Source organism: Corvus cornix, chromosome 4 (genome assembly GCF_000738735.6).
Source record: "Corvus cornix cornix isolate S_Up_H32 chromosome 4, ASM73873v5, whole genome shotgun sequence".
NCBI lineage: Eukaryota > Metazoa > Chordata > Aves > Passeriformes > Corvidae > Corvus > Corvus cornix.
The window spans coordinates 63,750,145-63,885,677 of record NC_046334.1 but is presented as its reverse complement, the minus strand read 5'-3'; the positions used below and the strand labels follow the sequence as shown (position 1 = coordinate 63,885,677).

Below are 135,533 nucleotides of genomic sequence, written 5' to 3'. Positions count from 1 at the left end.
ATATTGAGTGGGTATAGAGAGACTTCCGGGGGTTCACTGCTTTGAAATTACTGTGAGACTTAAAAAGTCATGCTGCATATCTCCTGGACTGCAGGTCCACACAGGCAGTAGGTCTAAAGCATCAAGGTAGATGTTGATTAACTACTCTTTCTCTGCTCCTAAAGCATACCAAGAGTCATGAATTTTCTAAATAGCTGAGAGTACTGGATGCTGTCTTAAACTACTCAGCTTCTTAAACTCAAATGTGTAAGGTGAGAAAGAAAGTAAGTATGATTTTGTAATCATAAATTAAGATTCCTAAAGCTTAATGCTTAAGTATTACATCAAATACTCCAGTGAGATAAAAGGATGCAACACCCATCAGCTTCAATACTTTAGGTTTTTCTACTGGTAAGTGATTCTGCTTTTGATATTGAGGAAAATCCTTGTTAACATTAGGCTCAACTTGGTGTGGGCCCAAATGAGGGTATATGCTGTGAAAATAGCTGTACTTTTCAAAACTTTCAAGCTTTAAACTAATTTGAGAATCATGATAAAATCATGGTGGTGTAATGATACTACAGATTTGAGAAACAGAGCAGGCAGAACATAGCAAAATACAGCAGGCAGAATATAGCCCAGTGATGTGAAAATATTTAGATATTTATATATTTTTAAAGAGTTTATTTCTTATTTTTCTTTTTTCCTTTTTTTTGTAGTATTTTGATAGTAGTTGTCCCTTGAGCAGATATTTCTTTGTACAGATAAATGGCCATAATTTTTTCCTATCATCTGGAAAATTAATAGCTTTGTTCTAATCAAAACTAAAATTACAACAGCCAAACTCAAGAGAGGGCTTTTTGACTTGGGATATGCTTTGCACTGTTTTTGTGTCTTGGAAAATAAATTCCTAACATCTGACAGATAAAAACTTGAAATTCAAATGCAATCATTACAGTCTTTATTAATCCCTGATCAATATTTTAGATGAAACAGGGTTGCTTATCTTATATTGTGCAAGGGCACTGAAGTGACTGGGAGTGAGCAATACAGGATTCTTTGTCTGGTAAAAGAGATAGCTGAGGGGAGATGCAATAACAACTGAAAAACCTTGAGTGCCATGGAAAGAGGGATTGACTTTCACACTCCTTTCTAATGCAAAGATTAGGGGCCATCAGATGAAGCTAATAGAAGCCAGGTGTAAATCAAAGAGCTATTTTTCCACCTTCTCCTGTTTTCCATCCCCAACCTGCTGTGCTCAGAAAAACAAGCAAACAAAAGTGCTGTTCATAAATTCTGAGTGCAACGAACTGGATTTGACTGTATCAAGGGTTCAAAGGGAATTTGACAGCACGGGAGTCAAGCTGTGTGCAGGAAAATGAAGGATGTGAAAGAATGGAGTTTTCTTTAACATAGAGAAAAATCCTGGCATGCTGCCTGGAAATCCTGTAAACAAAGGGACATGGGAAAAAAGTGTTCCTCCCCATGCCACACTGTCATGCCAGTTAATGGCAGATTGTTTAAAAGAATGACTTCTTAGCTAGAACTAATGGAAATTAATTCCTTAGACTTAGAAATAATTAATAATATTAGCTTTCCTATTCAATATCTGGCAGAATATAAAAGCTAAACCTGCTGGAATCAGGAGTTAATAAAAAGGAATGTGGGCAGCCTGTCTCTGGCTGACGGTTCCCAGTATTTTTCTAGGGATGAGGTCTAGTTTTAATTACTGTGTGACTTCAACACTATAACATGATTTTAAGTTTCCTCCTCATACTGTGATTTACACTATTAATCAAATCTACTTACTATTAAAAATCAGCCTAATTGAAGCCCTGCTTGATAGCTTGATCCTTTATCTTGCCAGGCAGTTCCTAAATGATAATTGAATTCTAGCTGGTTTTATTTCTCTTTTACTTTTCCCAATTTTTCTGTGTTGAAACTCCCCTTGTGCAGAGTTACTCTTATGTCTTCCTAATCCCTAATAATAAATAAAAGGGGTCATCCCATGCTTTTGGGTGGAAGAGGGAGATCTACTGACCTGTGTCAGTACTTGAAACTGTAACACCCAGTGATACAAAAAAACTCCAACCCCAACACTTAGAAAATCCTGCAGCATTCCAAATCTTATTTAATGTAGCAGTTGCCTTATATTTCACTTGTTGTCATGGTATCTGATTTTCAATTGTAGTTGTTTCAGCCTCATTGGTTCCACAAGTCACAGTTTGTTGTGGTTTAATTTTAAAGGCTTTGTGAAGAATAGAAAATTTGCATACAGGCAAACTTGCAGTGAGTCTTCCCCCATAGGATTACTGTAGTTTTGTGCCTTGTCAACAAGTTTGTGATACAACACACGCAAGATAAATCGCTGCACAGTTTGCTCTGGGGGACTGTGTGACAAAGAGCTAGTGGGTTATGAAGACACATAAACAGTCTTTGCAAAGAGGCTTTGCAGAGCTTTACTGCTCCGTGGGAAGGAGCCAATACCTGGCTGTTTTGTCCTTTCTCATGCCTCTGGAAGTCTTCTGGGGGCTATTTAATGTCCTTCAAAGATGCTGTGTCCTTCTGGCACTACTCTGCCTGCAAGTTTTGGCTTCTTTATGCCTTTGCTGTAGCATGAATTGCTTTATTCCTGCTTCTCTTCTGATGCTGGAATTTAATGTTCTTAACAGAAAACTTCTAGAAGATGTGCCTCAGCTGGCAGCCTCCTTGTCTTGTTGTATCAGAGATAACCAGGACTTATGAGCGTATTTTGATTTTTTGGAAGTAGCTTGATTTTCGCCACAAAACTGAAATCCTTGCCAGTAGTTGTTTCTCAGCAGCAGTGTTGCAGCTCATCTCTGCCCTCTCCAACACAGATTCGACAGCAAATACTGAAATACTGTCATTTAAAATGGACTCTCCTAAGGTAGTTGGTAGCTGGGAGACAGGGAGAGTGTGTGGCAGAGTGATGCAAACACCTGGAGGCATCTTTTCACAATTTCTCAAAGATTTTGAAAAGTTTCCAAAGACTGAGTTAGACAAAGGCCTAGTTAGACAACAGCAGGTCCTTATCAAGGGGTGTGAGAAGCCAAAACCTTTGCAGGCCCGAGGCACCTCCCAACTCCCAACCACAGCTCAGTGACTTGGGTTAAGAAATGACCCTATTTTCTGCATGAACAGGTAGATTTCCAAGCTTTGTGGGATTGTAGCAAACCTGTGTGACAACAATGTTACTCCGTGGATAGTGTGGGTGTTTACCCTGCAGCAAAAACAAGTGGCACATCCACGTGCTTTTCTTTGCACTCTTGGAATAGCATCCCAAGTGTAGCATTGTGGGGTGATGAAGAATCGTGAGATTTGTGACCCCTAATCCTATGCCATTTAAAATACAGGAAAAGATTTCATTGATCTTACTGAAATATTTCCTTTCTGTAGACCAACTGTCACTTTTAGCCGGGTTAGTCTTGATTTTTTTCAGAAAAAAAAAAGTGCTGAGAAGTGCTGGATGATCACGTGTCTGCAAATCTTGCCTGCATTACTCAAAATGTTAGCAATCCAAGAGGTTGCACATGAACCAACATGCTTTCTGAGCTGTTTGTGTGAAAGATAAGAAAATTGTTAATATTTTTTTGTCCCAGTTGATAATTCTGTTGTACAGTCTAAAATGCTGCTGTACAGAATTTGATTTGTATCCTTGTTTTATTTGTGGTTTTGTCTTTAAATATCTATATGGTCACTTTCTAATGTGAAAATGCACATTGGTTTTCTTTCTCATCCCTTATCTCCCCAAAGTATTAAGAAATCCTGTACTGCACAATAATGTTTATAGAATCTTAAGTGTGTCAAACTTATTAAAATATTAATTATGTATGTAGTAAGTAAGTAATTTTTACCACTAGAGTTCATAATGTTTCATTGATATTTAATTTCAATGTAGGGAAAAGATGTGAAAAATATTTTTTCAGTTATTCTGGGACCTGCTGCCATTTAGACATTGCAGTTTAAATGGAAGTGTGAGACAACATAAAAATCACCTGCATTTTATTAGATTCTGCAAAGATATCTTCTTAAGCCTAGCCTACATAAAGAAATTCCTTTAAATGAGGATTGTAAAGAATTCTTGCCAAATATTTATATACCTTAAAAATAGCTCATCCTCTGGAATTTAATAATAGTAGGGTATTTTTTTAGCCTTTAATTATTTCCTTTTGCTCTATTCTAGCAACACAAAGGGATTGCAAGCCTGAATAGCCAAATGTTTTCCAGGTACAGTGTAATCCTCCTCTGGCTTCTTGTCTGTATAGTCTTGGTGTGTTGTCTAGCTCTGTGTGGTGGTCTGAGGGGACCAGTGCATCAGAACTGCTCTGCCCTTGCTGCTAGCACAACTAAAATATACAGATGTTCTATCTACAAAAGAAAGAAAACAGAAAGAAAGGAAGGAAGGAAAGGAAGGAAAGGAAGGAAAAAAGAAAGAAAAGGAAGGAAGAAAGGAAGAAAAGGAGGTGACAGGGGTTCAGTGCCTGTGTAAACTAAGCTGTATCAGTGCCACAATGGTCCTTCAATGGTTCCCTTCTCATGCACATCCCTCTCTGTTCTTTGAACAATCTGTGACAGAACAAGAGGAATACAGAAATTTAAGTACCAATAGTGGAAAATAATGACTGATCGGAGTGGGATGAAACCTAAGTTTTCCAAGTCCATGCCAGCACTTTATTGCTGTTTGTGATAATCTCATCCCAGTTTCCAGTGGTAAATGTGAATCCCACCCCTGCAGGTACACAGAGCTGCAAGGCCACTGGAGCATTTCCATAGGTGCCCATAGCCTGCAGCAAGTATCAGGGTGGGCGCTGTAAGGGCACTCACCCACCTTCCTGGAGAAGGTCCTGGAGTCCAAGTTTGGGAAATGTGTTCTTAAATACTTTGTGTCTGCCTTGCCAGGGGACACCAACCTGTTCCTCATTTGTATTTTTTGCCTGCAAAGATCTGCTTACAATCTCAAAATAGTCTAGAACTCAGTTATTGTGCAGATTCACACCTCAATTCCAGAGCAGACTGATAAACAAATGAAAGGCCAGCTAGAAATTCATCTGAGTAAAGCTAATCCCTCTTGGAGTGGTGTGTTCTTAGGCCAGGGCACAAAAATGAAACTAATGCTTCTCCCCATTCCTGAAGGAGGTAACTGGAGTCTTTCTTAATGATTTGCATCTTTTCTGGAAAGATGAAACCATATGATGAGGAGAAATTTAATTACTATTACTTTACTATTCTCCCTCATTTATAGACTTGCACATCCATCCTTTTCAGTTGCTATTTGCCATTATTTACCAGTATACCAACAGCATGAACTCCCTCACCACCAACAGCTACATAACCTCAACCTCTTCCATGATTTTAAAATTTCCAGAGTCAGTGCTATGGCCAGGATGAAGCAATGCCTGGCTGAGATCAGCCCTCTGTATGCAGAGCAGTTAGCTGAAACTTGTTTGCAAGCAGGAGATAATCCGTGGTGGTGGGAGCATATCTCTGATCTTGCCCTTGCTCATTTGAGTGTTGACTAAAGTTTGTGTTAGAAAATCCAGGGTAACACATGCTGCAACCTCATTCTGCTGTGAGATTCTGAAGGGAGGCAGATGTTCATCTCCTGTGGGAAGGTGCTGGAGGGTGAAGCTCTGCTGGTCTTGCACCACCTCCATCTCCTGGAAAAAGCTGGTTCTCCCATTGCATCTTGCCTGTTTTTTTATGCTCTTGTGAGAAAGAGGTATGAGATTCTGCTGCCATTCATTGCAATGACATCAGCTTGTACCTACTCTGTGATGTCACAAGATGTAATTTTGCTTGCTAGACACTTTAGTCAACAGGATTTGGCCTCCTGTTTGTGAAAGAAAGTCCAGTTTAGTTCAAAATACAATTAGCAGAGCTGATCTGAAAGTCATGATTTTTCTTTTAGGAGAAACCAATTTGGATCTTGCCTCACTTTAGGTATCTACTCCAAAACTGCCTTTGTGTCCTAAACATGGATGTTACTTTATGTATTTGTTAGGGATGTAATTAATACTGTTCGTGGATATAAAGAATTGTTTGTTTAATACCATCCATGAATATAAAGAATGATTTGTTTCATCCTTCTGTTGAAACATACTTTTGGATGGTTGACTCATACATTAAATTTAACACTTCTATGTTTTTGAGGTCTCCACTGCTTAATCTGTGAGCCTTGATACCTACCTCAGATGTAAACACATATGCAGGAGGCCCCTGAAGCTAGGTGGGGTGACTCTCATCTGCCAGTTCCTCCTGATCTGTGAACAATGTAAGTCAATGACAGCTCAGATTATTTCAGCAGCAATTACACAGAGCAGCAATTACATTTCTGCAGCAATTACAAGGAGTGGCACTGGAGGTACAGGAAAATGAGGGGGGAAGAAGAGAGAGAAGGAAATACAGCAGGGATATTGACCGTGTTGTGAAATCTTTAGCCTAAGCCTGTTCTTGAGGCTGTGAGTGGTACACTGTCACTTCTGAAGTCAGGATTTGTGCAGTGGGGAGAGGACTGCTCACCAGAAGGGAACCCAGGTTCTTCCTGGGACATCTCTGCCTGCCTAGCCTTTAGGAGTGCAGGAAAAATGGTCCTGGAGTTTTGCCAGGGACAGAATCCCTATTGATATGGTGGACAAAAATGTGCAGCAGTCCCCAGCAGGATGAGACCATGGACAGGAAAGAGCAGAGGGAGATAACAGAGACATCAGTAGTGGTGCTTTTGTATGCAGTGAGAGGGCAGCCCTGCTAAGAGACACTGTGTCCCTGCTTCCAGGAGGCAGCCTTATCTCTCTGCCTACCTGATCCATCACCAGCTCTCCCAAATGCAGCCCAAGGCATGGGACTGAGGTCCAAGGGTCCTTTTCCTGCATAGGAACAAGACCTTGGCAGCAGGGAGTCTGAAGGGTGAAGCTTGAGGAGTCTCTTACAGATTTGCCATTAGATTTGGGATGCAAAAACTCCAGGGAAAGCCTAGGCAAACACTGTGCTAGGTCAACAGACTGACAAATCCAGGGTGAGTATCCTCACGATGATATGGCAAAATGCAGTGTCCAAGCAGCCCTGCTGGCCCTGGGCAGCTGCCTCAGTGACCCTGAGGGATGGGAGCACTCCCTGCACAGGGCACAGGTTTAGCAGAGGGCACCTCTTTGTCTGGCTTGCCCTGGTCACCATAGCCAAAAGGCTGATCAGCTGATGTCGGCTGGCTCTTCAGCCCTTGGCATAGGACTTACTTGCAGAGCAGAAAAACCATCTGGTTTCCATATATGTATACATATACACACACACACAAGAGAAACATACAGAAAATGTAGATATATACATATATATACAGCTTTCCATACAGGAGATTATTAGGCCTGCAATCAGAATAATTGGAGCATTATTTGTGAACTCTGCTTTCCATCCTACCATAGGAAATCACTCCAAAGTCAAGGCAGGCTGTGGGGCTGGCATCCCTCCCATGAGGTTGTCCCTTCCTCATTAGTGCTCTTTCCCCTTCGAAAGGGAAGGCTTCAGCTGCAGAAGTGGAGCCCCTTCCCTCACACATGCCTGACTTAGACCATTTTAAACTATGCCATGGGGGCGTCTAATATGCTAATGAAGAAAGTGGGTGGAATTGCAGGAATTTGAGCACAGCTAAAAATGTACATGCCTAACAATTGCAAATCAGCCTGTGCTCAAGTTACCTAAATGTGTTGGTATCGGTGGAAGGTGGGTGCCTCCACACCTCTTCTTGTCAGTTTTCAGTGAGTACACAGCTAAAAAAAACCCCACACGCCTCTGTATATGGGCCTACTGTTTCAGCCAGGGTTATCAGCAAAGGTTTGTACTAAAGTCCTTGAAAAATACAGTTACCTACTTTCCACTCTTATTCATACAGTAGGAGGAAGAGTCTCTCCATGCAAACACACTCTAGGCTGGTTGCCGGCATAGTATTTCAGATATAGCATGACATCTGGATGTATGAACAGAACTAAGTGTTATCCTGAAATGGACTTCTAAAAGCTTGGTTAGATCTGGATCTGGGATGTATAAATTAAGATTCTACATATTGTGACTTGTAGCAGAGCTTTAAATCACTCACAGATTTGTGTGACTAGGAGCATAAAAGCACAGCTTGGTTTTGTTTCTGCAGCTCAAGCCCAGCTCTTCCATTGCTATATTTATATGGTTTGTTTTTTCAGACCAGAACTAAAGCTTTTTTGGATGCATCAAAAAAACATCCATAAGCACAGCTGCAGGTAAAGGCATTAAAAATATGTACCTGCAATATATAGATGCAACTGCAGTGGCTATATCTGGCCAAAAATGAGATTTCACAGAGAAGTATGCGTGAAGCCATTACAAAAATGGCCCAGGGTGCTGGGTTGTGGACAGTCCTGTGCCTGGTCCTGTGCAATGCAGGCAATGAGGACAGGCTGTGCAGCTCTGGACTGGGGGATGCAGGTGACTACAACACCCTTTGACTGGAGAGGGAATCACAAGGTCTGATACTTTCAGCTGAGGGTTGGGACAGCTCTGAGTGCAGGCCCAGTAGTGTGGGAAGAGAAGGTGCTAGGGCACAGCAAGATCAAAGAGGTCATGTCTGTGGGGCAGCAGAGAGATAAGAAGGTAGAAGTGTCAGATAAACACCAGGGTGTGGGGTTTGCTGAAGTGTGATGTTTAACAGAAACACACCGAGGCCAACCGGAGGAACCATGTGGAGAAAATCCAGGAGCAGATCAATCTCCGTGCAGAGATGTGATGGAAATGTGAAGGTCTGCAGAGCTGCCAGAGGAGGCCCCAAGCCCTGCAGAAGGCAGTGGCAGGAGGAATACCCAATAACACCCTGAGACCATCTTGTGCACAGAAGGATGACATTCCCTCTGCTGCTGTGCTCTCTGAGGTGTTGGAGGCTGCTGGCAAAGGTCATGGGCCAGGATGGGACATCCACAGCCAAGGTGTCAGAGGGGATGAGGGTGAGGAGTGAGTGAGATGAAAAAAATAACATGATAGATCTGAGAACTGCTTCAGTCCCTGGAGAGAAGAGAAAGGAAATCAGTGCAGAAAACCCCAGAGCTGAGAGCTTGTGGGTGAGGGAAGCCAGGAGAGCTGCTAGAGGTGCTGAGGGAGTGTGGGAGGTGAGAGGAGTGAGGAGGAGTAAACATTTGGGTGAAGGCATCTCTTTCTCTCCCAGGATTATCTAAGTGCTGCAGCACCCAATCCATGTTTGCTGGATCCCAGCTGCTCAGCAACCAGACTCTGGCAGCTGCGCTTTTCGCAGCCTGGCTGCCTCGAGGAGTGGGGACAGGGGTTTGTAAAAGGGTTTGTTTGGCAGAGGTTATCCCCAGTTTGGGGACTGCAAATATTAGCAGCAAAGTCTGGTGCAGGAGAGGATAGACTGGGACTCCAGTTCTTTCTGAAAGCCAAAACTATGTCATCTTTTTTACCCCCAGGATTTCTGAAGCTCCCAGGGGAACAAGAGGGGTGACACACAGAGGTGTTCATGGTTGCAAGGTAGCTGGATTTTACACTGTCTAAGGCTCATATGAATAACTCAACTTTTCAGTTTGATTTGAGCCAAAACTTTTATTTTTTTCTTGCTGAAATAAGCAAACAAGCAAAATTATTTCAGCTTTCTGTCTTCACTCTAGCAAAAGAAACAGAATGGCTTTTCTCAAGGCACCACTCCAGAAGACATAAGAGAAGGTGGAGGTTGACTTGTTGCCTGCGGCAGCCTGTTAACCCCCTGATTCTGTGATGCTCCCCCTGTTCCCTGCCCTGGCCCTGGCCCTGGCCACTCCCTCGGTTTCTCCCTATTTGCTCCTGTACCCCAACCCCACCCAGGGACCGCCCTTGAGTCCCTGACAAAACCACGCCGCACCCCGACCCGTGCTCTTTCTCTGTCTGCCTTCGAGGGCGCTGGGACAAGATGTGAATAAAGCCGTCTCCTGAGAGACCCTTCTCCACCTCCTTTGGCACCCACTGCGCTGTAACACTGCTGGCTCCCGGAGCCAGATCGCGGGGCTGTCCCAAATGGACTCCGGGATGCGACTGATCGCACGGCCCCAGGAAACCCTCGCTGAGCTCTCCGGGAGCAGCAGCCTGCTTGGCAGAGTCCAGCAGTTACAACAGTTGCCCAGGGGTGAAGATGCTGGTTTTGGGTGTGAGTGACAAGACTGAGGTTGCACCATTTGCTAAGATAGGTGTGACCTGTGCCCTGCTGTGTTGGGTCAACTGAGGAGGTTGAAGGAGAGAATAGGAGGGGCTCCTCATGCACTTCCAGTGTTGCTGTGTTGCCTTATTTATTAAAAAAAATGTTACTATGCGTTTAGCCCATGACTGTTAGCCTCAGTTCTGGTGATTTGGATCTTCACTAATTATCAGGGACAGCTGAGCTTTGGTAATGGCTGCCGGGGTCATGGGAATGTCATGAAGCAACAGAGATGAAGGAAATCATCAATGTGACAGTGACAACAAGGTCTCTAGTGTGGTTTGCAGGTCCCCCAGAGGAAAAAAAAAGGGAGTTGGTTTGGCTTGTACATCAGTCCCATGTCAGCACTGAGCCCCTTGCTAGTACACCAGGAGCAGAATTGTCACATGTGATTGCTTGCATCCTACCCATTCCTGAAAGATACATCAAAAGTTGTATTTTTAATGCCAGAAATAGTTCTAATTACTTCCTGTTCACAGGTACTCATCAGTTTGTACTAAGGTCTTGGACACCGCACACTTGCAGAGGCTTTAGATCCTGTGCTAGTTCCTCGTGCCAACAATGCTCCTGCAACTGTCTCCTTGGCCAGGAAGCTGGGTCTGGGCTTTGTAGCAATAATGTCAACTAAAGCCATGAAATCAGATCATCTCAGGGGGCAGCATACCCCACTAGTTTGGGTTACCTTATCACTATGAAAAAGCTTAGAAATTTGCAAAAATATAGGGGGAATCAGTCATTAGAAAAGTTTATGGTTTTTCTTCAGTTTTGGAGTAGCTGAGTGGAAGTTTCCTCAGAAACATTTACAATGGTCAGAAAAGAATGTAAAAATGGTGAACACATGAACTTAGTCACCAGACGGCCCTCTCACTACCTTGGTAGCTGGTACATAGGAATGAATGCAAATGGATGTGTGTGTGTGTGTCTGTCTAGACTTGTCTTTTCCACTTATGTCTAGTCAACTAATTGATGAAAAAAACCCCCTGCAATTTTATTATTTCATATTGATGGCTGACTCAGTTAATTTACATTTTGTTGATATTTAATGATTTAGGATGGTTGTTAATATTGTTTCATTATTATTAAATAGTTCAAGGGCTGGGCTCAGCCTGAGCTTTTATTAATTATTGTTAAATTTAAAGAAATAAAAAATACTGCAGTGTGGGAATTGAGGAAAAGGCAAAGCATTATCAGTGTGTGTTATACAGCCACAGCAAGACTTCTATCTCTTTCTCCTCGTTTATTTGTGTGTTTATTTGCCTTTTCTTTTTCCATGATGTCAGTATAAAGGGGAAAATGTCTGCTGAAACGAATGGATTTTAGCCTTTGATACAGAAGGATTACAGCCTGCAAACATGAAAAAGAATTCCTCATTTTAAAACTTTTCATTTTCTTTAGCAGTCGCAGAATCTGGCTCCAAATGCATTTGCATTCTGTGTTCTTCAGGAAATGTTCAATATTATGTGCAGCAAAATTAAGAACCAGAATGTGATTTCTTTAAAGGAAAATGGAATTTGCTTTGAGAACAAGAACTGGACTCTAGCTGGAGTTTCACTGGTGGGATGAGTTGCAAGGCAGGTTCCAGGCCTTAGAGCTGCCAAATATTCTGTCACTCCAAAGCCAGGTTTTCCTCTAGCTCTTATTTCCAGATTTTCTCTTTCTTATTTATGTTTATGTATATGTATACACACATATATTTACATCAATTTCATATTTTACAGAGCCTCATTTGAAATGGGCACTAGGTGAAGCCTAAAACCTAATGTTACGGAATTTATCTTGAATGCCATATGGATTGCTTCCATATCTTTGTTATTTTTCTCATTGTTGTTAAGTTATTAGCTCCACAGACACCTGATTCTTATTTCCCTCTGTACAAAATTTCCATCTCTAGGCTGGAAATAGTGAGTCACAGATGAATAGACTTGGGAAGGTTATGGAGAGCAGCTCTGCAGGCTCATCAGCCTGACCATGGGATGATGGTTTTGGCACAGATTGCACTCTTCACACTTATGAACTCCCAAATGCCCAAAGTGAAGTTTATAAGAATTCAGTATCAAAACTGAATCTTCAGTTTTCCGAGTAGTTTCTTGCTAATGAGATAAAATGTTTCTCAAAAAAAAAAAAAAAAAAAAAAGGAAAAAAAAGAAAAAGATGTGGCATACTTCATGTTAACAATTCTATGAAATGCCTGAAGGAGACAGGCAGAGTTTCTTCTGTTTATAAATAGCTGAAAGTTTCACTGATCATTTTATATAATTTACCAAAAAACCACACCTCAATTTCTGCCTTTTTGCTATGGCTGTAAGACCTGTTCAGACACCTCTCTGCTGAACAAAGGCAGGCAGTGTACATGGAGCACTTGGGGTTTTTAGCGATTCAGATCTGTCTGAACCCTGGAATCACTGTTCAGACCTTACTCAGGGATAATTCCCATTTTATGGTGGTGCTTTTCTGGCAGCTGTTGCAACTCCTGGCTTGGATGTCTTTTCCTTTTACTTTGTGCTAGCACCGTCCTATCAGCTGAAGTGGCTCCTGATGTTGGTGTTTATTCCTTTTTCTCATGTTAAGGAGTCAGTTTGAGCTAAAAGCTTGGAATTGTGATTCCCCAGGACACACTGCAGCTCTTGATGGAGATCTACAACATGAACAACAACAACTGGGAGTGCACACATTGACAATAGAATGCATTCTTGCTTTTCTTCTCTGTTACTTTTAGGCATGGAAAAATGCTTTTCTACAACATGCATTGGTCGCCATAGAAACACAGTGTTTATGGTCCTGGAAGTGGATGATTTTCATTCTGGAAATGGGTAGAAGAGGGTATTTGCACTCCCCTTGCTCCCCTGCTCCTTCCTTTCTACAAAACTTCTGGGAACTCTGAGCTGAATAGCAGGTAATGGGTTTTTTTTTTTTCCTTTCTTTGCACAATTTCAGTAACCTGGATGGTAAGCCATTGAACAGGAATTACTGATTTGAAACCTGATGGCCAAACTGAGGAATGAGGAGAGGAAGTGGAAATCTATGTTCCAGCTTTGCTAGGCGTTCTCAGGCAGATCAGACTGTCTGTACATCCTGTTTCCAGGTTTGAAATGAGTGAAAATAAAACAGATCTAGTCCACAAGTCTATTCTGAAGCTTTATTTGCTTCAAGACTTCTGGCAACCGGCAATGCGTAGAGGCAAGGATTTTTTTTTTCTGCCTATTTGCTAGATTTTGGGAAGGAATTTCCGACTTTGCCTGCTTCTTGTTGTTCCAAGCCTTGCTCACAGTAGCAAAGTCTAGTCCATAAACCTAAATAGGCCTAGCTGAACTAACAGGAGTTATTACTGTGAAGAAAGACACAGCAGTGTGATAGCACAGCCGGTGTAAATTCTCTGCACCATGATAAACCATCGTGTCGAATTTGTGCGGGGATAGCTCTGCTTCACCACTGGGCCTTATAGCCATGGCCTTGTTGGGTCAAAAAAATTTAAAAGAATCATATCCCTTCCATAGCTGTGCTGGTGAAACTTCAAACGGCAGCACACAGCTTAAGCAAGGACCATGGTATTCTTTCTGTTGTTGTGGCTCTGGGGATTTTGGGTGTGAAGAGGTGCGGTTCCTGACTGACAGGACATGGCAAAAGCCTCGAGCACAGACACTGTTGTACCAGCCAAACCTGTGAATTTTGGTTGTGGGGCAAGGTGGGGCTGAAATAGACTGCACTGGTGAAATCTCAGTTTTTGCAATACCTTCTGCATCCATGTTAGAAATGATACTACAGTGCAGCTATCTCAGGCAGTTATGAGACCGAGATGGCTTTGCTCAGGTGGTGGCAGAAGGGAGCTTTTTGGTACACAAAATGTGTTATCAAAGTAATGTGTATTTTCTTTCTAACTTTCCCAGTCTGTTGCTGGAAGGCTGCTGTTGCAAATCGCAGCTAGGCAGGTAACCATCTGTTAATGAGTAATCCTTGGTATTGGCATTGATCTGGTCCATATTTTGCAATGTAATGCCAGCTCCTGAGTGGGCTTGCTTGGAGCTCATTGTTGCTATACCATGCTTTTCATTAGCTCCTGAAGAGAAAGAGAAGGGAAACATCTGGGTGATAAATCAGCTCTAGTTACAAGAAACGTTGGATCATCTCCTCTGGATGTGCTCTTCAGTGCTTGCTGGTTAAACCAGGGACCATCTCCAAGGGTCAGGCACTTTGTACACTCTTCACTCCCTGTGGTTTAGGGAGAGTCTCTCCCTACATGGCATTCCCTTCTACCCACAAAGACATTAATGATTAACAACGGTAACAGCTCTGCTTACTTAGAAAACTAAAATACCCTAAAGTCAAGTAAATCACAGTCCCTTGTGAAAGCTCGTTCCTGATTCACCCTCCCACTTCAGCCCAGCCCTGGAAGTTTTCCTCTGCCAGGCAAAACCTTTGTGAGAGGAACGCAAAGATGAAAGTCTGTGCTCCTCTCACTGTTGTCTTGGCTCTGACTCTGAGCAGTGACTGTGCAAGGATGGTAAGTGATTCTTCTGTTTCGGAGTGGTGGATCAGCTATGTGATGCCTGGCAGGACCATGTTGCCTTGGGGTTGGATGAGTGAAGCCACTGAACGGACCCAGAGAAAGAGACATTCAAAGGGATTTGCCAGATGAAGGTTGACACCAGTGCTCACTAAGGGGGGGGGTGTGTCTGTGGGATAGCTGGTGTTAATACCTTTCTCTGTTTAAAGCAATTGCTTACATCTAGGCCTTTCTGTGGAGGAGGAATGGGAGGGGAGGAAGGACCACACAAAAATTGAAATCCTTTAAAAATGTATCTCAGAAATGTGTTGGCACAAACAGGTACCTGCAGTAGCATGGAGGGAGAGTGCTCCACTGCCAGACATTAATGCTCTCTGGTAACTGAACAGGCCAGCTATGTGGCTATCTGGTTCTTTTCAGACTTCTCCCTGCTTCCATGCCAAACCTCTCAGTGTTTTTGCATCATGTGCCTTGTGTCTTTTTTGGGGATATGTCTGCCAAGCACGTGAAGCAGTGCTGAGCAGGCTGTGATGGTTTGAATTTGCTAGTTTGCTTAAACCCCACCATGACCTGGCATCTACCATGGACTAGCAGGGCAGTTAGTCCATTGCTACCTTATGATCAGCCTTATTTCATTAGCTAGGTTAAAACTAGCTCAGATATGCTTAAATGGTGGTATAATCCTAACTGTCTCAGAGAATTACAGAAGTGTGTTCTCAGATATTACGTGCGGGAGCAGAGAGGAATGCTCATGTTCAAGGTAAAGATCATCCCTGGCTGAAGCCATTGCAGACGGCTCAGTGGTGGCAGAGCCTGTGTAGAGTACAAAAACTGCTCTTTCCTCAGAACTGTTCAAGCCCTCTCTATATATCTTAGCAACAGTTTTTTCTTAATTCTCACTTTTTATGTCCCCTGTCCAGTTCTATGTTCATGATGTGCTGCTTCTTCTTTGACTGCTTTTGTGATACTTTGATTTTGCTGTAGTTCAATTGCCAGCACTTTTGGTGAGAGCAGCACTTAGTCTTTTACCATTTTTTTATTATTTCCTGTGGCTTAAAATCAGCTCAGCCTAGTGCTCTTTTCTTGCTGATTGGCAAACCCAAATACAGTTAGAAGTTGGTTTTGTAACTAATGCCCTGGGGGATACAACTAAATAGCAGGAAAAAGCAAATGTTGGGATATTATTTGTAACTGTGAACTGGCCCCAGAGTGCATGTATGCTTCCTGCTGAGAGAAATAGGAGATGTATCCCTTGGCCATAGAAAGAAAAAAATGGAGCAGAGCTTTGGCCTTTGTTGAGTTGTGATGGGTTTTCCTGGTTTAACTGACACCTTTCAAGAGTCTACGTGTATCTACCCTCTTTCACCAGACGGTGCCCCACCAAAAATCACAAGCAAATGATGAGATTTTCTCAGAAACGTTGGGAGAAACACAATTTCAGGGTACCCTGGAAAGTACATTTTTACCAGTAGTATGGTTCCCAGAGTGAATTTGTGTCTCCAATCCACATTCTCTTTTTCTCTTTATAGCACTACAAATCTGGGGCAGGAAGAGGCTCAAATCATGGGTTCACTCGCCCACAAGGTACCAAGTCAAATCCAGTAGGTTTCATGACAGTAAGAACGATTCTGCCTGTCTGTATCTGTGCTGTGCAAGTCGGTAGGAAGCCTGTCTTTGTTTCAACATGAATCAAGATTATAGAATGGTCATGCCACTATTAATTTCTGTGTAAAAGGGAATTTGAGATTCGCTCAGGAATCTCAGGTAATTTTCCTTCAGGTGCAGATTAATGGGAGGGTGCTGATGGGATTTTAGTTTGTCTGAGCTGGTGGGGCTTTATATTAGTTCACAATGTGGTGTGGCTGAAGATGTGCTACAATCCTTAATCAGAGCTGCAGCTGCCCTGTAACTTTCAAGCACATGAACTCTTTGTATGTAGAAGTTCAATTTCTACCGTGGTCTATGATCTCCCTGTGGGAGAAAGGTTTGAGTCACATGCAGCTTTCTGGGTTGCATTTGTTCTGTGGCACCCCAATGATCAGACATCCTGGCTGTGGGAGAGCATTGCAGTTTCCATTTTTAAGGCTTTTATTGTCCTATGCTTTTGCTGTTAAAGGTTACATGCATTGGGCCATTAGCGGTGCCTTTATAGGTTATAACAGTCTTCAGTGGCCTTTGGGATACAATATATCTTCTGAATGGGAATCTATTTTCACAACTCTCCTGCTTTTACTGGAAGGTATCAGACAGAGAAAGCTGATATTGAAACATTTGCTTAATTAGTTCAGAGTATGAAAACAGGGATTGACATGGGGATGTCAGAGGGGATGGCAGTGGCCGTTTCCCACTGATAGAGAAGGAGGCAGTTAGGGAAGATGGAGTGACCTTAATTCCAACTGATTAAGAAAGGGGTTGGACCACAGGGATAGGTGATTTTTTCTGTAATCCTAATGACTGACCTCAGCAGCTCTTTGAGATTGATGCCTTTTCCTGGTTTTAAAATCAAGAGTCAAACACTTGACTCTTAGTGACTTTTTCCCTTCTAATCTAACAAGATTAGAAGGGAAAAAGGGATTTTACCTTGGTATTTATTTTAAGGATCTTTAGGTGCACATGTCCAGGTTGAATGCACCAAAACGCACACCACAATGCCCTCCAAAATATCTGGTATAACATTATAGGTCTTACTAATTAACTAATTAACATATCTATCAAAAATTCTCCAATGAGAGGCTTGAATGAGCCCCCCTCCCCAAGGAGCCTTCCCCTGGATGGTTCTATCTCAGTTTACAGAATGTGTTCTGGAGAGGACCTTGGGGTCTGGGGCACACTAACCCCTAACTATGAAGCTTCTAAAATGTTTAGTCTCCTAGGTGAACAAACAAGTCCAGGAATGTAGGCAAAAAGCACTAAGAATACAGAAGTTATAAAAAGGTATAACAGAGGTATAAAAGGCAAAAAAACCATCATGGCATCAAGATGTCTGGACTTGTGAGGGTTAACAGATATTACAAGAGTGTGCAGGAGCCCCAGCCATCATGGGAGGGGTAAGCTCAGGACAAGGAGCAGTCGTACATCCTCTCTGAGAAATGGAAATGTGCTGTGCTGCCAGTTTGGTTGAATGTCCCATTTCTGTCTTACAGCAGTGGCTGGCTTCCCATTTCAGACTTTGGGATTTCAAAACAGATTGCTTTTAGTTTAATGGTTAAATAAGCTCTGACAGTTTTTCATTGTCTTTTTTGTCTTCAGCCTCTCTCATTCTTAAGACTCATCTTGAAGGATTTTTTCTGATAGACTCCCACTAGCCTTCCTTAAACTCCCACCACCCTTCCTTAGACTGCCATCACTGATGTGGCAAATATAAAACTTGCCCTTTTTAGACACTGGTCCCATTAGTTTCTCCCCATTTGTAAGGAATCTGCTTATCCCAAAGGGAAGGTGGTATGTTCAAAATTATCTCTCTACCCCCAACCTTTAAAACCTTCTTCCTCCCGACTGTTTCTATTTCAGTTAGTACTGTCTGGTTCCTTAATTATTTTAAACAGATATTACAATGTGATATAGAGCCTGAAAGGATACAACTTCAGAAATTATTTTAATATACAATTACAATACTACATAATTAGAAATGGTAATTGCAATTAATGAATATAATTGGGATTTGCTGTACCAGAAATTGCAGTATATTTTGAACTGAAATGATCTGAGATCTTTGTTCCACTGCAGAGTCCATTAATCTTTGTTGATTCAGTCATTATGTAGGATTTTAAGCCTCTTCTTATGCACTAGACATTGCAGAGACACAGAGTCCAGAGCACAGCTGAAAAACTTGCAGATATCTGTCTTCATAATTTCATATAATAGTATATGATATAATTTGTGGGTCGCTTTTCAGCTGCATTACAACTTTTTAATATTTGTATTTCAGTGTTTACAGAGGATGGACGTTCATGCAAATTTCCTTTCCGGTTCGGTGGAAGGTTTTATCACACATGTTTATCAAATATGTTTTCCAGAAAGAAATGGTAAGTTGACATTGCTCATAAATTAAAACAGCATTCAAATGAAAATGTCATCCTTTTAGTGCTTTAATCTTGCTCTTAGGATAATTAACAGGAGCTTGGTGTTGTGCCCAAGGAGACTGGTGCAGTTCTCCTGCTGATAGTCATGGTGCTCGGGTCAAGGCTTGTGCTCAGGGGGAAGGGAGCCCTGGCACTGCGTTTCCACGGCCACAGGAAGGTCACGAACTGCAGAAATGTTTCCTCGCTGCCCTTCCGATTGGAACTGCAACTTCCATGAGTGACAAGAGCTAGTACAGAAAAAGCAGGACTGAAAAACGACCTGATAGAAACCCTCTGCTGAGGGAGAAAGGAGAGATACAGACGCCTGTGAGAGAGGACACTTGGTTAAGGGGCTGTTTGATTTGTGCAGGCTGTACTTGTACTGCAGCAGAGACCATCTGATTTTTGAGGAAAGCTGTTTTCTCCCCGCCCCCACGTCTCTAATTTCTATCCAGACTGGCACTAGAACCCCTTTGGACAGTGCAGTACAACTCCTGTTTGTTGGGTAATGATTTATTCTACTAGTGTGTTTCAGGCCAGGTCTCCTTCTTTTGTGCAAAGGTTACTCTTTTACTTTTGCAGAAGCTGTTAGAGGTATTCATGATTCATTTTGGGAGTAGGGGCAGTCAGGTGGGAACCCTACTGAATTAAAGCACTGAATAAAAAAGATAAACTTTGCAGACAAACTCATATGATAGGCATATATTAACTGAAATCAAAGGCAACAAAGCAGAGAATATGTGGGTACCAGTAATGTCAAAATTATGCCCAGATGAGCCATGTGAAAGGCAAACACTTGCATGCTTTCAGGGTGGAGATAATATTTTAGAGTTTATTTTACTCGCCCAGGAAGGGCAGAACTCCCATTTTTTATACTGGACTGTCTAATTTTTTGGTGATCTGTTTTTCTGATGACACATCTGTTTCAAGTGTAAGTGCTGGTGTAATGTAAACAACACAACACAAATCTGTTTACACAAATAGACACCGAGCTTCAGGCTAGGAAACCACTTCAGAATTTCCCCAATATCCACACATACAGTCCAGCTAAGAGAAGCCTCCAGGAAACAAGAATTTGAGACTATCTTAACTAAAGAAAGGGAACTGGAATAATTTTCCAGTTTGAACCCTGTTTTTGATGAACTGTAGCCGCAAAGAGTTTGACCTTTGGACTCACTTAATTTCATGCAATGCTTAAGAGGGATCCTGTTAATACATGACACTGTGTATTTGCTTTTGGCCAGTTAGGCCACAGAAATGGAAAAAACTGTGAATGGATGGGATCCAATGTTAGAGCACACTTTAGAGCTGACCTTGAACAACTTGCTTTTATGCTTCCGACTTTTTAAAAGCCATTTACAAGCGGGGAGACGAGGAGGAGGACAGCTGGAGTTATTTGGTTTTGACAGACCATTTCACCCTATGGGTGACCTTCTGACCAGTGTTTGCTCATCACTCATAAGCTAAAAGCAACTTAACGTGTGACTTCAGGCACAGAGATGCCGGGAAAAGAGCCCTGAATAGCAGTTGGGAAACCTGCTCTGTGCATTTTTGTGTGACTTGGCACTAACCCAGGCTTGACTTACACCAAATAACTGATCCCAGGGGACCTGGTAGGCAGCAGGTGAGGGCAAGGCTTGTGCCCTTCCTGCCTCCTGCAAGCTGCTAGTAAGGGATGATGGGAGGCTGGGTCCAAACTGCCTCTTTGTGGGTGAATGCAAGGAAACCAGACCAAGAGAGCACTGACTTATGCATTTAAGTTCATGTCCTCAGTCCTCATGTCATACTTTAAGTCAGGACTACAGGCAGGACTTTACAGTGCAGGCCAAACCTCACTCAAATTTGCTTTAATTTTATGTTTTCTCATACTACATATGACACAGGAAATGTGTTTCAACATTAATCTGCTCCTGACCACAGAAAGCTCTCCTTACTTTCTTTGAGAGCAACTAACAAGTTGTATCTTTATAAATATTTATTGAAAATACAGGAAAGAAGACAAAATAATTACAGTATTTAAATAACAGACTTCCTTTAACAGCATCCTGTATTGCATTTCCCCTTAATTATAATCTGTTTTCACAGAAAAATTTCTATTTAGTGGCCTATTACCAAGTCTTACATGGTATCTTTCTAAAGATATAGTGTAAATTTTCCTTTTGTGCTGAGGAGAAAAAGACTCAACTAGAATGTCTACTGAATTTCATTGGTACCTCCAGAAAGACAGAGCAGTGCAGGGACAGACAAAATGGGGGTGCAATGAACACTTGTGAGATCAAAAGGGGAGGGTGGTCTGAACTGGACCAAGCTGTGGCTGCAGGAAAGCTGCCAGCACCCTGTCCCTGGGTCCCAGGGTGGGATGGGTTCCTCAGATTCTGCTCAAGGGGAATGGCAAAAGCAGAAAAAGGCAGGAAGGGCACAAGCCTTGCCCTCACCTGCTGCCTACCAGGTCCCCTTAAGATGGAATGGCAAAAGCAGACCTTGCCTGAGATATAAATTGGAAGGTGTTGATTCATACCCTGCAGAACCCTTATCCTGTGCTTGAGGTCTGGATGTCTGGGTCCCCTGTGCAAGAGTGACCTTAGGTCTGTGTAGGAAGGGCATGATCTTATCATCTTCCCTGGAAACAAGAAGATAACTTTTGATACTTTGGCCACAGACTGAAAACAGTGCAGAGGAGGGCTTTTGGCCAGCTGGATTACAAGGTGGGTAGTTTATGACAGTCCTGGGAAGGAGAAGTACGTGTGGGTTGAGCTGGGAGATGTCAAGCATCAGACTCTGAATTTTCCTGGAGCTGGTGGTGGTTGGTCTGGTGTTGTCAGGCAAAGTCTGGCCATGTCTCATGGTCAGAACAACACCTGAAAAGGTCTCAGGCAACCTCCAAGTCTCAAACATGGTGACAACACCAAGTGTGATGGCAGAGCTCTTTCCTTACACCTGTCTGCCTCTGGCCTGGGGCTTTGCTTGTTCTCTGAAACATCCTATTATTCTCCAAAACATCCTGTTGTTAAGGCTCCCTATGCTCCTGATGGGAAAAACAGCCTACTTTATCCTGCCTGCCAGTTAGGCCTCATCTGTGACATGCACTTTTATTTATCCATTCCCATGTTGTTTATCATGCATGGGTTTAAAATGTTATTTAAATCAATCCCTCATAGTGGACTTTTCTGGTGTACTGAGTTCAGTATCTTTGTCTTAATGTTTTCACTCCTATGTTAACAATTTTATATGACAGGCTGATGTAAAGACATATGCTATCCCATAAATTTTAAGTGTGGGCTCATTTGAAAATAGCATAAAGAAATAATAAGGCCATTGGGTTGGTTTTGCTGCTGGAGATAACATTCCACAAGACTGAAATGTCACCACGTTTTTGGTAAGCCCCCAATCAAAGAAAACATTTCTAAAAGAAAAGGAGGGAGACAAGTGAAATAGCTTTGAGGATGAGCTGAGGTCCTCCCAGAGAGTGAGAGATCTGTGGTGGAAAATATAAAAGTATTATGTGACTGTGCAAGAAGCTTAGCACCAAGGAGGCAGCTTGACATCACAAGGGAGGACCAACCTCGTTGTAGTCACTGCAAGGCGATAGGGAAGGACAGGCTGTGGAGATCATCGAGTGGGAGGACCACTGGTTTGTGGAGAGCTGGTAGAAAAAGCCTCCGTCAGGGTCTCTGACAACAAAAAACCTTTTAAGATGGAAAAATTTGAGTTTTGCCTTTGGTTAGAACTTGGCTGCTGCTGAAAAGAGATACAAGCAGTGCTGAAGACACTTTTAACTCATTCATCATCTTCATCCTCATGCATACTAGACTACTCTTTAAAGAAAGCACAGTCCGCTTCCCACTGAAGAATCACTGAGGAATTTCCATCAACTCCCAGCAGTTGCACCAGCCTTAATTCCTGTGACAGAACAGCCTCTTCAAGTATGTGCCAAGTTAATCTGCACCAGACTACCAAGCACATCTTTTAGTGCACCTTATATAATTGAGGTCACCAAACTTAATACACATGGCCTATTCAGATGCTCCATTCGAATGATGCATCTTAAATACCACATAGCATCTAATTAAGAAGGAAAGTAGGGCAGTTAAAATGTAGACGTGCACTGCAAAAAAATTTCAATCTAACTTGTGACATCTTAGGGTGAAGAAATTAATCACACAACTGCTCAGGGTATGATAAAACCATGCATAATGAAGATAGATCATCAGGCATATTAAATAAACTCCAGTTTCTTCTAATGCCAGGTAGCTGATATCTATTATTCTGCATTAGAACTGGTCAGGGAGGATGTTTTGGTGGATGGTGCATTGAGACAGGACTTGGACCTCCAAGGTTCAGCCTATGTTCAGTCACATGCTCCCTATGTGGCCTTGGGGAAGCCTACAAATCTACTTCTGCAAATGAGGAATAGCAGCTCAGTGCTCCTTGGAGTGCTCTGAGCCTCAGAGATAACAGGCTGAGGTAACAGACCGCCGGTGAGGGTGCGCAGGACTCAGTCCCCTGCTCTGAAAAAAGGAGAGGTTTTATCTGTGTGTTTGGAAATCACCACCGTGTCAGTTATTTCCTCATTTCATCTTGCAAGTTCCAAAATAAGAATGCTTTAAAGGAACTGAGTGTGAAAAGGGTGAAATATGCTTGTTACTGAAAGTCAGGAAAAGTCCCTCTGTGGACAGTCTCCTGCCTCCACAGATTATTACAGTAGCTGTCAGGCATCAAAAATGGGCTGGGTCCTGTTTTGCTTGTTTTGTAATGAGTAAAGAAGACACAATTAATTTGCTTTGGTTTTGTTTCTTATTTCTGTCTTTCATTTTCTAATCCCAGAAATAGAAAGGATGTTGGGTTTTTCTGGAGGATTCATTGAAAATCCCAGGTTCTGCATTTACATTTCATTTTTAATCTGTTTTTCATTTGAGAGAAGTGGAGCAGAGCAACTTTAACAGAAGAAAGCATATTTTTTCCTCTGCTCTTAAGAGAATTTGAATGACACTGATGCTAATTAGAAAAAAACGAGCATGAATTTCCAGGTTGCCAGAGTGTGAAGGCCTTGTAGTTTCAGTGCAAACATCCAGGTTGTTTAAAGCTGCACTAAGCTGCGCCTTTGATTCTTTTCAGGTGTTCAACAACACATAACTTTGACCGGGACAGGAGATGGGGACACTGTGCTTTGTTGCCCAGAGACCACTCAGGTAAGGCGAGCCATTGCTGAGTTGCTCCAGATATCTGGCTCCTACTTTGCCACCTGTGGGAAGCAGGCCCAGTCCGTTCAGTTCAACTTTTATTTGTGTACACAGAGCCAGCCTTCACATCAGCTCTTTCCATAATCTCTCTGTGATGCTGCACAACCATAGCATTAGACTGTGGATATCACTCAGTCTTTAATTCACTCTCTGTTGACTAACTCAAAGTCACGGAGAGAAATTATGGTAATGCCAGCATGGAAATCTGAACTTCCACTGGAGCCGAACACAAAGGTGATCGTCTCCTCCCTCATGGCTTGGATGTGCCTTTTCACTTTTCATTCATTTAAGCAGCTGCATTTTCTGTCTGTTTGACCAGTTAGTTTTTTAGAAGGCACAGAAACCTTTGACACCCGGTACAACACAAAGCCATCACTTCCAGCTGTCCTTTCTTGAGATCTCATGGGAAAGGGCAGATCTCAAACCCAGACTTGCTTGAGCTTTGGGCTGTGTCAGAGAAGGTAAGAGGCCAGACGTGTTCATTACAGGAGTCCTGAGGGATAATGAAAGGATTACTTAGCTGAGCAGCTCTGTGGCTTCATGTGGTCACCACACTCCAGTGCTACAATTACCTCATTGCGAAAGTCTGTCTACAAGGGGAAGTCAAGGTCTGTGGCAAAGTCTCCTTTATACATAAAAGTCACTTTAATTGACACACTGGGCGAAAGTTTACCTGGGAATATGCATCCTGTCCTCAGCAGTCCCTCGGTCACTGGCCTTTGCTTATCTCTGTCTCCCCGGCTCCATGTTTCATGAGCTGGATGCTGGGGAATCTCATTTTATAAGGTACATACATATCTAATTCTTAATTCTTACAGCCACAGACCAGCTTGAAAAATTGGGTGTTGTGCTGGTTGAATTTGATGCCCCTGAGGCTTTTTTTGGATCTGTGTCTAAATGCTGATCATGTTCCTCTTTTTGCCATCTCACTATTTTCAAATGTGACCTGTCTTATTTAGTCTGCGGGATATGACCAATAGCCTTAGATATTCACTTCCCACTTTCAAATGAAGGGCATTTTCCACCATCCCCTTTCAGGGAGTTCTCCGCAGTGTCAGGAGTCTTATTGCCAAGCTGATTGCAATCTACCAGAGCACTTGAAAAGCCAAGTTAGCTGAATCATGCTGACAGTCTAAAATTAAACAGTGCAGAGCATTCCTTTTTAAAACATAACTACTTTAAATTATTTTCCAGCCTGGCTTTAAAACAGATTAACAGTAGATCAGAGGCAAGTGACCTAGCCCCAAAACAAGCAGCAATGTATACGACTGAGTAACGCGTGTCAGACATGAACATAGACTTTCTGGGCAGTACATGCACTTAGTTATTCATGAGTGGCTTCCCAGAGCTTAAAACATTGGTGGCTGTGACATGTGATTGCTTTAATCCACCAGTGAAATACTCACTGTGATGGTGACAGCTGGCTCACTCAAGGAGACTCTTCCAGGAGCTGAAAGAGCTCTCCAAGCCTAGTGTTGCGTATCTGGGGGTGCCTTGAGCCACATCTGTCCCTCTGTCTGCACATCACCATTATCCTTCCAGACATCTGTCTGCCTGCAGGCCTTTTTGGGCTTCTGGCTCATTTTTGCCTGTTACCCACAAGAGTCTTGGTTAGGGTGGGTTGGAACAAGAAAGCCACCCTGTCTGCCTGCCAGGGTATCTCTGTCGATGTACCCTAACATCATTGAGGGCTTTTCCTGGCTAATGGTTTTCCCCCAGGAAAAAAAAAAAGAAGGGTTATATATGTGAGAGAGGAAAGGAAAGAAAAAAATGGATGGGGTAGATGGAAGAGATCACTGCTGGCTGTTGCAAAATAAAAAAACCCCTTTATTTCTGCAAGCATTTAGAATTTTTAAAAATTAAATAAAAGGTTTTTAGCTGTTATTTTATTTAGAAACATAAGTCTACTTAGTTTTTTTTTTAAGCAGCAAGCACTATATTTTGACTTGGGAGATGTTCAACGGACCATTAACCATAGCTTAAAGAGAAAAGGTTTATGGTGAGGTTGGAAGGAAAAGCAACATAATGGATGAAGGAAATTTCAAGCAAAAGGAGGAAAATTTACCTGCTGTGGAGAAAATAAGCAGTCAAACTGAACAATGCTGATTTTTAAAATGTGTGAAATAATACAATTTTTTTTGGAAAAAATCCACTAAAGTATTAAATCTTTGGGTGAATTTTTCTTGAAAAACAACAAAACATGGAATTTCAGGGAGAGAGTATCCTTTGGCCATGAGAGGTTGGTGAGCAGTGTATCCATTGGCATGGAGAAAGAGCTGCTTTAGAGCAAAGGTTGAAGCACAAACTCTCTCCAGGCCAAGAATACCACATGTATGTGACGAGTCATCTTCAAAATGTTGGAGGTGCTTACAAATCAATGTTAAGCAAGCGTCGGAGTCTTTGATCCAGAAAAACACATATGCCAAATTCAAGGGAAAGTTTAACCAAGAAGCTTTTAGCTTTAGGGTGATGTGAAGCTTGGGTATGAAGTTTCTGCTGGAGGGAGGTGTTAGTACTGCATACACATGGGCGCGCTGGGCTGTGCATGCTTAGCTCACATATATGTTCACATATCCATAAATGTGCAATGCCCCTATAGGTGCAACTTCCAGGTCTTGGGCAGTCTGGTAGAACTACTGCTCTGAATGTCTGGAAATCCTGGACAAATGGCCAAAACCCCAGGGAGGCCCAGACATGGAGAAAAAAGTGCCAGACAGTATTTTTAAGATTCCTCTGGACTGATAGGGAAAGAAGAAGTAGAGTGGTGTGGGCTGTGCAGGCAGGAGGAAGAGACATCATCCCAGGAGGAGCTCCAAGGAAGGTGGGTGGCAGAAACAGAAAGTTTTTGTTGGGAAATATGGACAGAAAGGTGAGACAAGGCTACTGCTCATTCAGCAGAGATTTGCAGAGGTGAAGCTGCAGTCAAGATGAGTGCTAGCAAGCATGGAGTGTTTTACCCGTGCCTTAGGTGCCTCAGACAGTGCTGAGAAAGTGTGGACTTGGCACTGCCCAGTTAATGGATAGTTAATGGTGGGCAGGATTCCCCACTGGGAACTGAAATGTGTCCATATGCTTATGAGCAGAAGTTGTTCTTGGACTCCAGGAAAGATACAGAGCAACACAGAACATGCCTGGAAGGTCAGACTGGAGTGGTGGGTGGGATGTTGCGAGGGACAGATTGAGAAAGAAATGAATGGCTGGAAGTCCTTTTTGCAGATTTAACAAGGGTACAAAAAATTTCTTGAGCATTTGTTACAGCAGAAGATGGCTTGGAGATCAAGTAATGGTTTGGATGTGTGGGAATAGGAAATACATGATTTTCCCTTGAGGAAACATTACAGCACTAGAAGTTTCATAACTATCAACAGCAGGAAGAGTAGGAATGTCACTGACTTTACTTGCTTTCCCTTGATGTTATTCTGGATTGAATTTACCAGTGAATACACCCAGACCTGCTATCTGATAGGAATTACATCACTCCCTTCTGAAATAAATATTTTGATCCATGCAGGGGAACCTCAGATATACACTGCTGTAGCAAGCTTCAGGATGCACCCTTTGTGCTTCACTTCAGCCCTGGTCGTGTGTGCCTGTGCCTCTGTATGTTGCACCCCATGCTCAGGACACACTGTCTAGCTGAAGAAGCACCTGGATTGAGTAACTCTGCAGTTGGCCTAGCAGAGTCTGACTAGCATTAAAAAGGAAAATTTGAATGCAGACAAGCTGTTGGGCCAGCTCTGAAGCAGGTGTAAACATGCTGTTGGTTAACTTCAGGGGAGGTACATCCCTTGGCACTGCCTGAAATCAGAAACACTGCCTGACCGGCAAGACTCTTCTACTTTTGCATTGTACATTGCCAAGTAAAGCTTCTATTTCAGGAGTTGTCCTGGCACATACCTCCTCTTCCATGACATTTTCACATCATTTAGAAAATTCCTTAGTAAATGGAGATAAGCTATACTGGTCCAGTTTTAATCTTTCTTGGCCGGCTTTATTTGGATGTGCTGTGGTTTGCTTTATAATTTCCCCCTTGGTTCCAGCTGCCGTTAGTTTTAGACATATTCCAAAATCCCACAGCAAACTCTTCTGTCGAGGGTTGTCCTTTGTTTAGTTTGAAAGGGATGCCTGATCCGGTGGTGGATGTTGCAATGAGAGCGCTGCGGGGCAGGAAGCCGGGCAGAGGCAGAGCTGCAGCCTTCCTCCCTCCCCAGTGTAAAGGCATAGCTCCATCTTGTGGGCACCTGTCCCATCTTCTTCCTCACCACAGTGCCAGCTCTGGTGACTTCAGATGTGCCAGGACCTACCCCCTTCAGGCAACTTAGTCCGGGAGGAGAAGGTTCAGCTCAGTGATTTACCATATAGTTTTTAACAGCTGTTAAAAACTGGATAGCTGTTTTACAGCTGGAAACAAACCCACTGTCAGTTGGTTGGATAAACTTTGTTTTAGGTTAATAGGTGGTATTAAACCCACCATGCATTGAACCAAAAGCATTTATGTATCCAAAGGGACAAAACATGACTTATACCTCATACTTGTTAACAACAACTTCTTATGTGGCCTCTCTAGATCACTGTGCAGACAACCCATGCCAAAACGGAGGGACCTGTTCTCTCACTCATAGCCATAGGATGTACCACTGCACCTGTCCTGAGGAATTCACAGGCGAGGACTGTCAGCTGAGTAAGTATCTTCTTCCACGAGTGTTACAACATGAAATATGAATAGTAAGTAGAGCTCATTAATGTTTGCTTAATGAAAAGGTAGTGCTGTTGTGATGGGAGAGACCACTGCAGCATGAATGTTTGTGTAGGTGGATTTCCAAATGGTTATGACAGACAATCCATTCCTGACAGGACAACTGAAAATAGCTTGACTGTGCAATTATAAATGGAAGTATGCTCTGAGCATGGGAAACACAAAAAGCCTCTTTCCCTTCCTTTGCTGATTTTAAGATTTAAATATCCCTTGCATGCTGGGAAATTACAAATACCTAGTAGGCAGGGCACAGAGACGTGAAAAAGCAGCACAATTTCAGGTGATGCCTTAGCCCTTATGTATATGCACATATTGGGTACAGTGATGCTGTTCTGCTTACAGGGCTTTAGGAGAAAGCCACCTCTGTCTCGAGGTTCCTGGAGCTGCTGCTCTAGTGGCTCAGTGCCTCCACACGATGGAGGCTGGCTAGCTTGAGAAGCACTGTCAACAAACATGGATCTTCTCAACAAGAAAAAAGGGATGAGAAGGGAATGATGGAGATTGTGGTGCTGTTTCTTGCAAGAAATAACATCTGAAAACTTGTGTTGTTTGTAAAACTTCATTTCAGAGAAATGTTTTGACAACAGTCTCTATGAATTCTTTGATGAGGGTGCGAGCTGGTCAAGAGTCCAACAAGGAGTAGTGGAGCAGTGCATGTGTGTGAACGGCCAGAGCGAGTGTGGGCGTGTTGAACACAAAAGTAAGGCACTATTTTGTATCACAGCTGTAGGTCTGCATGGAGGGGGGATAAAGGACAGTGAGGGTATTGAAGCCTGAGTGGTGTTACACACCCTTTCTGTGAGCTGCCCTTGCAGCTCATGTACCCTCTCTAAAAGACAATATCTATCTTTTCAAGTGTGAACAGTTATACTGACCCAGGAAATCCCTTCATCCTTATTTGAGGAAGCAATTATTTGCATTATGTTGAACTTTAGGGACACACTTCAGTGTTTTCCTTTGGAGGGATGAAACCCTGATTTGCAGCATGTAAGAATATGAAACAGGTTATATAGCAGAGTGGTAAAATTTCTTCTCCAAAACTATAATCTGCCTGAGAGGCACACCCTGCACACCGATAATCACTTTGTATTGCTATTTCACCTCTGTGTTTCTTCCCAAGCCCATCCCATTCTTGAATTGCCAGCATGTAAACTTTACCCATCTCCATTATCCCACAAGGCCTGCACTGGCCCCAGAGTCCCCATGATTTTTGGCCCATTCCTTTTGGGGGTGATGCTTATGTTATGAAGCCTCCTCCTTGTTTTGGGGCTGCCAGGAACCCAACACCCTGGCCAGCCAGCACAGGACATACACTTTGGGTTATCACCTATCTGATGAAGCCAGCACAGCACCTTTCATTTGGAAGGAAAGATGTTGAGAAGAAAACCATGCCTCACCTATACACGTGCTCTGGTATGGCTATTCTGTTACTCAGTCTGGCTAACTTTTACCCTGCCTGGATTCACAAGTAAGTCACAGTACAAATAAGTTTCATAAAAGTCCTTTGAAATACTTAGGTGCTTTTATTCCCACCTTATGTAACTGGAAACTAAATTATGGAGAGTCAGTGGCTTTCTAGGACATTGGGAGTCCAAGGGGGAGTTGGGAAATTTGATAGTACTTCCCAATCACAGATCTTAAATATGTAACTGAGCTCCCTACTGCATATGTTATTATAAATTCTAATAGAGCTCAGTGGCAAGACTGGAACTGGCAGAACCCTCCACAGAGAAAGAAGTGTTAATACCATCACCACTAGTAATAATAATCACCACCCCCATTTTAGCTATTGTTTGTTGATAATGTCTTTCAATAGCTGATATTATCTAATAGCAGTGAAAACAATGAGACAGACCTTAGTGGGCAGAAATCAGTTGAATTTCCTTTAATTTATCACAAGTGTAGGTCTGAGATAAGCAAAACAGAAAAACTTCCCTCAAATGCATATGCACAGGGGAGATGTACTAGATTAAGTTAAAACGGACTGATTCTTTTGAATAATTTGTACCTTTGGTTTGATCTTTTGTTGTGTTTTCTTGTAGGTTGTATTCATGCTTCTTGCATGAATGGTGGAGAGTGCAAGATGGTTGCCTCCACTGGGCAAATAGTATGTGATTGCAAAGAAAATTATGCAGGAAAGTATTGCAATATTGGTAAGTATAACAACCTACAGGCAGATGGAAATTAGGAGTTTTCATCTGGGTGTGAACCTGGTGGGTTTGGCTCTGTGTTGTATTCTGTATTTGAGGACATTTCTTGTAACAACTGAAGAGTAACACAGAACAAATGTTTAATGCATTTCTCCAGTGTAAAACATAACACACAGTTCACACTCTGATTCTAAAAATATTTTTTTCATGTCCTTTAATTTATAGAAAATAAAACACAGAAATTTTAATCCAACTACACATGCCTATAAAATAAGTGCATGCTTCCATTTTGCAGAATCAGTCACAGAGTTGTACTCTAGAGCTACTCTCTCCCTACAGATCCATGCATCCCCTCATAAAGCAGGGATTTACGTCTGACAAAATCTAGCGGCCATTCTTTGGTAGCACTAAATTACTGTGGGACAAAGAAAATGCACACCCTTTGGGTTACCTTAGACTTTAATAGCACATTTAGCCCAGTACAGCTTACACAAACCCCCTTACTTTCTCTGGTGGGTCAGGGCAGAGCAATCTGCTTTTTGGTACCTTTGTGTTAGCCTTGTTTTTCATTTTAGATGCTACATAGTTTTTGATACAACTTTCATCCAGAAAACATTTATCCCTACAGGGGTTAAATCTGCTTGTAAGGCTTGCTTGCGTGCTAAATCTTCAAGTTATGTCAGTGTTTACTTTTTAAATACAGCGGCTTTTAGGCATAAATTATAATAGACCTTCAGTAACACCAGCCTGTGACCCAATCAATTCCACTGTCTGTGTCTTTCTGAGTGCATAAATCCCGTGGCTCATCAAAATTGAGGACATGACTCCCAGTAGTTCTGGTGGGCACTTTCTTGATCCGAATAGGTGGTGGGGTAAAAAAACATGTTAATGAACACTGCAATTGATATCTGGCATTCTTTTTTTTTTTTACTTTGATAGTTAACAAATGGTGTAGCTAACTATTCCAGCTGGGAAAAAAAATCCATTTGGGAGATCAGCAGTACAGCTGGAATACCAAATAGCAGGAGTGAATAGGCAAATTGGACGGTGTATGATCTGGTCCTGAACATTCACTCACCAGGTACCGGATGAATCATGAGAAATAATTTTGTGACTCTTTTAAGTCCTTCATAAGGAGCATTTTTTTAGCTGTATTGTTTCATCCTTTAGTTACCCTGGGGAGATTGTCCCAGGCTTTGGAAATGCTGCTGGATGGATCTGGGTGAGGGGCTGTACAGCGCACGTGTGACCTGGAGCTCGGGGCAGGGCTGCACTCTGCTCATTTTCACATGAAACTGCTTTTCCAACTCCTGTTTTGTTATCAGCTTCCCCTGCCCGCAGCAGCAATGGTGCACAGAGACATCCACCCAGCAGGGCCTGGATCATAAATATGAGGATGGCAGTGTTATATCTGTAATACTGGTTTCTGTCTGACTAGCTTAGAACAAGAAATAAGCAGGTGCTCTTTGATTACTTGAAAATAATAAAGCAAACATTTGGTTTGCTAAACAAGTGGCTTTGGATGCTTACAATCCATCTGCGTTCAGCTGCCTAACACCCCCACACAGAATGGGAACTGAAGGATTGTGTTTATGTGTCAGGACCTTGCAAAGAGTCTTAAAAAAGAAAAAACTCTTTGTCAAGATGTAGTCATTCTAAATTAATGCAAATAAATGAGTCTTCAGGTCTGTAGACCTGGTAGTATCACCACACTAGGGCAATGTCATTCTGATGAAAGCGCTACAGGCTTGTATTCTCCAAGCACTCAGAACTGATTTTTAAATATTTGTTGGATTAATTTTTTCTTTGACCCTTCAGTTTGATGCTGCGAACAGAAATGACTTTTTTCTTTGTTTCCTTTTTACTGTCTTGTATAGTTTCCCTCGTGTGACAGGAAGTAATTGTGAGGTTACCCTTTACTGAGAATAGCTGGTGGCTAGAATGCTTGATTCAGAGAAAGTGTTACAGTATTTCCTCTCCAAAGTGTACTTTATTCTGAATTATCAGTTATAGAGGCAACCTTAAAGCCAGAGTGTGATGCAAAAATGTCTTCTTATATTTCCTTTTTTTTTTTTTTTTTAAGCAGAATTTAAGGTCAATTTAATAAACAGTAAGTCTCCCAGACTCTTATTGAGCTGTGATGTGTTTTAGGTATCTCTGATGTCCTCTGCCCTTGACGTACACAAAGAATAACCAGCCTTCATATGTTTCTAATGGAAAACCAGCTAATTTATCTTAATAGTATACTCAACAAATATTAATAAATGAAGTAGCATCCTTCATCCATCAGATCACAAGCCTAAGTATTACTGTGACTCAAGCATTGGCACAGTAGCCTGAGGAGCAAAACCAGCAGGAAAATACTGAGAAACACTTCTCTTGGTTGAGGATTTACTTAGCAGATGCTTGGACCATCATATTTGTCAGACCTTTACTTGTTTTCCACTAATTTGTCTAAACTCTTTAGTACTCCTTTATGCTTTTCCCTTTTGCAGCATTCCATGTCAAGAAGTTCCAGAATTTAAATAGATGTGGTGAAAATAAGTTTTTTCTGTTGTTAACAAAAAACCTACTGCCTGGTAATTTTGTTCTTCCCCTTTGAACAGTGAGTACCAGAATAATCATAACTTTTGTGATTTTAAAGATACCTATTTATCTGTCCACTACTTTTTGGACTACAGTGTCCCTGTCAGTACTCAAAACTCATCTTTTCTCTAATCTTAAAATTATCTTGCAAACCATCATTATATATGTACGTGTCTGTATGTATATATATATATATGTATATATATTGCTAGGCCATTATCATAAATGACCATTTAGCTACTGGAAAAATATTAGCTGACTTAAAAAAAAATTGAGAGGTGATAAAAGTAACAGGGGAGATATCCATAACAAAGGAGATTGATACACAAAAGACTGTTTCTAATATAGATTTCTATTCTTTGTGGTAATACATTGTTTTCTTCTTAAAGAAGAAACTTTCAGTACTAAAGAAAGAACTGCCATTTTAAAAAGTGTTCTGAGACAGTTTATAGGCATAAGATTTCAGTGGAGTTTAATTTTGAAGGAAATTAGATACATCACCAACAAATCTCTCCCAAACAGATGCTGTTTAAAATTGTTCAAGGACCTATGTTTAATTAAGTTAAATTCATAATAATTGCCCTTAAATATGCACCTATTTTCAGAAATAAGGATTTTGTGCTAAAAGAATGCTGCATCCTCTTTGAAAACAGCTCTTGCTGAGACAGCTCTGAATCTAGGTTCTAGGTGAAGATTCAGAATCAGTTGTCCAACCATGAGTAGCAGTGGTTGTCTCATTGAACAGAGAAAGTTATAAAAAGGGCCCAAATCCATCCACTTTAGGAGTGGTAAATGTGGGAAAGAAGTGAAACCTTAAAAGATGCAAGTGGAATATTTTATCTCTAGCCCAGGCTGGCATAGGGAATGGAGAGCGAATTTATTTGGTAGATTAGTAACTTCAGAAATATTTAGCTTCACTAGGTGATAACTGATGACAAGCAGTTAAAACATGTAATTGTAAGATTACTTAGACATTTTGTGTTTCTTTGAACAGATAGGAGCCATGGTGGAGATGCTGGATGAACACAAAGGGACACACAGCTAAAGAGAGTTGTCTGGCCAGAGGACAGATAATTCATTCTAATATGCATTTATGGAGAAGTTAAAGGGGGTTGAATGGTAAAGGAAGGTGATGTAGAATTTTTTTTCAGGGGGTTAGTGCCTTTAGATTTCTGTGGTTGAAACCCCACCATTGCATTCACACTATTTGCTTTAGCTGATAATATGTGAGTAGAAAATAATATATATTTTGCCAGATTTCCATGTAAAAGCACTTCCTTTTTCTTACCACTGCTTTGTTACTGTTGGCTGGGTGTTGGTTGTTAGTAAATTTGGGGTAATTATTTGTATTTTAAATTTATTCTTGATTTATTGGAGGATATGTTAATAGGGTGTCTTTATTCTGTTTACTTAGTCACCAAGTCTTTTCCTGAAACATTTGTTCACTGTGGTTGTGGGTTGCAGTAGGTTTGAGTGTACTGGGAGGACTGCACAGTGGATTGTATGTTTTGAGTTTTCTTTGGATTAAGGTTTAGGTAGCCATAATGGTTTTGATAATATTTTGGTCATGACAAAATGTGAAGCTGGTGACCGTATTTTTGAAAACACTGTTTTCTAGTATTTGGGGTATTTTCCTCATTAGGCTGTGGATAATGGAATTAGATGGGTACCATAGCTTTAAAGAAAGTATGAGTTGGAACGCTAATTGTGGAGGGCTTCTTGTTATGTAAGGAGATGTGGTGTATGTCAGAAGTAGGTTGAGGATTTTAGAAAAGGAAGATGACAGAATAGCTGAATATATAATTACATACAGGAAAAAAAAACCTTCTTGGCCACATATTTGGGGGTTAAACTGGGGGAGTTTGAGGTAATAGAATTAGCAGAAATGACAGCAAACCCACCTTTTTGGTGGTTCTTTTACTGAAATAGGGTGTTTGCAGTTTTCTACTAAAAAAGGTACTTTAGTAAAGTAAATTCAGCTCTGGAGGCTGAAAGGAAAGTTTTAAATCTTTTTCTTCTGAAGAAGATAGAAGATAATGAATTTTAACATTCTGGTTTATATTTACCTTCCACTAGAATGCTTTTGGATTAGTGTTTAATTTTTTACTTTCGAGAAACACGGGGGGAAATAGGGTGGAGCATAATTACAAGGTCAGTTGGCTGACAAGGATAAATGGGTGTTCAACCAGTCAGTCAGTCCCCCACTGAACTTGGACAAGTAGGTCTGTAAGTAAGACTTGAAGAGGATTTCTAAGTGGGGCTGAGAAAACGCTTGTTGCTTGCACATATGAAGCACTGGGCTTAGTAATGAAACTAGGTCAAAAAAGAATAAAGTTATTATTTTTCTATGGTTGTGGAAAAATAGATGGAACAGCAGATAAAAAAGCAACATTATGTATTAATATGTCTTGGAGAGGTGATTATTTTATTTGCAGAGGACAAGTTTTGTAGGTCCCCATGGAATTTGAATGAGGGGAAGGCATGGGTTAATAATGCAAGGATAATGATGAGGAAGCCTAGGGCACCACTGCAGAAATAGTAATGGTGGGTTGGATTTTTATCAGATTTTTGAATTACTAAAAAAAAATTCAAACAATGCTGGAGTTATGTGGATAAAAACAATGCTCAGTAGACTGTTGCCTGCAATGATCAATGATAGAGGGCGTTGGAAGATGAAGAATTGGGTGAACGTGGCATTGTCTGCTAAGTCTCCACCTCTGATTGATTACACTGAGGCAGTGCCACTGTAGGGGATGGTGAACAGGAGACCAGAGATAGCTGTGGCTTTGCAAAACAACTATTCAGTGTCATTTATGGATGTGGCAGATGTGAGCAATAATAGTGAGAGGCTCTTCTGATCTCCCAGCATTTTTATAACTTCAGGGCCATAATAAAGCTTTTGGCTAATATAGAGAAAAACAAAAATGAAGAAGGAAGTACTGTTTGCATGGAGGTTATGGATTAGTCATTCAAATTTGTAACCTTGTCAAATTTGGGCTAGAGAGGAGAGCTAATGAGCTATGCTCGTAGCAGCATGGCATACAGCAAGGATTACCTCTGTAAGGATTGAGAGATAAGGCAAATACCAAAGAGTAAGAAAAAATTTCTCCACTCAGAGATAGGAGTAGGTTCAAGATCCACAGAGGACTTCTTTATTTTTACATACACATGAATTTTCCATATGCTGGTGGGCACTAAGCTTTCTGTGTTTTGCTCTGTATTCCTGCAGTGTTGCCTTTTTAGATGACAAGTCTTTGTTGTAATCCTAGTATAAACTAATATGATTAATATTGGCTAATATGAAACAGCTGCTTAGTTCTTACTCTTGTGAGAGTGCCTGACTTGGCAGCAGTGTTACTGGGTGCTGGTTAATTGAGAGCCATAAAGGTATTTTTAATGCTATTTTTGATTCATTTGAGATGTGACAGTGGTTTCCGTTCATTTTGTTTTATAGAGGGCACATCTCTTGAAGTGTGAGGGGACTGATATCACTTAATCCATGCAATCTGTTTTCCTGTGTAATTGTCAGTTAGGAAGGTGGTTGAAGGGAAGATGTGGAAGATTGGATGCAGCTCATCCTTGTATTACTGTATTGTTTGTCTCTCCCCTCCCCTGCTTTCTCCCCTCAGCCCACTCTGGATGCTTTGGGGGCTCAAGAGACCCCCATCTCCCATTACTGTCTCTCTAGAGAGCAGCTGCTCATCTGCTATCAGTAATTGCTATACAGTCTGTTTCTTTTCCTGTCCAGAGAGTTATTTTGCCCCATACTCTAAACACATCAGGACCTACAGGTATATTAAAAAAAATTAAATCTTTCACTATGAATTAGGCACTCAGATACTCTTGAAAATCCTGGTAGTCTGTGCAACTGTCAAAGTAATATAGCATTGATATTGGCTCGTTGTTGCTGGAGTTTCTTTCCCCTAGCTCTTGACAACGTATTTCCTAAATACACTGCTCCTATTAGCTTTATATAGCTACCTATTGGATTGCATTTATGACTCTGTAAATCATAACTATTGTACTAGAATTGAATATAATAAATGGAAAAATGAAATGGGAAAAGAGCCAGTCCTTTCTCTTATCTAGGATATTACTTTTCTAAGCTATAAGAAAATACTGGCAGAGTTTATAGATTTCTGGATTTAAACTTTTATATTAAAGAAATTCAACTTTTTCAGAAGGTAGCTTTGTACATTAGCTTTCATAACAGACATAAATCTCTTCAATTTTACCTCAGATGATCTAAGCATTTGCAAGTATGAAGGTACAAAGATACTTTGAAGAAGAAATATATTAAAAAGTAAGTCTAGTTTCAGTAAATGGAGTGTGCCATCCTTGTGTCAGGATGCAACTTAAAGAGATTTTTTTGTGCTTGTAAATCACTTTGTTTACACAGTCTTGAATCCATCCTTGTTTTACAAGGTAATTTTCTGTTAGATTTAATTGATTACAAAAAAATGCCAAATTTTCTACCTTTCTGCCTAGCTTTTATCTCAGACAGATTGTTTGTGCCATAATCAGGCTGCAGTTTCAGCAGGGATCCATTCCAGTGTTAGATGCTGTAAGTCCTGAAGTTTTACTGCTATTTCAGCAGGGATCCATTCCAGTGTTAGATGCTGTAAGTCCTGAAGTTTTACTGCTATTCGACAAACCAGAAAGTGGCACAGCTATTTGAATAATTTTTTATAAATATGTACAATCTGTTGTTCATAATCCCTAACAGAAATACTGAAATCTTGGTAAATCTTATAAATGTATGATTGAGTTATATTGAAATAGAGATATATAGCTTCCCTTAAATTTCACTTGTGGTATGTGTTCATTCATTTTTAAACTCTGAAAGATGCAGCAGGTGCTGTTACTCCTAACATTCACAAACAGGCAGGAAAATGTGAAGCAATTTTCTTCAAGCCAGGAACAGTCCAGTCCTGGTGCTGCTGCACTGCAATCCTCTCCCTCATGTCATCAGACTTCACATTTTCATGATTAAAGGTGAAAAAAATGGCAACTAGTTTCTTCAGTGGAGCCTGGTGCCTGCTCAGGTGCCTTCCTAGATATTTACAGAGATTTTCAGTGGCATAGCGATGCACTGGAAGATAACCCAAATCTTCCTTTGGAACCATTGCTAGGTTAATGTGAATGTCTTTCAAAGCTCTCTGTATGGTGTTTGTTTCATTTAGCACAGAAATATTTGCCTTACTGCTTTCAGAACACCTGGCAGGGTGCGTGTGTTTGTTGCATTTCAGTGCATTATTTGATGAAATGAGATGCCTGCAAGAGCAATCTCCATGAATACTGGAGACTCCTTTCTGTCACACATTTATTGCCAGCCCAGAGTAGTGGTTGTCTGCATGTGCAGCAGGGGAAGTGCAGGTCCCTGAAATCACAGGCTTTCACACCTTTCATCTCTGAGGGGATCTCACAGCTACCCAGGGAAGGAGATCAGGGAACTTCTGGCTGAATGAAGAAAACACAAACCCTTCTGCAGGCATCCGATGAGTCTGAGCTCATGTAGAAAGGAAATTTGGCTTTTACCCTTGGAAAGCATGGCTTGAAGAGCAACATATCCTGTAATGCTGAGGCCATGAAAGCAGTACATTTAGCAGAGGCATAAAATGTCATTGTTCATTGCTGTTCATCTTGAGGAAACAGCATGAAGCTGAGTCACGGGAGGTTTAGGTTGGATATGTCCTTTTCCTCTTCCCTCCTCCCTGTTCCTGCCATCAGCTTATATAGAGCAATACAAAAAATTAATCTAATATTGTATTTAATAAAAAAATTACATGTTGGTCAGGGATAAATCAAAGCATTGCTGAATGAAATGGTTACTTTAAACCATCCTGTCCCAGAATTATAACCATTGAGGGAAAAACATATTTTTAAAAATAGAATTAAACAGTTTATGTGTGTCTGTAAGAAAGATACATTCAAAGCTCAAAAACATCAGGAAAATTGATGATGAGGTGTTTTGGGGAAAAGAAAATGTGAAAGATTCATTGATTTCTGCAGAGAGACTTTCAAAAGAAACTCCTAAAAATGTTCAGGTATGTAACTACAGGAACTGAAACAAGATCTGGGGACAAAAAGTCTTGCGAAATGCTCTCAGGAAGTTAGCAATTAGAACTGCTTGGATAACTACTATTTCAGGTTGCTGTTAATTTGAAGACCCAAAACTGGTTTTTTTGAAAAATTAAAAGGCAAAGATTTGTTATGACTTGCTTATAAAATATAAAATCTTAACACAAATTGAATGTTGTATATGAGATATTGAAATACCTTGGATTTTAAAAATGAAATGCAGCAAGAAATTGTTTCTAGTTTTAAATTTTAATAATATTTTTTTCTGAAAAGAAACAAACGGGTGATAGTGGCATAGGTCTGCAGAGTAAGTTGAATCTGCATTTGCATCAAAACTTTCATAATCTGAAAGTTTAAGCCATTACTCTTAGCAGTGCTTGGTGGTAGTACAGGGAAGTGAATGAATAAGAAAAGCCCACATTACATCCTCCATTACTTTCTTCCACATAAGAAAATAAATATGTTTCAGAGTTATGAGACATTGTGGAAGCTATATGGATTTGGGACTGAACAATTCCCAGCCAGAGCAATCCATTAAGAACTGCTGAAAGCAGACCACCTACTCACTGTTTCTGACAAAGAGGGGAAAAGAGAGTTTTTCAGTGCTGTAATAGTTCAAAAAAAGAGAATTAGAGGCAAAAGATCTATATGACTGCAATAATTGCAGAGATTTTCTTTTTGAAAACTGCTTGTTCTGAATTATAGGTGATAAAATGTATAATGCTTTGCGTATACTTCTCATGGCCTTAGTGGGTACCATGGTGCTGCTGTCAGGTAGAGCTTTCTGGAGTGGAGCACAGACCAGTGGAAAGCTACTAACCGAACTGTTTTACCTCAAAAGTTTCTCCACAAGATAGGAGATTAACTCACGTTATGCCTGTGTCCAAAATACTCCATATAAAACCAAAAAGAAGCAAAAAACTTCTTGAGAGATATTACTGTTCCCCTCAACAAGTGCAAGATGTAATCTAAACTTCTTAGCTACAGAAGGAGAATGTGAGGGATGATTTAGAAAGGAGCCAAATTCTTCCAGTTAAAATATGCTGGCAGCTTTAGCAATGACTGGCAGACCTGATGAAAGAGAGATGCATTGGATTTTAAGCCTGACAAGGATAAACACAACTTGTAAACACCATCTGCAAGATGTCCAAACCATTGGTATTGCAGAATATGGCCCTGGGTCTGTACTGAAATGGAATCTCTTGTTTCATTCTCATAAAAGTAGTCACTCTAAATTGTTTCTGAATGCAGTAAATACAGTACAAGTAAGCACAGCACCTTGCACTTCCCTGGATAAATGAAAAAATTTTGCATACAGCATGATGGTGGTATTTTCACAAAACTGTTTCAGGCAAACAAAGCAGTGTAACTTGCAATTTGCTCAGAAAATGGCAGGTTTGCCAAGACGTGGTTACTCTTGCTAACAATACAAATGATAGGCAAATTATTTTCTGTGAGGTCCTAGATTACAGTTGTTAAAATATGAGTTTGATTTAATGTTATATTCATAGTCATTAAATAAAGGGAATTTGATTCAGGTTGCAGGTGGGAGAAAATATGGTCTCAGCATGTCAGAAGTGTCTGCCAGGCCAAGCTAGAAAGTGGATTTCGCTAAGTGTTTGTGTGCTAAAAAACTGATGTTCTTCCACCAAACTTCTTGACCTTTGTCTCCCAAATTTACGCCATATGCTTGCTTGTGGTTTTGGGATCTGTCACTACACTGATGACTTGGAAGGGTAATTAACAGCAGCAGTTCAGTGCTGTGGTTCATTATTTCAGTGCTGGTTATGTGCCCTGGTTCATGTGTCACCTCAATCTGTCAAAATAAACAGATCTTTGGCAATAGCTGTCTGCACTGTGTGGTGTGATGGATCATCCTCAGCGGGTGTTTTTCAACAGTTGGTCAATATTGTGATGCTATATCTTTAAGTATGTCTATAAGTTTAGAAGAAGATTCCACCAGTCTTGTGACATGTCAAGGACATGTCACGTTGACATCGCTGGGACAAGAAACCCTCTGAGGCTTGGTAACAATTAATCCTCTTTGTGCATTAGATGGTTTTGTGTTTCCTTTGGAATACTCCTAGCTGTGTTTTGAGGTGTAGGCTTTCTGCTCAGTGTAGCTATTTGTATACAAATGCATCTCCATATGTTTTTCAGCCATAATGCTGGTATGTGCTGTTGATAGATCTTGGCAGCTGAGTACACAGGTCATAGAATATGTATGTGTCAGACCTATCTGAAGAAATAGCCCATATGCAGGTGACAAAGATGGGGTTTCGAATAAGAAAATTCAACCTGCTAGTTAGAATTTTGCAAAATTGATGTGTCTGAAAGATATAGTTACATATTTGTAATATGCATGGGTAAAGTATATATATATGGGTACACATGAGGCCATTAAAAGAAGTATTTTCAAAAATCAGGCCTTTGAAGCACTTGCAGGGTAGGATTGTTTTCAGTACTTTACAACACATGTATCTCTGTTTGAGCTGGTTGCCTTAAGCACCCTGTATTTTCAATGGAGATTCAGTTTGGACAAGAGTGTATGGGATCCACATCATCTTTAAAAAGTTACCTCAAACAGGCTGGATCGGTTTGGCACTAGAAATCTCTGTTTCTCTTAATTAAATAAAAAGGGAGCCTCCAGAGATGAGCTCAGTTGTGTCTAAAATTAGACCAGAGGAATCCCAGCCATATTGCTGACTTTGCTGCAGATTGCTGATTGAAATCTTCCATACACAGTACAAACTTTAGGTCTAATTTTCTGCTGTTCTGTCTCTTGAGTAGTTACTTGCTCATATGTAAAAGGAGGTTAACTTACTACTAATTTTAAGCAGAGGTTTTTCTTCTTGGGTTCCTTTTTTCTTTATTAAAAAAATCCTCATTTGATGCATTCAGGTCCTGTGCAAGGTGAAAGGCACTACAGAGTTGGGCCCTCTGGCTCTCATTTGGGACCTCAGCTGTGAAGTGAGTATTTAACATGCAATTAGCATTGATTCCTGACCAGTCTCTTTCTCTGCCAGTCCCGAGCCAACGGTGCTACACTGGCAATGGCACAGATTACAGAGGTACAGCCAAGACAACCATTTCTGGACACAGCTGCTTGCCTTGGAATTCAGACCTGCTTTACCAAGAGCTTCATGTCGACAGCATTGGGAAAGCAGTACAGCTTGGCTTGGGGCCATTCCCTTACTGCAGGTGAGGAAAGTTCTTGTTTGTCCTGTATTTGTACATCAAGAAATGGATGTATTGTGGAAACAAGAAAGGCCAGGGATCTCAAAGCAGCTGTTACCCCTGCCACAGAAAAGCTAGACTGACTTTAGTAGTCAGTCAGCCTGACAAGAGGGATTGAACAGAAGACAAGATCTGGTAGATAGGCTAAATCAATAGCTGGCTCTCCTGAGGGAAGCTCAGGCACAAAATTATGTTGGAACTTCCAGGTCCTTTTTTTCCCCTGGGTAATGTTTTTTTATTTTTCAAATGAGACCATAATGCAAGACTTTTGAAATTGTTCATAAATGACAACCCAAAAGGAGAAATCAATGCAGCAGCTAAATTGAAATGGCTAAATTTAATTTCTTATTCTTTGCTTGTGAAAGACATATCATAAAGAAATATTTTCAAAAGAGAAAAGGTATTTGAAAATGAAAAATCAAAGCACTATATTTAAATAAGGTTGAAATGGGATGTCAAATTTATTTCTTGGATTTCTTACAAAGGAAAACTATTGCCAAACAAGATTTCAGTGTTTCAATTTTGATTGCACCATATAGCAATAAACTACATTTCTGCTGAAGTTTTCTGTTGAGCTATAATGAAAATAGCTTGTGCTATATAGGTCTGTGCTTTCTCCTCAGTCACCTTATGTTCTCCCTGTTTCTGAGGTCTCTATGAGTTCAATGGATATCCACAAATAAAGGAAACATTTCTATTTAGAGAGAACATTTCTCATCTTGGAGATGAGCAAATGCTAAACCTGCCAAACTGTAGACGATTCTCCATAAATTACTGGCTGATGCCTAAGATTTTGTTTGTTTGCTTGATTGCTTATTTTTGTGTGTGAGTTTTATTATCTTAGTTTTTAAAATATTTTTTAAAATGAAACTTAGACCAGTATTTCAGGAAAATCAGATTGTACTGTGCTTCCTAATTTGTTTCATGATAAAAAGCATGCAAGCAATGCTGAAAGTAGCTCTTCTCTATCTAACGCAAACTAACAATAAGCAATTCCTACCCCCTCCTTTAAGCCCTCCCACCTTGCTTTCCAGGGCTTGGTCCTCATGCAAACACTTCAGGATTTGATTGGTAGTGTCCCAGCACAGTGGCAATTTATCTGGCACATATTTTATCCTTTGATAAAACTTGAGCCCTTTGATTTACATCATTTATGCCCAATATTCACTTTCAGATTTGCAATGCAGAGAACAAAATGGTGTAGGAGCTGATGTTTTCATGTTCTGTAGAGCTGAGAAAAAAGCTTTTCACTTTTTTGTCAGCTTGTTACAATTTCTGGGGATATCTCTGCTGTACTATATAATCCTGCAGATATCTTCTTCTTCAAATAGTCTAATTTAGAAACATTGTTGGCGGAAGATGACTCAACCTGTGTTGCTTCTTCAGTTCTGAGAATTTGAAAGTGCTCTAATCTTTTTCTGAAGAGCAGTCAGATTAAAAAAGAAAAAAATTATTGAAGAACCTTACAATAACAGATAGTGCTTGTGATAAATCCAGCTGAAATTAGAATTACTGCTTATCTGGAGCCCTGAATCACCTTGTCTATTTTTCTTAGTCTAATAAGGATCTTTCAGGGTCTTCATAGTCTCCCTATATTCTTGGAGGAGTAAACTGGGCAGATTTCTGTTTACTTATGAGGCATTGATAAAGGCAGGCTGTACCACAGAGAAACCCTAATGGAATCAACCCCAAATCGGTTTAACACCAAGGTAACAAAGGGCTAAATGGTTTCCATTACTCTTTTTTTTTTTACCTTTTTGAGGAATACAATATTTTCTTGAGGTAGTCTTTCATTTCCTCAGAATCTCCAGGGAATGTCAACCTGAGATTTTTCAAATTCATTTTTCGTAGCTATTCTTGTTATGGATTTCCTATGAATCTACCTGTGCTGGAATCTCGTTGCCTAAAAAATAACCTAAACCAGGAATCTCTCCCATGGGATTTAGTTCTGCAAATAGCTGAGCTGATATCTGTTAAAGCACTTCAGTGTGGGCTGTAGTTAAACACTGTGAACATGCTCATGCATCCAAATACTTGTAGGCAAGTTTTACAGGTGTTCAGTCGTGTCTGTATTTCAGGTCCTAGAGAACCTTAGTCTTGGTTTGTTTTAAGATGAATAATTCTACTAAAAGGCTGCTCACCCTTGTAGGTGAGCACTTCATCAGTGCTTTGTCAGATGGCTCAAAATCTGAGAGTCCTGTCAGTCCTCTGCATGGTGCAAGAGGAAAAAGCAGAAAGCTTGCAACAACACTGTGGTTAATGCTTGTAATTCTCTCTTCCCCTGAATTAACTAGAAATCCAGACGATGATGATAAACCATGGTGTTACATCATGAAGGACAACAGTTTGTCTTGGGCATATTGTGACATTCCAACTTGTGGTATGTAAAGGCTTTCTTAAAATCCATGTTATGAATGAATGGAGATCTATTGGTAGTACAACAAGCTTTCACTGTATAATTTTGAATCTTCTACTATTCCCAGGAGCGTTGAATATTTTACTGTTTCCAGTAAACAACAGGCATCTTTTGCATTTTTTGGAGTTGTGATACAATCTGTGATTCTTGTCCTGAAATAGCAGCAGTGTCATACTACTGTTTTGGTCACAATCATGCCAATATTCCCAAATTTTCTGCTAGGACATGCAAGGTACCAGAAATGACTGATGCTTTGGTACAAATTGTCATTGTCCTGGGAGTTACAGGCCCAGAGAAGTGGGCCTCTGTGAGCAAAGAGAGGTCTATATCCTGAAGATGTACGAGACATGGTATTTAATTTGAAAACATAAAGATTCTGGTAGTCTGATTCCATATCCCTTTTTATCTCAGCAAGCAGGGAAAGGAGGCCACCAATTCCAGACAAAGTAGATAGTTCTGCAGGTACCAAAAGACCATGTGGAAGAAGACATAAAAAAAGAAGTTTTGTGAGACCTAGGATTGTTGGGGGATCTTCGTCTCTGCCTGGATCTCATCCCTGGACAGCAGCTATATATATTGGAGAGAGTTTCTGCGGTGGAAGCCTGGTTCAGACTTGCTGGGTAGTGTCAGCAGCACACTGCTTTGCTAACAGGTAAAGTGTGACAGTGGCTCCTCACAACAAACCCAAACTGAAAAAGAAAGAAGATGAGATTATAAAAGACCAAGGTGTCAAAAGGAATTTCTGGCAATTTGAATACTCTTCATGATCTAAAAAAATGGCTTGGAGTACTATAATCTCATAAACACACATCTTGTTCCTTAAGGAGTCCCAAAGAATCCAGACACACTGACTGAAGGAATAAGGTAGGGTGAAGCAGCACATAGAATGGGGCATCGCATGTGCAAGAATCTGCATGGGAATAGAAGTATTTCTCTTCTTCGTGGTTACCTTTTTGAATGTTTATGCCTGTTTTGAGATATAACAGAGATGACTATGCTCACTGCTGTGTTTTGTTCAGAAAGGCTGAGACAGCCAAGCAATGATTTATTGGAGACAATAAATTACTGTTGGTTGACACAAATAGAGTGGGCTGAGCTTTACAAAGAGCCACATGGAAGAACTAAACTGTCAAACTTCTGATGCTGATTTTCTTGAGAGATTTTTTTTCTCCTGTGGGACACTGGAGAAAATATTGATTAAAGGATGTGCTTACTTTATTCTAAATACTTAATTTTCTACAAATGTTCAACACTTTCCCTGATTTCAGTTTGATCACATTGAAGGGAAAAATATTACATCATTTGATACCCATTGTTCCTTTGCATAGTAAAGAAGCCAAGAGAAACAGAGAACCTTGTGCCAGAATATAGACAGTGATAGCTTGTAGAGCTAATAATACCACTGTGAATGCTGTACTGAAGCATTTGTAGCTCAAGCCACAATGCATTTGTTTTTCAAATGTTGTGAAATAGCTACTAACTTTGGCAGCTGTTCAGGACATTTCCACCCACTTCCAGCTGGTCGTTTGGTACGTACAGATTTCCCATAATTACTGCATTGTAATTTGTGCTCTTCTGTTTGTTTAGGACCTCTGGTAGTCACAATTCCAACTGTTTTCCACTAGGCGACAATAGATACCTGTGCAGCTCAATTATTTCTTACTTATTTTCTGTAACCCCTCCTGTTTTCTTTCTTTTCCTGAATGAACCATCTGTACGTCATAGTAGAACCATTCAGTGCTTCTAAAATTATTCCAAATACTGTTCCAGAAAGTGAACTTCCCCTGTTTTACAAGCCCAAACTTTGATTTTCAAGGAGGTTGATTTACTATTGCAAAAACACTGAGAAAATCATGGCCTTACATATTGATTGAAGAACGTTTTATTGTCTTATTATATTCCAGTAATACAGAATAAACTTTGCCCTTTCCTTTGTTAACCTTAAGCATAGTTCTTGTAACAGGGTCGCTGCTGTCTCTCTGCATTGCAGTTGGCTAGAATCTCTTTCCTCTGAGTCCATGGCTGCTGGTCATTGTTGTGTACTCAGTACTGGGGGAGGCTCTGTGGTGTTTTTGCACCCGATGGGCACAGAAATGCAACCAGGGAAACTGCAATGATGCAAACCACTCTGCATCTGTGCATGATCTGTGACACCAGATATTTTCTTCTCCTGCACTCAATAACAAAACATAGGAGTCCTCCAGTGTTGAAGACACTTGCTAACTAAATTCACTGTAGACTTATGCAGATGCAGATTGAATTGGCTTTAGAACAAGAGTGAAATGTGAATTTTGTTCCTTTCAAAGCTAGAGATTATATTGCCTTTTTTAAACATTTCCTGATTCTTCCCAAATGTCCCTTACTTCCCAGTTGCTGTACTGGTTCTTAATAGCTTTCTTTCCTAGGACACTGGATATCAGAGGACTGTGGTCTTAAAGTAAAAAATTGATAGTTGGAAAAGATGGTGTGAATTGCAAATACTGTGTTCTCCTCTGGCTGTGGAGTTTCCCTTTAAATCTGTATGCTGGTGGGACTTCGCCAGGTTGCTTTTAATTCTGGACAACAGATTTAACATAGATCAAACTAATCTCAGAGCAGAACTGGTGATATCTTTTAGGTGGAAGCTGCCCAGATGTTCCTGACTTGTCAATGTACCAGCACCTTTAAGTCTTGGCCAATGCCTGTAATTATTTTTAGCAGACTGGTTTCCCAGAGAACCAAGATATCCACCACTGACTCATCTTTTGATATATATATTTGATCTTTTGATCCCTCAGTTCCTTCTGAGAAGCTTTTGTACTTATTGGCAAAGCTGAGTTTAAGTTAACTCAGTTAAATTTCTGGAAGAGGTGCTTACACCCCCCAAAGATGCTTGTTAGCCAAACAGCAGCTGGGCAGCAGTGCCTGTGCTGGCCTTTTCCTTCTTTCAAGAAGCAGCAGCCTTTAATTAGGCTAATCAGGACCCACAGAGCTCGGGGCTCACTGTAACATTTGTTATCTTTTTCCTTGCCCTCAGTAAGCAGGAAGCTGGGGAAAGAGGTAAAGGCAGCATTATGAGAGGGTAAACAATGGACATGGTGGGAGGCTGGGGTTATAATGGTTCATAGGATACCCAGCCATTGGAAAATCAGCTGCATTTGTCCTGCTAATCACAGAACTGCTTATTCTCTCTTTTGTATTACAGTCCACTAAAATCCACTATTAGAGTAGTTCTGGGTCAACAAATATTTAATAAAACGACTGATGTAACACAGACTTTTGAAATAGAGAAATACATCTTGCATCCTCAGTATTCCGTGTTCAATCCTACTGAACATGATATTGGTGAGTATTTTTGTTCAGACAGTTTTACTTTCCATTTACTTGACCTAGTTTCAAGTTTAGTTGGTCTGTTAAAAACTGCCTTTATAGTGGAAAAATCATAGATACTATAGAGGCTTTTGAATGCAGAGGGCTCTTAGTTCTACCAGAGTTATAACAGCATCTGAAAGCTAGACAAATTCAGATGAAAAATAAATTGCAAATTTTAAATAATTATGATAATTAGCCTTTGGAGCAATTTACCTAGATGTGTGGCAGATTCATCTTCACTTCAAGTCTTTGTGAGATTAGGCATTTTTTCAACTGAACCAGAAGCTGTAGGCTTGATGCAGGAATTACTTGGTAAAATTCTATTGTCTGTATTGTATAAAGGATCTGACTAGATGAATATAATAACCCCATCTGCTCTGAAAATCTGTGGTACTAAGAATCATTTTTTACACTGAGATAGATTTAAAAATCAGCTGTCTTATCAGTCAGAAGTTAAATGCCCTTCTGATTGACCTTATAATATTAGTCAGAATGACAATGGAACAGCAACTTCTTATTTTCAAATCTGCTCTTGTGAAAGTTGTCACGTCACCTCAGGGCATCAAGCTGTGTGAGCACTTTGTCTGTGAGACTATTTAATAGCCTGACATTGGGAATATTTTAGGTCAGGCTTTTTTTGCTCCCAGATGGTATTTTCTACTCTATAGCAAAAAGCATTCAAGTTCTGTGTTGGTGGGAGCTCTGTCACAGTGTACCAGGAGACAAACTAGATAAGGCAGTACTCTGCTCTGAAATATCCTGGTGAAAACCACGCATGATGCTTTGAGATCTCATAGCTTTTTTAATTACTCTGAAATTAGGTAGGCATGCCTCACCAGTGTGCTATGTCCAAATCCAGGGAGAGCTGAACATGGAGTGCCAAAGACAAGCCCAATTGCAAGAATAAACAAGAAGGCAGAAACTGTGTTGGGGGAGGAAGATGCAAGGGCTTCTTCTGTCCAGTCAGTGATTTCTACTGATGCAATAGAAGAGTTGTTTCCTGCTGAAAATAATTTTTTAAAGGAAACAACTATCACATGAGTGTTTGCTAGGAAATTTGAGGGATTCAGAAGCAGGCAGAGTTAGCGGGGAAGAGGAGCAAGGTGAGGAAGAGCAAGCTGCTGAGTGTGGGAGCAAGGTTTGTGTGGGCTTCTCAGGCTGTGAGATACTGCTTCTGTGTTCCACTAAGGCCAAAGCCTGTAGCTGGTAGAGAAATAAGACTATCCAGTGACATCACTTGCTTTCCACACAGCTGTGCTCACAAAACCTTGAGCTTCCAAGAGGCCTGATGAGAAGGTTTAATAGGTGTGTCCACATTACCACAGCTCTGTTCTCTTTGAGTGGTGTGGCAAAACCAACATGCTGTCCTTGTTGCACCCACTACAAAGCTCCCTTAGCTGATTTACAGCCAAATGAAAGAGATTTGCTACAGGGAAACCAATTTTTGAAATCTTTCAGTATCAATCTCATGATGCTGCACAGCTTCATATTTATGCTGTTCTCAGCCCCGTGGCTGGTTAGTAAAGATTGTGTAGGTTATGTAACACTTTGTAGCTTTAAGAAGCTTGGTTTTGAAATGTCCTGAGGTTTTATTCCTTAATTTTAAAGATCTTGAATTTTGCTGAACTCAGTGTTAACAGGACACGAAATATAGCAGCTCTTGGAGTAATTAATTTTTTAAATGGAATTGGAATTAGGCCAGTGGCCAAGCTTTCAGAAGCAGTGAGTATTTGCACATCCCACTTATTTCAGCTGAAAGTTGGGGATATGTCACTGTTATTTAACTATAAGGTGGGAGGAGACACATGTATTTTCTATCTTCCCCCTTCTCTACAGAGGCAGTGAAGCAAAATCTGCTCAGTGAGCATAGCATAAAATAAATATTCCCACAAGGGGAGTAGCTGAATGTTTCAGCCTTCAATTTGCTGTGAAATCAGGTGCTGTTGAGATGAGTCTGTCTGTCTTTGATTGAAATATCTTAATTAAGAGAGGCTTAGGGGATAATTAAATTTGTATCTGAGACCCATTACTGCCAATCCCAATAAAGAAAGGGAACAGTCACTTTCTTCCTCCTGTGTTTTCTGTTTTTCTGTTCTGCAGCTTTGATTAAGCTGAAGAAGAATGGCCAACGTTGTGCTGTCAAGTCCCAGTTTGTTCAGCCCATCTGCCTGCCAGAAAGTGATACTATTTTCCCTGACCTGTTGAAATGTCAGATTTCTGGATGGGGACACAAGCATGAGAGTGAGTGAAACGAGAGCTGTTGTCGATAGAAAAAAGTGATGATAATAAAAATATAATGCTCAGGTATACGTTATACAGCTGAGAGTTTGGTAAAATACTTTGCAAGGGACTTCTGGTGGGATTCTTTTTACCTACCTTTAGTGTTTGCAACATTTACATCTGAAATAGTCATCCTGAACTTCCTTTATAGTCCTTGGAATCTGGGGTGTGGTTCCCTTTACCAAATATTTGCACCAATTTTTGGATGGGATGAGCTATGAACTAGATAGATTACATGGACTGGGAGGGGAGAAAGTAGCTGATTGTAGTGCCAACATGTGGCACCTTAGTAAAACGTATCCTACCCCTGATTTCTCCAGGTAGGCAACCAAGACTGCAAACCAAATACAACCAATTTACTAGTGAGTGATGGAAGGGATTTTTAGCTTCACCATCAAGAAATTTTGAAAACGTCGATAGGAGAGGGCCAGATAGACTTTGGGCTAAGAAGTGCTTACACTCAGCTTGAGAAAGGTGGAAAAGATCATCCCATCCTTTTAGAGGAGGAATTTAGGATTATGAGGCTGGACCACACTGCTTCAATGTTGAGATAGCAAAGACATATGTAGGTAGATGAGAAGGATTGAGGAGCTGGCTTGACATTTTCATGAGACATGTAGTATGAGCAAATGTCCTGGTCTAAACATGTAGTCTAAAGACAAAAAGAAGTAACGGAGTTTTCAATAAATGGATGATTTATTGTCAGTCTGGAAAGAGGTGAGGACAGGAGTGCTGGGCTACTGTTCCTGAGTCTCTAGAAAATGAGAGAACCCAAAGTGGATTAATGGCTGGACATTGCAATACTGTTATTTTAAGAGGCATGGAGTCTGACTGGAGGATCAGAGAGTGGTCACTATAAAAATTATTATATTTTAAAGATGTCCAAAACATGAATATTTATTGTGTGTTAAATGTGTTGTATTGTGCCTTGTGTTTTCATGTTATGCTCATGAAATTCTATAAAAATGACTTTCTTTTCCTCTTGGAATTTTTTAAAGATATATCTGGTTATTCAGATGTCCTGCAAGAAACACTGGTTCCACTTATTCCTGAGGAGAAGTGCAGAAGTTCTGAAATTTATGGAACAGAAATCACAGAAAATATGTTCTGTGCTGGCTACTTTGATAGCAAATCCGATGCTTGTCAGGTAATGCTGGGTGTCGTGTCTAGGCAGGTGATAGAAATGTATTTTATTCAGAATGTTGCAGTGTTACAATTCTTACTTTTGATTTTATAGTGTCCCTAAAGAAAAGAACCTTATGTGACTGCTTCCACCTTCATTTTTTTATCATGTTCCATGTCAATTAAGATCTACAGAAGGGCTCCAGGGTATTATATTCCTCCTACCTTCACATAAGGCAGTGGCTGTGCACTGGAGAGTGTGTTGTTCTAGCTCCTGGGTGAGCCTGCAGGTGGTGGCAATGGATTGCTGCCCAGCTGACAGGGATGTGCTGGCAGGAGAAGCAGCATGAACCTGTGTGGGGCCAAATCCCAGAGCTCCTGTCTCTTGCCTGAGGGAAAATAAGGACACCTGGGTAGGAGGTGAGGAGCAGTGGTGAGGTTTGGAGGAAGGAGCTGAGGTTTCTACAGTGGAAGTGACTGAATGGTGTAGAATGTCAGTCAGTTGGAAACTATGTTATGTAACCTCAGTCTATCACGGAATGACCTCATGCTCTTACTACTTTGAATTATGTCACACCTCAGTTCTGAATAAGGATGCAGAATTGTGGTGATAGACGAGACTTCTTAAAATGAAGGATCAGATTATTCCTTACATAAAACTTCAGATTTTATCTACAGTTCATTTTGAAGGAGGAGAGTTGTGCTATATTAGCATAAAGTCATGAAAAGGCAGCACATAGCTAATAGCTGGCAGTGTAAGTGGAGCAAGGAATATCATGTATACTGTGTGCTGGAAGCCCTGTAGAGGTCATAAACATATCCAAAGAAAGTTGTCAAAGTGAAATGGCAGCAGCCAGCAGTGGCTCAAGGCCAGGGCTGAGGCTGAGGCTGCAAGTGTTCACACTAGCCAGAGGGATGGAAACTACCCTGCCTGCCCAGCTCCCCTTGCCTTTCCCAGGAAGTGCAAATGCAAGAGACAGCATTACAGCGGATTGTCTCTCCTTGCCCTGGGAAAACAGAGATCAGGGATGAGAGGCAGAAAAGAAAGTGGAGGGAAGGAGAAAGGAGCTGCACAAAGACAAGTGGTCTGGAGAGAACTGCAAAGTCTGAGAAACGGCAATTGAGAGTCACAGATGTTGCTGAAGAACGGTGCTCATGACATGAAAACATTATTAGCAAATCAATAATTAATTTTCCCCTATTGTCAGACTTGTAGTGTAGTCTGAGGAGAAATAATGTAGATCTCTTAATGCAACAACAGATGCAGATGACCTCTGGGTTTTCTTAATGTACACTTAGGATATTAACCTGTAAACCATCTGTTATGTATAAAAATACTCCAAGATCAGGAAACTCCAAACAGACGATGTGTTTTCCTTGATTATTTTTAAAAGATTTTCTTGGAAACTTTTTAAAATCAGTGCACTGATGCCAAAATTGCAATCAATTACACTAGTTGTGAAAAATAAGCAAACAAGCAAGACTTCATCAGATATCCTTCACTTACCACAGAAATCTCCTTGTATAAAGGCAACATAATTTTCCTATGTATTTTGGTGGAATTTTCTTTTGAGATAAGAAAAAATATATTTCTCCTTGGTCTCAACTTAGAGTGATGGCTGCTTTCACTAGTACCATTTACTAAGTCACATTTTTGATTTCTAACATTTTAATTTCTCTAGAAAGTCAGTCTAAGAGTATTAATAATAACCCCCCCATCCTGAATGCTTTCAAGGTTTAAAATAAGTAGAAGTGTTCCAAATTAATCTTTGCTGTAGCGTAGTTTGGGCTGCTTTTTGGTTTATGGTTTAATGACAAGGCAAATACTCAGTAGCAAATTCAAACACAGGCAAACCCTCGTATGCCACATAAAATTACAGCATCCCACAGTCACAACGTGTGTCTGTATGCAACACCTTTCTTTGAAAACTGTCATGTTGTCTGAAAGTTGCAATAAACTGCATCGAGAAACTCTCCAAATGCACCCATGTAACCCCTCCATGCAGTGCTGATATTACAAGAGTGCTAAGCCTCAAAGGCTCATTCACTTCCGTTGAAAATGATCTAAATCAACCATACTTTTCAGTAGATGTCTGAAGCTAAAAGCATTTCATATTTTTAAACAAAATCTGATATTTTGATACTTTTGTTTAATGTGTAATTAAAAGAATCCACCCTTTTATTAGTGTGACTAAAAATGCTTTCTACAATGAAACTTCAGTAAACTGCTGCTTCCTTTTTTTTTTTTTAAGTTTAAATCTCACGTGCAAACACTCCTATTTTAGTATTTTGCCAAACTGATCTTCTTCTGACTGCTTTCTATCAAATTAGATAATCTTTACTTACTTTTAATGCAGGGAGATTCTGGTGGACCTCTGGCCTGTGAGAAAAATGACATCTCTTACCTCTATGGAATTATCAGCTGGGGAGATGGCTGTGGCAGAGTCAACAAACCTGGAGTATATACAAGAGTGACAAACTATGTAAAGTGGATTAATGAGAAAATAGCCCCCCGAAAAACTAGTTGAACAATTAAATATGCTAACATTTGAAGCAGGGTTCAGGAGTCTTTTGGTTTTATTGAAATGGCATAAATATATTATTATAAGCTGGTATGAAAACTGTCATGGTAATTCTCAGCAATTCCAAGCCAGACCACCAAAAGCAGGCCTGCTCTGGCTGATGTCAGCTCAGCAGCCTTGATCTAGCGTTCTAGGGCTGTGGATTGCTCAACATACATGACTGTCTTTATTTGTCTTAATAAAAAACCCCAAACGTGTCAAGACAGTGCACGAAAATCTACAACTCTCTGTCTGCTTGGTGGATTACATAAAAAGTGATTTGATGTATTTTGCAGTTTCTGTTGGAGCTGTCATCCCCCAAACCAACCTGTAACAACACTGTCCTTGTATTCTCAGTTGAAATAAAAAAATAAACAAGAGGATCAAAAATGAAATTCCCTCTCCCTGAGAAATGATCTCTTGAAGCTCAGGTCAAGAGACACCAAGAGAACAACGTAGGTAAAGCTGCTCCTCAGCTATCTGCAACAAACCAGTTCTGGGGAAAGAAACCAGAGGGTTTAGGTTTTGTTTCAACCAAACATGTAAGCATATTTTTATATAAACATATTTCTATGTTCCACTGACGAAAAACCAGGAATGTGCCTCAGAGCTCTGCTGAATCTGGTATGCAATTTTCCAGCAAGGTTAATGCAACACCTCCTGTGAGCTCAAAGTTTTTCCCTGAAAAATGTTGGAAGTTGGAGCAGCTGATTTAGGTTGCTGCAGCCAGGACCTTTTGCAGACTGTGATCTGCTCCTTGCCCTGAGGATAGCAATGGAAATACTCACCTTGATGATAAATATCTAAACGTTTCTTTAATTTGACAGTGTTTTGAAGATGTCTTAGATTTTGTACTAACAAGTTGTTCAACTATTTAGATAATTCAGAAAGAAGGTTTCTTGTAACAGATTTTTCAACTGGATGGCTGGGGTGCAACTTGACATTTTCCTTGGGGATCTGGTGATATCACAAACCCCTGGCTTTACTGTCATGGTCTATGGAATTGTTATGGGAACAATCAAAGAAATTATTACAGTATACAGCTGTTTAGAGGCTGTGGACTCAGCTGTATTAGCAAAAACAGGCAGAAAATTACTTAACAGAAAAAAAAGTCTGACAAAGAATGGAAAATTCTTTTTTTTTTTTCCTATTACAGGGAACCTTTAGCCACGTCAGATATGTACATTTGAAGTGTTGATGTTAAATGTATTTCTTCCCTGGCAGTGAACATTTATGATCTCTCTTAAGGGTTCCAAGCAAAGTTGCATTTTAAGATAATAAAATTTTAAAGTGGTGCCTAGATATTCAGATGTGTTTTTTGTTTTATAGTACTGGAAGTGTCCTCATGGATTTCTTAGTAGTGGTGAATGTTATCTGCAGTTAAAAGAGACTTTTAAAGGAAAAATAACCAAAACCTGAATCTGTGTAGGTACAAATATACAACAATGCTAATCTAGATAAATGATGTAAACTGTTTAATAAAAACATTTACCCTCTGTTTCTTGGACTTAGTCTGTTATGTATAAAGGAAAAAGTCTTTGAATCCCTCTGTAGGTTGTTCTATAGGTTGAGAGCTGGTAGAAAGATGAAACAGCACTTAGTGCTGGAAGGCATCTGACAACCTCTCCGTTCGGGTCAATTTCAGCTGGTGGTGCTCCCAGTTTAACGCAAGTGTCACACACATTTCCAGTAGACAGATGTAAGCACCTGGACATGGTTTTTAGCTATTGATACTGGGAGTTCCTAGATCAAAGCCCTTAGTTTGTTTTTCAGAGGCACTAAACACTAGCTTTAAAAACTGATATTCACCTCTGGGATCTTGATTTCAAAACAAACTGAAGACTCTTGTTGTCTGACTCTGCCTCCCTGGCCATTTGCAGTACGAGTCTGGCTTGCTTAGTGCCCTGAAATGAATGTGACCATGTAACAGGACTAACTGTACCTGCTGCTGAAAGACAAGTACTGCATCAGCAGGAAGGAACTATTTACTCTTCTTTGGAAAGGATTCATCAGGAACAGGTTTCCACTCAAGATGGAGCCATTCTGAATGTCTGTATCTGTTCTGTGACTTCAGTTTCACTTTGAAATTGATATCCATCCACACTATGCACAGTTTTGATCTTGCAGTTTTGTGTTTTATATATTCTCTTGGTCTTCTCTTGCAGTAAAGAAGGTGGCTGTTTGATAAGAAAGGTGTTAGACTGTTGTTTCTGACAGTTTGTGCAGAGCTTTTTTAGCTGTTCTGTTTTCAAAATCTATGCTGCTTGTATCAGTACACAGCAACACCAGTACAAGCAATAACACACTTTTAAAGAATATATTGAATGGTCTGTTTTCTGCTCTAAAGGTCTATATGAAAAATCTCCACCTGATACTAATTTGAATACTTTGAATGCATTGAAATTAATTTGTGGCTTTCAAAGCAGCCTGTTTGTCCACTGTTACTGCATTGATTCGGTGGAACTAAATGAAAATCATTTGAGCATCAGCTGTGTGGTGATGTATTATAGTGTATATAATACAACTGTATTATAAATGCAGAGTAGGGGTGGCAAGGAGATGTCCAGGTTATGTGAGATATCCTGACCTCTCACAGCCTGACACCAGTCACATTCCTATGGTGCACTCCAGCATCTGCCTCCAGCCTTTCTGTTGAGCATCACCCCATGGAAACTAATTCTCCATATTTTTCACTCCCTTTAAGTGATTTTTTCTTTGTTAAAATGAAAACCCAACTCAAATGTACTAGTGAAATTTTATCTGATGTTTTTCCTAACTCCATATTGAAACTGAATTAGAATGCAAAGCCAGTTGAACAAACACTTCCCTAATTCATTATGAAATACACTTAAAAGATGGTTTTATTAAATTGTATGTTATTCCATGCAAACTGACCAATCCAAAGGAAAGAAATAAATACAAACATCTAAAAAACCCCCTTCTATTATGCTACTGAAACAAAAATGTGCTGTAGGGCTGTTTAAAAAAAACCTGAAGAACTAATTACCATCAAATAAGATGCAGCAGGAGTATTTTTGGAATAATGGACTCTAATTAGTCCATTGCTGGTGGAAATAAATCTGAGGACATCATTAACACATCTTATTCTATTAATTGTAGCTGCTCTGGGTTTGGTGTAAGCGGGTTGTTATCTCGTGACAGTTGCATTGCAAAGAAGGAAAAAAAAAAGCGAGAAGAGTATTTTTATCTGGGGTAGTTGGCACTGTCTTCTGGGAGCCAAGGAGAGCTGTAATTATACTTCTGAAAAGTGAAAATTGGGCATTATAAGGAAGGTGCGGGGAGGGGGTGTTTCAGCTGGCCAGAGGCGGACTCCGCTCCACGAAGGAAATCCGGTGCGGGCTTTGCGGCCGCCCGGGCGTGGAGCAGGCCCTGCGGTCAGCGGCAAAGTCCGGAGCCGGATCAGGGCGGGGGTCGCGCCCGGAGCGGATCCGCCGAGGCGGCTCGCGCGGGGGTGCGGCGCTCCGCGTGCCCCGGCCCGCGCCTCGCGCTCTGACACCGTGAGGAAAAAAATAATAAAGATAATTAATCCCCCGCCCCCCCCAGCCGAGAAGTAAAACATGTGAACAAAGAATTATTGAGACGGTGCCCGGACCCCTTTCCCCAGGCGGCAGGTCGGGGGCCGGGCAGTGCCGCGCTGGCCGCCCGCCCGCGCGGGGCCCTAATAAAGCTATTTTGGAAGTGACCCCTCGCGCGGCCGGAGCGCGGGGCGGGCGCAGAGAGCCGGCGCAGCTGTCCGGAATCATGACTGAAGATGACGGATTCCGTGGTGGTGGAGGGTCACGTCAAGTTGAGAGACGGAAAAAAGGTCCCTGCTCCCGGCGCCCCTTCGGCCCGCGGGGGTCCCCGACCGCCGCCCCCTTCCCGGAGGGGAGAGAGCTCGCTCTCCCCTGCCTGGCCCCGGCTAACCCTGTCCCTTTGCCTCTCGTTGCAGTGGAAGAGCAGGTGGCTGGTGCTGCGCAAGCCCTCCCCGGTGGCAGGTAAGAGGGGCTCGGCGGTGGGAACGGGGCTCGGGGTCCCGCAGCTTGCCCGGTTCCCCGGGGCGAGTGCCCGCAGAGCCCTCGGCGGGGCCATCCCAGAGCTGCGCTGCCCGGGAGCCGCGTCCGGCCTCGGGGCGAGCTCCGCTGCTGGCTAAAAACAACGGGAAAAGTGACTTTCCAAAGCACAGCCACAGGATTTGGTGCCCGTTCAAAATGCGCTTTCTAATTTTTTTTTTTTGTTTTTTTTTTGGGGGGGGGAACTTATTTCTTCAGGGTGATTGCTGGCTGTAAAAAAAAAAAAAAGCTGGCACTGTAAGCTCGGTAGTTATTTTTGATCAGTGTTTTGACAGAAAATTTCACTTCAATTTAAAAATAAAATGACATTTTGAATTAAGGAAGAAAAAAAATAAGATCGTTTCCATGTTCCTGAAGGGGAAATTGAAAACGTTACACAGAGTTGATGTTTTACTGCTGCAGAGGGAAAAGTAGGCTTCAGGTTTCCCCATCTATTCCCAACAGGGAAAACATTTGGGCCCAAAAGTGTATCTTTCCAGGGCTAAATGTTGCCTACACTTAGAAAATGTGAATTGCATTGCTGCAGAATGGATTATGGCAGCTTTTCTAGGCTCTTGCTAGAAAGACTGAAGGCTTCTTACTAATTCTTTGTTAACTGAATTGTTACGGTAATTTTTTAGTGTTTTAAATACCTGTATCTCATCTGAATCTGTGAAACCTTCCTGTGCGAAGGGGCATCTGGTCCTAGAGCTGGTGCTATCTAGACCCATGAATATGGGCCTGAGTTTCTAGCCTGAGTAAGCCAAGTTTGAAAGGGTAGATGAAGGAGCCTGACTGATAATGTAGCTTATTCCTCAAAAAAAAATTTTTTTATTGTAGTTAAATTAGCCAGGTTTATACAAAAAGCCCCTGGTGATTTGCTTTGCTTGGTATGCAAACCATAGTCATTCTTTCTTCAGACACACAACTGTATTGCAGAATGTTTAAATACCGTGGTTGCAGCTGTTTTTGCTAACAGGTGCACAAAGACAATTGGGGATCCATGCAAAGCTCTGCATTAGTTAGCAGACAGTTCAGTCTTTCAGTCATTTTTCATCTGTGTGGAGATTTGGCTGTTCCTTGCCCATCTGAGAGCTGTGAGGGCACTTCAGCAGGGCTGGGAGCACCACCCCCCAATATTTATAAAATGGTGCATGGGGGTCTTTCTCTTTTGTGGTTTGTAGGTCAGCTTAAGCTGTGGATGTTGCAGCTTTGATAGTGACCATTAATTTCATCTACAGCTGAGTGTTGTGTGATAGGAAAGGAATGTAGGGGGAAGAGGGCTGCTTTTGTCAGAAATGCAAAAGGTGGGAGAGGTCGCTCCCCTTCTCTTGGCCTTTGGGTTTGCTTGTGAAATGCTTGCTTTTGCCATGGGACCGTGGCACTTGAACTGCTTTCTTCCACTGCATAGTTACTGTGTAATAAACACCTCTGGGAAAAGGTTAAAAACAATCAGTGTCACAAGCAAACACTAAAAAATAAATAAAAGGTATGGCACATAATGGTTTTTAGCAATGGCTGCTGTGTAGCATTTAACTGGGAAACCTGAGCTGATGGTAACAATCTTGCAATGCAGTCGGCTCGCCCTTTAGTGGTTGGGTAATCTGTGAGCTACTGTAAGAATTTCATTTGTGGTTCAGTATGTTCTAATGAAAATACAGACAACAATAGCCTCTCAGTCTTTAGAGTCTGTAATGTGAACAGCCATCCCAGCATAGCTCCTAATGTTCAGAATTAATGAGTCAGTCCCTGCCAGACTCAGGAGAGGGTCTGAAATGCCACTGGACTTTGAGTAAAATAGGGAAGATTTATTACTGGGTTCCTTATTTCTGAGCCTGCAGATTACCCTTGAAACATGCCTTCAGTGTTTGCTTCCTGAAAACAAGGACTATCAACTACCTGGGGGTGGGCTGGGAAAAGAAATAGGAGTCTTACATTGACTTACTCAAGCTGATCCTGCAGTTGTCTAAAGCACCTTTGTATTGCAGCAGAGTGCTGAGAACTTTGTTATGGTCTATGCTCTGCCTCATCATCTCTGACAGTTTTGCTTCTTTTAGACTGTTTGCTCATGCTGGTGTACAAGGATAAATCTGAACGAGCAAAAGGGCATAAGGAGAGGAGCAGCATGACCTTAGAAGACATCTGTGGCTTGGATCCTGGGCTCTCCTATGAGGGCTTGAATCACACCCTCGCAATCATCTGTCTCTCTCAAGTTGTGATGTTGGGATTTGAGAACAAGGAAACAATGTACGCGTGGGATGTACGAATACGCTACAGTTTGGGGGAAGGTAACCTTTGTCTTCTCACACTTTTTTTTTTTTCCTCCACAGGGTAAAAAACCAAAGAAAAGTGAAGCTAAAATGCAAATAAAAAGGTACAGTTCAGGACAAGATTGTCACTCATTTGAGAGTGTTCTCCCCCTTAGATGTTAAAGCAGGTATCCCTTATGATAGGTTTTGACTACAGTACCACCCAGTACTGATGGAGAATAATGACAGCTCTTAACTTGGGGTTTTGATTTTGACGTTGAGAGTGTGTAGCTTTGAAACTAAGTGATCAAACTTCTACTTCTGTTGCTACAATTGACTCAGGGATTCTGGCAATGGGACTCAGAGGGAGCCTGAATTAAGAGATCCTGAGTAGAACTTTGCCAGTTCAGGCCCAGTTTGCTGATAAAGCTCATTGCTGCTAGTGTTCCATTTCAGAAAGAGACTTCTTGCAATAAGGTGTGCAGACACATTCTTTCCACCTAGCTTCACCTTTCTCCATCATTCTATTTTACTTTCTTGATTAGCGGCTCTAAAATGTACCATGGTGAACAAAGAGTGATAATGTTGGTAATCCATAGTATCTGTCTTATGTTTGTTTAGTCATAACTAGGGAAGGAGGGTAGGTGTGTGGGAGACACACATTAGCAATCTTTTTCATTTGTTACATATGCTCTGCCATCTGTTGGGTTTGTGGGCTCATTTCTTTGCAGTACATATGTAGAAAGATGGCCTGGGAATTTTACAGTAAAAATATCTAGAACTATCAGAAGTGAGATGTGTGGATGTACCTCTCAGGGCTATCAAATATGGAGCCTTGCATAACAGAAAAGGTTAGAGGGGGTTCCTGAACAGTACAAGCATGAATAGCTGGAGTAGTTGGTGCACTTTGATGATACAGCTCTATAGTCTTCCAGTGCTATTTTTTTTTTTTGAACTAGGTTTGGGATCTATATATAACATAGACTTGTCCTAAAAGCTGAAGGAGTATTTGAATATGACAGAGTAGGTCTGTTTTTTATGGTCTTGCATTGATGCAGTCCTGGAGTAACCTCAGTCCGGCTGTGACAATTATGGTTGTGATTGGAGGACATGCAAAAGCAGGGAAGAGGTTTTTTTTCATGGAAAGATGTGAATGAGTAGGAATAGAGCCTACTGGGTTATGACATGTCCAGCCATGGAGTAAAGGTGAAGTGGGAGAGGTGGTGTGTGGAGGTGAAGAAATGCAGAAGAAAACAAGAATAATTGGTTGAACTGGCAATAATTTGTATAAAGTTAATTGCAGAAAAGCTTAGGGGAAGGAGAATAAATCAAAGAATAGAAATTTTTTTCAGAGTTTTGTCTTCCAGTGCATGTTCAGTTAGGATAATGAAGTCAAAGTGAGTCTAGTTTGAGGGGACAGAAATAGAAAAGAGAGAAGACGTAGATGAAGAGAGGATGGTGGCTGGTGTTTTTCTTAAAGTGTAGTAAGGGTGCCTTTGTGTGCCTTGAAAGTAAGGTGGCTGGATGATAAAAATAGGCTAGGGAGAGATGACCTCAGAGTCTGGGAAGCAAAAAAAAAAAACAGTGAAAGGAGTTGACACTGTTCTTGAATGAGGACCACAGAATGGAGGCGTTCACACTGGAGTTCCCATTGTTTTCTCTCAGTTTTTAGGAGATGAGGTGGATGTGAATCCTGAAATGTGCTTGGGCCCACAACTTTGAGAAGTTAGCATACTGCAGCTCAGTGCATAGCTGTGAAAAGGAAAAGATGGGCTGAAGAAATGATGAATTTAAGTAGTACCTTTTGTTCAGGGATATACTCAGCTCTGTCTTCACAAAATTTTTTTTATAGATTAGGGGAAGTGAATGGCTGGGGAGAATTTTGAAGAGAACTCCAATTTACCAAAAAAGCAGTATATGGAAAAACTTCATGTTCAAATATTATTTTTCCTGTACTTTGGCTTTGTTCAGATTTGGGTATGCTGTTTTTTGACAGTGGTCTAGAATTTGAGCTGGACTTCTTTGTTTTCAGCAGCTGTTGTAGCTTGCAACCGATCGTGTGAAGAGTGAGCTCCATTCCTCATTTATGAAGTAGAAAGAATCTTGATGCTGCTTCTCCCATGGTTTAATTGCCAGCAAAATACTGGGCAGAGTTAACTGAGCAGAGGAGTCCAAATGACATTAAAGATTCCTTTCTGAGTGTTATTGACCACAATGGTTTTGCTGTCTTTTTCATAGCTTATGTTTAAGCAGATTGCGTAACAACTGCGTGCCCAAAAGGGGACATCGTGTGACTATTGATTTGCTCCCTAGCAGTGCTACTGGCAGAGCTGTAAGTAGAGCTGTGGTTAGTTAGATCTATCTCTGTCTCCTTGCACATTTCACTCGAATGACTTTGTGGCTAATTCTGCTGGAGCCTTAGGGAACTTACCAAATGCATGTCATAGATGAGGAGTTGGCTTACAGCTCGGATCGTGACTAAGAATATAGCAAGTAGTTAGATGAGAAGCAAGACTCAGACCTAGATGAAATTCGTGATGCTTGAAGAAGCATGGGCAAGAAACAGGGAAGAGTGGATGTAAGAGCTGAGAGTATCTGGAAGTTACCCTGTAGATTTCATAGGCAGGGAGCTGTTTGTGTGATCTTTGATGCATAACTAAAAGCCAAATCTATGTGCTTTCTTTCCTCCTGGAAATAGAATAGTCTCGATGCTTCCCTCTACCAAGACAAGTGTTGTTCCTTTTTTTTTCTTGATTTGTTGTGGTTTTTGTTTTTATTTTGTTTTGTTGGTTTTTTGTTTTTATTTTGTTTCATTGTTTTTATTTTTTGTCTCTGATCACAATATGAAAGAAACTAGAGCAGTAGTGGAAGTCAAAACAATTGTTTGAGAATTATATGCTTGCTCACTTAAATTGCTCCCTTTGAAACACTGAGATTTGAGCTCTTGAAATGATCCCAATAACTTATTATTCAGAATGCATTAGTCCTGGAAGAAAATGGGAGACCAGCCTAGAACAACTGCTACTTTAGGTAAAGATACTGCAATACTGGAGTTGGGATTTGAACCTGGATTTTGTAAACTTGGATGAGATAGGTGTTCCTTTTTATTTCTCCACTGATTTAAAATTCAGGATGTGAAATGTGAAAAATTAACTGACATCTAAAAGTGTTTGTTACCTATAAATCACTCAGTTTCCTAGTAATTTTAAATGTCTGGGCATCTACCATCACCAACTCCTGAAAAAATCACAAAGGTGGAAAAATGTAATTTTCCTCATTTTACTGCTAGGGAGGAAGTGAAGCAGTTTATTAAAGGTTGCAAATGAGTCAGCGATAGAGGCCTGGTTAGAACTTGCTTAATTCTTTGAATCTTGGCTTTTGGATTCCTTGAGCACCATGTCATTTGTGTGCATGGATGTAGGAAAGGAGAGACACAGGTTAGAGGAGGAGACAGAAAGCAACCCATGTAATGATGCAAGGATCGAAGAGGTATGTGAAGTCTAGGCTGGATACTGACTAATCTGACATAGGGTTGGCGTGGAAGATTTAGGAGAAATTAGTGCAGCATTGCAACTTTAATAATTTGTAGCATTAAGCCAAGATATGATGGATTTTTTCCAATCCTAAACTGGCATAATAGGGAGTAATGGTCTTACAGCTACTTACCTGTGGCTATCTGGCCTCCAGGTCTTTATGGCAGACTCTCATGGTGTGGGCAGGGCTTGGTCCAAGTACCACAGCTGAACAGAATGACTTACGCAACACTTATATATCCTGTAGTAATTTTTTTTTTTCCTTATTTGAAAGTTCATAGATTTCAAGTGTTTGTAGCCCCTGGCACAAAACTAGAGAGTGGGCCTGCTACTCTGCATTTCTGCAATGACATCCTTGTCCTTGTGAAAGACCTTCCTCCCAGTGTCATGGGGCAGTGGAAGCTCTCAGATCTGCGTCGGTATGGAGCTGTCCCGAATGGATTCATCTTTGAAGGGGGTACCAGGTGCGGCTTCTGTAAGTACAAATGGAACCTGTCTTCTAAATGTTGCTTGATGCCTTTTGCAGAAGTGTAAATGCACTCTCATTTCAAGTGGAGACTGCAGAACCAGCTGTGCTACTTTGTCATACAGGCAGCCTGTTCTGAGCAGGCTTCAACCCTGGTGTTCAGTAGAAATGTGACTGTGTGGAGTCCTGGCTGAAAATCGGCCTGTGGCGCTCCAGAAGATGTTTAGTCAAAAGCTGCTATTGAACAGAGAGCAAAAATAAGGTAATGAATTTTTATGGCTTGTGTTATGCAAGCGATAAGGTAAAATGGTTTAATGTTCAGATTATTAAATTATGATTAATTATTTTGTTGTTTGCTAAGGAGAAAGTGATATGGAGCTTTGAGGTTACAGGCAGCATCGATGTTCTCATTGTGTAAAGGCTAATTTCTAAATCCCATAGAGGACTTTTTGTTCCTAAAAGTTAGACAACTGTCTGGTCCCTTCCCTGTTAGTAGCTTTGTAACTTTATGGGGTGGGGCTGTGTGATTTTTGGGGTCAAAATGAAAGCAAGCGAGCTGAAGCTAATTTCTATATCCAAGTAGCTAAGATACACCTTTAGATGGAGAGAAATCTCTTGTTCCAATGGCCAATTTAGTACTTCTCAAATCCTCGCTTCAGATAAAATATAGAGTTTGTATGCAAGACCTGAAATGGAAAGTTAATTAATGCACAGGTATAATAACACATATCATTAGGTTTATATTCATAAGGTTTTAATTTCATGAGCAGAGTTTGAAGCCATGCTGAATTGATGATCTGTGAGTATAAGTGGGTATGCAGATTGTGAGTTTGGATGTGAAGTTGTTTGACCTGCATACTTTCTTCAATTAACAAACTGAAAAATTAGAAGATTTCAGAGTTGGTCCAAATCCAGATATATTCTTCCTGAGACTTGCATACTGTTGCTCTGCATGTTAATTCTGGTTACCATACTTCTATGGAGTGGGAAACCCAAGTTCCTGACCTTTTTCTGACCTGACAGGAAGGTGTGGCCAGGCGGGGATCGGTCTCCTCTCCCAGGCAGCAAAGAACAGGAGGAGAGGAAATGGCCTCAAGCTGTGCTAGGGGAGGTTTAGGATGGACTTTGAGAGGAATTTCTACACAGAAAGGGTTGTCAAGCTTTGAAATGGGCTGCCCAGAGAGGTGGTGGTCATCATCCCTAGAGGTGTTTAAGAAATGACTGGACATGGCATTTAGTTGACATGGTGGTGTCCAGTCAAAGGTTGGACTCGATTATGTCAGGGGTCTTTTCCAGCCTAATTGATTCTGTGAAATGAGGAACTGTAGGTGATGGAATCTGAATTATCTGTGGTGAGTTTTCTTTTTTTTTTTTTTCCTCCCTTAAACTTACACTAGTTTCTGGTAAGAAACAGAAAGTCATCAGTAGATCTCCTGTGTACATGCTTTTAAAAATATAATTTTTTTTTTTTTAGGTTACACGTGAATAGAATTAGGAAAGTGCTTTGGAAAGGGACCCACTACCTTGTGGATCATCCTTAAGAAATGTGTGTGTTGATAGCTGAGACTCTTCAGCTGCCACAAAAGGGTATTTTTGCCTTTCCCCCTGCATGTGTGCATTCAAAGAGAAGAACAGCATAGTCATTTTGGTACAAAATAGCCTGTCACAGTTGGAAACTTTTTACAAGTTGAAGCTGATCTTGTTAAAGGAGTTACTGCCCTTAACTAAGCAGTCAAACATATCCTCAGGCATTACAACATTTAAATATGTGTTTAGTCTAAACACTTGGTTTAATACTGCCACTATAAGAAAATGCTTTTTGAAAATAGAACCTAAAGAAAAATATAACCCTGGTTATTCTTGACAGAAGTGTGTTGGTAAAGAGAAATACCATCTTTCTTCAGGTATCACTCTTTTACCTCAGTCCTCTGGAATTCTTGAAGCAAACAAGTAGTGTTCAGGAAAAACATTGATATGTTATTACAGAAGTTGTTTTCATTCCTGAACAAAAGTGCTCTCCATTACCCTGTCATGTAAGTGTAGTATAATATTATGCAGACTCTATTATTAATGTTACTTTCCTACAGGTTAAACCATATCTTTGCTCACATTCATCCTGTGGAGCTCTGAAGGCAGAGGATTAGTGAATTTAAGGTTTAAATATCATAGTAATAAATACCTAATTAAAAGGAACCAATAATTTTGTGGTTTGATTGCCTCTCCTCTCCGTAATAAAACACATGAAGCCCCAAACTGAAGCAGAGCTTTTTTGGATGTGTCTATGGTAGATCTGAGGTCTAAAAGGATATTTGTTTTAGCTTTCTGTTTCTTGCTTCCTCACAAAAATTTTCATAAATATAAAATACTTCATTATGTTCTGTTGCTTAGTACCAGTTTAGTTCAACTCCAAAGGCTTTGGTACTCAATCCAGGCAGAGGGAAACCATCTGAGATAATGCTGAGATTTCAAACATTAAATCTAGGAGCATTGTCAAGATGGTTTACACAAGTTTATTCATAAATAGGAAGAAAAGCATTTACATTCTGAACTCCTCTTGCTCTTAACATCAAAATATTGCTAGAGATTAAAAAAATACTTTTTTCTGCTTCAGAAAGCTGCAAAGAATTTATTTTCTGGGCCAAAATTTTGTTCTCTCTGTAGCTGAAGCTTAGTCACACATTCCTTTTGTAAAAAAGCAGACGTCTTGGCCTAGCAGTCAATTGAGAGGTTTACATAGAGGAACAGGCTGGAAAAAGGGAGCCTCCCACTTTCCCAAGTTCCCAGCTCAATTAGGGTGCACCAGTTAAAATGACCAGTTGCTAAGAGAATCTTCACTTGGAGGTCAGTGGGAAAAAATTCAAGTGGGCTCATAAGAGGGCACGTTAACACTGTGAGAATTCAGTCTCTCCAATGTTCAAGTGCTTCAGAATTAGCTTCCAGAGCCAGGTTTAAAGCTGCCTCATATTTTCTGACAGCATCTCCTTGAAGAAAGGAACTTGTAGGACCCTTCGTGCCCTTTGAAAGAAAAAATGCTAATTGCAAGATAAGTAGGAGTATTTCTGTGATTGTTCTGGTGTTTTGATAAAATTTGGTACTTCTTTCCTTCTTTCCTTTCTTGTTTCCACTTCTGCATTTATTTGAAATTTAGAAGTAGTAGGGGTGGTTAGACAGGGGCAAGATCTGGAATTTTTTGGAGGATCCTGGGTTGCGTAGATTGAAACTTCTGTTTACTTGTGGGTATTCTGTGCTGTCTCCTACTTAGGCCTACTGCAGGCAACCAACATTGTTACCTCTATTTATCTGTTTTTAGTAGTCATGCCCATATCTTAGTTGGCAGTAATAGGAATACCCTTTGTCATTTTCCCCAGAGGGAAGTGCAGTGTGAGATACACTCTGAAGGGGGCTGCTCAAGGCCAAGGTTGGATGACATGCTGCTTGCCATGGAATGAGCTGCCGTGGTTCCTACCTGTCCTGCAGCTAAAAGGCTTCAGGCTCTAGTATTGTCTAGCACCTGCTAGGAGTAGTAATGGGAAGGGACTGACTCCTCCTCCCTGCTTTTACACACACTACAGAAATTGAAGTAATTTTTGGCCATTGTCCATTTTGAAAGTGTATTTGCCCATGGGTTTGCTTTTTTAATATGGTAAGTTAAAATCAACATTGGCAAGATTAAGTATTACTTGGAAGTTTTATGAAATTGGCAGCTTGTCTTGAATGTTTGAGGGACTGTACAATGCTTTACTGCTGACTGCCAGAGAGGACTGGCTGAGTGTTTCAGTCTTGTGCAAGTGGTTGGAGGCTGCTTTTCACCAAGTCTATTAGCCCATGGAGAGAGTTGAGTCAGCCCTTCAGTCTGGTGAACAGCTGCATGGTATTACAGTGATGCATACCACATATTCCTTGGCTTCTAAATGCCTATGAACCAAGCCTGTTCTAACACATGACTGAGATATGTAATTTCCAGTTGTGAATTTCTCAGTTGTCTCAAGAAAGAAAAAAAGAAATATAATTGCTTGCTTTTATGTATGCTTTTAGAACATTACTTAGTTAAGCCTTGCCTACTCATTCATCTCACTTGATGTTTTGTCAAGGACCCTCAGACTGCTTCCTTCCCTTGCAATCTAGTTCTACCTACCAAAACAAGAAAGAAAATGTTTCCTGTGAGTCAGTCAGCAATTAAGGTGCTCACATGAATAGTAGAATCTACAAAGAAATTACTGTATGTTTATGTTGGATTTGTGTCCACATGCACATGGACATACACTGTTTGCACCGGTTATATAAAGGACATCACATTTGGTTTTGGGATTTCCAAATGACCTATAGTTATTTGCAGAAAAAATCCTTTGAGTTAAGCAGCCAGCTCACATGCACACATTTACTTTCTTTGTTTCCATTAAAGTCAGAGGCTTGTCGAGCCTCTTAGGAGTTTAAGTTACTCTTGACAAAGGTGATAAAAGAACAAAGTGGTCCAGATGTACTCTTCATGTACAGAAATATTTGAGGAATCTTTTTTTTTTTGCCTGAGTGGCAGCAGGGAGGTGTAGGATTCTGGTGAATTATCAAGCCACATTGTATATCACTGTGCTTGAGACATGGATGTCCTCTGCTATACTGTCTCTATCCTGCTTGCTTATGATGCTTGGAATGCAAAGGTCATTTTTCTGTAGACTCCCTCTATTCTGTGTGGGGAGGAGAAGTCAGCTCAAAGAAAAAGCTGAATTTCAAATAATTCCTGAATACATTGCACTCGGGGTTTTTTTTATCCTAATAAAATGTTCTCTGACTTTGGCATCTCTTGGGGAGGGGAAATGGGGCAAGGCTGCAAGTGAGTCACCAGCAGAAACCTTCATACGTGTCAGACTGTGTGATTAGTGTTGTAGTCTCCTAGATGGTATCAGATCCTGAAGCCAAGGTGTGTTCATGTTTCTTTGGCTGAAGAATTTTTGATAGGCAAGATCTGAAGAGATGCAAATGTGGTGGAGTGACAAATCAAGTTAGGAAGATGCCTCTAACTGTGTTGTCTTGAATAGATTTAAGCAGAACTGGCAGAGACTCAGATGTGACATAAGTTGAGAGTGATAAAAAAGTGTGGACCAGAATATGTTTTTCCTAGAGAGGTCAGTTTACAGCTTGCTGGTCATACCTAATTTACTAAAATAGTTATTGTGGCTTGTGGTCCACTCTCTATTATCCCTTTTGTTTGAATCCCACAGCCATTTGTCAAGTTGTCAAAAGTGTATCCATTGCTTAAGTGAAATGTGAGTATCCTGTTGGATATGACAGGGTATATGTTTGGAAAGTGATGGGGATGCAGTCATTCTGGTCAAGATCAGCTCTGCTGCTTTGAGTAAAATGGGAAAAAATATGTATGCAACCCTGAAGTGGCTAGAGATCTGCAGAAGTCAAACACATGTCCAGGTTAGGGGCCTGAGTCACAAGGAAAGTAATATGCAAAACCTTGCTACAGGTCTAGATTTGGTATTAAAGTTTTCTTGTATGCATGGCTCTGGTGAAGTGACAGCACTTCAAAGTCTATATACTAATTTAATTTCCTTTTTTTTTTTTTTCTGGGATTGAAGTATTATTTCCCTGAAATTGCTCGTTACTGGAGTGGTTTTTGCCTGATGTTTTAAGATAATATTTTTTTTTTCCTGATGAGATTTATATTTGGACTACCAATTAATAAAATGTTCTGAGGAGCCCTTCTAGTCTTTCATGTTTTTCATGTAGCCATGTATCATGGAGCTCATAACTTGTTTGTTTATTTAGTGATTCTCATTCTAATTTTGCTTGGGGCTATTCTTAATGAATGGAAAGCAAATATCAGAATAGAGCAAAGGGTAAAGATCTGATGACAACCTGTGGAGTTGTGTTACGTTCTGTTAATAATAGACATATAGGACTTAGTCTAGGAAAATTTATGCCATAATCCAGCAATATAACCAAATTCTAATTTGTTGGTATATAAAAAACTCCTTTTGCTTCAAACTAGTTAAAAGTAGAATTAACTTGGTTCATTCTTTTGAAGACACTTTAAATATCCCTGACAGTTCCTGCCTAGTTCTGTTTGACCTACAAAATTTTAGGGATAAATAAGAATAAAAGACCTGGACAGCTATTGAGAATAAGGTGTCTGTTTTGACAGTTCGGGGGGATTGGAACTAGATATGTTTAAGGCCGTTTCCAACCCAATCCATTCTATGATTCTAGGACATTACTCTAAGTGCCTGAATGTCATAAAATTAACATAAATTATTAGACAGCTATTGAATTTACATGTATGTTTGTGTTATAGTGTGTGTGTGCTGATCTGAATTTTTTATTTCTTTTCCCAGGAGAACGTCTTGTTTAGTTCTTTTCATGGCTTGCACTGAAAACTCTTTTGATTCCTATGTCATAAATAGCTTTAGCAAAGTATATTTCTAGTGTTTCCAGGTGAAAACCACACATATTTATGTTGTGCTTTCTTGCAGGGGCTGGTGTTTTTTTCCTCTCTTGTGCTGAAGGGGAGCAGATCAGCTTCCTGTTCGACTGCATCGTCCGCGGCATCTCCCCGACCAAAGGCCCTTTCGGTTTGCGTCCAGTGCTCCCAGGTTAATATAGGAAGTATAGAGTAACCAAGTGAAGTAGGAACTTGTCATGTCTCACACCCACTGCTGCTGGTGTAAGAACAGCTTGCAGACACCGAGGGTGTGCAGAGTGCAAAGTGGTTTTCATTCTGAGATGTCACCATACAGATTTATAAGCTGGATGTACCTAGTTTCCCCCTGCTGCTCTGGCTCATTCATATTTCTGGTGGTATTGCTAACTCTAGCCCTCTCTTATTTAACAGTACTAAAAGATGGCAATTTGAATTGAAAGGAACCCTAACTTTTAGTTTTAAACTTACACATTTAACTTGGATCCATGTCTGCATTGCTGTTTTGAGAGTTTAATGGCAAACTTAACTTCTGGAGCATTTTGAGTTTATCCAAAAAAAAATGTTCTAAGTCTTGTCAGCCTTAGAAAACTTTGTAAAGCCTCCTCATCACATTTGAACTTTTCAACTTGAGCTTTTTCCTGATATGTGGAGATTAAATTCCTTTTCCTATTTCATGGTAAATGCTGCATGCACTGCAATGGCCAAAGAGGAATTTGGACAGCATCATAATAAACCCTATTGCCTTTTGATTTCAGCAGATGAATTGATTATTGAGTCAGAATGACTCTGTCAGACAGGACAAAAGTGTAGAAATGAGATTGCAGAAAATTACCTGTGATTTGGTGGTGGAATACTGTGGGAATAGGCTGCAAGGATGGTGAAGGATGAGCTGGGATTTGTGGAAATACTTAGAGTTTCTGTGTGTTAGACAGTTAATAAGTGTTTGACAGGATTTTATTGCTGTTATAAGATTAAATTAATTGCAGGAAGGAAATGCGATGGAAAAGATTAGATCTGTATGTGAAGCTTGTGAAAATAAATTATGAAAAATTAGTTATTAGCTAAAAATTAGTAAATGCAGTAAACACAAGGTTCAGTTCATATTGTCTTTCTCTTGGTTGTAAGGCAGAAGTAAATAATCAAGCAGAATAGTGGACAAAAAAAGTCATTCTTGTGTGATGATATATGCTTGCATTCAATTAACTAGAGTGTTAAAAAAAAGAAGCAAACACAAAAAACCTAACAACAGAAACAGTGTTGATTGTGCCATTTTAGATGGCACAATCTTTGAAGATTCTTTTTTTAGAAGCATGTAGGAGTAAATCTGTGTTCACATCTTAGCACTTCTTGTGTTTGTGGGTTGCTGTGCCACATACCACAATCCCTTCCCTCCATCAGGAGCTCTGACCTCAGTGAGGTGCATAAAGTGGATGTGGGACATCCTGGGGAGTATTTGGCATTTTTTGTAAGAGAAGACCTCCTTTTGGAGGTCTTTTAATTTCTCTTCTGTGCTTGATGGACTTGCCATTAAAATCTCATCCACTTGATTTCATCTTGTTTCCCTGGACAGGAGAAGTGTTTTGTAGACAATTGTGCTCATGTTCTTGCAGACTCCTCTGCCTTTATGTATCCAAGCTACCTTGAGCCCTCTAACTTTTATTCCTGTGTATTTTACCCTTGTCTCTTCCAGTTTGTGGTCTCTCCCTATGTACACATTCCTTCATGGAAAAAAAAAATTTTTTATGTTCTCCTTCATTTATTATCCCATGCAGAAGCTTGTACAGATCTGTTTAAGGCACATGCACATGTACAGTTCTGGTGATTCATCCGTAAACTAATTTTCCTTATCAAATATGTTGTTACACAGAATGTACTGTATTGCTTTAAAAGGTTAAGTCTACCAGCTGCACACTGTGTCTGTCAAGTATTGAAATTCACTCAACCTTTTGAAAGCATCCACTTGTAAACAGATTAATTATCTGTACACTTCAGGTAACTAGATCAAAACTTCCATATTGGGGATTCTGTCAAGAAATGTCTTGCCTGTGTAATTCATGTTTACTGCAGTGCAGAATGCTACACAGCCTCAGCAGTACTTTATGTATGCAATGTTCTGCTTTTGTGCAATTTAAAAGCTTTTAGAGAAACCTTCTCTTCACAGTTTGCTACTTGAATTTGGCATCTTGCCTTTGCCTGTACCTTTCCAACTCAAACATGAAATAGGCTTGAAGTGCTGTGGTATTTTCAATCACGGAAAACACACAAAGGGCAGATGTACAGAGAAAGAGTGAAATATGGTAAAAAAAGTCACGGTGACAGTGTTGGACACCAATGCCCATAGCACAAATATAATCCACAGATGTTACGGAATCAATGTGTGTGTAGTCTGTTAAAAAGATGAATGAATGACACCAGTTGCTTCATGTGCAAACAGCTCAACCATATGGTTAAAAGGGGTGCTGAAATATTTATGTGTTAGCATGAAATTAATAGGAGATGGTAGAGAATGGTTTGAAGAGGGCTGAAAAATGACCAGTTTTCTTACTTGCCATAGTGATTCTTGAACAAATGTAAAATACCCAGTATCCAAATGGAATTTGTAAACTGGGTGTGCAAGGGGTGTTTGCTCAAGGACAATATTGACATCTTATTTTCAGGATTGTAGTTTTAAAAACTGTACCTTATTTCTAAAAGCATGATGTTCTTATCACATGGATATGTGATTACTGTACGTATTTTATGATGTCATCTATAAAATATGCAATGAAAATCCAATGCAGTGCAACTCATAAACTTGACTGACAACTGCAAGGTATCACAATCTGGTCTAATCTCTCAGCGGACCAGCTTTGAGCAGCAGGTCAGACTAGAGAACTCTGAGATCCCCTTCAACCTGAATTATTCTGTGATGTTTTGGAAATGAATCAAATTACTATTCTCATGATAAAAAATAATTCTGTTATGTGTACATCCAAAATAAAATGGAGAAGGAAAAGAGTATTAGATGTTTTATGGTTTATTACTTGTTGTACTTATTTTGGGAGTCCATTAATTCTTCAGAATTGTACCAAAATAGTCCTACTGATATCTTCACTAGCAGATTGGAGGTTTTGATTTGTTAAAAGCTGCATGATCCGGTCTCGTAAACCACCCCCTTCCCTCCCTCCCCCCAAGACATAGAAGATGGGAATGTGAAGGTCATGTAGGTATAGGTATCTAGATGTTTTTAACAAGTGTATTGTATTTTAACAAGTATTTTAAATAAAGGACTCAAATGAGTGATGTAATGACTTTGGATGGCTTGTTTTCCCCAGCTACTAGTTGGAAGAGAGCTCCTGTAATTGGCTGCTGGCATGGTCTCTTTTTCGTTCCTTGAAGAGATGTTTAGAAAACAGTCCAGAGAATTTTACATTCTGTCTTGACAGAAGTCTAGATATAGACTTGGTAATGAATCACTGATTGCATGGTTTTTAATCTGTACTGAATTTGCATGCTTCTTATTTGAGAAATGTTTATCAGGTGTGTGTTGAGCTCCTTTTTTCACTAGCAAGGTTCATGTTGAATGCCAGAACTGAACACAGCAAAGGCCCAACAGCCCATCAGTGATACCTTCGATCAGTGGGCAGAGCAGTACTCTCTATATCTGATTATGTGCCAGTCTAGTCCCGCAGTCTGGAAAGACCCCCGGTGTAATGCTGATCATCTGGATGCTCTCTTTTAATTTTGGAAGCTTTTTCAGGCTGCTTTGTGACTGAGTGGAGAGTGTACAGTGCTGCTTGCTGAGGATCCATCTGATGCTCTTTTTGTTGAAGCTTGATACACCTTTGGCCATTGCAAGACAGCTCTGTGGCTGCCTTCTGCAGTATCTGTACCAAGTGGATCCTCAAACTTTTAGGACATCTTTTCATTCCTCCAGACATCTTACAAGGTGTGGAGATGTTAGCAAGAAGGTGAGGGTCCAGGCCTGATTTACAAATGTGCCTATGGTTACACAGGAAGAAAGAAAAGAGATTTTCAGCCTAATTTACCTAATTTTGTTTAATGAAGTAATTAACCAATGTTGCATTTTAAAGATGCATCTAATCCATTAGGTAGCTCCCGACTGAACTGGATACAATACATTTTTTCCTGACAGGTGCTTATTGAACAACCATGAGCTTTGAATTACTGTGTCACTTTGTTCATATGTTACCAAAGTATTCAAAATCTCCCACGATGAGCAGCTGATGTGGCTTTAATGAATACCCACCAACGTAATGTAAAAATAAAATCTCCAGCAGAGGCATTTTTAGTCCAGCTAAATTTGATGTAATCCTTCCCCTTTGCCCCAAAGCAGCGTTTTAGAAGATTTCAATGACTGCCTCACATAAAAGATTTTTTCCTCATAGCAAGGGATCCATTTTTGATTGGAGATGATAAAACATTTTATTAATTGAAGGACCTGAGTGAATCATGTGACAGGATACATTTGTTAAGAGTCTGGGAGATGAAGGTACTGATTGTTCTTGGAGCTGCTCTCGGATGTTGTGTGGGCAGAAGCTGTCGGAACTTCCTTGGACAGCTGTCATGCTGCCTCTGTCCCCCTGAGTTACTAATGTGGTAAATTGCCACACAGTTGTTTAGAAGTTGTGTTTTGGGCATGCAAAAGGTAGAGGATGATACCAACAGCTCCAACTTCGTAGAAATATGGCCTAAAAGCTTACAAAAAAGGGTTATTTCAACAGCACTCATGCGAGGTCATAGATTATGCACTCCAGTAAGAACTGGTCCCTAAAAAGTGACTGCAGTCCATAGTCTGATCCTGTAGGAAAACCTCCTGATTAGAACTTGGTAGTCTGTAACCAATAATACTGGTATAAGAATCTGTTACTTCTGGTGAGTATTATTGGCTGTATTTTCCACAGAAGTCTGGCTTATTAGCAGAGAAGATAAAAGGCGAAACAAAGACTTGTGTAAGACTGATAGATAATTATTTTTAATATCTACCAAAAACTTAGACTCTGTATATGTTTGTCAGGTTTTGAAGCTATTTCTCTAGGTATTTCCTAGAACTTGCTGAGGAAAGTTCTTCTGCTCAATCTTCCACAAAACTGAGCGATGAGAGGTCGCAGCACATAACTATTAATCCTATTTTATACACACCTTTTATACATAGGCAATCCTTAAGGGGAAATGTAACCAAAAAGTTATCAGTTCTATTGGACAGACAGTATGCCTAGAGGTTTCATGTTGTTGGGTGAAACCTGGTGTGTTCTGTAGCTGTGCAGCTGATAGGGAATTTGGCTTCTGGAAGCAGTTGAACATGCGAACATGTATTTTATTATAAGCCAGTTTTGCAAGATCAAGTTTTTTTTTTAAATTGTATCTTTTGCTGTCTGTAAGAGGGATATCAGTTCCTTAAAAAACTTAGTTGTTGTGTCGGTGCCCTAGTAATGTTCTGAAAATCTGCATTTGTCAAGTAATCATATTCTGGGGAAAGTAAAAGGCCCTTTCCTCCTGACAGTTGTTTGGTGTGGAAAAGGTTAGTGTCTGTTTGCATCTTGGTTTGACCAATTTGCTGATCTGTTATGACAACTTTATACTCAAAATGCTCGTAGAACATATTTCTTGAACGTTTTTTGGACATAGGGCATTTAAGTACGTAGAGCAGAGTAACTGGAGCAGAGGACATTAACAAATAGACTTAGGCAGCAGCTTGTAACACTGTGTGCTACTGAGCAGATCCTTGCATGGGCCTGTCTGGGTTGCACCATAGGTGCTGGTGGCCAAGTGTTGTGTTTTCCTTTGGCAGAGGTCCATATGGAAGCATTGGGGGTTTTGTCTGAGTAAGCAGTTGCACAGGTTTGAACTAGTCAATGCCTAATACAAGTTGTCTTGCAGTGTAAATAGGAATGGAGGCCTAAACAAAATAATCCACATTTAATAGTCCTATTTTCTGTTCTTCAGTTTGAAGTGAGTCATGCACTGTTTGAGCTGGGAGACAGAGAGGTCACAGACCCTGTTTGTCATGGGCATTGTTGCCTTGTCCCTGTTAGAACACCTTTGGGTTCTGGTGTATGTTATTATAGATGGACTCTTTGTATCTTGGTTTTTCTGCTCATTTTACCCAGATTGCAGGCTGCCAAAGATGGAAACCTCCTCTACACAGGAAAGAAAGTTAGCAAGTTCAGCACTCTCACTTCTATTCCTACCTAGGGCAGGTCAGAAAGTGAATATGGTTAGGGAGGAGAGATGTGGCAGTTTGTTTCTTGGGGTAATTAATAATATAGGGCACTCCCATGGAGCTTCAACTGACTTGGTAGTGCTCCTTCCTCCAAGTGTGAGCTTGCTTTGACTGCTATGCTGACAATATCAAAACCAAGTCTTTTAAAACTAAAAGACCTGGGATGAAAATGAAACTTTTCTTTCATCTTTACAACTGGTTTTTGTCTTACTAACTCAACCACAGCAATGTATAGCCTTTTTCATCCTTTCCCCCCCTCTTTTTAAATGACTCTGTGTTTTTGTGGTGTGCTTCTACTACCCAGTTGATCAGATATACAAGAGCAGCAGTTGTGAGGAAGCTAATCTGTTTTCTCTGTCATTAATTACTTTCCCTATGTATTAATAAGAACTACGGACGTTTCTGATGATAAACAAGTTAGCAGACCATATCCTCTGCAACCGCTGAACATGGTGCACTCATCAGTGCTATTTTGAAGGAATCCATAAGGTTTCTCTTGGGGTGATGGTTATGATTACTTCCAACATCTGGTTTTATTGTTGTGCCTGCTGGAAACAAAATGATTTAGAGGAAACTGGGCTGTTTTACAGATGAAACTTCTTCCACGTACTGTTTAACTTTTGGTTTTTCTACTTATGTTGGAATAGAATCAGCCTTCTTCAGTGAAAAAATTTCAGCTGGAATGGCAAACTCACTAAAATGTATGGGGAAAATCCATGACAGTACATTTTAGGAGTGGTTTATATCATTCTAAGTTGTCTTGTATTAAACATGAAGACAGAGAGCCACCAGGTTGCTTATTTTGTCTGTGATGTCTGAACTTAATCACCTGAACATCAAACTTGAAAGCAAAGTCTTTGTAAATAGATTATCTGGATTGGAAGCTGTCCGTTTCATCACTATGACTCTATGATGTAGATTTGTAAATTTCTAGGATTAAAAATTTGGTCTTTCTTAATGTAAAAATTCCCAGTGAATTCCAGACAAATTTTACATGGGTCAAATTAGTTTTCAAGTCTTCTAGACTTGCTGGATGCCAATTATTTCTGTAGCTATTGACTTTGGTGCTGTGCTTTTCAGTGTTTTGTTCCTGGTGGTACGTATTACAGATATTGGGTATAATCTCTGACAATCTTTGACACTTGTAATTTTAACTTGGTGTGTAGCACATGTCCAGGATGTGCTTGAAGTCAGATTGTCCCATACATTTTTCCAATCAGCATTTCAAACATAGAAATTGACCATAATAATGTCTTTTTTTTCCTTCCTTTTTTAAAAATGATTTTCCATGTTTCCTCATTTATTTATTTATTTTCTGTTTCTTTTTAAAGATCCAAGTACTAATCCAGCCTATTCAGAAGAAAGATTGGCTCATGAAGCTTTGCAATTAGAAAAGCGCTTGAGCTTGCTGTCCCATACAAGTCGCCAAGGTAGTGGAGGTAAGAAATACCTTTAATTAAATAAAAATACATTATGTTCCTTCCTGCCCAGGCTTTAAAAGTTGTATGGCCTGTGTTATAGGATGTGGAACTTACAAGAAAAATTATAGAGAAATGATCAAGACATTTGATTTGTTATGCTGCTTGTGAGGCAGTTCTTTAACAGCATTGTCTGAAGTCCTTTGATGTTAATTGGAGGTTTTCAACTCAACAGACTGAGTTTTGAATCAAATACTGTTAACCCAGGAAAACCATTTAGTATGCTGAGTCCTAGTGAATCTGTGCATGTAAAACTTAAAAAGAACTGTCTGCATCAAGTCTGATACCTGCTTAAGTACTTTAGTCAGTCCAGCCTGTGAGAGGGACTCACTTGTATGGTGCACACATCAAGCTTAAGGCAGATTTTTGCAGTAAAGCATAGGACTCCTGTGCTTTCCTCTGCTATCTGTATGTGCCTTTTCTGGAGCTGTTAATGTATCAAAGTAGAATTAGTGTCTAGCACTGGATCTGTAAAAGGGGCTGTGCCCTGAACTGCCATTTGAACTGTTTAATAGCCGAAGTTGGATCATCAAAACATCTGCTTTGCTCTTGACTCTGAAGCCTACATGCCCAATAATGTCTCTGTGAAGAGCCTCAGGAACTTAATTATGTGCTTATATACATGTCCATGGCTGCTTTGGCCTAGACACTGCTGGGTAATGTGGTTTGTGACTGAATTCCAGTGAGGCTTCCTGAGGTTTTTCTTTATCAGCATGTAACTACTAGACTTGACTGAATTGATAGAAAACAAATGAGACTTGATAGATAAGCATGCCTGTTTTATTTTTATTCCCTCCCTCTGGTCAGAAGTCATGGCCCAACTTCATATAGAGTTTCTGCCTTTGTTTTCACATTGGTTTTATTAAGAAAAAATAAAATAATTGTGGACTCTGTGTTTGCTACAAGAAGGTGTTTTTGTATTTGTCTGGTTTTGTATTTTTTTGTGTGATGTTTGTGTTTTGTCCTTGTACCCTTTCATGCAATGTTCAAATTTTTTCTTCCATATTCTGTATTTGATGGCAGTAATTACCTGTTAAAATGCCTTTCTTGCAAGTAGCATTGAGGAAAAAAAATCTTGTAATATATGCATAAATGGATCACAGGAAATCTTAGATATAGATATGAAAAAGTTTTTATAACAGTATTATTTTCATTTTTATCCGTACAATGATGTATGGCTGTATTTTGGTATATTAACCCAATTAACTGTATGACAGTAAATTACGTTTGAAAAGGGGAGAACTTGGTGCATAAACTTTAAAAATTTAGCCTTGAATTCATTATGTTCCACAATGTGGTAGGGTTATGTCAAGGTAACATACCATTGCATTTTATTTTTCCCGTGAGGCTGTGAGTTATTGCAGGAATTCTGGCTTTCTGACGAGAGTTCCACTTACAAAAAGCAGATGGAATCTCAGGGCCCTTTCTGTTTGTACATACTTGCCATGCTTCAGTCTGTTGATTGTGTTTGAAACATAGGTTGATGGGTTTTCATGTTTTCTAGGAGACGATAGGAGTCTTTCAAGCTCGTCTTCGGATACCAGCCACTCAGATGTCAGTGTTGGGAGCAGGTTGACAGTGTGGCCCGAGCAATCTTCAGCCAGCACCTCTCAGGAGAGCCATGGACTGGCAGCTGCAAAGGGTATTCACCTGGGAGAAGAAAAGACCCTTCCAGAAGGGGCACGTGGCACCACTAAACCCCCTCCAAAGCCCCTCCGGTCCAGACAGCTGCAGGAAATAGGCCGTCAGAGTTCTTCTGACAGTGGAATAGCTACTGGTAGTCACTCTTCTTACTCTGGGAGCTTCTCTTCCTATGCTGGGAGCTTGGACATTTGCCATGGTGATGAGTTTGGATCATTGCTAAGCTTGCCATTGAACTTTCCTTCAGATCAGAGTCTATGTACTTGTCCTCACAGTGAGTCCCAGAGAGGTGTGGGATCAGAGTATCAGGTTCCCAGCTCTCTCAGACACGTTTATGATACACCCAGGAGTGTGTTACAGGCAGCTTCTAAAGATGTGCAACTGAAGAGTGCAGATTCCACGCTACCCAAGGACCAGGCCCTGCCAGCTCAAGGTGCCAGTGACCCAAAACTTCTACTACCACACTTGGAAGCACGGAGGGGACCTGAGCACAGCCAGCACAGAGGGAGGCCTTCATCCTTACTCACAGAAAGCAGCAAGGACTCAAGTGATGAGACATATGTGGATTTTGTTTCAAGGTGGTCAGACACAAAACCACAAGGACAGGTGTCAGACTCCAAAAGTAGTGAGCTGTCACCACCTGGTGGGGCCTCAGCTGACCCCTGTGACACATGTAGACCCCACCTTGGGATGACAAGAGCTCTTTTTTCATCTTGTCCAATCTGTGGTGGACTAAAGGTAAATACCTAACACTGAGCAGATGCTAACGAACCTTAGTTAATATAGCATGATTAATTTAAAGTTACCTAAGTTGTAGGTCATAAGTAATATTGTTTCCTTTATACTTTGAACACGTAATAACTTTTTGGGTTGTTTATGCTCAAATGGAGAGGCTTAGCACATGGTTTCCTCAAAATCTGTGCCTAGTCAAGGAAACACTGAACAATATAGACCACAATCATTACTTTTATATTGGACAATTTTGTCTTTGGGTACATGTAAGTGAAAGAGAGGTTTTGCAGGCACTGGCTTTGTCATATAATGGCAAGCAAGCATGGAAGACACTGACCTGTCTTGCTGCTGGTATTTACAAAGAAAGAAGGGAGGTCAAACAGTATGTACTGCTCTTAAGGTGATCAGAGTGCATATTTTTATTGTATTGATTTTTTTTTTCTTTGTCATTGGAGTTTGAACATGCCTTGCACATGAAGCCAGGTTAGCCTAGTTTGTCACTGGGGAAATACAAGATAGTCAAGTCAGCATGGCAATCCAGTAATGTGACTGGCGAATGACAGGTACTTTAGAGCAGGTACACAAAAACTCGTTGGCAGTCTACAAGCAGGACAGTTTATTTGCAGGGAAATTAATTTTTGATCAACAGTCACATAAAGACTTAATACCTAAACTGTGGAGGTTCACTTGCCTTTCCAAACACATTTGCCAGTATCTGTTAACTGAGACTTTGATGTTCTTATAAATTCTTTTTGGACCTGCTACATTCTTATCTTTTTATGGCAGTGAGCTTTATACATTAATTATACATTGCATGAAAATGTATCTGTTTTTATCCATGCTGGAGAAGATTTTTTTTTTTGTGAATGTGTTTGCTAAACTAGAAGAAGGTAAAGCTGCTTGTATTAGTGAGCTGTTGAAAGGCTGGGAAGGTTAGAGGGAGTGCTTAATTTAGGGAATGTGTGAAGCAAGGATTCAGCAAGAGAGACTTCTGCAAGAGGAATTAAACACTGCCATTGAAATGTGTGCATTTAATTAAATGTGAGATTACATAAACCACTGCTATGAAGAGGGTTTGAATGCCTAGTAGGTGATGTAAGAAAAATTAAAAGGTTATAAGTTTGAGGGATTGTTTTCTTCTCATGAGGTGTTTCATGCATTTGCATCATTGAGTGCCTTCACATGTTTGCAAACTGGAAAGCTCTGTCTGCTTGGGCCCCTTGCCCAGCCCCGTCCCAGCACCTTGGACGTTACTTTGTCAGCTACCTGCAACACTTGGCAGGTAAGGAGGCACTTGTGGGACAGGCTTTCTAAGGTTGTGTCTACACTGGTCAGTAGGATTGGTCATCTTCCAAGACCATCCTTGCCAGCCACCTGCACCACAGGCCCTCACTAGCCCTCTAGTCCAGTTCTGAAAGTGTGGCTGGAGGCAGTGCAGGCGGTGGCGTGCACAGCGGTGTATCTGCTGTTGGCTTCCTGTGGCTGCTGCCTGTAGTTAGGGAGAATTTGGGAAAAATGACCAAGACTTGATTTCTGGAAGAGCTCTGCTTTGGGATTAGAAAGCTCAAAGGTGTCTTTGTCATAGGCAGAGAGGAAAGAAGTAGCTCAGGTACAATTAGCTCACATGGTCTAAATGTTTCTGGGTGATCTGAATTGTTGGTTTAGATGTAAATTTATCAAATTTTACCCTGGGTATCTGTGGAAGATGGGAAGCTGAAAGTGAGTGTTCCACTGGATATCTTCAAAACCCATTAAAAGCTAAATTATGTCATTACTACTGCCTGTTTACCCCAATTACATAAATAGCCACATCTTTTATTGCAAAGTGCTGTCAGGTTTCATGATGTTTCTAGCTGCCCTAGTAAGATAAGCTGGAAAGAATTTCAGATCTTGTCTATACCTAAACAAATTTAGTGATAAACACTGGTGCAACCTTCTTACTAACTTTTGTTTTTGCATGAGATATGCACAGCTGCTTTTTTTTTTTTTAAAAATCCCATTTATAAGCAGTTGCAAAAGAAGTCTCATTAAATAGAATGATTCATGGGTTTGTTTTTACTTTTGAAAGAAAAAGTAACCCTTTGATGCACTCTCTTGAACTGTCAAGATGAGTTATTTTAGCAGTATTTAATGGATGCTGTCTTCGGCTGTTCTCCTGAGGAGTGCAGTGAAAACACAAATCCATAGGCTGTAACTAAAAAATAATTATTACTCCTTGTACTTTGAGTAGGATATATTTAAGTTAGGTCCAGGAGGAGCTGATTTATGGATTGATGAAAACACCAGGTTTTCACGTTTATTCAAATTCATGTTCAAAAGGCTTTAATGTGCTGGTGTTTGGGGTTCCTTTGCAATTTTGAGTTAAGCTGTTGATTAAATTGTGTTAATGGCTTTTAAATGCCTACTATTTAAAGTGACCTCGGTAGAGGAAAGGCTGCAGCAGTAATTAAGGCTGTGAGCATTTGTTTGTTTTCTGCCCTGTATGTAAACTTTGGCAAATGGAGGTTAGGTTTGGGCATGTTGTGTGTGCATGTTGGAGCTCAGCATGTGAAGAGTTGGAGAGAGTTGTGGGATGAAGACATGTGGAGGGCATGGTGGGGGTCCTGACTGGGACTGACTTGTTAAGAGCCACCTACTCTACTAATGACAAGGACGATGATGAAAACAGGGAGAACAGACCCTGCGAAAGTGCCAAGGCTCGAACAGAAAATAGGGCAAGGAAGCCTTTCTGTCACTCTGCATGAAGAATAGAACCAGCATGAAAAGACTTACTAAATATTGTTTCTATTATTTGTATACTGTATTTCATATTAGACATTGGGGACTAAGAAGCAAGCATGCAGGGTGATTTGCTTTCTGTTGTACGTAATAGTGCTGCGCTCAAGATGTCCTTACAAACTTCCCAAGATGTGCCTTTGCTATGTAATTTGACCTAGCTGATTTCAGTGCTGTAGATGATTGCAGAGATGAATTCATTGTCTATTGTAAGTATAATTTAAGCTCAGAGTTGATTGTTACAATTTCTGAGTAAGCTGTAGAGATTTATTATTAGACTTATTACATTTTTAACTACTTAACTAATACTAATTTGATGAATAGAATTTCATGTATGCTTGTTGCTCTGTAACTTCCTTTGATGCTATAGTTTGACAAATGTCAACTTTTTTTATAGGGTGTTCCTTTTTTTTTTACACCATCATTGTTTGTAAATTTTCGTAGAAGTCTGAAAAATAAAATTATTTTCCAACTGGTTTTGTCCTTTTCCATCTGACAAGTACTGGGTTTAGTTTTGTCTTGCTTTTTGTCCCCTGACCACCTTCTTCTTGCAAGATGAATTAATATGGAATGTTTATGGCTGTCTCTTCATGCCACTTAGTGTTATACTCAAATCATTGTTGACAGCTCCAAATGTGCCTATTAGTAGGAATTACATTTATGTATGTCTAGGTCATGCTAAACTCATATTTATGTCAGTGGGAGTTCTTATTTATGTAGAAATGTAGTCATGAGTACTGCTTTGGTAGTTAACTTGCCATGATAGAGGGGAAAAGAAGTTGTCAGTTTGTGTGTGGCTCTTGTCATCAATCTCTATTGGTATTCAGCCACCTACTTAAGTAGATGATTTTAAAATAACCAAAGCCTCCTTGGGGACAATATGGTTCCAAATTAGGAGCTAGTCTACCCAAACCCTCCGTGAGGTAGTTGTATAGCTCCTGCTACCACAGTGCCGGAGCACGCTATGCCTCCAACTTTGAATCTCCCAGCATATTTGTAGGAAGTGGAAATACAGAAATGTTGTGGTTATGATGGATAAAAGAGTTCAGGGGTCTTGTCAGGCAGCGGGATCCACTGCACTGAGGGGCTGAGAACCCTTCCATACACAATATAGGGAGAACTGGCACCTGCCTTGAAGGGCATGTGGATCTCAGTTTAAGTGGGGAGTTGGTTTGGCTAGGTGATAGGATATTTAATTCTTTTATTCTGTCCTGTTGAAACTGCTTCCTTTTTGCATTCCAACTCCACAGGAAGGCATGTGCACGCCTGTACTGTGATCCTTGAGCAGGCTCTTTACTACTGTATTTAATCATGCAGCACCACATCCCCCTTTCAGGGCTGGTTAATCACCTGCATCCTTGGGTGAGTGCAGAATCTTTGTGTTCTAGAGAACCTGTGAGTATCTGTGTGTCCCTTGTGCGTTGCAGACCAGGGAGAGACTAAGTCTGGGGAAAAGCACAGCTGATGTGTCTTCAGACAGAGAAGGGGCTTGAACTCTAAAGAACATCCTGCATTGAGGTCTCTTTTGCTGTCTTACCTGGACTAATTTTACCAGGATCATGAGCAGCCTGTAGCTGGGTTTGGAATGTAGCCTTGGTTTTCCAAATCCCATACAAACCCCTTAACCCTGGAGTTAGCTGGTGTGTCTCCTCTCATTGTAGATGCTGCTTTTGAAAGTGGTGAAAGAGAAGGCCTGTAAGGTGTTAACTTGTGTGGTGAAATTCAAGAAATGGCAGCTGCATGACTACATGGCCATATCTGTGTAACTGAGAATGTTTTAATTTTTTTTGGCTTTTAATCAAGTACTTTTCTAATGTAGTACTAAAACAGATACTAAAGAAACCACAATGTACTGTTATCTACAACCTTAATTTAGCTTATTTTTTTCTGTTGGGAGTCATTACCTCTTTCCCCAGGAGACTGAAAACCTTATGTGTTTATCTTGTACTGTGTTTATTTCCATGCGTTCTCTGAGAGTGTAGGAACATGATTATTTGTATTTGCACATCTTTTACATCTCTTTTCAAAGATTTTTTTTACAGTATTGATGTGTGGTGCTGTAACATTTTATGCTTCCTCCCACCTTTAAAAAAGCTACAAGCTGTCTAAATTCTCAGCTGAGAAGGATGCGTTCATCATCTTCTTACAGCATTGTAGCTGCTTGTATTTCTGCTGTAATCTCAGAGCTCTGGGCAGCTGGGCACTGTTAGAACTAACAGGAACAGTTTGCACCTCAGAGGAACCTGGAAGTCAGTTGTTATTGTTGACCTGAATGATGTGTTTGTGAGGTTCCTGTATCTGGGTCTTGCTGACTTTTTGCATGAATTAGAAAACTTGCTTTTGTGCTCTTTTCTTTCAAGATTTAATTCCAGTTGTTTTTCTGAGTCCTGACTGTGATACATGAACCAGTAGTGATGTGCATCTTCCATCACATGTGTCACCACTAAATGAGGTGTCTGCACTGGACAATGGTTTGGCCATCTGGCATTTTACTTACATTGCCATTGTTGTAAAAGGCTCTGAAGGCTCTGAAATTTTTGTGATAAAGTAGTGTTATTCTTCAGACTTTTCAGAGATTCAAATGCATCTTAAAGCCCACCAATTTTCCCACATCATCTTTCTGAAATAGAAGAAACCCATGATTGTTGCTGCGCTTTACAGTGAAATGCAAGTCATTTCTGGAGCTGGTTATGCTGACAAAAGCACCCAGTGCTGTGCAGATCAAATATGTTCTCCAGTTGAAGCTGACAGAGAAAAGTGGCATAAAACAGGTGGATGTAGTATCAGGCTTTAGAGCTAGATTTGTTTTGTTTTCCTCTTTGTGGTTTTGGCCAGGAGCCCAAGTCTATTGTAGAGATGATCTCCATCCTCTTGATCTCATCTCCCATCCAGGTCTCCTTATGCACTGTGTAGAGATACTGCTTATCATCAGCTTGCAGGGAAGGAAGACTTTTTTCTCTTCCCAGTTCACCAGTTAATTTGTACAGTATTATAATGCTTCTTGGCAACAGGCTGCACTCCCAAGTGATCAAGAAGAGACCCAGCTTCCTTTTCCATTGCTGTTGCTGGTAAGGGCTCATATAAGTGACCTGGGTCTTCCGAAGGTTTGCGTGGAAGAGGTCACTTAATGGGTAAGAATCTGGATTTCAGAGGTCACAGTAACACAAGAGACATGCCAACCCCCCCAGAGCAATGCAGATCTGACTTGCTTTCAGCCCTGTAGGAGGCTACCTTATCTTTTATCTAAAAAACTTTATTCAAGGTACTCTCCATCTATCATGAAAGAATCCTCATGACTTTTGTGCAAAAAATAAAGGTTTTAATCTAAATTCAGAATAATAAGAGTTGGCACTTACTGGGATCTGGTACTAAGGCGAACAGCCTGTGGTCTGTAGTGGGAAAAGAAGTGCCTGCCACAGAAGCACTGGTAAGTGAAATTATAACAATGTCAAGAGAAGAGAGCATCTTTCCTTACACGAGGGAATGCACACAATGTAACTCAGCAGAATTCATTCTTCTGTACCAAACACAAATGTTGCTGGATTGCTTTTCTGTCAGAGAGCCATGGAGATATTGATAAACCACGGTACTGACCTTCTATCCCCATCACAATGAACAAATGGGAAAATTGGCTTCCTCCCCTAAATACAATCAAGCTGGCTAATAGCTGTTGTTATTACTAATACTGATGGCTACTTCTTCCTCTCTTGGGAGCAGTAGCTTTTCTGAAGAGAGAGAAAGAAATGCTTTGAAGGAGCAGTCATCTGATAATAAAAGCTGGAAAAAATTATTCCCTTTGGAATGTAGGGTTTGTGGAGCTTCTGGTTTTGATCCAGCTGTAAAGGAGACTCTTCAGATTGCTTGGAATGTGGCCAAAATGAGAAAATAGAAGGCTTTTTTTCTCTTTCTCCCCTCCCCCCCTTAAATAGAAATCCATTTCTTTCTGGAAAAATTCAACAGAATCCTACAAAGTGTTAGCAGACACTTTCTATCTTCATTTTCTAAAAGGGAGAAAGGAAAATTCACCTGCAGAGGAAGAAAATACAAAAAGATACAAGGAAAGCATAGATTACATGGAGCTCAGCTCAGGAGAAGCTAATAACTCCAGTAGAAGCCCTGGATTAAGATTCACAAGTTTGATTCCCATATGGTTTATCTCCTTCTGGAAGATCATAAGCAAAGTTACTTTCAAAAAACTTCAACTCCTTGACTTGCATTTCTGAAAAATTGTTTGTAATGTCTGCCAACATTCTGTTTTTAAGATTGTGCATTAAAAAGACTATGCAGGAAATATTTTGTTTTGATTAACAGTCAGTGACATCAAAGTAATTGCATGGCTCAGAAGGAATTGGCGAGTGTCAGTAGGATAGCAATCATTTGGATGGGATGTCTGGAGGGCTGACAGCAGCTCACTGTGAGTAGATGAGAGGACTGAAAATTGATGCTCAGTAGGGGTGTGACCTTTCCAACCAACCTTTTTTGACAGAGCCACTTAAAACTGGAAGTATGCAAATTAGAAGGGTGAAATGCGTTCCAGCAAAATTATACAAATTGTGCTTAAACTCATTCATAACTCAGGACAAGACATAGGAGTGGAATTAGTTTTGGTAATTCAAGATTCCCAATATACTTATTACTTAAAGATATCCGTGGAAATACTTTCAGTCTGGCTGATAATATGTCAGCAGAATTACAATGACTTGTAATTACTTGTAATCAGATTACGTCTGAAGGTATGAGTTGTATTATGGCGTAGGCAAGTCCTTACTCTTTGTCATATCCGACCCTATTCCAAGTTTCATTGCTTTAGTCATAAAGAGCAAATAATTTTTCCAGCTATTATGTTTGTGAAATTTAATAATATGGTAACAACATCTTCATATGGATAATTCAATTTTGGCATTTGTTAGCATGAAAATATGTGGCAACAAATCTATTGAATAGAAAATGGGTTATTACCTGTTCCATTGAACCTGCTCTGTGGTTTCATTATACTGAAACCAATTTGAGGAATGAATCACAGAAATATATTTATATGTTCAGAACTGAATGAATGTTTCCCATAGGCAAAGAAGGTAGTAAATGTGCATAAGCCATTCTGATACAAAAATGCCCACCAATTTTCAGGACGGACTGTTATATAAGTTCCTTGAGATTTTATAGCTTGCTTTATTATGCAGAGTTCTGAATGCTTCTGCTGAAGTGCAAGGGAAATTGTCTAGAGGAGAAAGGAGAGGGAATTCTTTGTAAGTCCATAAGGAAGATAAGACCGTCAAATTTACCTCTCATGCAATTGTACAGTTCTGACCAAAATGTCCCACTGAGTTCAGCAGAAGCCTTGTGCAGACTTCAGTTCCTTTCCTCTGACACTTCTAGAAGCAAGGCCACTTAAATCAGTGTAGCTAAAGTGTTCACTTCATTAGAGATTTAGGTTACACGTGAGTTAAAATAAATAAGATGGATTTTTGATATCTAAACCAGGCAGATTTCAAACCCTGTCCCGTAGTAGAAGAGTGGAATTGACTGCTCTGGACATCAGGTAACACAGAAAGAATCTGTGCTAAACTCTGGTGTTCTTGCTCTGCCTGGCTTAGTGTTGAATGCATTTGACAAACCTGCCCACTGTGCTATAAAGCTGGTTGTCTATAGCAGACAGACTCCTGGCAGGAGTTTGTGATGGCAAAGTGGTGTTTTGGGCACTGTCTCACTTTTTATAAAGAGAGGTAAGAAGCTTGAGATTTGGACTGATGCAGGAATTTTGTGCAAGGGTTTTATTGTGGCTCTGACCAGCTTACCTCACTTTGTGGTATCTGTATTTGCTTCCCAAGGCTGTTGTCAGGACTGATGGGATTGTGTTTCTACAGGACTTTGGATGTTGAAAATTCTATCCAAGTGCTAAAGATTATATTAAATGCAATGTTGTCCACATGGCAGTGAGAGAGACAGAAAGTTTGCCTTTTAAGAAACTGTGGACAGAAAGAAAGTCATTAGTGAGAGTTGCTAAAGGAGAAAATTAACCTGCCATGATGAAGCACCTGCTCCACAATTTTTGTTTTAGAATGGTGGCAAGTCTATCACTAATTTTTATAACTTCAACAAAGAGTTGAAAGCCGCTTTCTTTTTAATGAAAGGCCACAAAGCAGTGGCACTGAATAAGTTATTTCAAGAGAATTTTTTATGTGTGTGAAATTGAGCTTGAAGAATGGTGTCTTTCAAGAACTGCAGTTACTGGACAGAAGTTATGAATGCATGAGCCTTTACACTCAGTTGATTCAGAAAGTCCGTGACTGAGGACATGGCAGTTGAAGATCAGTTCTTTCTAAGAATGGGATTAGCCTGAGGGCTTAGCAATTTTTTAGCATTTAGAAAGGAGCAAGATATCAAGAACATTCTTGAGGATATGCCTGAACTTCCAGCCAAGTTGTAACAACAGAGGGAGGAAAAACCCCATAACTATGGGGTACTATGTTTTCTTAATGTATTCTTTTCTAAAATCCTCATGAAGAGGCATATTGCATAAAATCTAATTTTGCAAATTTTTTTGGATGCAATTTTTCTATTAGATCAAAAGCCATTTTACCCAAACGGGGATTAGGTAAAACTCAGCTCTTCCCCAGTAAGAGATGTGAGAGCAGATGACTCTCACAGGGAACTTCTGAGCAGTGTTTTAGGTAGGCAATTGACCCAATTGAGTTCCCTTGGTTCTGGCTAAACTTAGCTTTGAAATTTAGGAACTCTCAGTAAGAACCAAGGTGACACAGTGAAGTGGCAAAGTTACTGCACCTGACCAACTGAGTAAATCCTTTTCAAAGTGTGAAAAAAGCTCTTTTTACCAGTTGGACACAAACTCTTCTGTTTCATTCCTAAATGACACTGCAGAGGGAAGGACTTCAGGGATGCCTTCTGGCCATCCCTGCTAACGTAACAACACTTTGTGCCTTGGAAATCTATCTTACTTTAGCCAGTAATTCAACTTGTGGGTGTAGGACAGAAGTGTAGGGAAAAATGTTATGTCAAGCTACTGTTGTTTTTCCATCCCCTGTGGTTCAGCTCCAGGGACATTTGATGCATCAATATAACAATACAAAATTTGTGTGTGTGTCTAGAAGTTAGACTGAGCTTCCTCAGGTGGGATGAGGATGTTAAGGTCAAAATAAGTGTGATTCCTATGATAAATGAAAGCCAGGATGGAGTGAGTGAATACCAGTCTTATATAGGACTTCTAGGCTGCAGCAAAATGCCTTTACTGCATGCCAGCTCTGCTTGTATGTATTCCTTGGAGTTATCTTTTGTGTCTTTCCATGTTTTTTTTCTGAAAGCCGGGTAAATGAAAGAAAGCAGACCTTGGGACTTTCTCTGCAGCAGTTCAATACCACGCAAGTCCAAAGTGTAGATGGAAAAGGGGCTTTAAAGTTGACTTTGTCCTCCTAAGTCTTGTCACATGAGGATATCAGGGTATTCGCAGGATAAAGTGCAGCAGCCAGCTGTCAGTCAACTAAAATGACTGTTTCAACAGCTGGGAATCAGGGGGACATGAACTCTGGCTGTGTTCCCTCTCCCCTAGCCACATCCTCTGCAGTAGTCTGGATTCTGTGGAATCCTCTGCTAATTCAATGCTGATTGGAAGCAATTTTGAATGTACTAGAAATTTGAGCCTGGAAAATATTAAGGAAATATAAACCTTTTCCAGATCTGGTTTAATAGAAGGACAGAGGAGTGCTAAGTGGGCTATATCAGGGCTAGTAACTGTATACTTGAATCCCCTGTAGCACAAAGAAGACATTTCCAGATGAAGTTTGCCGATTCATCTCATTCCTTGAGACACAAAGTCAAGCAGAACACACATGCTATAGAGATAACTACTATAGGAGGCTTTGGAAAAAAAACTACAGATATAATTGTGCCTAATAATTTATAGCACTTGCTCTCTGATACAGAAGCAGCCTGGGAGCAGCCCCCATGCATAGTTAAGTAGCTGTATCCTTTGAAGCTGTGCAGCTTAATTATAGTTTCATTACTTTTGACAAACCATAATTTCAGTGATGGGCCAGGGATAAAGAAAAACACTTGTCTTAATTTTACTATTTTGAGCTTTTTCTCCTTTATTTGTCCTTCTACTTCCATCCATTTCTTTCTACTGATGATCACTGATTATATTGTTAATAATTTTTTTTTTCTGGAAGAAGTTGACTAACTATAGCTCTAAATGTGAGGTTGAAAAAGGAGGAAAACGAATGTGAAGATCATATTGCAAGGCTTTCATTTTTATTCTTCATAGGCCCATAATTAAGCCCACTCTAGTTCTCTCTCTGTGGAACAGGATGCACAGGTTATAACAAGGATTCTTTTCTCTGTGTCTTTATGTGGAATGGGCTGGAAGGAAGGAATCAAGTAACTAGTCTAATGTAAATTGGCATAGCTCCATCAGCTACAAAACAGGCACAAGTGTATTTTTAGCGCCAGCAGAAGCTAAGCTCACACTGTGGAACAACAGTGGGGAAGTGGAGGAAGGAAAAGACTTTTCTTAGGGCAGTCCCCAGGCGAATGTTTCAAAATGGTAATTAAAGCTTAACATAAACTTTCTCCATATCTAAGAACCCACAGAAGCAGGTTTAATTTGTCTCTAAGATCTGAGATTTCACTTTGCCAGCTTTTGAAATGTTTTCATTTGAGTCCTCTATTTACTGTCTGTCACTTCAGCTGTAGGGTTGTAGTTGAACTCTATTTGCAAAATGGGAACCTTTTCTTCCTGAATAGCTGAATTGGATTTTAAATCTCGTTGAAAGCAGGAACTTGAGTAAAAGGGATTCTTCACGCACTTTTGTGTGTAAATTTTCCATAAATTGCTGCGTTGCTAAGCAGGAGGGCAAGACCACCTGAATCCCTTTGTGAGTACGTGTGCACGTTGGTCCATGTGTTAATAATGGTCCTTCTTGTTTATTTTCACTCTCCAAGCTTCCTGCTTCATAATACTTTTGTATTGACTTTGCCAATCTTGAAATGGGTTAATGCTTTGACTCAGAACTCTGTGGTTTCTATTGGGCTGTGCTGTTCTGAGAAGATGTATCTCAGTATTTCCCATTGGTCAAGTTTTCACAGGTATTTCTGCAGTACTGAGATGCTCCGTGGGGGCACAGTTAGTCTTGTGAACTTTAAAATGCAAAGGAACTGGATCATGTGAGGTGTTGAATCCCATCCGTGAGCACCTTGCCTCTCCTGTTTGTGTTATGTGCTGAGCAAGAAGAATGAGCTGAGAACCACACGCTGCTTATTTGCACAGCTGTCAAATCTGCTGTTTTTCATACCTGTTTGGGCCCATCTGAGCCTCACTTTCAGTGTTAGGGGAGTTTTGCTGGAGTCCCTGCCTTGTGCAATTTTCACTGAGTGCAGAATGAGTGGAAATTAACAGATCTATTGTACAAGGAAGCTCAGACTATCAAATGTGGGGAAACTGAGTGTATTCTGAATATCAAATGTTCTTGCAGAAGTGTAATGCTACCCCCTGTTGGAATTTGGGATATATGAAACATAAACCGGAATACATGGAATTGAAGCCTCTTTGACTTTGTGTACATTACTATGTTTCCATTGCACTTGACAAGACTTCAGAAGTGCCAGGCTCTCTAAAAACAAATATTATTTTTACAAAAAGAGGAAAGGTTTTTTCCCCTCCAGTTATCGGCACTGAATTAAATTTAAAATAATCTTTCATGTTAAAATACAGCTGCAGGCACAAAGGCCTGTCATTTTACTGTATTTCTGTAAGGATACAAATGTATAACCTATTAATGTTTATTTTTATTGTTCATAAACATCTCTCTATAAAGGTCTTGCAACTTCTAACAGAGAAATGCAGCCTCTCTTTGCATGGCTAAAGCTACTGTGTTCACTGTGATTCAGCTGCAAGCTGAGGAAGAGCACTCGTGTTCACCTGTGGAAATGGGACTGGCTGAAGCAATGCTGTGGGTGCACTGCTGGACCTTCAACAGTCTGGAAAAATGAGTGTTTGAGCTCCAGTGCATGAGCAGTGCAGCGGGAGTTTCGGTCTGTTCCTTAGGAGAGGTGACTTAACAGGAGCTGAGCTGAACAAGGCTCTGGGAAGGGAAAAGGGAATGTAATGTTTCTATAAAAACATCTCTAAGAACCTGACAACACTGTTTTGAATCAGAAAATCTGCTGTGTGTCTTAATGCTTTAACTAAATATTGTTCCTTTTCATAAAACTACAGAACATCATCCGCTACTATAAATCAGGACAGCTCAGCTGAGGAGTTGGGGGGAACAATGTAGATAATTCTAATTACATGGAAGAATTGGTTGTCTTTATTTTGGCCCATATGACATGCTGAACTTTAGATTATTTCACGGTATTTGCCTTCATTCTTAGATCTCACAGTTGGAGAGAAAGCATTTATCGTTTCTGAGCTGAGTGTGGTTTATTTTAATGGCAATTGTGTAAGGAGTCTTTGATGTCCTGAATGGCAAAATGATTATTATGGGATACTTGGTGAAAGATGAGGTAGCGAAGGCGGATGTTAATACACTGTATTATGTACATAGCATCAATTCACAGGTGTAATTGTTCAGGGTTTTGTGCTCTGAAATCAGGAGATGCTGTGACCCCGTTGTTAAGTTTGAGGAATATATCCTGTGACATTTGCATATGGTGTTTTTATTTTTCATGAAGAATCGTTTTTAGTTCCTGTCTTCTAACTCCTCCACCATTCTGGCTGTGTTTATCAAATACATTGGATTAAAATTGGTTTCAGAGGCAATTTGCTATGTCTGGCTTAGCCATTTCCTCTGGCTGGTGAAATTCTTCAGCCTAGTCCTGGCTCCTGCTGGGAAAAGTCCTCCTGTATCATGAACCAGGAGTGAAGTGTTCTCAGTACTTCAGTGTCTTTGTCCTGTGAAGTCTGTTCAGAAGTGTAGATGAGCTCGTCTCTTCAGCAATATTCATAATCATTAGTGTCCATCTTTCCATTTGAGTTTCTTATACAGCTCTCCCTAGAGGGTTTGCTGCTGCAGTCTCTCTCTCTGCATACTGTCACTATATTTATCCCTACAAAATCTCTGTGAAATAATGAAGTACTTCTTCCTGTACGGTAAGCAGTGTTTCTGAATTTTACCTGTGATTAAGCAGGTGAGACCCTCAAATTCACAAAAGTACTCAATAATTTTGTTTGATCTGGAGCCATCATACCAATCTTTGAGGAACCATAAGAAAATCAAACCTTATGAAATTAGTAAGAAATGGTAAGACAAACCCAAAACCTCAGTCTCATGGAGGTGGCAGAGTGTCTTTATTTATATAAGTTGTAGTTTTGGGCATGTCTCTGTAATCACAAGCTGTCTAGCTGATATTGGTGTTAGGACAGTTTAGGAGGGTTTGGTGTTGCGCGCTTTCAGACTTTGTTATCAACTTGGAGTGAGTATTATTGCTTTTGGCCAGCTGTACATTCTCATGACTTATATTTTGTCTAGCAAGGCTGTAAACTTGGCTTGTAGCAATGCCTGGAGACAGACACAAACATCACTGATGTGTTTACACCAGGTATTTCATATGCCTTGGATGGTATTGCACAGCTGCTTCCTCTAGAGTTGTCTGAAAACTTCTGTGCATAATGACATATGTGTGTGATGTTAAAAGGATGTTGTTTAGGTTGAAAATTAAGCTTCTCACTGTTAAGGAATTGACAGATTTACAGTTGCTCATGCCATCTTGATTGTACCCACACGTGTCCCTCTCGTGCAGTGAATAAGACAGATGTCCCATGGAAAAACTGGTATGTGACCATGTAATTGCGTTATAGTCCAGCTGTTCAGCACACTCCTAGTGTGACTGTCCAGTGTGTAGTAGTTCTAGGTCAGGTTTTGAAAAGCAAAAGACAAGAGCAAATCATGTGCCTTGTTGCTGTGTCAGCTTCCCCATGGGCTCATATATTGTCAGTAGCAGAGCTTGAAATTTGACCCTTCAGTGTTGCAACTGAGACTCCACCATTGGAATTTCTGCTGTCTGGTGGATGGGTCCAGGTACTGGCTTTCGTGGTAGGGAGCTCAGCCAGCTTTTCTTTCTCTCCCATAAATGGATAGCTTCAGAATATGCTAAAGGCAAGTTGTGTCATTTTTGGAGGCAATGATCACATTCTGGTGCCCATGGTTGTATTCTGGGTTGTGTGACAAGCGGCTCCCGGCTGCAGGCAGCTGGGAAGCCCAGAGCAAGAAGCAGGAGACACCTTTCAATAGAAACATATAAGAATTGCAACTGCAGAGGCCTCTGTAGAAAACTTGAGAGAGAGAAGATGGCAATACAAATCTAGACTAGAATTAAACAATATTTTTGGTTGTTTCTCACGTCTTGTTTTTTAAAAAAGGGCTGTAACTTGTAGATGAGTGGAACTTGATTATCCCACAGGTTTTAAGGGGTGTATTTTAATGTGGCACAGCCCATGGCTTGCCAGTGCCACTGTCTCATAAAATAGCTGATGTTTGGGCTTGGCTGAGCAAGTGGGGATGTTTCTGAACTGACTGCAGCAATCTTTCTGTAGGGCGGCAGTTGGCTTGCAACAGATGAAGCTGAGTAATTGGGAGTTTGGGGCTGAAATTGGAGCCCTGCACCTGAAGCATGCTATGGGCAGGAGTTTGTTTCATTTGGAGTTGTTAGGAAGGATGATAGAGTTTAATAATTTTGTATCTTTTGTTCTCAACCTGATCAATTGCTGGGCAAGATGAAACAGCCCATCAAGGCAGATGACCTTTAAAGGTTGCTCCATGTGCCTGTATTTATTGACCTTTCCTGGGAACTTTGTCTTTCTTGTGGCAGCCTAAGCATTCAGGTTTTCAACTTTACTGTGTTTTAGAATAATAGAATATAAGTCATAGTGTTTAATCCTTACAAGGAAAGTACTTTAACTGTCAGTTTCATTAGGGACTGGTTTCTTTTTGCTGAAATATCTGAGCTTTGCAGAACTTTGGACACGATCAATACTTTTTCTCTTCCATTTTCTAAAAGCACTTTAAACTTTTCTTTGTGATGCTCATTTCAAAATCTTCATTCAGTATTTCTCATTGAGTCCTTTGCACCTTTGTGAAGTTTCTGACAGTTCAAGTTTATTGTCACAAGCTATATTATGTGATTGTAATCTGCTGCATCCCTCTACACACAAACTATGTGAGGCAGTCAGAGGGTTGTGATGACGTGCCACCAGCTACACACAGCAGGCAGGAGTGTTTGTTCATTGTTGGAGAAGTCTGCTTCACAGTTTCTGATTTTCAGGGACTCAGGGATTTTGAGTCATGATTTTCATGGTTTTCTCTTGATAAACTGGATATTTTGTGTAGCCTTGTTACTACATAATAGCTTTGAAATGAAGGGAGAGGAGAAAAAACAATCTAGATCATCTCCTCTGCAAAAATTAAGCATTTGACCAATGTTGCAATCAAGCCTCTGTTTATGAGTGCATTTTTGGTATGTGCAGAATAAAAATCTCACAATGCAAATATTTGCTTCTATTACTGTCAGGTACAAAGTCCTGTTTCATAGTAAGAAAGATCTGGGAGCCTCTCATTTATGTTGAGCCTTTCTTTTTCCAGCCTGAGGACTCAGACTGGGGCAAAACTTCCTATTTGTGACTAAAGCAAAAGAGATCTAAAAAGCATAGAATGTTTTGTGCTGGAAGGGACCTTTAAAGGTCACCTAGTTTAACCCTTCTGCAGTGAGTAGGGACACTTTCCACTAGGTCGGGTTGCTCAGAGCCCCACACAGCCCAGTCTTGAATGTTTTCAGGGATGTGGGATCCACATCTTCTCTGGGTGACCTATGCCAGTGTTTCACCACTCTCATAGTAAAAAATTTATTCCTTGTATCTGGTCAAAATCTACCCACCTTTATTTTAAAACCATAATCCTTTGTCCTGTCACAACAGGGTCTGGTAAAAAGTCTGTCCCCATCTTCCTTATAATGCCCTTTAAGTATTGAAGGGCTGCTTTAAGGTCTCCCTGGAGCCTGCTCTTCTCCAAGCTGAACAACCCCAATTCTCTCAGCTTTTCCTCAAAGGAGAGGTGCTCCAGCCCTCCTATCATTTTGTGTCCATCCTCTGGACCTGCTCCAAGAGGTTCATCTTTCCTGTGCTGAGGACTCTAACTTTCAGTAGGCGCAGAATAATGGAGCTATAAAAAGCTGCCAAACTTAGATGAGCTGAAAGAAAAGCTTTATTTCTAAAGATACACAAAGGGAATTACATAAGCTGTGGCTGATGAGGTGTGTCTGAAATGTTGACACAGTTATCAGGTGACTGGCATTTCATTCCTCTTGCCAGTGATGATGGAGCCCTGCTCAGCATTAAAACCTACAGAAACTAGTCTGCTTTTTCTTGGAAGTGTAGTTTCCTTCTTTTTAGGAAGCAAAATAGGAAACAAAAATATTTTGGCTCTGTGAAAATGCTTGGTTTATATTGAACAGCTATCCATCATAGCCAGTAACAGGAGGAACTAGTTTTAAGACAGTATTTTTCTTTTTTTTCCCGTCCACCTGACTTGCAAGATTCTGGCTCCTTTTTATGCCAAGGAGGTGGGCTTGCAAAGCTGTTCTGGTGCTTTTTGTCACTATGAATCTGGCAAAACTTCTTCTACAGCCTGGAAACTGGGAAGTACAGTACCTTTGCTCTTTGCTGTGGAGCTTATATTACATGACCTGGACTTTTTGGGCTGATCTTGGGCCCAAAGACTAAAACTCCCATAAGCAGCACCAGAACAGGATGATGTATGTAATAACTGGAAAATTCTGTAGAGAAAGATGGGCCTGTTGCTCTTCATATGGGACAGTATTTTTAACTGTTGATTTTTTTTCTTTTAATGAGAACTGGTGTGATCAATCATATATTTCATGAAATATAAAGAGAATGGAAGTTTGAATAAAATAAAATGAATTTAAAAAAAAAAAAGGTGAGAGAAAGGCAAAGATATTCCAAATATACACAGAAGAGGGAAAAGAAAATCCCATTTTGATTGTGAAAAGGATTATGTGCCTTGCTGGTTATTTGTGCACACAGAAATGAATGCCAGGCTTAGGTTCTTTTTAGCTCTTTAGGGCAACCGAGCTAATCTGTGAATAATGACCCAGCATATCAAACCAGTGGCTTCTCCTAACATCTATCATTGAACTCTACCCAAGGTATTTGGAAGCAGAACATAAAAAATGAATGTCATCTGGCTGCTGTCAGATCACTACCAGAGCTAAAATAGCCCTGGCCATGCAGCTCATGATGTGTGATACACGAGTGGTGCATATCCGCTTACTGTGGGTGTTGCAGTGGTGGGGTGGTTGGAGCCACGTGCATCACAGACCCCAGTACTCAGCTCTGGGCCACAGATAAAAGATTATAAGTTAGAAGAATATTTAACTTATATTTATAAGTAATACTATGAGACATGCAGGCCTTAAATAATCACACTGTGGGTTTTTGTCTGAGTATCATAGCAGGCGTAACAAAAGCATATGATTTGAGTGAGGTCACTTACCCCTTTTCTCCTTTGATGTAATCACAGGGTAGGTTGAGATATGTGTTATGCTCTGGGTTTGAAAACCATGCACTTACATTTGTACATTATGCCATAATAATTTTAAAAGTTTCTCCTACAGGCAAAACCATGTTTTGCTGTGTTTTGTAGAATTATAAAAGGTCGCTTTTAAGACTGTTCTCTCCTGTGCTTTCTGTTGAGCTGCCTTTGCAGTTGCCACTGCTAGTGGAGTCTCTGCCTTAGATGATTGCAGCAGGAGGCCTCAGAGTTGCAGAAATAATGGAGTATGATGTACTGAAATGGAAATTAGGACAATCTTAATGACTGAAAAAAATCACTTAATAACAAAAGACTGGTTTTGTTTTTGTTATTATCTCAGCCTCATTTTTTTTCTCTAGTCAAAGCTGATTCTTGTAGTTTTTTGTTGTTTTTCCTATAATTTCGATGATACCTTAACAATGTCCTACATTTGATATAATTTCACACATCAAACTCCCATTTGCATTTTTCTCTTTGTAATGTATAATCTAATATTTTCTGAAATGCTGTGGGATGTTTTTTCTCTTTGAAAAATGAAATCTTGGCCATGTTTCTGCTTTCTTCCCCTCCCTTCTACTTTTACATACTTCCTATATTTTTTCAAGTTTCTACTTCTTGTAAAGATTTTTCATTCTAAAATTTTCTGTTTTCTTTAGGGAACAGCAGTATTACAGTCTGGAGTCTTACCAGCTATATCAGGTAGGAGCCATTTAGTTTTTTTTTTTTATTTAAGGATGACATTTAAGTCCCAGGTTGTGATGAGAGAAACAGAAGATTTATGGAAGCAGAACTAAATACTACATTGAGAGGTGTCCTGTTTGGGGTTGTTTTGCTGCTGCAGTTCATGTCTGGCAATTATAAAATACATTTTAATCTATAGAAACTTTGGTTGCAAAGATTAATATATTTGTTTTTCCCTTTCTTTTGTTAATCTGAAGAGGTTCAAAGTTGTCAGACCCTTTATGAAGCTGTTTAGTGCTTTTTCTACTTACATATTCGAAGAAAACTAGAAATTGTTCTTTTTTGGCTGTATTAGCACCAAAGGCAAACTTGATTTTTATGTTCAGTTATTATGGCCAGTTTCCTAAATAACACAAACCCTCAGGAATGAATCTTTACCAGAAGCAACTCGGAGATGCTTCTCTCCTGTCAGTGAAACTATTGATTGACCAACAAAATCACTGATGAGAGGACACTGAGTATCTGGCCTGGAAAGATTACTTAGGCAAAGGCACCTTTGAATTGTAAACCTTCCTATCAGTAGAATGTGTTGGTCACCTGAATTCCCTGTCTAATGCAGCCAAACTCGTCTGGGACGTTTGAATTATCATTTTGCTTCAAAGAAAACATTTCATAAGTGTTTGGTTTTGTGCACTCCATCTTAGATCTTGGAGAGATCTATGCAAAGAATTTGGTTAGTATTTTGAATGCCTTTGTGTTCCTTAAATAGTTTACCTGATAATTCACCAGATCCATTAAATTTCATAGGTTGCCCAACTCAAATAGACATAGAACAGCTCTTTGTGCTTAGGTTTTTTATTACTTTTTAAAACCTTGGCAAATATGTAAAGCAGTGTAGTTATGGATACTTGTGTGAACAAATCCAGTAAGGCACTCAGGATCAGGAGGTGTCTCTGGAGAAGGTTAAAAGTAACTTTATTCACTGGTCTGTCTTAGCAGGAGAAAATCCAGAAGCATTTAGCAGATCTTGTTGCTAGTTATTCCACTCAAGTCAGTGGAATTACTCTTGACTTATAGAGGTGTAAGTAGAAGCCCAGATTGGATCATTAATTTTATCTTTCCCTCTGGTACTCAAGTTTCTAGTCCTTCACTCAAACCAAGGAAAGCAGAACACTTACAATTAAAGTGTGTGTAAATACAGGGAAACTTGGGTCTGTAGCTGCATGTGGTGGGCAGAATGTTATTTTTGTATTAATTTCAGTGTCAAGCTAATTGTGAATGCAAACACTATGTGACAAAAAAATCTCAGACTACTCATGCATATGAGAGAGTTAGTTGTTTTGATAAAAACTATCATGGAGCAAATTGGAAATGCAGAAATACAGGACAGATTTTTATATTAGCAGAAAGAGAAGATACAAGACTGAAGAAACTTGAGCAGGTGGGTTTTATTGTCTGGTACACTGGGAAAATACAGTTTAAGAAAAGAACTCTTGTAGGAATAAGTATAAATGCTTAAGGCAAATGCGGCATCTAAAGCCAGTGACTGAAGTCTTTTTTATGGGGTTTCATCTCTCAAAAGTCCTAATATACTGGTACAACTTCATTCTTCAATACTACACTATTTTTCAGAATGCAAAAGAAGCTGAAGTTTTCTATGTCTCACTGCATTTTTATTGTCCTTAGATATTTCATTTTAAAGTTTTGTCTTTCATACGTGTGAAAATTTCAAGTATAATTGAACTTGGCATTGCAAAGCTTTCAAAATAATTCTGTAGCATTTGAGTCTTTAACCTAATAACTGAAGGTCCCAGGATGCTGAGCAGTCATTCACACTGTTCTATTGGACTAAAGGAACTGAATTAGAACTTCACTATGTTTCTCTGTTATGAGAGATTATAATCCATAGCTGAGAATAGCATAAAGGCACACTAACTTGAGGTAACTACTTTCAAAGCCTGTATTGTGCATATACATGGCAAGATACCCCTTCTAGCATGGGTGATCGTACAATGACCCAATACCCAGTTAGAAAATTTCCTAGTGTAGCAGTTTACTTACTCAGAAATACATTTGTTTTTTTTCTTATTTTCATTCAAATACACTGTAGAATGCAAACCCCCTCCTTCCTGGGCTACAGGTGCACAAATGTTCTATCCAATAGTTTTGCTCTTGAATGTCTCAGTTCTGTAGCAAGACATGGAATTAAACAGTCAGGGATCAACTGTTCCATATTTTTCAGTTTATTGGTAGTGAATGTGGGTATTTTCTTTCTGCTTTTAGTTAGATATGCTGAGCAACAGACTCAGCAACTTTAGAGAAACGTGTTTCATTCTAATGGCAAACAGAAAAGTGTTCTAAATATGGCAACAATTCTAAGTTGTATTACTAGATGGAAAAAAACAAGTTGGGGTGAATCATATAATTCTGTTTTAAATAATTTGGTTGCCTTTGTTATAAATAACTTTGTAAATATTGACTGGAAAGAGAGACTGAATTAGATTACTTGAGTTTGTAGGAGGAAAATGTTCCCATTGTTATCATAGCTTTGTGCTACAGATAAAGGTAAGGGATTCTTTGGAGTTGTATGATGTGGGAATGTGTGCTCTTAAGTATAATAGACTGAATTTATACTTATGATGGACCTCATAATACCATGACAGGATAGAGGTTCAAAAATATGATTCAGATTTCTAGATTTCTGAGACTGCTGGTTTCTGGGCACACCTCAGTTTAGTACATTTTGTGTAAGCAGTTCTCATGGGACCTGTACAGAGATTCTCATGACTGCTTGAGAAATCCTGTAGCTTGATCTAGTGGTTGCAGTTTCAGAGATATGTACGTAGGTCTTTTACTCAGGAACTGCTTACGTGCTTTGAGTTAAGGGATCATGAAAAAGATGCACGTTCAGTGTTGAGAGATGAAACAATAGACTGCGCATTCCTTCGCAGGATGGTGAACTGAAGAGCTTGTGATTATCTTCATTATCTTTCTGGTACTATAAGTACCAGAAAGTATTGTAGGAAAAACAGGGCTGAAGCAGCTGTCTAGCAAGAGCCTCTGCCCTGAGGTTTGGATGTACATCTGTGTATGTCTGACAGGTGTGTACTTACCATGTTCTGCAGTGAGAATCCTTAATCCACCTCAAATCATCGGACGTCCTTTACTATTCTTACATTTAGCATGTATTTCCTAGCAGTGGTGCTGTTTTTCATTGTAATTTAGGCCTCTGATTAAATATTGTTCTCCTTTCCATTCCATTGCAACAGCTTAGATAGGGAACCTCCAGCTCTTACTTATAAGGGTGCATGATTTCCTTCAAAATATTTGTATTTTCTCAGTTGAGTAGAACTCTGTCACAGCAATCCTGCTTCATGAATGATGTTTAAACCATGAGGCTGTTTTGTGTGGAGGGGAAATGCCACTATTTTTGTCCTTAGGGAAGTGCCACTATTTCTGTCCTTAACTGCCAACCCCTCTCAAATGAGCTGAGCAGTCTGAATCCCAAGACTCCTATTTAGAGAAGGGAGGCTGGGAGCTGGAATAGCTTGCAGAAGTTCTTAAGGACACTGCAGTCCCTGGAGAAGGCATTTCATGCCAGCTCTATACACCGTATTTCAGAAACTTTCATCCTGTCCCAGTTCCCGCAGGGAAGCTGGTTGCCTGGGCATTCCCAGGAGCCAGGCCCAGCCCTGAGTATTTCAACACTCAAATTAAACTTCCCTAGTGGGAGGTCTGATCTCCCTCTACCTCTGTGCCACAGGCTCTGGCTTTGCAAAAGACAGTAGTTGAATGGGCAAGTAACAAATGTGCTCCCAGGGAAGCAGTGCATGCTCATATTGCTTTTTGACTCGTAAATAATCGCTCTCCTTTTCCATTTTTCTCCTTATTCCATAGGAGCAAATTCATCAGCATTGCAACTGACACTCTTGCTCTCTGACAGCCTCTTTCCTTGCAATACCAAACCTACACAATGTTTGATGGGAAATGTTCTGAGGGGATGAATTAAGGAATAAACATAAAACAATGCTGTGGATTGGAATTCGGCTAAAATATCACCTGAATGCTGATTATGAACACTATATCTCTATTAAATTTTTCTTAGGTAGATAGGGACTCAAGGCAGGCAGACAAAAAGAAAGAATAAAATTAAGTATACAGCAGGTGCTGAAAATGAAGTCAGCTGTCTGACAGCTTAGCTTTTATGATGGAAAAATATGCACAATTTTTATGCATTTAAAAAAAATTTTATTGTATACCTATGCAGCCTGATACTTTTATTCCAAGCTTAGGAGTCATCTTGCAAGGAATTAATTGAGAGCAATGAGAAAGAAGAATCTGGGCCATGCTCTTGAGATTATTGTTGCTTAGATTGAAAACAACTTACAATTCTCACTTTTTTTCAGGATATGTGTTGTCAGCTCTTCAGATATAGGAAGACCAAGTGCACTCTGATACTTTTATTGAGCCAGTAAAGGACTGTGTGTTGAACAGTGTCCACCACAGATAAGTCATGTCATACTTTATAGGGCTAAACACTGTAATAGAAGAGCATCACTATAATGAGAAACGGATTAATGAAACCCTGCCATAATGTGGCATGCTCTTTCTTGGTCCTGCTTTATTCTACAAGTCCACTCAAATTAATTCTGTAGGGGAAGAAATATAGGAGCTCAGAACAAGTAAGCTGATTAAAATACATATTGTATTTACAAGCTTAATGTTGGCCTTGGTGACTGTCTGAAGTATGAGGGGCCTTTTCCCGGGGGGGAAGAAAACAGTCCATAAAACAGCTATGGGGAAGCCAGGGAAGTGAATGATCCCAGTGCTGCTGCTTCATCCTCTGGGCTGAGCAGATCCAGCAGGTTCCTGTTCTCTGGATGGGGGGTGGCAGAATGTGGTAAGCCCATGCTACAGTGACCTTCTAGTTCTGTCCTTTCTGTATTCCTGATTTACTTCCCCATGCCTTCTCTGACACTGAAATCTGTGGAATTGACATATCCCAGCCTTCTAGAACACAAAGAACTTATTTGCACATATATTGATTACTTCAAGGTTTTTTTTAAATTTTGTTTTTGTGTGTGACCTTCCTTCCTAGCCAGTGTAGATCCTGAGCTTTAGATGTGTCAAGATTTTTGAAGTAAATGTATGTAAAGCATCTTTGAGAGTGTATTTTTCAAAAAACCCCAGACACTGAATTTCCTGCCACAGGAAAATGGTAATAATTCTAGCTTAACACTTTTGCATTTTTATGCATAGGAGGCTGGACTGGAATGGCCCACAGTATGGGAAGATGAATAATAGATAGAGGTAGTTAGATCCTCTGTTATTTTTTGCGCAGACTAAATAGATATCTTTGAGGAGCAATATTTGAACAGTGAGCTTGAATGCATTTCTAATTTTGAGTGATTCTACCACTTTTAAAGTTGTCTGTGAAAGATACAAGAGGCATTTCTGAATATGGTGAAATCTGTAGAGCAAGTAAGTGTTTTTAAGTATCCCCTTCAGCTTTTATGCCTTGCAGATAATGCTATTTGTATAGTAGAAAATATATGAAATTACTTTGAAAATTGAAGAGAACATGCAGGGAAGTTTCATATGGCAAATATACAGCACTGGAAGTCTCCTATTACATTTGCATGAAACAACCTCCTGGTGTACTTGCTGTATTTCTCCTGTCAATCAGTCGCTTTAGCCTTTGGATGCTCTATCAGGCAAGGTATTTGTTTTCAAAGGAGGAGGTGGGAATGCTGCTTGGCTGAGTGGGTCAAAGTTCTTCATAATAAAGGTAGTTTTAATTCAACAGGAAGTGGGAATTTATCACAGAATGTGGTGTTTTCTTTTGTCCTGACTCCTTGTCAGGAAATTTAACAGCCCAGACTGAAGAGTTTGTGACCTACCCCTTGAAGGCAGAGTAGAGGCTGGGCAGTGAGAAGCGATCACTTGGTAAATGCAGCACAGTGTTGTGTGTGTCTCCTCATGGTCATGTAATAATAAGTTGCAAGATTTGAAAACATAAACTGTCTGGGCTCAGTTTATAGTTTATATTCCATCTTCCCTCTGTTTTATTATTTGTTTTCCTTGGCTCTTTCTTGTAGAACATGTGCTGTTAACTCCTTAATTTTGAAGGGTGAGCATAAAGCAATGACTGTAAAGTTAGAAAAATATTTCAAATAGTCGTTGTCTTCACTGAGCTACATTAAACTTTTGAGTCTAATCATATGTAGGAATGCCAAATATCCTGCAGATTTTTTTATTTTGACACATTTTGAATACCTTCTTCCTCTTAGATGTTGAGGAAAATAGAAGAGAAATAACTCTCTTGATGAGATACTCAGTTCTGACAAAGACTTGAGCGAGTTAGCCACACAGAACTGGATGGCAGGGGAAACTGAAAAAAAAATATTCTTAACAATCCTTTGTACAAAGAAAAGAATGATGGAAGGGAGCATCTGTCTCCTGCTGGATACTTTATTTGCTCAGAAATTTATCTTGCTAACTTGCTTTTTCCATTCCTGCGTTATCCTAGAATTCCTAAATAAGAAACAAACCAGTTGATACACCAGCTGAAAAGTAGAAGGAAGAAAATATCTACGTTGATCTCTATTGACACGTGTTTGTATGATGTAGTTCAAAGCTTCAAAAAATTCCCTGAGAGATTTGACTATGTAAATATTTGTTAGTTGCCAGATTTGAAAATGAGGAAAATGCAACAGGTCAAATCCTGAAACACTAACATAGTTCTTTTAAATAAGCTCTGAATGGGAAAACTTTGGCCATAAATGGATTGGAATATCTTATTGTTTTAAATCTCCTGTCCTGGGTGTTCTTCACAAGTCCTAAAAATGTTACTTAAAAATCCATATTTCCTCTGGAATAATTTCTGCTGAATTGCAGTAAGTTTTTGAGGGAATAAAAAACCCAACCCCACATTAATTCTGTGATGAAGCTAGAATTAGCATAAGGCTGTAATCTTTCTTCAAAGTAAGGTGAGGCTTTTGGTTTCATAAAACATATTCTGATGTTCTTAATGCAGAGACAGGATGCACTGATGTGAGAGAAAGGAAGATCAGTTACAGTGAAAATATAAGTAAATCAGCTAGCCTGGGGCTGTCCTATTTTTGCATTTATTTTTATCAGCAGTCTTGCTAAAAACAAAATTTCAAATAACATTTCAAATAACATTGTTAAGTCCTCACCAGAGTATGTAAAGGTTTCTACAATCTGATCTCGTTAGTTAAAATACAAAATCAGATTCTCAGTATGGCGTACTTTAAAATTGAATTTTGTAGCCTTGGATTACCATATATATGCTTTCATGTACATAAAGACAACAAACTAAAGGTTTTAGTTCAGTTGTGCCCTTCTGAAATAGTTTCTTATTATTGTTTTAATCCATTGTCCTCATTAAGTGAAATAATGAGTGGTTTTTTAGGTTTATTTTATAAAACTGTAGGATTAATTTTACAAGCTTGGAAACCATTAGATTTAGAAATAAAATTGTATGTGTACTTTATACAGGAAAAAAAAAAAAGAAGTTGCCATTTTCTTTAGATTCCCAGGCCACGCAGTTTTCTTAGATATTTCAGAATATTTATCTTACAGAATTTCTTCATGTTGCATAAGAACTATGGTAATTTTTGGACGCTATTTTAAAAACAATTTGCAGAGCAGTGTCTCACCTGCTCAGAGACTATTCATCAGTTTAGAAGAGTGTTAATTTTATATGTGAATCCCAGCAGCCTGCAGCACATGGCAGAGCCGCCCTGTCACCAGTGGCAGGGTTACTCATACACTCAGCCTCCCACCTGATTCCTGTTCAGTTCCATCCACTGCACAAGAAGTTCCCTCACAATTATTCATGCGAGGAAGTAAATGCCACTCAACTCGATTGAGGTGCCCACAGTGACAGCATGAGAGAGAAGAGATTCAGGGCTGGATGGGGTGATGTAACCCAGCACCCAACAGGTGGGGATGATGCTGATGAGTTTGCTGGTTAAAGAAGGAATGTGTGTGTGCAGACAAGCCACACTGCATGGGTACCACCGTGCAGATTTCTGAGTTGATAGCTCTTGTTTCTTCAAATTTCCCAAATACAGCTGCCTGCTGGCCTGAGTCAGGCTGGGGAAGGGAGACTGGCTGTGCCATCTGGTGTATCCAAGGTGAAGCTCTCCTGGCAGGAACACTGGGAGCATGTTTCACAAGAATGTGCTGTGACCTGGATTCAATCCCCATGGAAGCCAGATACCTCATGTTCCCTTGCCACTGGCCCAGTGTATCCATGTCTAAACATGGGTGGTGGACTGCTGAAGTGTGGCACAGCTTTCTCATTCACTTAGATAGGTTTTGGAGCCAGTCTGATCAGATTTTAATGAACTCTTTAAACTTTGTTGTTGCTAAAGCTACGTTATGGATTGCAAAGGCAACTCCCCACTCAATTCATGTTGCCATTTTACTTCTTAGCTCAGGACAGTTTTCCCTGTGGGGAAGGTAGTACTCACCAAAACCAGGGAGGGACAGCATCCTTAGATTTTATAGAAGGCATCCTTTCTTTCTGAAGAAAGAAAACAACACAATTAGATTTTAATGCCACAAACTCAGGATAAAGAATTTAGCAAAAACTGGAAAAAAAAAAAGCCTGAATGAAGAACAATGACTTGTAATTTTTAGTGTTTTGTTTTGTTTTTTTCTAGATGTTTCAGAAACATTTATTAAAAATGAAACAGGTATTTAGATTCAATGTGAATCTCTGTCTTTGAAAACAGGTGGTGCTTCTGTCATGGCAGCTTCTGGGTCTTTGAAAGTGTATAGAGGGCACAGTCTCCAAGCTGGTAAGTAAAAGTGATTATGAGGTACGTGTGTGGATGCAAATTGAAACTAGTTTAAACTTAAATTATTTTAAACTTCAGAAAATATTAAAGGTAATGCATGATTTGCTTCCCTACTGTAAGTCTTATGTATTTCTTTGGGTTTTTTGCTTTGAGGAGTTTTTGTCAGAAAGGCATTGACAGATGGGATAAGTTTAGAAGAGGCAGTGACAGATGAGATAAGTGACAGAGTATAAGCAGTAATCTTATTCACAACAGTAAAATCTGCCATCACTTTAACAAAGGGCACCCACCAAAAAAAATTCATCTCAGGCCATGAGAAATCCTGTACCCTAATAATAATATGCTGGGAAAAACACCCACCACATTTAAATATACTTCTTCATGATAATGGAGGAAAAAACCACTGCCAGCAGATAGAATTATGTGTGTTTGTAATTCAAAATTAATTGTAATGCTTTCATTCTGTGGACACAGCATTTTTGATTGCCTGGTTTGAACTGGGGTGGAGTCTGAGATCGTGAAGAAATGCGGGCATCTTTTTTCAGCTTCGTGCTGGGGAAAGACCGATGATGTTGTGCAGCCTGGCTTCTTTTAAAGATGGTGATTTGCACTTGGAAAGCAAAGTTGCCTTTGTAAGGGCTAGCTTAAGCATTTTCTATGGTTTTTCAGAAATCAAGAAGTTATCCGTCATGCTGGAGGTGGAATTTTAACAAGAATGTTCCAGATGCTCCCAAGATCACCCACGCATTGCTCCCTGATTCATGCATTCAAGATAGTTCTGCTCCCACATTCATGTACAGCAAAATGCACTGTTGATTTCATTGTCCTTCAGTGTGAACAGTTGTAAAAGTGTCCTAAAGTTTATTTCCTTGGTGTTATTACGCTCACGAGGAAATGCTGACATCACTATTACTGAACAGTCAAGCACTAGCCACTGTTTATGCTTTCTGAGATTATTCTGTATGATTGTTTAGTTTAGAAGGTTACAAGTCAAAACCAGAAAAGCATATGCTTTGATTATATTGTACAGATTTATAAGTCCAAAGCCATTAACAGTGTTCCTGCATTCTAGGTCCTAAAGGGGGGTATGAGATGCTAACACTTCCTTCAGAACCTGGAACTCCAACTAGCTCTGAGGAACCTGGTAAGATTTTTGCATCAGAGGTCACTAAAGGTTTCTTTTTCCTTTTCCTTTTTTTTTTTTTTTTTTTTTTAATTGTTGAGATCTCTTCTAAGTGTTATTTTTGAAGTGTTGCCCTTTGAACATGTCAGCTTTACATGCACACTCACGCACACACACATATCTTTTATTTATAGTGCTGGTTTTCTTTCTGTGTTATTTATTGTTCATTTCTGAGAATGGTGCCTATATTGGGTAGAAAATATGAATAACTAACACTTGCTGAAAAAAAGGCTGCAACGGCAGTTTCAAATATAACTTTCTCCTTCCCTCTCCAATTACAGTCTTTTCCTTTCTTTGTCCCCTCAGTTGAGGGCCACTGAATTTTCACTTTTACTCTTTTCCTGTTATTTGCTTAACTGTCTCTTTTGATTCCTACATTTCCCCCTGTTCTCTTCAAGCAATCGTGATATTCTACCAATTTTTTCAGAATGTTGTAACCATACATTGTTGTCTGTTTTTCTCTCAAATCCTCCTTTCATAATGTTCTCAAATACTGGCCCTCTGACCCCTCTTGGAAGCATCTCCGGCCTCTATCCACCCATAAGGGATTGCTGAAAGAACTGTCCATGGCTCTCTCACTGCACCATGTCTTCATTAGTAGGAACTTTTGACTGTTGTGTGCTTTTTAAATAAACCCTTCTCTTCACACAAATATAGGGCAATTTTCAATATCTAATAAGGGTTTGGGTTTTTTGTTTGTTTGTTTGGTTTTTTTAAGGAAAAATGAAAACCCAAGTATTCCTCTGTTTACAAAGAAAGCACAGTTTCTATTGGGACAGCACTGACTGAACAACAGAAGACTTTTCCTTTCCTTCCATTCCAGTTCGCCCAACTTTATCCTTGTTTCCTTGTTTTTTTTCCTACTTCCTCCCTTTGAGAAGAATATTTGACTGTTGTGAGGTTTTGGTTTTTTTTTCTGTGTGTTTCTTAAGCTTTTCTTGCACAAAGCCCTACCGATTCTCCATGTGTGGTTTTTCAGTTCTCAGGAAAATCACTTGGCTTGTTTGCATCAGGTATGATGTTCAGCTTCCTTAAACCTGTCAGCTGTTTAGTTCTATAGGGAAGCTTACTAGTTTTCATGCTAGCTAACTTTGAGGATGCTTCACTTACACTTCTGTTACATCACTTTAACAGCAAACAGAAAGACTTCAAAAATTATCTTTTCCTTCATGACTGCTCATGACTCTGTACTTAAGATTGTCACCTGCTTGCAACTTCTAACTATTTGTGATGCAGATTTTCAGTGCTATGATTTTACCGAGTCCCTTCTTGCTCAGTCAGGCCAAATTCCTTTGAAATACTTTGGACACAACAATTGAAAATAATTTCTGAGAATGATGTTTGATGAAAATATAAAAATCCCTTCTGCATTTGATTCTGCATTGATTCTGTAATTTTGTTCCTGTTCTTGCTTTGCAACAACAACTTGAAATCTGACTGTCAGAGAAATATTTGTATACTTTGTGGGTGTTCCGATGTTTTCTTTATAAAAATCTGTGAGAAAATTGGCCAAATTGCCAGTCTTTTCAATTTTTAGACTGTATAGTAGACTCCTTTGATTTAAACAGCTTAAGCCTGGGGAGATTCCATTATCCTGGAACATGCCCTTACTGTTACCTAACGTTGTGTAAGTTATCTCTGCTATTCATAATACTTCCAGGAAAATGAAAAAGTTTCCCTCAATTGTTAATCACTACTGCTGTTGTCTGGATATAAGAAGTCATTCTTCCCTATGCTCTAAAATGCCTTGATACCCTACTGCCTCTATATTCACATCTCAATACTGTCTAAGTGGGCAAAAAGGAAAAGCAGCAGTTTGGACAAAAAAAGATTTGGTACGAGTTCTTTGTGGGGACAAGAAAGGGCTAAATAGGAGAACTTAATGAAAAAGGAGAACCTCAAAGTGATACCATTTTTCCTCTGCACTCTTCTGTTTCAAACTGAAGAGGAGAAAGTGTTCAGTGGTAAGGACTCCAGCTGGACTGAACAGACAGACAAGATTAGCGTAATTGAAAGTAGGGCTAGATGAGGTCTTGAGAATTAAACCAGTAGACAAAAAAAGTTGTTTTTAAGTCAAAATCATTTCATAGGAACTGTTTCCTAGTCAGTGTTATTCTGTGTCTTTTTTTTAGAGATTTCTAGAAAACTCTGTGGGATTTCCTCTAGTGTTATGATCTTCACTATTTAGAAGGGTTTTCCCACTATTTTTTTTTTACCTGCAATGAAAGTCCTTTAATACTTTGTTGTCCCCACTTGTCATCATTCTTATCTTTTTCAATTCTGCACAGGGAACCTGTCAATGTTGTCTCCTCAGGTTTGCTTTCCCTTTGCTTGGAACAGCTCTTCAGTCCCTGTTTTCAGGACATGCTTTAGGAGCCCCTGCTGATTCTGCTTTCCCTCTTGCAGATGATACAATAGTTCACATCTTCCTAGAACAAATTACTTCATATAAAGCTTTACTAACCTAAGGTAGAGCTGGAAGCCTTGTGAGGCAGTCCTGCTGCTGGAAATGTCTGCAGAGTGTTTGCTTTCTGCTACAACACAGCAAGATCCCTGTCTGTGGTCTATGGTCTTCTGCATAGATCCTGACTTGATCAGTGTTTCAGGATATTTTAAGTAGAAATTTTAGTCTTGTCATGTCCCATCTACCACTGAGGAATGTCCTGTTTGTCAAGCAGAGTTATTGCTGCTCAGTGTTTGCTTTCAGTGTCTCTGTATGAACTGGATCATTGCAAACAGCACCTGTTGTAACATGTTATTTATTTCAGAAGGGGCAGTAGGTTATTCAGCTGATATCCCTACACCAGATCGGCCCCACAGTGAGACAGCCACCTATGTTAATATTCCTGTCAGCCCTACTTCCAAAAAACAGCTTCACTACATGGAACTGGAACTTCAAGAATCTAGCACAAGCATAAGAGGTAAGGAAGTCTATGATACTTTTTAAACAGCAAAGGATATGCAGAATGTGTAGGGTATGGGGAGTCATAATTTCATATAAGGAGCAGATGAGGGAGCTGGGGATGTTCAGCCTGGAGAAAAGGAGGCTCAGGAGGGACCTTATCTCTCTTACAATCGCCTGAATGAAGGTTGTAGTCAAGTGGGGGTTGGCCTCTTCTCCCAGGCAGCAGTGACAGGAGGGGACATGGCCTCAAGCTGCCCAAGGGGAGGTTCAGGTTGGACATCAGGAAGAATTTCTTCACTGAAAGGGTGGTCAGGCATTGGAACAGGCTGCCCAGGGAAGTGATGGAGTCATCATTCCTGGAACTGTTCAAGAAACGACTGGACATGGCACTTAGTGCTGTGGTTTAGTTGATGGTGGTGTTTGGTCAAAATTTGGACTCAGTGATCTTGGAGGTCTTTTCCAACCTGAATGTTTCAATGATTTACCCACAGGCCTTTGCTAACAGAAGAGTTGAACCCTGGGATGTTTGTGAGGCAGTTCTTTTAACTGGCATCTCTTCTTGAAAAAGATTTTTGAGTAATGAAGTTCTATAAGATGTTGCATCCCTTTGACAGGTGATTGTATGTGCACTCATTCTAAAGTGAACACTTCGAACTCTGGAGTTTGAAAGACAGTAATTTGCTTGTGTTCTCAAGATTTTCATTGCATATTAGGACTACACTTACCTCATTTTTCTTTCTTGGCTTCAGAAACAGGGCTGTGGGTGTAGGTGTACAGGGCTTGCTCCTGAAGACACTGGCTCTGGAGCCGTGCAGCAAATGAATCAGAGCAGAACACAGTGTTCTTCTATCTGCTCTCCACGAGGGCGTGTGAAAGTGCTGCAGAGAGAATGCCAGCCCAATTATTTATTTATTTATTTATTTTTAAAATTCTTTTGTTTAGATTAGATATTTTACTTCTAATGCTTAACTTGGGCAATTAACACATAAGCATGCAATAGATCTGCCATGTCTTGTCATTTAGAGATGCAGTCCTTGCTACAGAAAGCCCCTCATCAGAATCTTGCATTTAATTGCTTGCATCTGATATTGATAGGTTTTCCATCTATAGTTCCCAGCTATAATAATTTTAATCTTTATACTTCTAATTTCAGTAATTTTATTAACTTTGAAATGCTAGCACTTTTCCTGTTGGGTTTTTTTAATGTTTTTACGGTTTTCATTAAGTAATTCTATGCTTCTCCCAGACCTTAATGTAGCTCTCTTTACAACATCTTGTTGAAATGTAAAAGCAATATTTGCTCTTAATTTTAAAGACAATGAACCAAAGCATTAAAAATGAAGAGTTAAATGCTATAAATTTTCCTAAATGTCAACTACCTTCCCAATCTCGAATTGTGGAACTTTAAAGGTGCCTTTAATGACCAAAAATATATATATTTTTTTCATATTAAAATTTTCCCAGCCTCTAGCCTTATGGAGGTATTTTACTCCTGAACAGACTGAGCAGCTTTTGTCTCCCCTATTGCCAAGAAAAATGAGCTAATGTCATTCTGTGTGAGGCTGAAGGTGGTTGCTCTGGTAAACAGTCACAGGGTGCCTAATCCAGACAAAGAAGAACACTTCCAGCTGCCATAAGTGTTTTCTGTTCAAATACCAGATGTTGTTCATTTCCTGATCCATAGCTTGGTGAGGAAGCCTCCCAAAAGTGGGAGAGCCAAGTTCAATTTTGTCGTTGACCGGGAGTAACAGCGGTGGAGATTCGAACCTGGGTCAGAAATGCAAGTGGTTCACTTGCTTATTTGAAGAAAACCTGACAACTAAAATATGTAGATAACAAAGCTTTTGAGGTGTTTTGTTTTAGTTGTGGTTATCATCTTACTCCCTTTATATGGCTTGCTATAAGACCAGACCAGGATCATCCAGGAAATCTGTGGAAGAATTTTCACAACAGCTTGTTTATTCAGGAGTACATGAGGGTTGTAGTCTTTTACAGGATTCCATTTGGTGTTTCAGGGGGTGGATCATCCCGATATGCCCAGATTGACATTGCAGCCACCGAGACAGCCCACAAAGTGGGGACGCAGCACGCGCAGTGCCGTGAGGAACGCCTGCAGGAGCTGGAGCAGAAGAGGAAAGGAGCTCAGCAGTGACCTGTCTAGGAAAGAACTTTGTGCTTACCACAAATTGATACTAACTCATCTTCCAAAAGATTAACATTTATTATAAAAAACACTCACACAAAAGCTGCCATTGCTTCTTGCAGTTATACCAGATTCATTCCGATATCTTGATTCCTAATTGGAAAGCTGGTAGCATGAGGGGTGTGTTTGGTCTTTCCTTTTATTTTAATTTGGTTGTAAAGTCCAGATTTTTTGTCATATGCAATGACAGATGTAAGTTACCTTTTTCTATAATTCTAAAATCATGGAGAACCTGGAACCAATTTCAGTGTTTATTGAATGGTGGCATTTTCTTTGAAAATAAAGAACTTGAATGTCTGTAGATAAGGGAATGTGTGTGTGGTAAGTGTACACATGTTTGCATATGTCTGTATGTAAGCACACATTACTGATAAAATATATGTATATATCTGAGTGTATAAAATACGTAAAACTTCTCTTAATATATTAATGGACTCTTACAAAAGCAAGAAAATTAATTCAGTGCCTGCTTTTTTCGCAGGTACAGTTTTGTCCAATTTATATGCTTATTTATGGACATGCTCAACTATACCTAAGGATAATTCAGTTTTATACCTCACTGAGTCCTGCAGCTTTGGCTAAAGTTGCTCAGATTTAAAAGCTGTAGTGCCAGGGATGCACATAAGTATGCAAACAGACAAGAGCACACAAACAAGTTATTTAATTATGTCTATAAACCACAATAATGTGAAGGGGCCTTTGGGTGCTTCTGTTCTTAAAAAGCCTAGGTCAAACCATGAGTTCGATTTTGTAGTTGCTGGGTATCTGTAATTTTTAGCAATTTTCTGGAGCTGAACATATGTACCACTTTGAAAATCAGGTCTCAGTTTTCTCACACAGCGTATTTTAAAACCAAAGTATTCAAAAGAAACATTCGCTTTTGAAAATAGAGTCTTTTATATCAAGAAAACTATTCCTAATGTAAAACCAGCATCCTTAAATCTAAAACTTTATTGAATAATTCTCTGCTGTCCCTAAGTAGCATAAGACCAGTTCTGTGTAAGAGGATGGTGTTTCCAGAGATGCTATAGGATTGACGCACAACAGGATGTTATTGTGTAAAACAGGTTTAACCATGAGTCTGCCACCTCTTGCTTTTGTGCAGTGAGATTTTATGATTCAAAACTTAGTTTCCCATGTTGTGTTGTCTGTTTAATTCTTCTGTTCTTTTTATTTGTCCTCATATAAAATGTCATTTAAATAAAATATTATATAAAATGTTACGGCAGTGACACTAAACTAAAAAGGAAATGTACTCATGAAGAAAACAAATTTTTCCTGATAACATATCAGCTTTGGCTTCCAGAAGTTGCCAGGAGTGACATCTTGGGTGTTATGATTTTTTGATTGTGTCCTCTTAAGATCCAATATCACAGCCAAATTCTGTTCTCTAGGTATGCATTATAATTTATATTGGTGAGTGGAAGTTTTGTGCCAGTGAGGGTTTCACTAAGTGGCTTTGAATGGGAGGTGGGGTTTTGTTTTTGAGGCAGAATTTAACCTATAAATTTATTTGAATGTAGCCTCAATACTAATGTAAAATATCAGAAATCTCTCAAATAAAAAAATAATGTGTTTGAGAGTTGACAATTGCAATTCTTATCTGTCTTGTGTTCAGATGTATTTTTCTGTGGAACCACCTAGCATATTTCTGAAGGGAAATGAGGTATTTCTTATGAGATTCTAAGTTTAAAAGATTTTTCTTTGACAAGTGGACGGTGGTGATCTGCTTTGTAAACACATGTTCAGTACAACTGGACTGGGCTTGGCTTCCTGGGGCCAGGTTTATCTGACTGAACTGTTCTTCAGTCAAGGATTCTCCACCAGTGGACTTGCAAAGTTAAATCTGTTATGTGACTACGCAGTATTTAAAATGAGCATAGCTTCCTGCATGCATTGAAATGCAGTGTTTTCCGTGACAAAGTATAATGAAACTACAATATTTCTATTGTAAAAATCTGTTTACCAGGAAAATATATTACCCAGGGTCTCTACAAAGGCTCCCTTTCTGCATGTTGCTTGCTTTGAATCTGGGACTTGTAGCATGGCTAAGGATTTGACACAATAGTAAAGGTCATCAGATTGCTGCTGGCCTCACAGAGGAATTGCAATTTAAACCCATATGTTTTTCAGGTTGAGCAGGGCTGTGAATCTGTGCATGCACATGTTTCTCTGTGCACGTGTTTGTGTATGTCATAGTAATTTCTGTTTCTTTAAATCTTTTTTTATTACCCTTGAATAGAACAAATAAAACAGATGACTTTCACTTATTTTAAAATTCACTTTATATTCTCATGCACTAAGTTACATTAGGAGCTAAAGCAGGAGTCCAAACCATACTGTTGCATCTGTTAAAAGCTGGTTGGTTGATGTTTTGGTAGTACCTTGCAGGTGGTACCTCTCTGTCAAGTTACAGGCTTGACATTTCTGATGAGAGCTTTCTCATCTGAACAACAGGGGCTCACAGAAATGGAAAACCTTTAAAGGTTTCCCTAAAGAGATAAAATCATGTGCCTTCCACTTGTGAACTGGGGGCAATGGAAATCAAACCAGAGTCCTACAAGCAGGTTTGTGCTCACCATGGAGCTTCCATGGTTAGCTCTAGTACTGCTGGTGGTGTACAAATAGTTAGGGGATTGTTCACACACCTTGCATAAAACATGTGCATGAGTGATCTAAAATACAGTTTGTGATTTCTATGGGATGATTCCAGATTCAGAGCTCTTTGTAAAAAAAATCAAGATATCTCCTACACCTTTGGAGATAAATGCGACTTGTAGCTTCTGATGGTAAAAAGAAGGATTTGCTCATTTTTAATTTAACATTCTATGAGAGATCTTCTCCTGTTCATACCAGGAGCACAACTTATTAATTAATTAGAACAACAAAACAATGTGATGTGACTGATACTTCTGTAAGGTGTTCTTGATGATGGCAGAATTCAAGATGGCAGAATTGCTCTTGGTGATGAGAAAACACAGTGTCAGCAAGAGCAGTGTTTGGGCATAAGCACTGGTGTGCTGTGTATGTACCTCTTTCTTCCTGACAGACCTACTGCCAAATGTAACTGCTACTTCAGTGGGGTTTATGGCACTGTTCATAAGCTACTATGGAACAGTTTTATATGCAGATATTTGGGTGATGGAATTTTCTCCAAGGTAATGTGCTGCAGGACAGAGGGCTGGAGTTTGGAGGGATTTAATCTCCCAACCATCCAAATAGTTGTCTGGGTTTTAATAGCACTGCGGCACCTAATCGTGGAAAATGCCAGTAGATGTCTTTAGGCATGTAAATATTTGTGAAAATCTGCTCTGAGGGTTGTTTTTAGCAAATGGCCTGGAAAAAATTCCTAATTTTCCCTCTCTGCTTTAAAATACCAGTTTTAATTAGTGTAGCTTGGAAAACTATATTTGAATTTGAGTGATTACATTTCTTGTGACATGCTGAAATATGCACCCTTTGGTAAGTTTCTCTTCTAGTTTGTCTGGAATAAGACACGTATTTGCTAAAATAACCACAGGAGCAAGACACAGTATTTCATGAGTTACTGTTAAAATTATGTGGGTTTTTTTAAGATGACAATGCTGTTATATTTTTATGTCACCTTTTCTTTGGGAAGATCCTCAGCTCTCATTTGACCAGTCATACAAGCAATGTTCTACAATCTAGGCTGAAAGGAAATGTTAGTTTAACATCACACAGCAATAAAAACAAGCAAAGCAGAGTAAGGCTGAGAGAATTAGAAGTAACTAAAACGAAGTTTTGTGAGGAGCAGGTCTGCACCAAACACAGCATGAACAGCTGGGCAAAAGAGGTGAATGTGTTGTCAGCCTTGGTACAGCCTCACCTCGAGTGCTATGTGTTGTGCTTGGCCCCACAATATAAGAAGCAAGGAAAGGTCCCTGAATGTGTCCAGAGAACAACAAAGCTGGTGAAAGGGCTGGAAGTGCTGTGAGGGGAGGCTGAGGGCTCTGGGTTTGTGTTATTTGGAGCAAAAGGGGCTGAGGGATGACCTCATTGCTCTCTGCAGTGAGATCATCCCTCTCTTCCTGAGGAGGGGAAGCAGAGAAGGTGCTGAGCTCTTCTCCCTGGTATCCAGAGATAGGATGTGCAGGAATGGTTCAAAACTGCACCAGGGAAGGTTTAGGTTGGACATTGGGAAGCATTTCTTTACCAAAAGCCTGGTCAAACACTGAACTGGCTTCCCAGAGAGGTGGTTGATGCCTCAGGCCTGTCAGTGCTTGAGAAGCATTTGGAAAATGCCCTTACTAACATGCTTTAACTTTTGGTCAGCCCTGAATTGGTCAGGCAGTAGGCCTAGTTGGTTGATATTGCTTCCTCCCAATTGAAATAGTCTATTCTGTTCTATTCTATTCTATTCTATTCTATTCTATTCTATTCTATTCTATTCCATCCCATCCCATCCCATCCCAAAGATGACAGGCTTCAGAGTAGCCTCACTCTGAGGCTTAGGACAGTGATATCAGTTGGTTATTGATAAATCAGTTATCAATTTTCTCTGAAAGGCTGGAATATAAGTGACAGGAAAATATATGCAATCTTGACCTGGATTCTGATACAAGAAATAGGTTTGTAAGACAGTGAGCAGGTTTCGGAAAGTGCAGCTGACATGTGAACTTTGAATTTAGTAAAAACTTGAGGGTGAGTGAACTTTAAAACTTATATACTTTCAAACGTTCACCTGCATCAGAGCATCTAGAAATAATTCAAATTTATTATCCCACTGTGTACACAGAGGCGTATGTAACATCACCATTTTACTGAAATAATATGTGTCAACTTATTTGAGGAATATGCAGTGGGGGACTGGGATCAGAAAGCAGATTTAGCATGAAAGTAATTTTTCTCAACATTATATGGTTGAGAAATTCTTAGAAAGAAAAATAAATAAATAAAAGCGCCCTAGCATCTTTTATTGTATAAGTTAAATTTTACTCATCTGTGGGCTGAGCTGGCAATTTATGGATAGCCCATATACAGAAAATAGAGCTGATCACATGTTCAGAAAGGAACCTGGTCTTTGGAGTTTTATTATGTAATGAATTGCTCAGATTCATCATCCCCCACGTCCCTGCCACATTTGGAGGATGTACCCCATGGCCTGCCTTTGGCTTCTGTAACACTTTGTCCTTTTACTACCAACAGCCAGCAGTACTGGACACAAACTGGGAAACACAGGAAAATATCTTCTGGGAATTTGATGAAGTAGGTAGGTGTCAGCAGAGAGCCAGAAAGCAGCAGCTGTCCTTTGCCAGCGCTGGCAGAAGGGCAGCCCCAGAAGAGCGTGTGTGTATCTGTAAAGAGCATAAAGTGCTGTGAAACAGAGCACCGTAACCTGAGAGGAGGGTGCCCCTAATTCTGTGTTCAGCTGCACCGGCGTCACTTACAGTGGCTGGGGTATTTGGTAGAGATGGATCAGGTCTGTTGAAAGCCCAGGACCTGATCTTGGATTTGCTGTCTCTGTGCTTTCTATGGTGAATACAAGATAGAAGTGACCATAAGTGACCATAAGATACCATAAGTGACAGCTGTGGGAATGCCTTTCCTGCAGTGGCTGCAGTGACAGCCCCAGGTGTGCTGCTTTGGAGCACTGCAGACAGCAAATACTCTTCAGCATGTCTACCTCTGGCCAAGCCCTCCTTTACAGTGGCAACCTTTAACAGGCTTAGACCCTCTCATTGCTGTTGCTCTGCTGGGGAACTGTCAAGGTGCAAGTTACAGCCTGCAGCTGGCCACATCTGCAGTGTGGACTGCGATGGGAATCCTGTCCCTCTGTCCATCAGCACAGAGCTTGCCCTGAGCACTGCAGGAAGAGACAGAACTGCCCAGAAAACATAAAACCTGGTGGCCAAGCATCAATGCTGCCAATGTGAAGATGCCAAACTCACTGCACCCTGCTCTGTCTCTGCTGTAAGCGGTCAGAGCTGAACAGGGTGAGTTGCTCTGTTCCTAGGTCTGAAGGAGCTGAAGAGAATGCATGTTTTTCTCATGGTTATGCTTGTGGCTAAACGTGGTCACTCCTGTTCCTTCTGTAATCCCAGACACATACTGTGGTAGTACTTTGATTTGGAATTATGACTGTCCTATTTGGTTACACTGGCTGTTTTGTTCTTTCAAAAATTCTAGTACAGCTGTTTGTACATATGGCATTAAAATGAGAAGGAAAACAATTCCTAAGAACATCTCTGGAAAATCGTGTTTTCATCCTGAATTAACAATCATGAATAAAAGTTTTGAAGTTCTGCAAAGAATGAGGGTCAATTTGTGCAAGACCTGAAACAACAGATTGGTGGCAAGGGTTTAGTGACATCAGCAAACTGAGCCTACTGCAAACATTGTCTAAGACATTTCCATCCCAGATTTAAATGTGAGACCCGCAACTTGGGATCTGAAACGACTAGCAAATGCACCCTTTCCCCATTGAAGGACCATTTATTTAATGGTTTTGGTTCAGATGTCTTCTTGAATTAGAAACTGAAATTTGAATTTTGAGGTTGGACTAAAGGATCCAATGCCAGGCATTGTACATTATTGGTTTTCATGTACAGGTTTCCAGTTCTCAGTGTGTTTATTCTTAAAATAGTGTAGCTCCCTTCTCTCTTTAAATTGTCTGGAAAATTGCAACTGTAGAATATTAAATAACATTTTATTTTAGTAGGAGGCTTATTTCAAAGTGATTCAGCGCTCACTTTGCCTATAGAAATTGGCAGGTTTAAGTTACAATAGACCAGTTACTGAGAGGCAACCTTTGAGACTGAAATGGTTGGTTTTATTAAAATGGACGTGTGCAGCTTTTGTGATAAATTAATGCATCAGTGAAGGAGCAAAGTTCACATGTTAAGCGTTAGTATCTGTTAACTGTTTTCTCTTTGATTTATGAGAATGCTCTTTTGTTGAGTGGTGGGATAATATACTTGAAAATTTGGATATGAAAGTGCTTCAAGGGCTATTGATAAAAGCATTTGGGTTGCAATTGTTGCTGTACCAAATATGGCTCAGCTTGAAATATTTACTGTGGAGGAAAGCTTATGAATTTATTTTGGCTCTACTGGACAGATTTTATGAATGCTTCCATTTTATGCCTGTAGATACTAGTAAAAGAAATTCATGCAGTCTTTTTTTCTTCTATAGATTAACATCCTGCTTCCCAGTAGGTGTTAGGTGAGTGGACTGAAATCCATATTAACTGCATTTTGTATTTGGAAAAGTTGATTTTGGTATTTGGAAGCACTTTGTTAGATAACATAATGCATACACAATATGCAGAACCCAGCTCTCAGTTACAAAGGTAGATCTGTTTGTATGGAAAGCAACAACCTATTCTATTTATTGACTTTAATTACTTAATTTCTTCTATTCTCATTAAATGCTGTGGAATGAAAAAATATATTTCAAAAGTATTTTAGAACTTCCTGTGTACTACTTACTGGTAAATGCTCAGTCAAAATCAGCTGTTGAGGCAGTGCATTCAGGAAGCTAAGGTGCTCTCCCTGTCTCTTGCTTTCTACCTTAAGCTGCATTAACCCTGGCTTGAGGGAACCCCCCAGGGAGAGCTGGACACACAGCAAGCAGGAGAGCCCAGCCAAGGATCCTGCTCCCACCAGCTCCTGAGCACCGAGATTCCTACCTGCAGGAATGGTATCTGGAAAGGCAGATGGCACCTCACCTGACAAAATGTAAATGATCTCTACTTGGTGAATTTAAATACTCCTGCTATTGCCAGATCTATCAGCCATCAGGATCCCTTGGGAGGGGAGAGGGGAAATTATTGCAGGAATAAATCTGCTATAGTGCTGTTCCTTATCTGTCCTGGTAGAATGATGCCATCTTAGCTGTTGTACCAACATGTAGGACGTGCTTTTTTAAATAAAGACTTTGTTATTTTTATTGCATTTAGTGCCTTACGTATTTATTTCCCTCTCCTTTCCACCCCCCTTTTTAACAAATAAAATCTGTCCTACATGAAGTCACTGACATGTTTATCTAAACTGAGGTTCTTTTCAGGGCAGAATTTGACTGGCTATAGAATACGAAATGTTCTGATTTTTTTTCCTAAGAAATGCAGTTCTTTCCTCCTTTTTCTGCTCCTACTTTTGTATTTCAAATTGTTTCTCAGAGTGGTTTAAAAAACTTGGTAATTTGAAAAATTACAAAAGGATCAGAAAAAATACTTAAGGAAGAGAAGGTTCAAGCACTGTTTAAATGTGTTACTTCTTTTCTTTTTAGATGCCTCTTACATGCAGTCTCACCTATGAATTCCATGATTCACCTCTCACAGGGTACAGGACTGTAGGTATATCTAATTTATATCTTTTTTCTTGGCTTTGAATTTTTATTGCTATTTACAGAAACACAGGACTGGTGACTCAAGTTATTTTTTAATCTTTAATGTTTTAAACACTGCCCACTCTTGTTATTTTGGCCATATGAATTGTCTTTGGAGGATTAAAACTGCAACAATGAACTCAGTCGTACATACATTGATGTGTGTGAGGTGCAGACCATAGAAACTAGTGGAGTCAAACTTTACACCTCCCTAGCCTGTCCCCAAATCTTAAAAAGCAGGGAAAGCCCCAAGGAGCCTTGACAGGAACAGAGACTATTGCTCATGTTTTTCCTTATGCTGTTGTAGACTCTAACTCAGCCACAGACTATTTCAGGGGGAAGCTGGATGCAGGGCAGCAACTGCCTTTTAATTTTTGTTCTCCTCTAGGTTTGTGTGCCCAGTCTTTGGGCCCAATGACTCACTAACAGCTCTGTCCAGTAACTAAATTGAAGTGACTGTGCTGACCCGTCTCCAACCTTTGCCTCTGATGAGCTGTGACTTGTTCCCAGTTTTAAATTACTGTGACATATAAGTAGTTTGTCAGCCTCTTGTACTTTGCAGCATTGGCCAAGCATTCTCTCTGCTTGAGTCCACCTGGCCTTTGAGCCCAATTACTGTCATGGTGTGGTAGGTAGAGACACAGTACAGCCAGTGCCTGGTGCAGCCATCTCCTCTAAAGCCTCTACTGAAGCACCTCTGCACTTGCTCAGTAACTGATCAGACCTTGGTTAATCATTCCATGAATCCAGCACCTTCAGCTCTTCCAAACTTCTTCAGAAATTCTTGGATAAGCATACCCTACCTCAGGTACACACTGAAGATGAAACCCAGCTTTGTGCTGTGTCCTCTTGTGTGGAGCACACAGCTGCTGTGCCTGCCTTCAGTGCAGGCTGAGACTCATGTTGCTTTCCCGTGTGTAGCACATCTCCCTCAGCAGCAGGATCTGAATGTGCTCCGTGAAAGCTGTTCCATTCCCTACAACCCAGCTAGGACTGCTCAGCAGTAGCAGCTCAGTGCTTTGTGTAGCTCCCCTCCTCTGCTGATGCACTTAGTGCATGTGTCCAAATTCATCACCCAGGAGCCAGTGCTGTGGGACCCTCCACATCCAGGCTACAGCCACCAAACTGACCTGTGCCACACAGATGTGGTTCTCCCCCTGCCAAAGGGAAAACTGAAGGACACAGTGATGTCTGTGCTTTCTAACACAGCACAGAATGCATTTCTGTTCTGCATTCACAGGGAATTGATGAAGACAAACTCATAAGGTAACCCAGCTACTGCTCTGATACAGAAGCTGAACAGCCCTTAAAAGCCATAGTCTGGGGAAGAAATAGTGTGTAGCATTTGAAAAAAAACCAAACCAGTTTTCTCATAAATGGCTTGTAGCTATTTTTGGGTTTACTTTTTTTATCTTGCCAACCAAAGGTATACCATAAACTACAGAACAGAACTGTCTCTAAGGAGACTGCTAATATTAATGGTGGCCTGTTATCGTGATGGACGATTCTCTGGAATATAAATAACTCTTAGCTTACATTAAATTAAAAAAAAAAAGAAAAGAAAAAAAAGCTTCCTGCTTCAAAGAGAATCTCAGTTAAGACTCCTACCACAGTTTTGGTTCAGATTACTTGCACATGAAGATACAGTTTTTAAGTGCAGAATCATGCTCTTTTAACCCATGATGACCCAGGATGAGTGGCCTGTTCTGACTGACTGGGTCTCTTCAGTATTTCTCATGGAACAGGCAGGGAGAGCGAGGCTTGAGGACAGCCTCCTCATCCAGCACACCTCAGCACTGCCATCTGTGAGGGACAGAGCTCCTCAACCAAGCAGCTGTAATGATTCACTCACACTGGACCTTGGTCTTGGCCTTGCTCCTGGAACAGTTTCATTTGAAACTTTCATTTGCAATAAAGGGTCAGCATTGTTATTATAGACAATTTCAACCCAGGTTTCTGATGTTCGCCAAAGTTCTGACCAGAAAAATCTGGTCTTGAAAGGGGAAGTGATAATAGCCTTTACTGGAGATTGCACTGGAATATGTGCTCAGAGAGAAGCTGCTTTAGAAAGCCTTCTGCCTACTCAGAACACAGAAGCACATTCTTGTGGTGCAAAACTACCCCTCCTCTCTTAAAAACTAATGTGTTAATGAACATTACAGGAATTAGCAACATGCTCAAAAAACCAGTCTGGTTGCTTCTCACTGTATGAAAGGGAAGGTAAAAGAAAAGCCTCACCAGAACCTTGTTTTGATTTTTTACTGACCAGGTGTAGCAAAACCAAAGCAACCATGAAAAAGATAATTGTACACACGTGTTAGTCAATAACTAAACTGTGCAAATTGACCTCAGTACTTGTTCCCTCCTTACTCTTCCTCCCCCTCTCACATGAAAGATTCATATACAGTGCAGCAGTGCAGCTCTGAGCCACTAATCAAAATCAGTAAAAATATTTTTATTACCTTAAGTAGGAAGTTTAATAGGCCAGGCATTGAAATAAAGACTTTTCAGGCCTCTGTTTCAACTTCCTGTACCTCAGTGTTTGCTTTCATTGATCAGAATACATTACCTGACTATAAGATTAGTATTTTTTTACTAGCAGGAATCCTTTGAGAGTTCACATATTTTTTCCTTTCGACATGACTGATTATTTCAAAGGCTGCTACTTGATTCAGATGTAAGATTTATATGATCCAAGACATGCAATCTAAATATTTAATCTAGTCATTTAATTTTATAGAGCAAATACAAAATTGGTAATTAAGTAGACAAAAAAATTTTTTACAGGACACATCTGTTCAATCCCTACTATTTCAGAAGGACTCCTTGGTAAGCCCTGTTCAAAAAACCACACTAACTGCTTTGTGTTAATAAATTGATCCCATGAAGTAGAACAAATTTTTATAGTTCATTGTGTTGAAGACCTTGAGAGATTCTGCTGGATAAGTCTTGCAAGTGCTTCTTTACCTATCAGGAAAACAAAACACATGAAACAAATTTCAGGAAGACAATAAATTATCAATATAGTAATATATTCAGATTTTACTATGAGTATTTGTGACAACAGAAAGAGCAGAGAGCAGGAAGACTTCAGGACTTTCAGAATTAGGTCTATAAAAAACAATTATGTGTATGCTGTACTAAACATGGAGAACAGATGTGCCTTGGAGTCCTCTTCTGGAAATGGTTCAGCTTGCATGAAAAATCAGCACTGGATAATCTACATCCCCTCTGCTACTGAGTTAAACTTTCAACATGTATGTAACACTGGATTTATACAGACCTTATATCCTAGTTCTTTTGTCTTTTCTTGCAGCATGGCATATTTCTCTTTGTTTCTGTTCAGATGATCCTTGTCTCCAGTTCCCTCCACGTGCTTCAGTTTCTGGTGTGAAATCTCTAATTGTTTCTGGTAATGATGGTGCTTTTCAATTTTTGCTTCGAAATGTTTCAGCTCCTCCTAAGACAACAAATACACACAGCTTCACACGAGCTTCTTTCCAAGGCTTCCTTTCTCTTGCCAAGACACTCTTAATGGTATTTTACTAAGTCAGGCACAGAAAGCTTTTTCAGTTCCCTGCTTCTTAAGAATGTCTGGACAATCCATTGCGATCACCACCAGACTCCTGATTTTGAAAGCAGTTGCTGAAAACGACCCACTGTGGAGTCCTGAAAAGGAGACTGTGGGTGGCTGTGAGATGCTACAAGATGACAGCAGTGAACACCAAGTAAAAATTTAGGCATAAGCACAGTGAACTGAGGGGAGGGTGAAAAATTTTAAAAGAAGCCTCTTTTTAAAATCTGATAAACAGGCAGAGTCAGATAAAAAAAAAATCAAATGTTTTCTCTATACAACTTGAATTGAATAAAAGTGGTATGAACCACACAGGAATGAATTTCTATACTATTTCCTTGAAAAGAAGTCTTTATCACAGTAGTTTTGGGTGAGCTCAACACAGCTCCAGCATGGGAAGGTGACAGTACAAGAGATGGGCACGAGAGGGAAATTGCTGGTTATACAGATTACCCTGCTTCCCAAGGACATAATTAGGACATTGGGTAAGAGGGGTAAATCTGGTGCATTGGAAACAAAGCAGCAGTCCCTGATCTTTCACAGATTTAAAATATGCAACACTTGTTTTGAGAAGATTCAGAATTTTCATTCTGCTGATTATAACAGAACCAGCATATGACTAGTTACACACATGTTTATATATCTGAAGTATTAAAAAGGCAGCATGACTTTTTTACAGTGTCTAGATGGTAATACAGAAGTGGCTGCAATCAGAGTAACATTGAGTGTTTCTTTATATGGCAAAATATCTTTCTGCAAGAGAAGTCACTGGAATTCTACTTACCCGAAAAGACTCAAGCTCTTTCTCAGTGAAATTGGCTGATTTGGCCATGTCCCACAAATCAATCACTCTTGGTTCCTCAAATTCTAAACAAACACATATAATGAAATGAAAAAGATGAAGATGCTTTCTCACATACATATAGCTATTAAGCACAGAGATATTAAGCACTGCATTACTAATAGATCTATTTAGACAAAAAGGGAGACACATCCAAATACTGGATAAAATTAGGTACTAGTACTAGATAAAACAAGTAGGTTTTTAAAAGCAAAAAAAAACCCCAACCCTAGGAACTGGATAATAGCATTGCTTGCCCTGCATGTTGTCTCATTTACTCGGCCTCCTGGAGGTGAAGGTGTAAAATCCCTTCTCATGTGGGCATGGAAGACAGAACTATCCTCTTAACACACTGATTATATCCTTTCATTAGGCTTCCAGTGTTTGGTTCTAAATAAAACTGGGTGGCTGCATCTCTTCAGCCCACTGTGGTACACTATGCATTGCAAAACTGACTACACCTTATTACTTGTCCACTGATTTTAATTTTTTTTAAATGAAATGAATCCCAAATAAGCACCACCCCCCTGTATCATACCACTGGTTGTGTCATATCCCTGGTGACTGACTTTACGCAAACGCTCAAACCCCTGATTGATGCTTCTTAACTTCTCCTTGAGTTCTCTGTGTTTGTTGTGCAAGATTTCCTCTTTCACCAGGTTCTCCTCAGATGGATTGATAACATTTTTGTGGATATCTGTTGAAGAACAGTAAGTGTCATTGATTGTGGGCCAAATCTTGATAGGTCAAAAACTCCAGAAATCCCCCAAATGTGAGGTGAATAAAAGATGTTAAATTCTTAGGATTTAAGTTGAGCGCAAATAAAGCATCAAAACCAGACTTTAGGAAGTAATTCCTTTTGCAGGTCAATATTCAGATCAACGTCCCTCAGTGCTCTGGAGGGTGATGGTACAGAAATGCCTTATAACCCCTACTGGCCGCCAGATTTTAGTAAGGAAATGTTCTTATTTTCCCAGGTTAGTAATATCCCACAAAAATGGGATAAGGATGTTTAATGAATTCTTCCCTGGACATTTCATGAACCAGGACATCTGATGGTGAAATGATTTTCAGCAGCTTCCAGCTTGGACTATGTAATGCAAACATCAAACTATCAGAATTTAGAATTCTTCAGCTCTAACAGTTTTAGCTCAGATTAGTACAGCAAGCTGGGTTCAGATCCTTGATGCTTTAATAAACCTCAGGCTTGGTGCTACAATATTTACTCCCAGCTGGTGAGAGAAAACATGCATGTTCTGCAGACTTGAGAACCACATTTTGCAGCAGTGGATTTATGCTTCCTGCATACTTTCCTGTAAAGTACAATGTAAAGTACAATGGCCTGTAAAGAACAATGGCCATCATTGTTAATCTGATGGCATCTCCCCTGCTTGAAATGCAGGCAGAATCAGAAAAGTGAAATGGCAACATTTTCATTAGCTGGCAAGAACTTTGGCAGCTAATGCAGAACCAAACCCAGGAAGTATCTGAAAGCAGTTCCGACAGAAATGTCAGGAGTTTCAAAGAAACTTGGAAGCGATAGAAGCAATGGGCAGAGAAAAGAGCTGTACTGATCTTGAAACATCAGAGAAATGTTCAGGTACCTTCTGTTCTGCTCACAGTCTCCAGCAGAATATTGTATTCACGAATCTTTTCTTTGTGATGCTTAAATTCTCGCCAGAGCTTATCCAGCTCCTCATCAGAGAACTTCCCAGAGGTCTTGGCCTGAAAGAAACATGAGCTTATTATGCTTTCCAGGCCAAGTGCTTCTGAGTGCCCTCAACTGCCAAAACGTCTTCCCACTTCTCGCCACATTTAGAAAATTATTAAGTGCAGCTTTTCCTTAGATCTTTTCTTTTAATTCTCTTAATATTTGTATGTAGTCAGGATTTAGATGTTGATGGATAAGATGTCTTTAATTACGTCAAAAGGAAGTTTATTTCAGACTTATAAAGATGGACTTGTTATGGACTACCCAGTGAAAAGTATCTGGCATTTCTATTCTGTGGGACACAATTTAATACAGAAATAAGGGCCATGGAGCTCCATAGACAACTCTAAGGGAACCATGTGCATGAGGGATGCAGCCTGATATTAAACACAATCTTTACTTCATCTTACTCTAGTGGCAAGTGAAGATTTTATCACTACTATGCACTCATTCTGTAACAATTAAGGAAGTACTGCTCACACAGCTGGGGCACTACCCACAAATCTGGTGGCGTACTTGGTGCAATGCCTGATCGAAAGTGAATGTTTTTGATACCTTCTCAGACGCAACTGTTTTTTTGTGCTTAGGGTTGTACTTCACTGTTCCCCAAAGCAAAGGACATCATGTTCCTTGCCAGATCTGTATTTAGTTACAGTAGTATTTTTTAATCCAGCAAATCTTTTTTCTGCTTTACTACCACTGCAGTAGAGTCGTGGGAGAATTCTTTAGATTTACCTGACTAGCTGCTTCTTAAAACTTGAATTGCTTAATTTCTGAGGATTAGAGGACTATGACTTTGCCAGTTTTAGCTGCCTAAACTGACAGTACATCTTCCACTTTTTATTTGCATGAATGCAAATCCTGGAAATTTTCACTTGAATACTAGGTTGGGAGAGCCTTTATTTAAAACCCTTCCCCACAATACATTTCACTTTTAGGCAGTCTACAAAGTGGTTCTATTTTAAATGCATCTTTTTTAAAAAGTCCATAAACAACAATAAGAAAACTGAGAAAAACACCACAGATACACTACCACACAGTGTAACAGTCACACTAAGGGAAGCCATGATTTTAGGGAAATGTGATGAAATACTGTTTGATGTCAATGGATCCAGGCTCCACTCTTCAGACTGATGTGGATGTTTTATTTGGCAAAGACAACCTGCCACATCTGGATGATCTGGATGCAGGTGGCGTACCCTCAGGGCACAAAGATGTGAGCTACAAAGCATGGCAGCATAGTCAGTGCTTAACAAGACAGTATTAATTAATTTCCAAGTCTGGTTGCTCTCAGAAGACACAGCTAAGAGTTCAACAAAGAAATAGGGATTTCTTACATGCAGTTCCTGGAAACCTTACTCACCTTGCTCCATAATTTTTCCAGTCTTGGATCATCTAGTGTGTCACTTTCTGTGCCATCTTTAATATAGTTGGTATCAACTAGCTGAGAATCCTTCTTTTCATTCATTCCATATTTTGTCATAATGACTGCAAGGGAACAGAAGTTACAGAAACATGAGAACCAACTATGGATGTATGGAAGGTGAGAGATGGGCTACATCTGTGACTTGCAAAGCTGGACTTTGCAGTTCATGGAGGAAAAGCCAACGGTTCAAGACACAGAGGTCAAGGTTTAATGACCTCCTCTGAAATTACTGGGAGCAAAGGAATCTTTTAGGCTCCTGCAGCTCCCTGCTCACCTCCAAAGAACTTGTGTGTGCTTGGTGTCCAGAAAGACAACCTGTTATTTAATGGTTCAAACACAAACACAGGTGTCTAACCATGCCTGTGTCTGATACAAAGTTTAAACTCCTTCTTTCCAAGATACACCTTACCATGTAAGTTGCGTCTGAGCTTGGCCTCCTTCTCTCCATCTTCATCCAGCCCTTCAGCCTTCAATTTTTTCCAGCTTAGCTCATCCTTTTCTTGTATTTTTAGATCACTGTGCAACTCTGCCAGTTTGACAGCAGAGAGATGGAGCTAACAAGAACAGAGAAAAGTTTGTATTTAGTTATGTGGAGTCCCCTCTGACTTCAGTTACCTCAGAAACCAGTACAGATACGTAAGAACCAGTATGGTGCAGCAATTCTTCTCAAGCAACAATGCCATTGCCATCACATGTGCTTTCTTGTGGACCATCTTCCAACCATATAGTTATAGTGAGTTGAAAAACTTTATTGCCTTGCAGGTCAAAGGGTAACTTCATCAGCAATTTTTACTATGATCAAAATAAAAAAAATTCTCAGATCATTTCTTAACATGGTTTATGTGCATTAAAACATACAAAACCTAGAGGTACTTCTGTCTGACATAACAGAACAAAAAAGGTAAGACACTGAGGCTGAAGACAGGAAAATAAAAAAAATAGAGTTCAAATGAATGCTAGGTCAGCCTGAAATTTTGTGAACTACAGAGAAAACAGGAACACACACAATGACTAACAGGCAGTTGGCTAAGCAGCACTGCTGTGACTTGATCCTGAACTTCCAGATTTTAGACATCTTAGTTATTCAGTTTAAAACAAAGAAATGTAATAAATCATCTTAATACTTCAGAACTACTTTTGTCTGTGTCTGTACATATCAACAATCACAAGGTGAGGGAAGGACAAGCCCAGAGAGGAGAGGTGATAAAACCCCCCCAACCACTGTGCACCCAGCTCCTGTGAGCTCAGAACCAGCTCGAAGCCACCTGGGCTCGTCAGTCCTAGGACAAGTTTATGTACTGAAGGTGTTTTTTAATCATTAAAACCAGCTTACAGATTACAAAAATTCTCATTTTCAGTGAGGAAGCAGTATGTTTAATAAATACAGACTCAGAACTCAGTATTGTTTTTAAACATCAGGATGACACTGAAAAGATTCAGCCATTCCTTTGTGTGTCAGTAGGTTATTTTAAATTAACTAGGAAAAGTGTCATTACTTTGAGCTAATACACCTCCTATTGACAGGAATTCAGGAAACTATCCACATTATTGTTTCTGCTTCCAGCTTAGGTTGTCATATTAATTCATCTTGTGCCACTGCATATAATTATTTTGTTTAAACTAGTTTTTTTTTTTCCTGCATTTTGCACTTGGCTTACTGAAATTACTAAAACCTAGAGTAGTTAGAATCACAGGTAAATATAATACTTATAGAACACATTAAAACTTCTGATCCCTCTAATACTAAAGCAAAGGAGTGTCCCTGTTGTCTTCTTTACCATCTACTTTTGGGGAACTCCTTGATAGAAACAAGGCACTTAGAAGGAACCACTTTATTTATGGTTTTTAGTATGTGCTAAAGTAAAAGAAAAACCTTAATCATATCCTTATTTGCTTTTCTGGTGCAGGATGACCTGGACAGCCCAAGTGTCACTGCTGCAGTGGTACCAAGTATCAGCATTTTCCTCACAAGAATTGTGCCCTGAAGCTTCAAGAGTGAGTGAAAGGTTTTCTACAAATTGTGAAGGAAATGGCCAAGCATCTCGGTAGTTCTGTACTCTCATATTAGCCAGCATTCAAGTAGCGTGGACTTCACATGTAGTTGGGCTGAGCAAGTACAGGGAAAAAAAATCTTTTATATGTGTGACCTTGTTATCAGAGACACGGTACTGTATAAAAGATTACACAGTGCAGTTTATGTTAGAGTCTCTCTGCAGTTAGTGCAATCTCATGAACATGTACAGCTTTCTGTTTTCTAGAAGGTCTAGAAAAGAATATCAGAACTTCTAAACATAAAGTTTGGAGTCATCATCAATCAAACATGTTAAAGTCTTATAAAAACTAAGGAACTACATTAAGCCCACTGCTCCTTAAGAGAAAACAAGATTCTATTCAAACTTCTCTCAATTAGAGAAATATTTTTCTGATTCTCATTATAATTTAGTATGAAATGGAAGTAACTGTCCCTGTAGGCATTATAAATCCTTTGAAACCTTTTGGAAGCCCCTTGCCTGTCCCATTTATGTAACATAGAGTAAATATGTAAGTTAATTTAAAGTATTCAGTTCAAGAACTGCTTCCTTTAAGGTCATCTCATGTAGGACCCTAAGTATACCAGGTGAAAACTGTCAATGGGTAAGACTCCTCATCACTTTACTAACATCACTCACATGTTGGAATAACTTACTAGAAGCAGATGTGAAAAGCTAAGTTATTAAATAACCAAGCAACAAGTTCCTTACACTCATTCCTTATGCTGCCTGGACATTAATAACCAAGATGGGTACCTGGCAATCATGGGAATGAGTGCTGGAAATTTGTCAAACATTATAACATTTTCATCATTTGCTGTTGGGCTGGCTGCAGTTATTATCTGCAACATCCTTACTTACACTCTTGCCTCCAAGAGGAAAGAGCTCTTTACTACAAATTTACTATTTATGAAAAGAGATTCTGGAGAAAGATCAAGCCCTCTCTCCCACCCTCAGGGAAACAAGAAGCAAGTCTGGCTTGCCAGCTCCTGGTTCCACTAAGTAACATTCTGGGGCTTTTTTGAGGACTACTCTCCAGCTGTGTGTTGCAATGCTTAATTGCGATATCTGACTTTTATGCCAAAACAAAGAAGTTCCCCACTTTCAGTACTATCTCTACCACTACCAAAATAAAGGAATGAAGAGTTCAGCATTGACACATGGAAGTATTTGAATGCAGGTGTAACACACAGGCACAGTTTTCCTCTTATTTAATATATTGCCCAGACATACTGAAAAATCACTTTATAAAACACAAGCTGGGTGACAGTTGTACTTGAAAGTGAAATTTAGATGGTGGCCAATAAACCAAGTAGGTTTTGCATCTCCAGAATCTAGCTCACACATATAGAATGTACTAAACTGTAGTTTTTTACTGATAGAGTTAACTCCATTTTGTATTTTAGCATCTTAACATAGATGATGTAAAGCATCTCAAATTTTAATTCCAAAAGATCCAGGCATGAAAATAAGAAAAGACTGTAATTGGAAAGGTGAGAGGTAAGTGATATTACTATCATTATAGATTATTTCTAGTCTCGGTGGTGTTTCTTTTTCAGCTGTCCATCCACAGCTGGAGTTTCATTAGCATACACTGTCCTATGCTCCATTCTATCCTTCTCCCATTGAGGAAAGGAGTATTTTTGATACCTTCTTTTTGCACACTGGAATGCAGCACTATGGTAGGATCCTAGTTTTTGGCTGAACCCAGGGATACCCTGCCTCCAATTCAATAGCTCAGGCTGTTCAGGATACAGAAGATCCAAAATTAATATTAACTATATTTCTTTGCCTGAAAGAACTGAACCTTCGCCAGTCATGACCCTAATTCTCGTAATCCACAATATTCAGGGGATATGTGCAGTGCAGTCTTCTTCTCCTGTTGGAGCTGTTCTGTTTAGTTCTAAGTACATATTTCCACTGTAATGAAATAATTTGACTGTATTTTCACTTTAATTAAATATTTTTTGTAGTCCAGTGTGAGAGAAACTCAAGTATCACTGTTAAAATTAAGGCTCTCATCTGGGAAAGGTGATATCCATTTGCTGGTCCCCCTGCATTTGTTTACATCGCTTGATGTGAATGAAAGTGACACAACCACAGGGATGGAGGGTTTCATCTTCTCCTGTGCTGTGAAC

The 135,533-nt window shown here is 40.0% G+C and overlaps 3 protein-coding genes across 6 annotated transcripts in view; 2 read left to right on the top strand and 1 right to left on the bottom strand.

The window, feature by feature from the left end:
- Nucleotides 1-14,511: 14,511 nt before the first annotated feature.
- HGFAC (HGF activator) lies at nt 14,512-56,034 on the top strand. Of its 2 annotated transcripts, XM_010401988.4 has the most exons (14): nt 14,513-14,690; nt 16,223-16,277; nt 18,622-18,718; nt 23,870-23,943; nt 28,562-28,675; nt 29,319-29,450; nt 30,793-30,903; nt 42,594-42,768; nt 45,099-45,184; nt 45,632-45,872; nt 48,405-48,544; nt 50,672-50,812; nt 51,850-51,998; nt 54,331-56,034. In XM_010401988.4, the coding sequence occupies exons 1-14, from the start codon at nt 14,625-14,627 to the stop codon at nt 54,499-54,501; spliced, it is 1,752 nt and encodes a 583-aa protein (XP_010400290.4). In that variant the 5' UTR covers nt 14,513-14,624; the 3' UTR covers nt 54,502-56,034. The 2 variants fall into 2 exon arrangements, with proteins under 2 accessions (XP_019142957.3, XP_010400290.4); XM_019287412.3 differs by lacking the exon at nt 29,319-29,450 and having other exon boundaries at nt 14,512-14,690.
- Nucleotides 56,035-57,949: 1,915 nt separating this feature from the next.
- Nucleotides 57,950-117,057, top strand: DOK7 (docking protein 7). 3 transcript variants are annotated; one of them, XM_039550822.1, is made up of 12 exons: nt 57,953-58,360; nt 58,487-58,532; nt 60,629-60,874; nt 64,643-64,843; nt 71,311-71,430; nt 78,813-78,920; nt 80,464-81,338; nt 100,321-100,363; nt 109,111-109,176; nt 110,249-110,320; nt 113,128-113,280; nt 115,280-117,057. In XM_039550822.1, exons 1-12 carry the CDS (start codon nt 58,307-58,309, stop codon nt 115,414-115,416), a joined length of 2,121 nt encoding a protein of 706 aa, XP_039406756.1. In that variant the 5' UTR covers nt 57,953-58,306; the 3' UTR covers nt 115,417-117,057. The 3 variants fall into 3 exon arrangements, with proteins under 3 accessions (XP_039406755.1, XP_039406756.1, XP_039406757.1); XM_039550823.1 differs by having other exon boundaries at nt 57,954-58,360; nt 60,644-60,874; XM_039550821.1 differs by having other exon boundaries at nt 57,950-58,532; nt 60,644-60,874.
- A 9,000-nt stretch (nt 117,058-126,057) lies between these two features.
- LRPAP1 (LDL receptor related protein associated protein 1) overlaps nt 126,058-135,533 on the bottom strand; it is a 10,177-nt gene continuing 701 nt past the window's right edge. The window contains exons 2-8 of the mRNA XM_010401987.2: nt 131,775-131,919; nt 131,303-131,427; nt 129,833-129,953; nt 128,767-128,925; nt 128,172-128,254; nt 127,097-127,273; nt 126,058-126,780 (exon numbers count right to left, since the gene is read on the bottom strand). Coding sequence (XP_010400289.2) covers nt 126,715-126,780; nt 127,097-127,273; nt 128,172-128,254; nt 128,767-128,925; nt 129,833-129,953; nt 131,303-131,427; nt 131,775-131,919 — 876 coding nt within the window. The 3' untranslated portion in view covers nt 126,058-126,714. The remainder of the gene's footprint in view (nt 126,781-127,096; nt 127,274-128,171; nt 128,255-128,766; nt 128,926-129,832; nt 129,954-131,302; nt 131,428-131,774; nt 131,920-135,533) is intronic.

What these genes read in the sequence shown, in the direction of transcription:
- HGFAC (XM_010401988.4), top strand. Translation starts at nt 14,625, where the DNA reads ATGAAAGTCTGTGCTCCTCTCACTGTTGTCTTGGCTCTGACTCTGAGC. An exon ending in ATGTTTTCCAGAAAGAAATG is followed by an intron (nt 18,719 to 23,869) that starts GTAAGTTGACAT and finishes GATTCTTTTCAG; the next exon opens with GTGTTCAACAACACATAACT. An exon ending in ATGGGGACACAAGCATGAGA is followed by an intron (nt 50,813 to 51,849) that starts GTGAGTGAAACG and finishes AATTTTTTAAAG; the next exon opens with ATATATCTGGTTATTCAGAT.
- DOK7 (XM_039550821.1), top strand. Translation starts at nt 58,307, where the DNA reads ATGACGGATTCCGTGGTGGTGGAGGGTCACGTCAAGTTGAGAGACGGA. An exon ending in GGGTACCAGGTGCGGCTTCT is followed by an intron (nt 64,844 to 71,310) that starts GTAAGTACAAAT and finishes GCTTTCTTGCAG; the next exon opens with GGGCTGGTGTTTTTTTCCTC. An exon ending in AACTAGCTCTGAGGAACCTG is followed by an intron (nt 110,321 to 113,127) that starts GTAAGATTTTTG and finishes TATTTATTTCAG; the next exon opens with AAGGGGCAGTAGGTTATTCA.